Source organism: Engystomops pustulosus, chromosome 6 (assembly GCF_040894005.1).
Source record: "Engystomops pustulosus chromosome 6, aEngPut4.maternal, whole genome shotgun sequence".
Taxonomy (NCBI): domain Eukaryota; kingdom Metazoa; phylum Chordata; class Amphibia; order Anura; family Leptodactylidae; genus Engystomops; species Engystomops pustulosus.
This window is the reverse complement of record NC_092416.1, coordinates 137,227,788-137,371,966: the sequence shown is the minus strand read 5'-3', so window position 1 is coordinate 137,371,966 and position 144,179 is coordinate 137,227,788. Positions and strand designations below refer to the sequence as shown.

Genomic DNA, 144,179 nt, shown 5'->3' with positions numbered 1-144,179 from the left:
CCCGTGGCACAAAGGAAACCTGCAGTACAAAATTATTAGGGCAGCACTGCGCATATGTGGTTCCCGTTGGCCACGTATCCTTGTGTCTTCTGTGGAGACAAAGGATTATTTTAATCATATTTTATATCATATTATAATATCTAATATTTTTAGTCATATATAATATCACTATTAACCACTATAATATAAGCTCAGTCTGTACATTTATTTCACAGAAGTTTTACAAAAGTTAAAAGACCAAGTTGCAGCCTGTAATTCATAGCTGATATTTATAAACTGTATCCAGGTTGTAACCAGAGCAACCATTTTTCATAGCATTTTTAAATAAAGTTTACTTAATGAAAACTAATCTCTCTCTATAGATCTTACCACCTTCTTTCTGTTCTGTTCTCTGGACGTAAGTTATTATAAATGTTCTTTAATGTTCTTAGTTTTCCTGTGTAAGAGTACATTGGGTATATTTTCATATCTACTGGACTGCACAAACCCCCAACATACTTAAAGGGGTATTCCAGGAATAAGCATAATTCATATACAAATGAGTCAGTAAAATATAAGCTAATGTGTAATTAGTTGTTATTTAAAATTTAGCTCCCCTTAGCAGAAAATGCTGGTGACATAGACTGTAATGAGGAATTAAAATTCTACTGGCCCTTTAATCAGGCCGTTAATTTCCTCCGCGTGGTCCGTTGCAGAGCATACACGGGACAGAACATGGCCGCTGGTCACATGTCTACATCACATGTTCTGCACCTGACTGGGCAGGTCATGTGATCACCACCATTTTTGGTTGCAGTCAGTTGGTTGCAGTACATCCAGTACGGTCAGTGTTGTGGTAATGCATAATGATGGCAGTTACACATCATTACTATGGTGACAGAGCATCATCGGGAGCAGAGCATAAGAGTCAGGAGGAGTTACTGAGAACTAAAGGTTCATGGAACTTGTAGTTTCCAGTGGCGGCCATCTTATTGATAATTCCACCTACTTTAGAGAGGCCATAAAATTTGTAAATCATGAAATAAAATTATTTAAGCTCCATTTTGTGACTAAAGACATTGAGTATTGTTGTATTTATTTATTTATATCATCATGGGTTTTTGTGATAGAGGTTCATATTCCCAGAATACCACTTTAAAGAGGACCGGTCACCAGATTTTGTCCCCCTGACTAACAATACCTGCTGATAAAGGCTTACAAGTCCTCCCTATATCACCTAAAACTAGCTGCCAGTGGGGTACTGTACCTTAATTACAGACGTTTTTCTGATATGCAAATAGCATCTAATTTCTGGCAGCCTGAGAGAGGAGAAGAGTCAGAGATACTGGTGAACCACGCCCCCTTATTCTGACTGACAGCTCTGTGTCTCCTCAAATCCCTGCTCTGTCTCCTCTATTTAGGGATCATCTGCTAATATTAAACTACATATAAAGCTGTATGTAAAGATGGAAAATTATGGGGGTCATTTATTAAGGGCCCGATTCGCGTTTTCCCGACATGTTACCCGAATATTTCCGATTATATTTTCCCTTGAATGCCCCGGGATTTTGGCACACGCGATCAGATTGTGGCGCATCGGCGCTGGCATGCATCTGACGGAAATCGGGGGGCGTGGACGAACGAAGACCCGACAGATTCGGAAAAACCGCCGCATTTAAAAAAAAAAATGTGTCGCGGAGCTTGCATTTACCTTCACTAGGAATAGGCTGGTGAACTTGAGTTCGTCACGATGCTCTTCAGCGCAGCAGCGCCACCTGGTGGACTTCGGAGGAACTGCTTTAATGAATCCCGGCCGGACCCGAATCCACCGCAGACAACGCGCCGATGGATCGCGAATGGACCGGGTAAGTAAATCTGACCCATTGTGTCAATTTTTTTGCACGGTGCCTTGTTTTACATTCATGACATGTGACCAGTGACATCATCGCAGGTCTCTCAGCCTTCTAAGAATAGCAAACTGTACACGTATGTATGTAATTACATGAAATCACAGCAGCCTCCATGGAGGATGGAGAGAAGCAGAAGTCCATGGAGGCTGCTATGACTTCATGTGGTCAGATACATGCATGGGGTACAGTTTGCTATTGTTAAGAGCATAAAGGACTTGAGATGATGTCACTCTAGTCACATGACATGAACTGTGACCAGTAAGGAGGCATAAGGCATGGGGAGGATTAAATGGGAGGGGCTGGCCGAGCAGGCCTGTCCCTAACATCACAGGCCTCCCCTCCACCATCTGCTTGGGCCTGTCCCTGTGGACCCAGCCACCGTGACACATTCTGGTGTAAGGCCACACTGCAGCCAGCTACTCCGGTGCCTGGGAATCCATCAACCCCCACACTGCGGTCAGGCCCTGGTGGGGTAACCTGTCACCGTCATTTCCTTGCACTTTATTCAACTGACCGCCAGTTGTGACCATAGTCAGCCATGGTATGATTTCAGACCTTACCATGACTACTTACTCAAAAAACCTTTAATGTACTAAAATTGCCTTGCATCCCCCATGAATGACCAAAATTATTGGAGTAGGGGTTACCCTGCCCACCTCAATAGCCTCTGACAGGGCTTTAGATCACCACCACAGTGCCAAGGGTTTACATGGAGAGTGGCATTAATCTGCAACCCATAGAAAAGTTCTGTGCTAGAACGGACATCCTAATCCTGTATATCCATATAGTGTAAAATAGATTTAGGGCTCATTTACTAAGGGTCTGAATCACGCACTTTTGTCGGGTTTCCCGACTATTTCCGATTTGTGCCGAATTGCCCGGGATTTTGGCTCATCAGCGCCGGCTTTTACACAACAGAAATCGGTGGGCGTGGCCACCAGACAACCCGACGGATTCGGAAAAAACATGGAATTTAAAAAAGGATTTGTGTCACAAGATCAGCACTTACATGCACCGGGACAAAGAAGGTAAACTCCGGCGGACCTCGGTTCAGCAGCGACACCTGGTGGATATTGGGCGCACGGACCTTAGTGAATCCCAGCAGAACACGAATCCTCGTCGGAAAACGCGCCACTGGATCGCGACTGGACCGAGTAAGTAAATGTGCCCCATAGAATACTATTATGGCTTCCTCTATTGATGGCACGCTTAGTTTGTAGATTGATGCATAAACCGAACAAATGGTGGCTGTTTGACAAATGATTTTAAAACAGAAATTGATGTCAGACTTTATTTCGCAATTTATTGTTTTACAAAACCCCAGAAAGTTGCAATAAGCCAAAATTCTGTGAATGCATAAACAGCAGAAGCCTGTCTTGGAAACGTGGAAGTTGTTGGCAGTGTTGGAAGTAAATAGTGTTGGTCATTTGCTAAATGACCAACTTCCACAGAGATAGTTCAAATGTGTCTGGTTTCCATGGGCGATGCCATTCTGGTGTGTCCTGTATTTATGTGATGTGACGCTGGTACTCGCTCTTTTTCTTTCATTATCTTCCGTTTAAGAATTTCAGTTTTCGCTGCACATATGGCTGGCAGATTGTATGCTGAATCTAACACTGTAAAATCTCCAACCCCTGCAGCTACCCCCCTGCCTGATCCTCACACACCTTGGCAAGGAATATATGCCGACACAGCATGGAGACACTTGTCACCAGTGTCCCCACAGCTGTGTGTGAATAATATATGTATGCAGATCCAGTATTAGATCCTGACAGATCATAATGTATTTATCAGTCTGGTTATCAGTCATATGCTTGTGTATAACTACCCGTCTCATCCTATAAACATCTGTGTCCGCCTATCAACATGAATTTATCTCCTCATATTTCAACCCATGAGAAGCGCAACCAGTAATGGTGAAGTCATTGACCACATCAATACGATATTTCTGACGTGGGTTGTACAGACATAAGACATAATGCATGGATGATTTAAGATGGGAAATTGGAGGGTTGTGGAACACTATTGTACATGACGGATCTAGATTGCAATGAGAAGAGATGAGTAACTGTTTGCAGGACTAGGACACCAAACTAGATAATTGATGCCATAACTAGGTGGGGCAGCTACACTATGGATGACTGATTGATCAGACAATACTGTACATTGCATGCAATGTGATTTATATGTAATGAGATACTGTTCCTATAAAGTCCAATTATAATACTCTATCTAATATGATGATTTTCAACAGCCCTATGATAGGAATGATGAAATTGTGTCATTGCCTACAAAGTGTTTGAGCCTACTTATTATGGGGACCATCCTCCATGTTTAATAAAAGATACGCGTATGTGTTAATTGTGGGTCTTTCTTTTGCAGGATATTTGAATCAATTTAAGGATTAAGCATGTTTAATAGCTGTCAGCATGTGCTCTCAATTGGAGAGGAGAATATAACTAATCAAGAGAACATAGAAGCAAGAATATTTCACTCCAACATGGTAGATCGAATCTTCCCCAAACGGATGTTCCACAGGCAGCTAAGGGGGATCTTCCCTGAATAGAAGTTGTGGTTGCCCATTCTGACAATTGCATGGTTGGTCCTTTTTAAAGACTGAAGGAGTCAACGATTGGTCTGTGCTGATTTTCATATAACAATTTTTTATAACTTTTTATTTTTATTATTATTTTTTATAACTGCATCTTCAGCGTAATTCATTGTGAGTTCGGTTCAGATCACACATATTCTAATACGGTCACAAAAACACAAATAAAGTATGTAGTTCCTATCAAAATCAATTCAAAAAGAAGAATTGGATGCATGTGTGTCTTTGATAGATTGCTCCAAGGAAGAAGGAATAATTGAGAATCACGGCCCCTTTCACACTTGCGTTTTTTTACGTGCATGTTATGCAAGTGCTTTTGCTGTGCACAACTTGCATTGCATTCTGACCCACTGGGGCAGATTTACTTACCTGTTCCATTCGCGATCCAGCGGCGCATTCTCTGCGGTGGATTCTGGTCCAGCCGGGATTCACTAAGGTAGTTCCTCCAACGTCCACCAGGTGTCGCTGCTGCGCTGAAGACCATCGGAACGCACTAGAGTTCACCGAGCCATCATGGGTTGAAGGTAAGCGCGAGTCCAGCGACACTTTTTTTTTTTTTTAAATGCGGCGGTCTTTCCAAATCCGTCGGGTTTTCATTCGGCCACGCCCCCCGATTTCCGTCGCGTGCATGCCAGAAATCAGAAATATTCGGGTAACACGTCGGGAAAATACGAATAGGGCCCTTAGTAAATGACCCCCATTGTAATCAATGGGTTTTTTCAGACTTGCTGTATTTTTCACACACACACTTTTTTTAAACGCACGTTAAAATCTCAACGTGCTCTACTTTTTACGCGTGTGAAAAAACGCTCCATACAAGTTTATGGAGATGCATCAAAAACACATTGCACTCCAAGACACATGAAAGTCCAATGCAAGTGCAGTAAATTCACATTTACTTACCCGGTCCTGCCCATTCTCCGATCCGGAGTCTCGCCGAGAATGCACTGTGCCGTGATTCACTTACATCGTGCATGTGTTGCTCCCCGCTCAGACGGAGTTCACCATCTTCTTCCCAAGGCATGTAAGTGCATGGCTTGCGACATAATTTTAAAGTTAAATCCCGCGCTCTGTCTGAACCAGTCGGATCGTCCGAAGGACCAACCCCCGGTTTCTGTCGCATGAAACCCGGCAAATACGCCAAAAATCCGAGCGTGTGCAACACAATCCCCTTCTATATCCCTGTCCCAGTGGCGCGATCCCCAAAAACATTGGAAACGACGGTAATGCAGCCTCGGGACCCTTAGTAAATGAGCCTCAGTATGTTTTTCACTTATCAATTACCATAGAAAGGATAGAGTTCAGTTCTCATGCTCAGTCATAATGTGCACGAAAAACATATTGAAAACACCAAAAAAAAATGCATGAAAAACTTAGACACTGAACAAACTCTGACTGAAAACCGGTTGAACTCTGATGAAAACGTCAGTTTTTCACTGACCAAATCCTGATCACACCCTGATCAGACTCTTACGTGATCTGCAATGCAAGTGTGGAAGGGGCCTTATTCTCTATTCTTCCAAGAAGAGTTTTCAAAGGATCGAAGACCTCACTAGCCTCAACTACAATGACAAAATCATTTCTGGGGCAACTGAATTAATGCTAGAAAGTGGACTTGGAGTGTTGTTCAATCTCTCAGAATAGACATCCAAAGAAGAGGAAACTCACTCATGGTCATACAATTGGGAGAAGTAGTCTAAGGTTTGCACAGTAGTCCCAATTACTTTAGCTACACACGTGTGGTATGGATATTTCCCCAAGTTTTTATGATTGGATTTTCAAAGATAGTTTAATCAGAAGTCAAACTACTTTCACTGTTTTGGGTTACGTCTGATATTAAAGTTCAACCTAAAACAAATGAAGCTTTAATGTTAGAGCAGACAAGGCCTATTAACAAGAGTGAACAGCCCCTTAAATACAGACATTTGCTCCTTATTTATGGTCCGATCAGTTCTTTCAGCATCAGAAAAAGAAAAATGTCCTTTTAACAACACACAGTGGATCATCTACAAAAAATGTCACAGATTTTGGACATGAAAAATGTGCTCATCTCTAGGGCAGCTCTTGAATGCTGCAGCACAAAATTAAGCTGTTTTGGAAACAATTTGCAGGGTTATATGTCCCACTTACATGGTCACTTATCACAGTGATAGATGTGACAACATTGTGACATTTATACAGATATCCAGCAGACTTATTATGTACCATAGACAATTTCTGTGCTTCTCAGCTCTGTACAAGGGATAGATAATTAATACAGATACGGTGTCGGCCCCATCTGCCTATTCTATATGTGTATAGACTTGGAAATGACTATGGGGTTACTGGAAATAATCATTAATTTATTTATAGTCTTATAACTATAGAACTGATTACAGATAAACATGTTGAAGATAAACATAGAGACACGCAATAGAGATTTTGGGTAATTGATCAGGTATTAATTGTATTAAAAGTATTGCGCAGAAAAGAATTAGAGTGGATTCATAGATTAGTCACTTTGAAACCACATGGTGTGAATATAGACTTTAAAGTCACTGATGTACTTTGAGAATGGGTTTCTACCCTTAATCACTCTACATGATCTGTAAATCTTCTCTTCCCTGAAGCAAAGTGCCGTAATTTAATCTGATATTACTTTTATTTTTTCAGATCTTATCTGTAAATGCCCTAATTTGTACAGGAAAAACATGGAAGACTCACCACCTATGAATGAACGAGGATATATATTGTTTTGTTTAAGATTTTTTTTTTTCTTTGTTTGAAGTCCTCTGGACCCCTGATTGAATTATATAGGTTATCACTGTATATATACTAATTTGGCAACTAGTTGTAGGGTTAGAGACGTCTCAGGGGTAGAGACCTTATCCTCTGTGGGTGATTTCTCTCGTCCAAACAGCAGTTGGCACTCTCCTTGCAAAATGTTGCCGCATGTTATATGTGATGCACACATTTGCTTGTCTGATGTCTTCTCCCACTGTGTGCTTTGTCTCTACCTATATCCTAATAATTAATAATATTAAGTCTAGAACCCTTTTCCCACATCCAATATGGGGTCCCGTTGTTTTAACAACTATGCAGGTGGCCACAAATCATGTGGTTCCTATGTTATTAGGGCAGCACGGTGGCTCAGTGGTTGGCACTTCAGCATTGCAGTGCTGGAGACCTGGGATCAAGTACCATCCAGGTTAACATCTGGAATGAGTTTCCTCCCACACTCCAAAACATACTGGTAGGTTGATTAGATTGTGAGCCCCATTGGGGACAGGGACTGATTTGGCAAGTTCTGTGCAGTGCTACGTAATCTGTGTGTGCTATATAAATAAAGGGATTATTATCATTATTGTTTTGGGCATGCGCAGTTGTCGCATTCTTTCCAGACCTGTGCTGTACAGCTGCTTTCATTTCCTTATTGTACATGTGGGTGTTCGCACTGTATTTGATTAATGGGGGCCTATATATTTCATTTGCTTCATTCATTTATTTACTTCCATTTTAATTCATTGTCCCTAGTTTTTTCCATTTCCATAGCTACCTCCCAGGATTGATCTGCTCTCTGCTGAGTGGTTAATCCTATAAGATATATTTTAAGTCCTCAGTAAAGGTTATGCAATAAATTTATATTGTAGTTGAAAATAATGAATTCAGTTGAATAAAATGTCAATCTCACTTCAAATCTTCATAAATGCTTCATTGTCTGGATTATATTATCCAAGGAAATATTCCTATAAAGCAGTAATATACAAACCCGTCATGCAGGAAAATATCATATATACTGTATTTCCTTAGAGAATCCTGTTTATAGTACAAAGCTCCATGATGAAAACCATAATCTTAATGCTCATAACTGAAGGGATGCTCTCTTGTATAGTATTTATGACATATCCACAAGATGGATACAGGACCCACAGATCACCTGCCTTGATAACAGCGATCCTCCGCCTTCCCATGGATGGGTCAAATGTAAACTTAGGCCCCTTTTATACCGCCATTATGGAGACAGATATACATCCCTGTAGACGGCTATGGTACCAGGCGGTACTGTGCGCACACACGTATGCCACCGCACCGTGCATGGGAAAAAGCATGCTCTATCTTTTCCTGTGTACTGTATATGGCTGGACGCCACTGTACACGGTTGTATACTTGCCCATGCTATAGCCGGACGAGGATAAGACTGTGTGAGGGCAGCCTTAGCTGCGCATGCACAATCACTTCCCTTTAAGACTTTAGAAACAACATTAATAGACGGCAAATTGACTCCCATAACAAATGTCATAAATACTATACATACCCTTTCAATGACAAGGAGACATCTACATGTTTTCCTTTCACCTTGGTACCTTGAAAAATACACAGCACACCACCCTGAGATTTTTCTCTCAACAATTGCCTTCTTCTATTACCATCTATATTTTGATCCTCTTACATCCAGGTTTCTACATTATTTTATCCAAAAAGTGTAATTGAGGAGCACAGAGGTCCAGAAATCATATGGATCCAAAGCAGTTTTCAGATTGGACTTGGCGTAACCAGACAGGGTAAACTTTATAAACTTTGCAAGAGGAGGTATTTCATTGCTATACTCATTGCTATACTTCTTCTGTACTTATGGTTTCCGATATTTAGACTATTCTTTTTGCATATGATTTTCTATCTTATACGCTATCTAAGGCATCATAAAACAATGTGTAGCCATAAAATTACCTATTTAGTAACCAATGGTTTTGCTAAAAGTATATTGTAGGTAATTACTTGGGGGTATTATTAGTGTGAAAAGGGGGAAACCATAAAAGGACCAATATACATAGGTGGCTAAACAAAAGGGGGTAAAAGGGGAGGTTTCAAGAAGGGGGCATAAATAGTTGGTAGGCCACACTTAACAGTGTGGGTGGGTTATACGAATTTGGGCATTATGAAGGATGGACTGCCACAGGAAGGGGGCTTTATACTATGTGGGGGCCACTAAGAAAGGCATTATATTTTGTTCATGGCAACCAAATGGGTATTATACTGTGTACGCTTTCGGCCATTGGGGTAGAAGCATAAAAATTGTAGTGTGGCATGTAGCTTCTGTCCCTCCTCCAGTGAGCTAACATTTGTGAGTAAGTATATAAGATTGTATGTACTCTTTTTTATTGTATGACTATAGTTTAGCCCTGTAAGTATTGATGGGACCTCAGTGAAGTGCTGTAGGTTTTCCAATTAGCTGCAGATTCTCCCACACAGCGCCATCCAACAATTACAAAGAGACCTGTGTGTTTGCCCCTTCCCCGGTTCTATCATCTATTCTTATTTAAAGGGACTGCCTATTAGGAGAAAATGCAAATCTTAAGTGTATTTAGTGGCGATTTGAACTGAGGTAGAGTTCTAGCATTGAAAACGACAGCACATTTCTCAGACACTGTCTGAACTAGGAATTATATCCACATCAGCATTTTAAAGGGGATATTAGCAGGTAGGAATTTTTCATTTAATGACATGTCACTTGATTTGTCTGTAATACAGGACATTTAGGGTGGTCTTCATAATACAAGTTTTGGAATTTGATGGAGAATGTGTTTTTTACCAAAACAGACGTTGAATATTTCTTTCCACACTTAATATTGCTGGTTCACGTTACATGTTGGAAATGTCCCTTTAGTTCATTACTGGAACTGAAGGAGAAACTTGTCTTCTAAACACTAATAGGATCCAGACTGTGATAATGCTAGCATCTGTATCTATATATAACTGGATTTAGAGGCCTGTTGGATGCTTGAATGAGCTTCAGCTTCGAGTAAAGTAGCTGCCAAAAAGTCCCCGACACACCATGTCACGGCCTTGGTATGATGGACACCTGTCAGGCCAGACGGGCATGAAAGGAGGATTCCTATGAGACTATGCAGGGTGGTGGGCACAGCTGTTGAGGACCAGATGTGATGGGCATATAAGACCTTGGCATAAGAATCTGACTTGGGCACGGGTGGGTTTAAAGGCAACATGATACATTCAGAGCCAGCTAACAAAGACAATGAATATCACATGATACTTAGTCGTAACTCATAGACAACTTTCCATGCCTCCTGCCCATATAGTGAAGACATAACATACTGTATACAGTGACTGAGCTGCAATACCACAACCAAGCTATGGATAGCGCATTGCACTGCTTCTAATCAAAGTTTGCTTTTAAAGAGAATATGTGTCGAGTTATTGCTAAAGTACAAAAATCAAAACCTACCATTTAATGTACGTAACTCCTATTGAGACTTATGTGTCTTCGTATAAAAATAAAAATACAGATTTTTTTAGTCATGATTCTTTCAATCTGTTCCATTACTCGTATGAGCCATCTCAATGTAGGTAACAAAAACTAAGGGATAGATAAAAGGAAAAGTGACTGAAGGATCAAAGTACAGAAATCATAGTCTGTTACCATGGATACACATAGATATATGTGGGAGTTGTAGACACAAAACTGTGGTAGAATTTCAATATAAAACCATTTTACAAAGTATAACAATTTTTTTTTTTATAAACTTTTACAATCTACAACTGCCAACATTGAAATGCTGTGAGACTACAGGAATCAGGTGAAATAGAGGTAAATATCTTAGTTTAATTTTAATTTAATAATGATATTTTCTTCTGAGACTTGCTGTCTATTATACTGCACTAAGCTACCCATATTATTCATGAGTATTGTGGAAACAAGAGGTGATATTATACCTGGGAAATGTAACATGAAAACTGATTAGTAGTGAGCATCACTGTTACATTTCCCAGGTATAATATCACCTCTGGTTTCCACAATACTCGCGAATAATATGGGTAGCTTAGTGCAGTATAATAGACAGCAAGTCTCAGAAGAAAATATTATTATTAAATTATTGGACTAAGATATTTACCTCTATTTCACCTGATTCCTGTAGTCTCACAGCATTTCATTGTTGGCAGTTGTAGATTGTAAAAGTTTATAAAAAAAATATATATTTTATACTTTGTAAAATGGTTTTATATTGAAATTCTACCACAGTTTTGTGTCTACAGAAGGAGGCATGGTTCACTGGCAGTCTGGAGAAAATATGACTCTTTTATTCAGAATATGTCTTGTCTATTTTTTAAAGTTAGTTTTATCAGGGAGTCTGTTATAGCTTGAACCTGTATCACCCTGTAGAGGACAGCATAAAGTACACAAGGAGAATGAGGGTAAGCATCCCACCTATTTTAACGGTCTTGGAGAATTGGCTGTATACCACCACAGTTTGGGGCTAGGTACCCTAGGTCCCCTATCACGGACAAGGCTGGTTGTGCAGGCTTCTAAATGTCCCTTTGTTCCTTTCAATGGTGATCATTAAGAAGATGTGTACTGTGCTACTCTACATAATTATTGATCATAACATGTGAAGCTCAAGAAATGTCAGGAGGACCATATAGGATAAGAAATAAGTTACGATTAGACAGGTTCTCCACCTTGATGCTATAGAAAAATTAAACAAGGTGAATCAGCAATGCCCCTTGGTGCAACAGGAATACCCCTTGGTGCAACAGGAAGCTCAACTCCATAAAAAAACTGAATTTTCTCTATGGTGACATATCTCTCAGGAAAACCTGGAAAAGCTCATAAGATGTCCTATACAGTGCTATCTCTATTTATATGAGGGGATTCTACCTTTAAGCTTTGCATAATAATATTATGTATGCATAGTATATGCGTGATGTGTGGCTGTATTATTTGGATACTAAATCCCCTTGTGGAGCGTCCATGGCTATAAGTCTCCACACGACTACAAGGTGACTACTTAATTGGCAGTCTCCGTAAGGAAAAACTCTTACTTCCCAATACTAAATTAAGGGATTTTTACTATACAGTGATAAAACCTGGGCACTAAATTACTAGTAATGGTGGTACTACAAGACCATTCCTTTAGGAGACATCCTGATTTCCTTTGTGAGTAATCTATATGCTACCATCTAGATCAGTAGTCTTCAACCTGTTGGTCACCACCCCTCTGTGTAGAATATAAAAAATATGTGTTATGTCTTAAAAACCGAGACAACGCAGAGTAGAGTGCCAGCTCCCACGTGTGGAAGTGGAACGCAGGAGCTTTCAGGGTCAAGGTACGTGTGTATCTTTCTTTTTCCATATGCTACAGTGAGCATCACTATGACTGCTGGCTACTGGGGGAATTCCAGTTACTACCAGCTATTGGGGGCATTTCAGTAACCAGTGGCTACTGTGGGGCATCATTGTGACTTCTGGCAACATTCTGGTAACTAATGGCTACTGTGGGGCATCACTGTGACTGTTGCCTAATGTGAGAACTTCTATCACTACTGGCTACTGGGGATATTTCTGTGACTCCTGGTTACCATAGGGCATAACTGTGACTGCTGGCTACTGGGGGATCACTGTGACTGCCGGCTACTGGGGGCATCACTGTGACTGCTGTCTACTCTGGGCATCACTGTGACTACTGGCTACTGGGGGCATCCCTGTGACTACTGGCTACTGAGGGCATCCCTGTGACTATTGTCTACTTTGGGGCATCACTGTGATACTGGAGTCATCACTGTGACTACTGGCTACTGGGGACCGGCACTGTGGGTACAATTACAATTCAGAAAAATAGCCAAATTACAGCTATGAATTAGCAATAAAAATAATTTTATGTTTTGGGGGTCCAACTGCTTTAGATAGCAAAGGAAACCATGCACAAGGAACTAGAAAAAGAAGACTCCCTCTTGTCATTTCCCAGCTTTCCTTGTAACTGAAAACTACTGCCATCACTGTGGTAAAAACAGAGAGAAAGAAAACTGTTTAGGATGCGATTTGGAACAATGTACAAATCCAACAAGCTGATTTCTATAAGGTACTAATCCTCTTTCTGCACCTCGCTGCACGGAGCCATCTCCTGCCAGATGTGAGATTGAGAAAATTTAAACATCAGCTCCTCAACGCATACTTCTGTGCTTCGCAGACATTATGTGCTCCCACACAGTCAGACCACCCGGGATATGTGTCATGTAGCCCAGTTCTGCCAGGCATGGGGAAGCAGGCACGGCTGACGCCGGGACACAGCTCTTTAAATGGTTTGTGATCCATGGTGCTTACACTGCATTAGTCTCTATCCCTATTCAATGCTGTCAACACTGAGATGACTGCTCAAAAGTTTAAAGGGCCAATAGACCTAAAGTCAGCAGTTTATAAAAGCTCTGATTATAAAATGAGATGATAATATCAGTCACATATGGAAATCTTTATTATAGTATGGGAGCAAGGGGATTTCTGGACTGACATATAAAAATATAGAATCTGAAATGACTGATAACAGGGGAGAATAAAGACAACAGGGGAGAAGAAACTTTGTAATGAATCCCATATCTATGTAGTAGAGAAAAACTGTTTTTTCATCTCCACTATTTGGGCTCATTTCCTCTTACCCTTTCTCTAAGGTGATATTTACTGTGAAATCAATGTTAAATTCCATCTTGGAAGCCTGTGGAGGAGCGAAAGATGTTGAGTGAGAGTGAAGGATAGATATCCATAGGCATAATGCAGCAGCAAGTAGGAAGTTTTCTATCTCACCTAGGAAGATTTGTTCACATCAGGAATACTATTCAGGAAGTAAGAGTTCTCCAATGGAGACTTTGCCAGTTAAGACCTACAGCCATTGATGCTCCAGTATGGGATTCTGGGAAATATCCCATCCTGGAAAACATATTTGTATAAGAAAAACATTGCCTCTTGTATGTTACCTTGTAAGGCAGCCTCCTTACCATCAAGCATGACTTTTAGGAAGTCTAATAACATGATGTGGGATTAGCACTGCTCTCATTGTAATTCTCTATAATGTCATATAAGATACTGCTGCAGCAGACTGGACCACCCCAAATATAACCATTGGAGCTCCAAGTGGTGGTCAGTAGATTCCTTAATCTCCCTGAGAGACATCTGGCTGGTGTCTGTCTCCTTGCTGCTGTAGGTAAATAAATGAAACATAAGACCTAGAAGGGCAGTCTACGTCTTCTCTTAAATTAAAAAAAAAAAATAGTAAAATGTAGGGGGTTATTGACCAGTTATGTTTTTTTCCAAGCATATGTCGACATATTTGTCGACATATCCAAAATACATTGGAGGCATTTGCAGGCAATATAATTTCTTTAATAGACTGGGGGAATGTATGCCAGAAATTGTGACTTCCCTCTTTATATTAAAATGTCCAGCATGGCCCCCTTTATAAGAAAATGCCCAGCATAGCCCCATTTATAACAAAATGTCCAGCATGGCCTCCTTTATAACAAAATGTCTAGCATGGCTTCCTTTATAACAAAATGTCTAGCATGGCCCCATTTATAACAATATCCAGCATGGCCCCCCTTACAACAAAATGTCCAGCATGGCTCTCTTTATGATAAAATGTCCAGCGTGGTCCCCTTTATAATCAAGTGTGCAGCATTTGTCACTTTATAATAAAATGCCCAGCATGCTCAAAATAATAAACGTATATCCTTTCCCGCCAGCACTCCCTGCAGCTCCGCAGCTATAATTGAAGGATAGAGTAATACTATAAAGTAAAATAAAGATAATGACATGGAAACTATTTTTAAAAAATAATAATTTAATATTCCTAAAATATATGATTAACATTAAAACCTGTTGAAAAAAAGGTTCTCGTGACACCTACTTTAACCCCTTCCCAGGGCCGGTACCAGCACTAGGCATACCATGGCAAGTGCCAGGGCCCACATAAGGCTGTACATAAGGAATCAATGGGGGGAGTGAGGGGGACTGTATCTAATGAATCCATAGGGGGTGAGGGGGGATTTTTTATAAAATACACATGAGGGTGATGTTTGATATGATAAACTAGAGAATACTTTAGGGAACTGTAGTCTGTTTTAGTTTCTGAATTTTTAATGCCAAGGGGCCCATTGAGGTTCTGTCACTCAGGTGCCTACTGAAACCTGGAGCCGACACTGCCACTTCGCTACTGCTGTTAAACTACACTCACCGGCCACTTTATTAGGTACACCTGTCCAACTGTTCGTTAACACTTAATTTCTAATCAGCCAATCACATGGCGGCAACTCAGTGCATTTAGGCATGTAGACATGGTCAAGACAATCTCCTGCAGTTCAAACCGAGCATCAGTATGGGGAAGAAAGGTGATTTGAGTGCCTTTGAAAGTGGCATGGTTGTTGGTGCCAGAAGGGCTGCACAATTTTCATGCACAACCATCTCTAGGGTTTACAGAGAATGGCCTGAAAAAGAAAAAAAAATCCAGTGAGCGGCAGTTCTGTGGGCGGAAATGCCTTGTTGATGCCAGAGGTCAGAGGAGAATGGGCAGACTGGTTCGAGCTGATAGAAAGGCAACAGTGACTCAAATCGCCACCCGTTACAACCAAGGTAGGCAGAAGAGCATCTCTGAACGCACAGTACGTCAAACTTTGAGGCAGATGGGCTACAGCAGCAGAAGACCACACCGGGTGCCACTCCTTTCAGCTAAGAACAGGAAACTGAGGCTACAATTTGCACGAGCGCATTGAAATTGGACAGTAGAAGATTGGAAAAACATTGCCTGGTGTGATGAATCTCCATTTCTGCTGCGACATTTGGATGGTAGGGTCAGAATTTGGCGTCAACAACATGAAAGCATGGATCGATCCTGCCTTGCATCAACGGTTCAGGCTGGTGGTGGTGTCATGGTGTGGGGAATATTTTCTTGGCACTCTTTGGGCCCTTCGGTACCAATTGAGCATCGTTGCAACGCCACAGCCTACCTGAGTATTGTTGCTGACCATGTCCATCCCTTTATGACCACAATGTACCCAACATCTGCTGGCTACTTTCAGCAGGATAATGGGCCATGTCATAAAGCTGGAATCATCTCAGACTGGTTTCTTGAACATGACAATGAGTTCACTGTACTCAAATGGCCTCCACAGTCACCAGATCTCAATCCAATAGAGCATCTTTGGGATGTGGTGGAACGGGAGATTCGCATCATGGATGTGCAGCCGACAAATCTGCGGCAACTGTGTGATGCCATCATGTCAATATGGACCAAAATCTCTGAGGAATGCTTCCAGCACCTTGTTGAATCTATGCCACGAAGAATTGAGGCAGTTCTGAAGGCAAAAGGGGGTCCAACCCGTTACTAGCATGGTGTACCTAATAAAGTGGCCGGTGAGTGTATATAAGTCATACAACAGTAAGGGCTGTATGGAGAGGGTTCACGGCCTGAGCCCCCTCCATATGTGATACCTGCCAGTAACCACTGTGGTCGATGCTGGCACCGATTATGGCAGTTGACCTGTTAGGTGCCATGGTTGAAGCCAAAAGTGCTTTACCTGGGCACCATTATCTTAAAATGACAGTCAGCGAAACCCCCCTATTCCCCGTGATGAAATCGCAGGTCGCCAATCAGTATAATGACAATGGGGAGTATTTAAATTATCAATTATTTGCTGGAAGTCGACAACCCTGCAAATTGAAAACTCATTCTTACTACTGTGTATAAAGGAGTTCAATGGGAAGTCCTGACGCACGCCATAGACTGTCTTGCCAGTATTGTGAAGTGCATATAGTATTAGGGTGTGTGGGGTAGAGGGTATTTTGAATGGAAAGATCTATGCAGAAATGAAAATACATTTTATGAATCTTATCTTCAGGATCTGTAAGTAAATTAAGTTGAAGGGCTACGGGAGCGTTACCGCAGCACTTCTAACCTGCTCACTGCCTCCTCTTCCCATCCTCCTCCTTCCATCTGCATCAAGAGTCGGTTGATGTCATGGACAGAAATGCAGGGGGAGGGGGCAGTGGGTGTGTTTGAAGTGCTGAAGGAAGTTCTTCATGCCGGAGGGGCTCTAGTAAGGCTCCCGGAGCCCTTCAACCTAATCTGATTCAGATAAAAGTCCTTTTAAAAAGGACTAGCCAACAATTATTGATAACAAAGGTATGCCATGGTTAAGCCTGGTGATACTTTGTAGAGGTAAAATCAGGTAGTCGATTTATTTTAAGTCTTCAAGAAGATTATTAGTTGTCTTCTAAAAAGACATTTTGTCAGCTGTTTGATATTTGTAGAACTAGAGAAGGAATGGCACAGAGCTCAGACATTCCCAAGCACCAAAGAGTTAATGTTAAACTTACAGCACAACTTGAAAAACATGACACCAAGTCAGAGAATACAGGATTCCTACCCCCGCTACCCTCACCAAGAAGCAGGACACGTTCTCCTATTGCCATGACTACCGCCAGAGGCCTCGAGTTGCTTAGCTAGGCCTGGTTTAGGTTGCCATGGACACAATACAAGGCTTTGCTTTCCAACCCCAACATATTAGACCCTTCTTCATTTTACATAAGAGGATCAAAGAACAATCTTACAGTGCCACATGTTGTTCATTGTCTATTGAGATAAACCTCTGCCTGCTTTGCCTTTTTCATCATTGATAGCTGAAACGTCTTAAGTACATACAAATATTCCATTTACTCAGACATTGCAGGCTATAACACCACCGTGCACATATCCACTTGTTGGCTGTGATGAAGAATAGATTTTCTTTCAGGAAGCACTGATATTGCCAGTTATATTATAGAAGAAAAATAGATCCCAGCAAATGTGCTCAATATAATATTCATATACAGCAGAAGGTTGTATGTGATGTGAAACCCTTGTCCCCTCAATACCATATCCATCATAGTAGCCAGAAAAACAAATAGTGAAGCAGCACAGCGAGCAGAGGGATCAGCGTCCCAGTGGCGTAACTAGAAGCTGATGGGCCCAGTGCAAAGTCAGGCCCCCGACTATAATGTATGGTTTATAGTAATAGTCTTCCCATATGGGAAAGTGACATCATAAGGGCCCCCTAAACTTCTTGGGCCCTGGTGCGACCGCAACCTCTGCACCCCCTCAAGTTACGCCCCTGGGTCCCAACCAGGGTACAGACTTGTGTAGGAAATCCACAAAGAACACAGGGAAGCAGCAATCACCCTTGGGTGAATACATCTTCACACTTTTCAGGAGGACTGTTTTCCTGTATGTTCTTTGCAGAAATCCATCATAGTATAAACTTTCCATCACAGTGATATTAACAGGCCATACATAATTTAGTTTATACAGTTGAAAAAAAACACATGTCCATCAAGTTCAACCAAGGAAGGGAAGGGATTGGATGAGGAATGGATTTAGGGGAAACAATTCTATAAAACATAACCATCAATGTTATTTAGCTGTAAAAAGGCATCTAGACCCTTCTTGAAGCTCTCCGCTGTCCCTGCTGTGACCAGTGCCTGAGGCAGGCTATTCCACCGATTGACAGTTCTCATAGTCAATCTGGTGACTGATTATAGAAGAATTTTGGGGGAATTTTCTTTTATAGATTTTTTTTTTATTCAATGGCAACGTGAATACAGTAAAAAGGTTCAAAGGGGTTATCCACTTTCCAATAAAACTCTTCCATCAGACATGTCCCTTTATGTATATGTGTATACCTGTGTATTTGCCTCCTTTGAAAGCTTCAGTCTTTCTCTGATCTCACCATGCTGCTCTCTGCATATACACAAAACTTCCTCTCTCACTACTTCAGCCCGTTCTCATGGCGTCATCCACTGTGTCTCTTTCTTTCACAGTCCATCCTCACTTACAGACTAAGGCCTCTTTCACACAAGCGTACAAAAATGCTACCTGCACTGTGCCGTTTTCATATGGGTAGCATATGGCCACATTAATTTCAATGGGCAATACGGACATCCATTTACATGGTCGTACATGGTCCAATGCACCATACCATAAGCAAGATGTATAAAAAATATAGTGCATGTCCTGTTTCCTCCAGTGTTGCTGTTCTATATGCCCCACAGAAGTCTATGGGAATTTTTTGAACATGTGTTGCATACATGGTGCATATGGTTTTGCACCCTATGCTGCTATATACACGTGCAGTATCCAGGGAGACCAGAACCAGTGGGAGGTGCATTCTGTTAGCCACCCAACAGTCAATCATTCATCCATCCATCAGTCAGCCATTATTTGCCAGACCACCATACAGTATGGATACAGTGACATATATGCATATATGGAGGAAAAACGTATATATATATATATATATATATATATATATATATATATATATACTGGAGAAATCATACATTGAAAGGGGCCAAAGGAAGATGGGAGGAAGCGTGATAGGTCATAACTCTGCTACAGTTCCTCCTAGTCATCAGTGCTCAGATATATAAACAAAGAAGCAGGTGGATGCTGCAGACAACACAAAAGTAACCAGGAATACTGATTTGCTGAATGAACGTTCCAGGAATATTATTGAAGCAGTAAAGGCAAAAACGTAACTTATGTATAAGAGTGACCAACTCCTATAACATGGCAGACGACTTTTCCAGATTTTGACAGTCCATAGACTATGGCCACCTTAAGTGTTGGTTACCATGTACCATACTGATTTTATAAGAAATAAGGCTCAGCTTTGCACTATTTTATATAATCTTATTAGTCAGTTGTTTTTAGGTATCCATTACAGTTCTAAAATCAAATGTGTGCATTCCTCTTCTTGATGCTTGACCCTTGGAGAAAAAAAATATTATGGGGTCCAGCATTGTCTGATGACCACATCTGCAGAAATGAGGTCCTCAGTTACTCATGTGTGTATATAAGAGCAAAGATATTTCTAATAGAATGGGACCATATTCCAAATTTTGCTATACATTTGGCTTGATTTTAATTTTGATTTGCAGACCAGATTTGTTTGACTCTGTTGGAACTCCAAAGTATCAAGTAAAATTTTTTTGTCGACAATCCAATTTGGAGTTGAAATAGGGGGTCAAGTACTTTCTACTAGATTTCATATCTTATGGAATTATTCACAAGTGACCTATTAGAGATTACTGACGATATCATCTATGTAGAACCCGTCAGTGAACATTAATTAATGCATTCCCATTTGGTAAAATACATGTCAATACAGCCTCATGGGTTAAAAAAACATAGCACCCTTATTAATAAACAGGACTGGATATATACAGGATATTATACCAGACTAAACTTTTCAGAGATTTAGCATTCATCATTTGGACCACATCCCTTCCAGCAGTTCAGCAGAACTCACACCCAGACATACCCAAGACACATAAATAGGTGCAGTTGTGCGAAACTAAACGCATCACGAGTCTGCATCCTTAGCCTTTATTAAATGAGATTCTTAAGCCGTTAAAACCTATTTCCTTATTACGCATTCTGCTGATCTGGGATTAAATAGCAAAAGCAACTTGGAAAAGCTAAATGCGGTTTCATTAGAAATCTTACACTAAACTACAATATTCCCCATACGTAGCTAGTACCAAGACCAGTGAGAACACTGATGGTATGAAGAAATAAGTTGTATTAGAGTAAAACATGTTCCAGATGTTGGACTTATAAGTAACACCAATGAGACACCAGTATTTCTTAATTAGGATTCTAAGATATGAATGGTCTTTGAGTGCAGAACAGTAGGTAAAGGGATTAACATCTGAGGGTGTCATATGTTGAGTAAAAACATCAGCATTAGGATTAATCATAGCTCTGGGGATTAGTAAGAAGAAAACCTAACCAGAGCAGTTATTAAGGCCTCATGCACACCATCGTGTATATATGAGGGCTCCAAACAACAACCTGTGTGTGCCTTTGTTTCCGGCCCAGATGACATGGGAAGGGTGAGTGCCAGTCACCCTGCTCATGTAAACTGAAAGAAACTGGCCATGCCACAATATGGGCAGGAATAGGAACACATTCAGTTGGCACATGCGCAGGACAGTGGGCATGGGCCATGAACTGTAAGGATACCTAATAGATGGCTTTGGGACAGGGATCTCACCGCAGTTTGGGGGCTAGCTCACTGCCTCTGTGCACAGTCATGTACATGAGGCCTTAAAGGACATCTACCAGCAGATTACCTTACGGTAGATGACTATTACGTACCTCCCCGTCCCTTCCCCGTGTGTCATAAGCTTATATATTTTTATGGCCGCATTTCTGTAAAAAATACGTTTAGAATATATGCAAATTAGCATGTGGTGCTCTGTAGAGCACCATCCGGCTTTATGCTCGCCCCAGGGCCGTACCAGTCGCGTACATCACCGGCTCTCAGAACCCGGCTGGCATTATATCACAGTGGAGCCTGATGGTGCTCTGCAGAGCACCAGAGAATAATTTGCATATCTCATAAACTTATTTCTTACAGAAATGCAGCCATACAAAGATATAAGAAATTTAACTTAGGGCACGCAAGGATGGGACTTGGAGGCATGTAATAGTCATCTACCATCAAGAAACCTCATGGTACAAATGCAAAACGGTCCCACCAGTGTCTTCTTTTCAGGGTTTGAATGTGACTGCTTTCTCTTTAACATAATAACTACACCACTGATAAGGTGGGAGTAAATTGCATTGAACCTAAAATAAGAATATCATTTAATAGTTTCCACCACTGTTAATAGTCGAGAGTCATTGTTATGATATGTATAGAATTGTATTAGAATTTAATAAAGGACAGCAGGAAAAACTCGGGATGCTTGCTGCCTCAGTATGCTGGTGGTGTAATTGAAAATAATTTATTGCTAAGTTTGTACTTTAAAATAGCAGCCAGTCAGAAGAATCAATGCTACAGTGTAAATCATGGAGAAGAAACAGAGCCATACTCTGGTCTTCTGATGAAAAGGAGGTGCATTTCAACCTACATCATTGCAGCAGATCCCCATGTTTTGCAGGTAACCATACAAGTCATGTCATGCAATCATATAAAGATATAGATGTGATTGTAAGATTGTTTTTAGATTGTTAAGATAAACCTAGCTGATAGATCAAATCCTGTCATTTCTACTTGTCTTATTTTACTAAACATACTGTAACAGAGAATACATTTTAAAATGGTCGTGGCATCGTGGCCTGCACCTAAAACTTTGAGGCTGAGGAATTTCAGGTATGCCCTAAAGGTGACGCTAGCATGAGACATCAGGAAAACTCTACAATCAAGAGACTACATGATCTGGGAAGCCCGATATGTTATACTTTGTATGCTCCTCCTTTTCTACTTTTTTTCCTGCTTTTCTATATAGACTTGTGAAACCAAATAAACTTGCGCAGTGCTGATTTGCCCAGGGCAGTAGCACAGGTAAGACTTGAATCAGCAGTTTGTAAGGAGTCATTCCTTACAATATGCTTTATTGATTTGAAATACACGACCAACGCACACTAAAGAGGATATCATAAACTCCCCCCTAACAGTTGGAGGCACTGCTGAGATACCCGTGAAGCAGGACCAGGATGCCCCCTCATTCTGGCACCACCTGCAGCCTCAGATCACCACTCCTTGACCGGGACTGATCAACCCACAATCACGGTAAGTTTCATATTACATATGTTAACCTTTTGCTTGCCTGTGACTCGAGGGGTGGTGATAGTGTGGTTGTAGGTAGCCGGGATTGGAGGGTAATGTATATATAGCCACCTGGTGTCCTGAATTGGCTCTGAATTGTTATTATACACCTCTGTGGGATATTAAAAAAATTGCCTTGGTTGCTGTGTGAAGCGCTTGCTGAGCCAGAACAGAAAGGGAGGGGGAGGACGTTTGAAGGCCACGGTGAAGAACAGACATAGGGGCCGCCAGAGGAGGAATAGGACGGGTGTCTGCACATCAGACATAGGGGCCGATAGAACAGGGGAGAATCGGACGGGTGTTTAGGCATTAGACACAGGCCGCCAGAATAGTGGAACAAAAAAAGGACGGGTTTCTGGGATTTTTACAGGAATTAGGTGAAGAGGGAGATCATTTGGGGGGCCTTCTGATAAGTCTCCGTAACTGGTGATTGATGAGCTTTAAGGTCAGCCCTTAGGACGGTGAGCAGCTGCTCCAGTAAGGGTCTCGGACAAATTATGCTGCGGTTTTGGAAGAGAAAGAATGTCCTCCTGGAGGGAGCTACTGGCACGCTAGTGATAGTTCAGTTCAGGGAAGGGAAAGATGCACAGACAGAAGGTTGGCTAGATGTAAGTGGACAGTTGGTTGTTGAGTTAAGTAGGACTGATGGAAAAGGGCAAAGTTGATATAATGGAACATAAAGGCTGGTAGCATTGTGGTGAAAAGAAAAGTAGTAGTGAAGGTTTGAAGGTTTTGGGATGTGTTGAATGTACAAGTGACAGGAATCCCTCAGAGTGCCATTGAAGAAAGAGACAGGCAATAAGGTACATTTTAAAATTTTTGGTGTGGAGAGAATTTGACAGAAAAGAGATTTTATTATATATTCCTCCCTGGAAAAAGGAAAAAAGTTGGCGTCTAGGACCCAGACCAGCACCCTGTTAGACTCCACCCCTGTATCTGGTGGTTAGAGAAGATGACACGCCCTACCAATCTTCAGTGGTGGCCATCTTAGAACAGTTAATTGCCTATGACTCTGTTGGCAGCCATAAAGGCTGGTTGAGGATTATAGTTGTAGAAAACACCTGGTTTTTGTTGTAGTTTAGCGGCTGAGCTAGACAGATGTCTGGAATAAGAGCCGTCAAAAGGTGATATTTACAGATTCCTGCTAGGATACTTCTTAGAGTGGGAAGCTGTTTGTTTGATTATGGTCCAGTTAAAACTTATTTGATAAAAAGTGTTGCAATGTCTTTGGTACCTGCTTTCTGGAGTTTAAAGGGTAAAACAAGGGAGATCGGGACGGTTCCAGGAATCTGGGCTGTTTTGGCTGGGAATGCTGTGTCTGTGTTATCTCGGAGCAGACAGGCAAATGACCTTGAAGTGCAGAGAAAGCAGAATTTCTCCATATTGAGCTGCTTGGAATGCTGTGTTTTGTTTCTCGTAGCTCACAGGCAGTGGTAATGCAGTTTGCCCTGTATGCCACGTGATATCCTCCTGTGTACTCCACGAACAGACTAAGCGAGGACAAGCCCCAACTCTATGACAGAACTTTTGACTTTTGTTTCCTTGTGCATAGATAGCCCAGCATTCCGTGCTATGTGTTTTCCTCTCAGTGCCCCTACATGAAGATTGCCAGTAACTATTTGCCTTTACTGGTTTAGTATTCTAGTATACCTGATGCAGATTCCCACAGGGTGAGGGGGAGGGGGCTAAAACTTGCCCAGCCAGTACTCCACGGCCCTACAGTTAGTAGACTGATAGACTAGCCCCTTACTGGATGATGTTCTTTTACAGTATGTGGATGACCTACTGTTTCTGTGCCTCTATTTTTAAAGTTTGCCAGGATGCATCTATTAACCTTATGTTTTTTTCTGTTGCAAAGTTTCCAAAGACAAACTCCAGTATTGCCAGGAGAAGGTGGTGTTCCTAGGCCACTGCTTCTCAGCCACAGGCAGATACCTGATAGAGGAAAGAAAGCTGGCAGTCCAGAATATGCTCCTGCCCAGAGGCCCTAAGTCCCTTCACATGTTTCCTGAAGACTATGTGGTGGTAAAGAGAAACACCAGAGAGAGAGTCTGGAGCCTCACTACGATGGTCCTTTCCAAGTCCTGCTGACCAGCGCCTCGTCTGTGAAGCTAGAGGAAAGCCAGCATGCTTCCATGCTTTCTAATGCAAAATTACTTATTCTTCTTGCTAGCTGGTCTCTTCTGACTGACTGTATTCTCAGGGACACCCCAACCATGACTATCACTGTATCTATAGGGCTAAACAGGATGTCCCCAGGGTAGGAGATGTTACCTACGGTTGGTGCAACAAGACAATGACCTTCTTAAGCATTGACAGCACAGGTAACCCTGTATTAGCAGTGTCTGATATGTACTGGATTTGTCAGGTCAAGATAGGAGAGTCAGGTCAGGCCTAGAGGCTGGGAAGGTGAGTGTACTGTGATAAAATTTGTGCATTCCTTCCTTGTCATCCTCAAGGAAGTTTTATCGGACACATAAAGAAAAGGTAGAGAATCCCAAAGGACTCTGGAGGTCAAAGAAAGAAGCACCTAGATGACAATGTTTATATAGATACAGTGGGAGCTGTGTTGATTGGGTTAACATTTTTAAAATGTTGATTGTTTTAACTGTTTTTATTGTAATCAACAAAGATTTGTGAATTATATCCAAGATGCTTTCCAGAACCGCATGACTTTGGACATGATCCTTGCTGAGAAGGGAGGAATCTGTAAGATGTTTGGAGCGGCTTGTTGCATGTAAATCCCGGATGAAATCACCCCCTATGGATCAATTACCCATGCTCTTGAAAGGATTGAAGGACTATGCAGGGAACTCAAGAGAAACTCAGGAGTGGACACTTTATCCTTTCTTTACGGTGAATGGCTCATTAAATCAGTTATGGTTTCTTGACTTAAGTGGGGGTGATATTGGGGCTTGTGATTTTGCTCTTGTCATTAATTGCATGTTGTGTGGTCCCCCTCATCAAGTCCACTAAGTATCATAGGTATCAGGAGTTAGACAAGCCAAAGACCCCTTACTCAAGCTACCTAAATTTGCATAATGAAGGTATCCCTCTACCATCAACCATCCCTGAAACATATCAAACAGCCCCCTGGAGTAGAGAAAGGTAGAGTAGAGACTTGATTCCCATATGTGGAAGTCCACTAAATGGGAACACACCCAGCAGGGGTATGCTGTCATCCAAGTGGTGAAGAGGAGAACGATGCACATATGGGCAAATCTGTAGGTCCTTCAAGACTAAGAGAGAAATTCCAGGATTTAGGGGGGACTGTTAAGGTAAACCTAGTTCACGTATATAATGTGCATGGACTGGATAGAAGCCTCCTGAGTAGGGAAAGCAAGTACAATCTTTTCTCACCTCTTTGGAAAGTTTTATTAGCGTGTTGTCACTAGAGATAAGGCTAGATATCAGAAATTGCTTCGTGAACACAGTGTGGTACCAGGAAAGAAATGCCCCTGTGGAACTTCACTGAATTGGACCAGGAATGGTAGTAGCAAATAACTGTGGTAACGTCTTACAATACACCATGTTTGGGGTGGGTTATATTGTTTTTCCCTCCCCTCTCTTTCCCACCCCCATGCCCTTCCCCCAAAATTGGATATAACTATCTTGTAAAGACATCACTTTACCAACCAATACTTTATGGATCTGGACCTTAAAGCTAGAAAAGGATCTCACTAATGGCTGGAGAGAACTGGAGTTGTCAATCAGAACTAAATGAAACCTGATGAACCCCCCATGGGTCCCAAACCCAATGTTTGTATTGATAACCCCCTGTTGGGGTTTAGTTTTTTTCATAAAATTGAAAATGATTCAATAAATACATTTAAAAAAAGAAGGTATAGATGTGGTCAGAAAAAATGCATTAATGTCAGGACGCTGGGCCCTGATACATTACTTTATTATCGTAATTTAGAGTTCCTGCACTGGAAGACTGCTTTATCTCAAATATGTAAAATACACTAGAGAAAAATAACGTACTCTATAAAAAGAGTTGACTTCATATAAATATGAGTGTGCAGAATTCAGTGCGGGCCATAAAAGTGAGCTGCCACTTATTACAGCACCTTAGCAGATTTTCCTTCATATATTTCACTGCTCTGGAACATACGAGATGTCTGTAATCTGCTCGTTAGCAGTAACGACTAAACGCCCTAATGGTCTGCAGGTGCGTGTTATACAGTATATGCAGTGCAAAGGTTACTCTAGGGGTGTTACAGGTAACTGTGTTGCTCTGTTCTTGGTGGTAGCTTGGAGTATTTTTTTATTTTCATTTTTAGAAAAAAAAATCTACCCCCGTAAGCAAATGTATAACATAACTCCTTATAAGATTCGAATCCAGGTGCTTGCCACCATATTGCCATCTACTTGTCTACCACAACACATACTCCTCTGCAGCACCAGTCACACCTATAATAATCACCATGAAATAAAAAGAGACAACAGATAACCTGTAATAATTATAATGTCCGTTTTGTAATTGTCAGTCAAATTATTTTACAAGGGGTCTGGCAGCGGCGTAGGTGCGGGGAAGGTTCTAGGCTTATCACAGAATAAAACATCAAATATTTACAAGTTTAACAAAATCAACGCAGAAAAAAAAAAACGGCCGAACAGTAACAAATAATATTAACAAAAGAAAAAAAAATTCAACAGTTTTAGATATTTATATAAAAAGTGCTCTAAAAAATTATTATTATTTTTTAAAATAGCAAAATTGCTGCAATTAGGATTTGTTACAGAAAAGACAACATATATAGTAAAATAAAGGCACATTATGTGTTGTATTTTATATTAAATAATGGTAACTAGGCCTGAAACATGACCTCTGACCTCTCAGGTTGAGTTGGAAAAATGATGACCTCTGGTTAAGTGCTTTAGCTGATTCCGCTGATACAGCTGAATGACAATCAATTTATTGAAATTCTTCATCGCTCCTTTTAACAATCTTTAAGCATTACTCCAGGAGCTTAGGATATCTGAGAATCCTTTCAAAGCCTGGGCCAAATTATTTTGGCTTATAGGATCTTGTAACCTAACTCCTCTGATGCCAAATTATTAATTGCAACAGATGCAAAAAGCCAATGGAGCAGATACTTGGAAAAGAGTTCCAACTACCGGTCCAAAAAACTGGCCTTGCAGTGCAAATCACGACTTCAAGTCATACCTGTCAAAATCATGACTGCTTTCTTTTAAAAACAGTGCCAGACGGGTCCACAGGTTGTGTGTTGTAGTGCACTCCATTCCCATTAAAGGACATCTACCACCAGGATGAGATATTGTATGCAAATGCGGCTGAGGGGCTCCAGGCCCCATTAACACCTATGGAGCCTGGAGCCTCTCAGGTTAATTTGCATACAATCCTTCATCCTAGTGGTAGATGCCCATTAACTTCAATAGAATAGAGCTGCAATACCAGACACAACCTACTAAATGGTACAGCGCTGTTTCAGGAAAAAAGCAGCCATATTTTTCAATTTTTTTTGCATTGTTGCAATAACCACAAGACTTTAACCAGTAAATATAAGATTATATGATAGAGAGAGACAGAAGTCAATGATAATTCACTATGATGAGGAATTTACAAAGCAGTTATATGGCTTATGATCAGCATTGTCTACCTTAGTTTTCATAGACCTGTTTGCTATCAGATTTCTCAGCTTATCTTTTATACTATCATCCACAATCGCTGTAAGTACCTTTTGTTTCAAACATCTGCACTATATAGGCATTCACAATAGAAAACACAGGATAGAAAGTAAGAGGAGAGTGGAGAACATGTCCAGGGTGTGACATGAAATTTGGCGGAGCTTGAGTATGGTGTCCCATTTGGCCCATTATCATTAGATATTGGATTTAAAATAATTTGGTGGTGTATATGACTAAGCACTGATAATTATTCAGTGCTTAGGGGTAACATAATGAATGGTATGACCCATGAGGTCTACCTCATGTAATTGTCCACCTTGTGCTTCATACCTCCATGTCTCCTCCATACTTAGCTGGGATCATTTATACACCTGAAATCTTTTACCAGATAAATACATGGAAGACAAAGAGTGAGAGAGAGCACCACAGTAATGTCTTCTCAAAAATGACATTTTGTTTTTGTGTAAAACATCTTAAGGACAACCTATGTCTGAGTTATAGGCTACTGTCAGGACCATTAACATCTTGTGCGTTTCTGTGAAAACTGATTTGTTAAAAAGATTTTAGCTACTTCTATGTAAGGAAAGCAAAAAACATCTGGTCTTTAACTGGAATGTTAACCGTCTATTGGTTAAATCGTAACCACATAGTCTTGACCAGACCTTATATTATCATTACCAAAATCGGTGTTTATAATCAGAGCCTAAAAAAATGGGTTAACAATTTTTTCACTCTGGCCACTTTGAACAAGTGGATCTTGCGAAACGTTGAAAAGATTTTTGTAGCGTAAGGCTTAGAATTGTAGGATCCTGTAACAGATATTGGATTGGATTTATGTAGAACAATGGTCGATTTTCCATTTGAGGTCCTCCTGACATCATGGAGCCATTCTGCCATCAGTTTAATGGATTTTTACAGTTTTCCAAGAATTGAAAAAGAGAAATACTTATGAACAGAATGAGCATCTCGCCTGTATATGAGTTGGCTCTAATTTCATCAGATCAGCTCCAAAGAATTGTATGGGGCTGTGCTGCAATACCGTGCACAGTCTACAGACAGGCGTGGTGCAGTTTCAGGCTTCTTTTTCTAATATAAATGGCTCATTTAAAGAGAACCTGTCATCAGGATTTCACATTTTCACCTAATGACAGTTGCCTATGGCCTTTGTAATACTAATTCCCATTCTTCTTTTAGACTTAACATTACTGCTTCCACTCACTTTTAAAAGTATATAAAAGTGTACCTTGCACTCAAGTAAGCATCCAAGTCCCCGTATCATCCTAATTATCTCCTCTAGGCTCTCTTGGCTCCCCCTCCCTCCTTTCTCATGAGCTGATCACATTCTGAAAGCAAATCTGTTAGCTCATGTCAGCTGGAGGGAGAAGGCAGGAGTGAGAGACCCGTGAGGAGATAATGATGATGACACCGGGACATGGACATTCCCAAGACTTGAAACTGTTTTCTGACTGGGAGCCAGGTGTACTTTTACACACTCTTAAAAGTGAGTGGAAGCAGTAATGTCAATAAATGGTTACAAGGGGCAACAACATCCTTATCATAGACATCAAATTGCCTTAGTGTCAATTATGTGGGCTACTGTCAGCAGAATGTGGTGTATGTAACAACAGAAGGGTGAACCTGATATATGTCAACTATTCACTAGTATCTGGTCTGTTATGTGTATGGATCGTGCTATATCTGTTTGTTTAGTCCCTGAGTGCGTCACAGGCTGGAGATATTGAAGATGGCTGTCTTATCAGATTGCTATTACAAGGCTGTACTGGACAGCAAATTCTAGTTAATCTTATTAAATTTACTATCAATTTAGCAGGTACTATGGAGGCATTATGATCATTCTGCATTGTACATAATGGGAATGGCTTAGATCTACTTAGTAGGAAGTATACTAAATCACTTAGGATCCAAATTTTTGGATTTGGTTATTATTAAGAACTAAGAAAAAAAATTCTTAGAGTGCATTGATATTGCATGATACTAAGGTTTATGGCATTGGTACCACCACAGATGATTGTCTCAGAACCTGAGTCAGTTATTGTATTCAGCTAGGTTCTAGGCAGTAATACTAGCTTGTTCTCTGCTTGCTGTACCCATTGATGGTCTATATGTGTGCAAATCTAAGTGATTATAGGCTGATATGACTGCATATTTCATCCTATAGATATTGGTCCACATTAGGCTCTACTGGTGGTCCATTGCACACTCCTATGTTCTTGTATGACTTTGGTATTTTCTCGGTTTTCCCGAAACTATGGCTGATTCATCTAAAGGTAGAATATTAAACATCATATAGTGTTTTTTGTATATTTAAATGTCTTGAAGTTGAATTTATAGAAAAAAGTTTCTGAACCCTTTGCCTGCATATAATGGATGCTGCCAATGTGTGTTTGGGGAAGGGCTTTTTGTGAACATCCTTTTGTGATCTTTGGGTTAAATATGGTCCGTTTGAGACACAACCTTAAGAAAACCAGTATTCTGTATTGCTGTATCGTGACAGCACACAGCCAACACATTCTCTATTAGGTAGCAGCCATTTGGGTTTTTGGGGAGGATCATTCTTCAAGGCCTATAAAACAATAGAAAAATCTAGATTAAAAAAAAGACTGACGATAGAAGAAGGTGGGTGCACTTTAGAATTCTCAAAGCAAAGTCTGAAGATTCATAGTTCACGTTTCCTTATCATCTCAAAGTCTTAAGGTCCATCACAGTGAGATACCTGGAGATACAGGACATGGAAGGTCCATAGAGAAGATTACACACCACAATACTGAAAATAATGCTTCAGTGCAGACGGATTGTCCGTTAATACTGGGTAAAAAGGGTAGCAGGGGGGATTTCTGGGTCTAGGGGCAAACTTTCCTTCACATCTCGTGCGGATGTTCCACTGAAAAAAATCAGCATGGAACATCATCCTTCTGTCCCACAATGACTTGATTACACGGGTGAGGTAGCAGTAGAGTCGCTATACAAGCTCTGGGCGATGTCCTCCCTTTGAATTTTGCGTAGGGCTGTATATAGAGCATCAGTGGTGGCACAATCTTTGCTGGACCAATCAGAAAGCAGTGCTCGTACTGGAAACTCCTCTCTGGTAAATGTGTCTATGATCTCATCTTGATAACCAAGTTCTCCTGCCAGACTTTTCCAAGTCTGTTCCAACGATCCACTCAGAAGTTTTTCCACCTCATCTTGCTTATGTGGTGATAAGTTATTGTACAGGTGAAGATCATTCTTGCCTGGGGAAAATAAAATAAAACTATAATTATTAAAGTGTCAATAGATGAGTTGCTTTTTTACTGTGTCGGCATGACTTTATTATGTGTCTCTAAAATCTTAATTTTAATTATCGAAAGAAAGTGGAGAAACTTTATTTTTCTGGTTTAAAACCTTCTTCCAGTCCAGTGCAGATCTATGTGTCCCGATGGTTTATAGATCTACTGTTAGCAAGAAGCAGGGAACAGAATCAATATACAACTACAGTTTACAATGCAGAGGATTTGAAGGCTTTGGTTAAATAGCCCCCTTCCCTTGGTTTCAACCTTTTAACATTTACATAATATAAGTATATGATCTTTGCTGGTGGTACCCAGTCACTAGCTAAGGAGTAGCTTCAGTTTAGTGGTGGCAGACTTAAAGGAAATCCACCATCAGGAATCTACCTATTAAGGTTGATCTGATGGTAGATTTCTACTAACATGCTAAGCCCTAATCTACCTTTTGCTAATTCACTTTCTAACCTACACTGCACTTTATAAAACTAATATGCTAATTTTCGGCAGAAGCAGAGTAGCCTCTGCCATCCCACCTGCCTACACGTCCTCTGCGCGCTACTTCTCACTGCCGTCTGCTTTAAAGGGGTATTCCCATGAAGACAAGTTTCTTATATGTACTCAGGATAACAAAATAATACCAAGCCAACGGTGAGAAGGAGTGCGCCAAGGTACGGCAAGAATGTGGTGGCAGGTAGGTGGGGTGGCAGAAGCTACTGAGGCGTGAAGTAGCCTTTGCTCCCACAGCTCGGAGAGATTCTACTGCACACCCCAGTTGCCTCTGTCAAAAATTTGCATATTAGTTATATAAAGTGTAGGTCAGGTTAGAAAGTGTCCTAGAAATAGTGAAAGATAGTTTAGGACTTGGCATTGTAGTAGACACCTGCCATCAGGTAGACCGGAGCATATTTTACTGGTAGACCGGTAGCTGGTGCCGGAGCATATTTTCATTATTTTCATAAACCGCTGTATTGTGGTTTAAACTTTTTAATCTTTATCTGTGAAGCAGCTTTGGCACACATATGTTTAAGAGTTTAAACCGCAATACAGCAGTTTATGATAATAAACAATAAACGAAAATATGCTCCAGCTCACCCTGAGCTGGTGCTCGGTATTTGAAGCTTACAACTACTATTTCATGTGGTAGGTTTCCTTTAAATGGGTCAAGAGACATCGCTTTGTGACAGGGAAGTGGTCAGCAAATAAGCTGGGGTAACGCAGGTGGAACAGGTTCAGGGGCAGTTATATAGACAGTAGTCAAAACATGAGCAGATCAACTGACTATGGCAAATATATCTATGCAGGGGCACCTTTATGTCAGGAAATGTGTCTTTAATACCCAGGGATAGAGGAGACTGCCCAGGGACACATTACAGAATGCACATGCTAGCTCATTAAGAGACAGAGAGGGAGGATTTCAATACCCTAGGACAGTGAACCTTTTAGAGAATGAGGGGGTTATTTATAACTAGGCGGCTTCTTGGGACAGTTCTTTGTCTGTCTTTGGAGCTCTGCTGACCTCCGATTCATTAAAGTGGCTCTGGCACTTAAAATGTTCTTATGCTTTTGCTGACTAACTTCTTTTTTTTTAGAGTTTCAAAATGCATAAAAAGTCCCAGTACATACGCCAGCAGGGGACTGGAGTGACTATGTGACTTTTTAATGAATCTAGCTTTGCACGGTTTTTTATTTACGCCAGAATAGTGAAGTGGCGGAAACAGTCCTGTGCAACTTTTTAACTGTGAAAAGTCCCATAAAGACCTATTGTGAGACTTTTGTATGCCAAAAAAGCCTGACAAAGGTCAATGATAAATAACCACCTGAGAGCCCAAACTAAAACCAAACCCACCTATTTTATTGCAGTGTGCCAACATGGCATTTTAAGGAGTAACTTATTTGTAGGTGCACTGCCACAGTTTACAATCATTGTGGAGTCTTCAGGAGACTAATATTGTTTAAAAAGGAGCGCAAATTCAGATTAGAATTGTAGCATCTCTCTAGGGTCCCTCTGAATAGGAAGAATTGTGAAGCCCAAAGCAGGAGCTAAAAATATAACCCAGCCCTGACTACAACTACTCACTCCTCCTGCAGCCCAAGAGCCCTCTAAGCAAAGGCTGTGTAATTTTAAAGGACATCTACCACCAAGATATAGTAATGTAAATCAAGTACACTGATACACTGATGAACCTCTGGCAGGATCCGCTCTTCTTTTAGCTTCTTACGCCCTGGTTTTTTAGTAAAAGAAGACTTTAAAAGTTATGCAAATCTGCCACTGGGGCTGCAGGCTCCATAGGTGTTAATGGAGCCTGGAGCCCCTCAGGCTCATTTGCATATTGTAAATACTTTTTTTTTAAACACAAGGGCATATGAAACTTGAAGAAGAGCAGTTCATGTTAGTGTGCTCGGTGTAAAATCCTTCATCCTGCTGGTAGATGTCCGTTAAAATAGCGCTGATTGTGGCATGTCCGGGACTGCCTAGGGCAGCAGGAGGAGGTCTTCAGTCTTGTCTGACAGACTCTGTGCTGGGGCAAAGGCTTAGGTGCCCAAATAGACGGCTCTTAGTGCAACCACTGCTACCACTGCCCTAGGAACAATCTTTTTGGTGCTGAGACTTCCTAAGAAAAGCTGTAAATTTTGAGTAGCAAATGTTTCCAGATTGCTTAGCAGTGCCACTACAGGCAATATGAGGTATTACACAGTTCCCTCAATAATCAGAATGGGATGCATGGGATTGTCAGGTCCTCCAGAGACACTTGTAACCATTCTCCATATTTAATAATATATGAGTGTCCCAAATGGGGGCCTTATCAATTATTTTCTTGTTTTTTTACTGCTCAGTGGAGAAATGGGCAGTATTATATATTATACAGTATACAAGCATTCATTCATGGACTTGGCTTCCTTCCACACAGATATATGACTGTGTCATCCATGGGTGGTCCTCTATAATCTAAGATCCCTGGCACATTTGTGACCCCAGATGTTAGTGACTTATTGTATTATAAAGCAGGTGCAGAAGTATTGCTCAGTCAGTAAAAGCTCATTTATATATTCCCAAAGAGTCTTATACATACATTTACACACAACGTAGTAACTAAACTCATTTACATGACTTGGGTTATTTATCCAAAGATTTCATGAGTCAGGATAACTGTACCATTGAGTACAATATGTTCCTGTTTTATTACATTGATGGGTAAAATAAAACTTAGATTTCCTTTCCAATTGCCTCATTTTAACTTTGGCTCTGTTTAACACCCTAAACCCCAGGGACCCTACACTCCTGTACTGTTCAGTGAATACACAGCCGTGTGAATTTCTTTTTAATCTCCAGGGAACCAATGAATGTAATAAAGCATTGGCATAAACTCAATTTCTTTGACACCTACAAGGCAAAAGAATATTATATATTCCGGCATTGATAACATCCACAGAGCTACAGACAGCACATGTGACAAGTCCTCACTTGCTGTGTTTCTCAGGGTGGCGCTCAGTATATCCAGCTCAATATATGACTTGTCAAGAGGAGATGAAATTGAACAATGTATTAAAAAGGGAAAAAAATGTCATGAAAGTCTTTATCCCAAGGCCTTCTTCAAACTTAAAGGAAGTCTGCCAGGTCCTTTGTAGCTATTAAACCTTTGACAGCTCTAGACAGAGAGCTTAAAGCCTAACTAAACTTTTAGCAAAATTGCATAAATCAATAGTGAAGATGATAATAATAAACTTTGTAATATTCTTTATTAAAAGGGTTTTTCCCATGAAAAAAAGTTAGGCCCTCTCCATGGGATAGGGCCTAACTTGCTGGTCAGTGACCCCACAGGTCATGAAAACGAGGGCACCCTAGTCGCTCGGGTAAAGTAATGGAGTTGACTGCCGTGCATGTCCGTTTTGCTCCATTATTCTCTATGGAGCTGACCGAGATCGTTGAGCGCAGTGCTCAGCAATTTCTGTCAGCTCTGTATAGATTAATGGAGCAGAACGGTCATGTGCGGCCGTCTACTTCATTAGATTGGCGGAGTGAAGAGGGTTCCGATGGAGGTACGTGGGACCCCATTGGACCCCTCGTTTTTGTGATCTGTGGGGAGTCTCAGCACTGAGACCCCCACTCACAGCAAGTTAGGCCCTATCCCGTGGATAGGGCCTAACTTTTCTTATTGGGAAAACCCCTTTAAAGTAATATGTTCCATGCAGGTGATTATGTCATCTTTACTTCCTATTGTTATCATATATTGTAAAACTTAAAAGAAATATGTTCCTGTATCCTTCTTTATTCCTTCCGTACTTCCTTATTGAATCCGTTTGTGTACAGGTAAATCAGCTCCAGTATTCACTGACAGCTGAGAGATAAAGGAGACTGATAAACTCCCAGTCCCTGGAAAGTCTAGAACTTTTCTCTATGTTGTAGTTAGAAAGGTCTTCACAAATCTTTCATACCTTGCGTATGTCCTGTGGTTTGCTCAGCCGTGCTGTCACTATTCACGGAGATGCCACTGTCACTGTGAAGCTTTTCTCCTTCAGGAGAGGGGGTCTGGTTTACCGGATGACTGTTACCCCCTTGTTTGTTCTGTTTACAGCTGTTCCACCTGTGGAAATATACCGAAGTATAATGGTGAGTACTTCACATCTATGCAGGTAGTAATATGTTCACATGGCGAATTGTACTATTAGAGCAGGTAGTATATGCTGTTTGCACACTTTAATGTATTTCACTTCAAAACAGACATGTATAAAAGAAATATAAACACAACCTTATACAAATTTAGCATAAAACCTTCATGTCCATTTTTGCTTACCCCTCTTAGTATTAGGACTATGCAAAAGTATGCAAAACATATATGAGCCAAGTTTGCTATAGAGGAAACCATTCTTTGAAGGGGCCATGACTACAGCGGTAGCAGCAATGGGGCCCAACATGTCAAGGGGCCCGTCATCCGGCCCGTCACTAAAGAGTGGAGATTGTGTACATGTTATGCTGCACATTATACAAAATAATATATATATAACAGTGCACATTTCAGTGCATAAATGTGTGCTAAAAACTGTATGAATGTGTGTATGTGTGTAAGAGTACATAAATGTGTGACTATACAAATATGTATATTTTATCAGAAGGTAGGTGGGCTTCAATTAAAAGTCTGCTATGAGGCCCTGCCTATCCTAGTTATGCCCCCTGATCCTTTGTGGTGCCTGTTTTGGATACATGGAAAGGAGTTGTTTTATATATTTTATGAAGACCATTGTTCATCAAATCTGATATAGGGGCTTATTTACTAAGGGTCCGCGGATCGCATTTCCGTCGGACTTCCCATCGTTTTCAGGATTTTCGCTGCTGGGACAAGTATTAAGCAGGTGATTGGTTTTTGGCGCAGCTGCGCCGTTTTCATGCAACACAAATCAGGGGGTGGGCCAATGGACGATCCAACTGATTCAGACTGAGCGTGGGATTTAACATTCAAATTGTGCCGCAAGAACAAGCAATTACAAGCACCAGAAAGAAGAAGGTGAACTCCGTCAGACCTGAGTTGGAAAGCGACACATGCAGGATATGAGGCGCACGATCGCAGTGAATCGCCCTCGAGAGCCGCATTGAGTACAATACTATTTTTGAGGGTTACTACTAAAGGGCACCAGTAAATCCATGTGCAAATATAATGAGAAAACTCACCGTTTGAAGACAATAAATGCCACGAGTCCTGCAATGACAGCGGCTAATATAGAACAGTAGACAGGGATGAGGTTCTCAGCTGCTCCACTAGGAGTGATAGGATCAGTACCGCCAGTTGATGGATTGACTGTCTCCATGTCCATAAGAGTGCTATCCTGTACAGTGATATCCGGGGTGAGAGTATACGGTGTTACCGAGGCAAAGCGTGGATTAGTACCTGAAAAGAATTGTTTAAAAAATCTGCTTAGTAATATTTTCTCACATTGTTTAGTCTCATGAACATTTGTATTTTACTTGGGGGCATTACTAGTCATATACATGCATTGAGATATCAATAAGTGATTATTATAGTGATATGACCACTGGTCCATAGCCTGGGAACTTAGATATAGAGATTGAATTGTTTAACCTTAATAGTTTCAATTGATACGAATGAGGAGGACATCTAGGGACTAGATGGAAATGTTAAGGTGCATTGGAACTTTGCCCAATAACAGTTAGTACAGGGCCCAGGGGTGATCACAATCATTGCCCAAGAGCTACAGAGGACCCAGAAAGGGACGATGGGTTTAACCCAAAAATGGGGGCTATTCAATTAAAGTTAGAAATACACCACAAATGACATTTATGTTTTCCGAAATGTTTCATTTTTCATTTAGCTGTGCCGTTTTTATTTGCCCTCAAGGTTTTGAAGTACTTACTGCCAACTCTGGAAAATATTTATAGCGATTTAATCTCCTTGTACCCTGATTGTAATGATTTGCCTACAGCAAGACATAGATAATCTGCCAACCATAGAAAACATTCTTGTGACAACTTTATAAGGACTTTCATGAGATCCTTTCAAAAACTGGAACGTTTAACACAGGTTTGTGTTCAGTCAGAAGCAATGACTGAGTGCCTTGTAAAAGAGGTTTTAATGACTATGATTAGTATCCCTGTACCACTGTGACGATGGGACCCCATTGAGAATGGACCGCTACCGATCATGAAAATGGGGGTCCTGTTATCACTAACTGAATGGGTGGAACATTTATCCTGCCACTTCATTCAATACCATGGGAACATCAAAAATGGTTCAAACAGGCACCTGACTATCCATGACACTCAGACAGTGAATGGTAGTGCCAGAGACACTTGAGCGCACTGCTCAGCAATTTCCGACACTCCCATAATATTAAAATTACCAGGAGGTTGAGCATGTCTATGAGAGTGCAAAAGCTTTGTCCATCAATTTACGACCCTTATTATTGTATTGAATGGAGCAACAGGACGCAATTATTATGAATGGGACTCCCCTTCTTGTTTGCTGGGGGTTCAATCAGATTATTATTCCCTATCCTGTGGATAGGTTATAAAATCTAATTTGGTACAACTCCTGTTGAGGATTTGTTGAGGATTATAAAAGCAAATAATAAAGCAATTTGTGCTTTTTTTTCACACAATATTGTGCACCAAGCACCATATTTATGTCTAAAGTCCAACATTATTGTGGCGCACGCCCATTAATCTGAGTGCACCAGAAAAAACTGGTGCACTCAGTTAAAACACTTTGGGCAGGATGCACAAAATTCATGAAGACCATTCTCCAGTCTTCGTGAATCGAGAACACGCTGGATGAGACTGAGGTGAACTGCACGTAGTGTAGTTTGCCTTACTATTAGTAAATGTGAGCCATGATGTCTAAATCTGCCCTTTTATTTTTGGATTTTTTGTAGAGGATTAAAGTAACTTCAAGATCTTTCTATGACGTTATAATCTTCAAACCTATAGATAACTTGTCATGAAATAAGCCCATTTTGTCATTATACACCCATGGGTAATGGCTATGGGTCCAATATGGTCCACTGGGTGATTTTTTTGTGCTTTTTATAATTAAGCATTGGAATCAGAAAATGGTAAATGGAAAACTAGAAAAATTTCCTAGGGGCCCAAGGTGCAAACGACCACCTTTTGTTATTGGATGATGAGAAGCTACGGAGGAATTACATTTTTTGGAAACGGGGATTGTTGAATTACCCTAAAATTCCTTTACAATCCTGACACCATAAAAAGGTTATGTTAACCACATGGTTATATGTTCTTTGGTGTATTTGAGTAAATCGGCATTTCTCAACTTTTTGGAGCAGACTGTATGGTTAACATTTTAAGCCAGATGATAAGAATAGGAGAAATGAAATGTACATTCTAATATAATATCTGTACATTCTCCAGACATCTTCGAGATGACACTACTCATCTTTAGCAGGCTCCATCAGGCTATCTCTCCACTAATAAATCCAGGCTCAGCATTGTTCGGTGTCTAGGACAGAGATGGCCCTGTTGTGGTCTAGGATGCCCACGGGCTATGTTTCCTGCCTTTGCTGTGTCACACAATAAGGTCACTGTGAGCAATTATAACAATGAGTCACAGACAGACAGAGGGACCCATCATTCGGCTGATGTGAATGTTATGTCATCCCAATTGTATGTGAGAGCTTAGCCATGGAGCTAATCCACTTGTATGGAGATGCCGGCATATACAGTATTTATGCAGGCAGAAGTATGTAAGTAGTGTAGCTGTGAAGGTGAAAATTTAGTATAACTCATTAAAAAAAGGCATAATAGGAGGGTGATATGTAGTCCAAATGTTCTGAGGCTTCCCTGCAAAATATCAACTCTATGGCCACATTGTGAGGCACATGAACTGCCCAGTGTTTTACATAGGAACCAAAAGAATCCCACTCATAGGCAGGGGAATGCTATATCATAAATATCAGATAGATAAATCGATAGATTTCTTCACTCAAACACACACATTTATACACTCTTACACACATATACACACATATAGAACATATACACATCACATACTTTATATACATGTTATATACAGACATACAGCATTCATACACACATACTTTATATACACGTCATACACCATAAATACAGCATATAAACATCACAGATACACGCATATCTACATCACACATATGTTATATACATACGGTATTATGTACAATGTGCAGTATAATATGTATATAGCAGTGCACATCCTGCATTCCTTAGTGTGTTAGGTCTCATGATGGGGCCCCCTGACACTGTGGGCCACTATGGCTGTTACCGCTGTAGTTACACCCCTGCCAAAAATGGTGAAAAATGGATTTGAGTTTATTCCAAAACAGGCGACACTTCTTTGTGAAAAGTCACATGTTTTGGAATAAACGCAACCACATTTTTGGATTAGAGTGCTGCTTCATTTTTGTATTTATATAGATAGATAGAGATGCTTCATTAGGTGGCCTCCGGGGGACTAGTTTTTTTTGTCATTTACAATTCCAAAATATATGTCTTATTATATGAATTTGTTCTGTTTCCACTATTACTTAGTTGCTCCATTAATGGATGTTCCTAGTTAAAGGAAATCTACCACCAAGATGAAGGATTGTAAACCAAGCACACTGACATACTGATGTGTGCCACCTCTGGTTGGATCCACTTTTTTTTTAGCTACTTATGCCCTTGTTTTTAAGAATAAAAGTTTATAATTTTAGAATAGGTTTTTTTTGTAAGCTGAAAAAAAAGCAGATCCTACCAAAGGTGGGACACACCAGTATGTCAGTGTGCTTGATTTACAATCATTCATCTTAGCGGTTGATGTCCTTTAATAATTCGATTAATTGTATAGTTATATTCTTGAATTCTGTATTATGTTTCTGGTACGCACAATATAAAGCATCTAATTCTTTTTACTATATTTCTTGGTACTTTGGAATAAAAATCTGAATCAGGTGCTATAGATATGAAGCCAAGATTTCTTAAGAAATAATACATTTTCTACAACTTTAAAGCAACGTAGGAAATGGATTTGTAGATGTGCTACTGAGGATCCTCCAGTGAGTATTTGATACTTCCTGCAATACAAATGACCTCTCCGTGCCTAAAGAAATGACTGAGTCTAAGAATATATTTTCTTGAAAAGGTTTAAGATAGTAAAAGGTTAAGAAAACAAGAAAAGATCAAGCTAGAAAAGAGCAACACTCTATAACTATGGATTTATGGGTGCTCTATAGCTTGTGACTGTAGTACCGCACTAGATTCACTCATAGATTAGGACAGATATTGCTGTAAAAACAGCAGAATCAGACTACACAGAGACTACTTGCAGTCTGTTACCATGGAAGACACCTGGGGGGTGTCTTCTATTATGGCCTTTCAAACGGAATTCCCTTCTGCGCCCAAATTAATGAAATGACGGTGCCACAATATTGGTGTTTTTCGACATTCTTGACTTGTTCTATTTCTGGGCACAAATATTGGGCAGCACTTGTAAATCCACCAGTTTTCTGGCGCTTCTATTTTTCCAACACGTTTTTGGCGCAATTTCTGGCACAAAAATAGAGCAGCTAAAAGCAAGTTTTGGGAGTTCTAAACCTTTTAGTCCTTGCACCAATTCATTAATTCATTGCGCCATAAACTTACATCCAACTAAAATACATTGCATGACTCCATAAATGTCCCTCCTGGTGTATACATATGCTTTCTCCTATCATACTTACTGTAGCAAACTGTGTCTGATGTTGTGGTGCACTCTTCCGATATGATTTCATCATCTTCACAGATTGTACATGGCAGACAGGGGTCCATATTGTTGTCCACATTTGAGAAGGTCCATTCAGGACATTCTTCACACACAGTGTTTTGGCTCATGTAACACGGCATAATCATCCCATATCCTACCGGACATGTTGCACAGTGTTCACATTCTCCAGTGTTGTCATTTTTGTAGTATCCGTATGCACAACCGCACACAGCGTCATCAGTCTCCACGCAGGGAGCAACCATGCGCTTGATACCATCACATTCTGTGCAAGGCTTACATGCTTCAGTGTGACTGGAGGTGTCAGAATAGGTTACACCTAGAAGAGAAAACAAGAGGTCAACTACCTTTATAACCATATTATTGTGTTTTTCCAAATACCATCAATGCATACAACAAGTGTGTTTTATTTATCTCCGACTGTCTCATCCCTTGGATATTTGACATCTTGGAAGACTCTCCTCATCTGTGATAGATAAGGTTACATGGGTTTAGCCTTACCAAAATTGAGGCGGAAAATATCTGCTGCCTACTACTATTCCTTTGACTGGTCTCTTTATATTGCTATTTTAGTGGCAAGTACAAGTATCACAGGTAGAATGATGCTCCAAGCATCAAGTCCAATAACAGTTTTAAAGGACATCTACCATCAGTTTTACTGACGTGTCCTTGTAACTAGTTCCTGAGGAACTATATGCTGAGATTTTGTCAATATAGAGTTATAAAAATTATGGTAATCAGTCTTGGGCGCTCCGGCTACGTCACCAGAACCACAGGAGTAAATTCATTCACTCGCCCGTTATGCTACCAGTCCCACCTGGTCCTGCTCATCCACAGTGCATAGAGTAGGTGACGGGCAGGACCGGGTGGACCTGTATCGTAAAAGGGGAGTGTAACTCTATATTGACTAAATCTCAGCATATAGAGTTATAATAAAAGAAGTCCCGAGAAAAATAGTTCCTCAGGAACTGGTTAGTAGGACATGTCTACCATCAAGATATGTCCTTTATGGAGATAATTGTATACTGTACCGTGAAGGGTGGAATTTAATGGATTTATACTATTTTTACATACAAACAATGTAATGGTAAATACATGTAGTCAATCCCTGGTATTGTACCCAACACTTTAATAATTGATAATTGATTGAAATATACACAGTCACTTTTGACAACAGAAATACATGTGGCTAATCGTTATAACAGCATGGAAGATATACTTCCCAAGGAGACCCCTAGCCTCGCCTATTGGACATGTTAATTATACCCCCATCTCATTAAATGGAATAACAAGCTGGAAATCCATGTTCTTCTGAAGTGGAAAACAGATGCACCATAGATATAGCTGTGGTGACTCATAGATGACTCAATGAGCAATTATACTGTACACAAGGCAGGACCAAGAGAGAAAACAAACACAAGTCAGAAATAAAGTGAAAACATACAATATTTATAAAGATTTTTCTATAAACAATTCTCAACAGTTGCTCATTTGGAGAAAACTGTCATATTTCTCACTGGGTCTATTATAATAAATTACCATAAATATGCTGAGAAGGGTTATGATCTGCAGAGGATGTAGACTCTAAAGACTGTACTCTGTTGGATATTGTATAGAAGGACGCCATCATTGAAGGGCTCCACTAAATGACTCCTTGTGTGGATGGAGTCTATTGAGGGTATGGAAGGACACAGACTATGGAAGACTATGGTCCAGTATCCCACATGGCATCAGATCATGGATATACTTAGGTTCCAATAAAATCCAGCTATTCATATAGGTACAAAGCACAAAAGTATTGCTTGGCAACCTAAATAAAGCTTCAATTTTAGGACTTATAAAATGCTGCATCATCTTATGACTTCAATACTAGCACCTCCCTGCTACTGTGCTATCTATGGCTTCAACCCCAGGTAATGGGACCTTTATGCATTTCCTATTAGCACATAGCAGAACAGGATCATATGATAGGTGTTATATAACTTTCCATTTTAATAGAGGAGCCAATTTTCTCTGCGGGCAAGACAAATTCTAATTAATGGCTTATTGCTCTGAAAATGCCAGGAAAGTATGCATGGAAATATTATTCCCTATAGGCAAATTCTAAGAGTCAACTTACAAATAAGAGCAACTGATATTGCATGGGTCCAAAATCAATAGTGTCATGGAGATTTTAAGTCATTTGAGAAGGTGGGCAGGTCACATGTCCTATTTCCAATTTAGGTTAGGTTCATACCACTTGTTATTGTGTAGACCAGGAAAGCTTCAGACTAGGGCTGGCATCAGCACAGGGCATACCTGGGCAAATGCCGGGGCCCACATAAGGCTGTACATAAGGAATCCATATTGGTGAGGGGGGCTGTATATTATAAATACATAGGGTGTGAGGGGGCATATTTAAAATAACCATGAGGGGGCTGTATATGAAATAACCTGGAGGGCTGTATATAAAATAACATGGGGGGGGGGGCTGTTTGGTATGATAAACTAGGGAATATTTTAAAGCACAGGGGACTGTTTGTTTTCTTTTCTGAATTTTTTGCTATGTGAGTTCACTGCGAAGGGGCCCACTGAGGCTCTGTCACCCAGGGGCCTACTGAAACCTGGAACCAACCCTGCTTCCGGCACATACCCTCAGCTTATACATTGGCTTATACTGCAAGACATATACTGGAGGCATTCTTCCTCCTCCGTCTGCCTCCATCTGCCTTGCATATATTGTATACTGTGCAAAAAGCAGGCTGGAAAGACACAGAGGAAGCGAAGACTTTTTATTGAAGTCTATATGGCTGGAAGAAGCGGTACTGCATACTCACTCCAGTCTCCAAAGAGCATATACATCGCTCAGTAGAAGGGAAGACCCCGGTGATATTACTGTCCATAAAAGGACAGTGACATCACAGGGGAAACATCCTGAACATTGGCAGCAGCAAACAATCACTGATCACTGATGTTCACTCCTCCCCCTGACACCAGGAGACGTATCCCATTGTATGTACTGTGGCTGTTTAAAAGTGGAAAAAATGGGCACTATTGGGTGCCAATACCACAAAATAGAGTGTCAGTGTCAGAAAACTGATCCGACTCCTACTAAAATAAGTGAATTTATTTCCAGAAAACTATAAAACGACAATAATAGTTGACAAGTGAAATAAAAGTCTTTATAACTTTATGTTTTAGGTCTCTAGGATGTTTCCTCAGATACAGGACAAAATAGCAAAACCTCAAACTGGGCACAGATCAATGGATGATTGTCTGATTGTCCTCCCTCTAGTGATGGCTGCAGATAGAATTCTGTCATTTCTATGATTCTCTCTATTGTGCTAGGGACTTAGAGCTTTGTATAAGGCACATGTAGCCCCAATCTCTATGAAAATATATACAAATATTAATCAGCACATTCTGTAACATTCAGTGATTAGTGAAGATACTTTGACCTTTCATACATTCCTCCACATTAGCCAACAGATATTTATGGCAATATGCCTATGTAACTGAACTCATAGTCTGCAGCAGGGGCAGCACAACAAAGCAAGCTGTCCGCATGAGTAATACATAATATTACAAGATATAGTTCCCGTCTACAGCAAGCAATGTCCTGACTCCATGGATCTGAAGGCGGACAGCAGATGTATCCCAACCCTTATCTTTCCAATGTAAGACATTGACCTATTTCTTTCTTTAAAAAAAAGATAATATTTTGTAAAACAGATTAAATGGTCCTTCCCACAAGATAATGGCAAAAGTTCAGAATATTCCAATATTGTCGACAGATTTTTCAAAAACAAACCACATTTTGGCATAATTCAAACAAATTGAGATAAACTAACAAAAGCACCAGAACTTAATCTACAGCATATCAAGAACTGGGTTGAGCCACAATATAGAGGCTCTCCAGCTTAATTATATTGAAAATATAATGGGGCACATTACTAGAGTTCACTTAAAGTGCAGTGCCCGTCTATAATGCTGCGTGCGGCTATTCACAAAAATTGTGCGCCTGAAATCATGAATGTGTCATTTCCCCACTCAGGTCCGACAGAGTTCACCATCTTTTTTGTGGTGCACCTTTAACATAGGGCTTGCGACACAATTTGTAAGTTAAATACGGCGCTCGGTCCGAATCAGTCAGAGCGTCCGATGACACACCACCTAATTTGTGTCGCATGGAAGCCAGCGCAGCTGCGCTACAAAAGAGTCACGTGCAACAGCTGTTTTAGCCATGAAGAACTGTGTACAACAAAAGTGCACCGAGCGACCCTTAGTAAATGAGCCCCAAAAGGTGAATGGGAGATGACTTGCAGTAACCCGCTCTGTCCCCTATACAAAATTGTGCTTTTTTCCCTCTTATGTTCTCTGTATCTAAGCTGCCGAAAATAGGCTATTGCTATTAACCCTTTAATGTTAGATGGCTTATAGGACTTTAATGGGTGATTTATGGTTAATTTATGGGTGAGAGGTGTGAGTCCTTGGTTGCAATGCAAAATCTATAACACTAACCCTACTCACTGAAACACACGGGCCCGGGTCTGACTACTACTTTTGCACCTCAATGCTGAACACTGGATGTAATTGTGCAATAAATTGTGCAACCCTAAAATCATAGGGCCCATGCCATACAATTAAAGAGTTTGCCTTTTAACCCATTATTATCACAAAGAAAATACCTGGTAAAGCTGAATTGTTTCTTGAACTTCCACATGAACGAGAGTTACACAAAGTGTATGAGAATAAGATGAGAATACTTGACAGAATTTTTGCTGCCTGATGGGGCCACAAGGGAGAGCTCTCTGCATACATATTTATAGGGCTGCCATGGAAGTGAGTAATAACAATAAAGTAACATATATTGCGTCAAACTCCCCCAAGTGGTTTGTAGTACATAGATTTCTGGACACCCCTGAGAAATCTAGAATTGAAGTATAAATGTCCTCATGTGAAATAATGTTATAAAATGGAAGCAGTGATGGCGATTAACATAAAAGCAGTGAGTGTGAAATTTACATCAGTCTGACCCGGCTACCTTTCGTGTTTTTCCATTCCTTCAATCTACTTTTATTTCAGTAGGGAAATACACAGCGCTCAGTACATACAAGAACTTGACTTGTGGTTTTATGGCCATGATCTCAGATGACATTCTAAAATTCAGTTTATTTTATCATTTTAACTTTGTAAACTCTGTGCACAGAGAACTACAGATATGTGTTGTGTATATTTGAATTGTTATGTTGTTGAATTGATAGGAAAATAGTTCACCGTAAACTGTATGAAGAAGAATACAAGAAGAATACCTTCGCCATGATTTAAACATAACGCTGACCCATATCACTGATGACGACACTTCGGGTATCAAGGGTGACCCTGTCCCTGACCCCAAATGAAGGCTGCTCCAGCCGAAACGAGCATCGGGGACAGCGTTACCCTCAATACTCAAAGTGTCATCATCAGTGATATGGGTCAGCGTTATGTTTAAATCATAGTGAAGGTATTCTTCTTGTATATGCACATACACCTTTTGTACCATTGTCCTTCATGATACTGCTCATTAGCCCATATCTAACTACAATTGTGTCTAATGCATTAAAAAAACAATATTGTGATTATTGTTTGTCTCTTTGAGTATTAGTGGGGTAACTTACTGTCTGCAATACTCCATCTGCTGTGTTTATGGTTTTATACAAAATAATGAATAAAGTATGATATATTAACACAAACGTCCCATGCTTTTAGTTTTCCCTCTTATGGGATACAATAGGTTGAGGTAAGCAGTTTTCTAGGGTTTCCCCAAGGCTAAAAACATTACATAAAATAAGAAAAAAGAGAAAAGAGGAAATGACAAGAGGAAGAGGGAAAGATAGGCAGTTGTTATGTTGTTACTCTACCTACAAGTAGGATAGTTCAAATGAATAATATAGGAGTAGTTGTTATGTTTAGCTCAAATATTTGTATTAGTGTCCAAAAACAGAGTAAGCCGATACTGTAACATATATTGTATACTGATACTGTATACCTATAAAAACTGTATTCTGCTAGATACTGTATCATAAATTGGGGCACTTTTACTTACCCGGTCCTGTGTTTGATCCCGCGGTGCGTTGTCCGACGGGGATTCGGGTCTGCCGCGATTCACCAAGATCCGACACTTCTGCAATGAGGTCCGCCGGAGTTCACCTTCTTCTTCCTGGTGCATGTGAGTGCTTTATCTTGCGACACAATTCCGTTTTTAAATTCCGCAGTTTGTCCGAATCCATCTTGTTGTGCGACGGCCACGGCCCACGATTTCTGTCGCATGCAAGCCGGCGCCGATGCGCCACAATCCGATTACGTGCACCAAAATCCCGGGGCAAAATGGAATTCATCACGAAACCTGACGAAAGTGCGGCGTTCGGACCCTTAGTAAATCTGTCCTAATGTGTACTGATGGAATCTTTATACTGCAACTTATATATACTCAAGTATAAGCTCACCCGAATATAAGCCAAGGCCCCTAATTTTACCACAAAAAACAGGGAAAACCTATTGACTCGAGTATAAGCCGAGGGTGGGAAATGCATTGGTTCCATCCAGTATATAGCTAGTAAGTCCCCTTCCCCCCTAGTATATAGTCATCCAGCCCCTGACCTCAGTATGTAGCCAGTCCCCTGCCCCAGTATGTAGCCAGCTCCCTGCCCAAGTATACAGCCAGCCCCTTGCCCAAGAATACAGCCAGACCCCTGCCCCAGTATACAGCCAGCCTTAGCCCCTATATATGTCCAGCCCCCTGTCCCTGTAAATAGACAGCCCCAGCCCCTACAGAAAGCCATCCCCTGCCCCGTAAATAGCAAGCCAGCATTCCCCCAATACAACCAACCCCATGCCCCTGTAAATATCCAGCCCCAGTTTGCCCAATCCAAAAAAAATTAAGTCAACACTCGCCTTTCTGACACCCACGCGGGTCTTCTCTTCTTCGGTCTAGCAGCGCCAGGTCCGTGTGACACTCCGGCACACAAGCAGTGACCTCAGAGTGTGTGCCGACCGGCATACACAATATTATGACAGCAGTGGCTGACATTATTGTATACACGTCCAGTGCGCATGGACCTGCCGCTGCCGACGGAAGAAGAGAAGACCTGCAGGGAGCATCAGAAAGGTGAGTGTTGACTTGATTTTTTTCTTGACTCCAGTACAAGCCGAGTTTGAGCTTTTCAGCATAATTTTTTGTGCTGAAAAACTTGGCTTTTACTGGAATTTATACGGTATTGCATAGTCACTGTTCTTTGCTTTCCAGATGTCAGTCCCAAAATAACCATCAAAACAATAAAACTCTGTAGAGCACTATTTTCTATTGTCTGCCTCTAAATAAAATATTGCACTTATGCTTTCCATGTAGGAATTCTATAAAGAAAGCTGTAATAAACTGGGGAAAGATGGGTGATGCGGGCTTCCTAATTGAATTATCTCATGGACTGAAGGTGACCCCAACCCTGTCCATACCTTTGTAGAGGAGGCGCAGTCCTATGCAACTCACATTTTCTGCTGTCTTGCGACAAGCATCCTTTGATATTGACAGTGGTCTGGCAAACACTGGTCCTAATTGTTGTCATTCACAATTTCTTCCCACAGTGAGCGAGAAATCAATTCAAGATGTTGTGAAATCTGGCACATGTGTTATGAGCAAACAAAGGAAAGTGATTTGTGTTGAGTATTTCATGTTTCCACATTTCCACCGCTCTCTAGGTACCAGTCTATTTCCACATTTAGACTCATTGGGGGACATATATCTTCATTTTGACAATTTTTTTTCTTTTTGCGCTTATTTCGATTTTTTGCAACTTTTTGGCAGCACTTCTGCATTGTTTTTGCACCTACCAAGGGACTATGGCCCTTTCACCTTGAGAAAGCACCATAGCCTCGTGAAACGGCCCCGTTGCCAATGCTTGCGTTTTAACCTCCCTGTATGCCCAGTACACAATTTCTACTGGAGTTGGTGAGTGGCGTTACGTTGATCTACTTGAATTGTTATTGTCTCTCTATATGACTGAGAAAAAGAAAACCCTTGACTGTGTGTATTTGTCCCGATCTGGAGTTCATTGTGTGTTGTGGAAAGGACATTGTCAGGGTGAGGATAGTGCCTGCCAGAGACCTCTCTCTTTTATTACCTATAGCACAGTGTGTGGAAGGTACATTGATGATGGGTAAAAGGTAATAGGAACTCTATGGGGCTCATTAAATAATGTTCGCACGCTGCACTTTGGTCAGACGTGGCTACATTCACAGGAACGTATGGGGGACGTATATATGGCTGATTTATATACAGCGTATATACGTCCCCCATACATTGCAATGGCCCCCCGGCACTGCCGTGTGGCCGCCGTGCTACGGTACGGCGGGCAACAAACTTTTTTGGGATTTGCTTGGACAGATATTTAACAAGTGTCTACCCTGGGATTGTGTTGCACGCAATAGTTTTTTGGCGCAGCCTTGTTGGCTTTCATGCAACAGAAATCGGAGGGCGGGCTGTCTGACGATCTGAGTGATTCAGACTGAGCGCAGGATTCAACTTTCAAATTGTGTCGCAAGACCAAGCCCTAACATGCACCACAAAATAAAAAGTGAACTCCTTCGGACCAGAGCGGGGATGCGACACTCGCAGGATATCGGGCGCACGATCTTAGTAAATCGCGGCACTGTGCATTATTCTGTGGACTCTGGGGACGGAATAAGTAAATTTGCCCCTACAACTCAATGAAGCCTAAGGTTGTCTTTGATTAGAGCAATAAAAATGTTCTAGCTCTGAAAGGGCATGACTGAAATGTGGCACCTGGCTCATAAAATTTTGGTAGATATGGAAAACTACAGAATAGCCAAAACACATAAGTTGTTATCTTTAAGAATTCAAGAAATACCTGCCCACTGTAGTATGGACTTCTTTAGGCTACATGCACACGTTCGCAGAGCTGCTCACCCCTCCCCTTTCCATAGCAAGCTGAGCATGCTGCTCTAGTACAGCTTCCTCTCTCATGTGCAAAGTGTACCAGATAAGCAAATAGGGGCTCACACTCTTAGAATCTGGTCTGTTATTAATATGTGACACAGATGCATCTTTTTCTTTTTGCTGCACTTTGCTTCATGCTGTTGTGACAAAATTGTGGTGTAGCTCAGTAATAAATTTGTTGCACTCTGATTCCTCCCATTTACGTGCACAGTTTTCTAAAGTGTCAAAAGTTCAATCGTAACACAATAGTGGTGCAAACACTTCATATATCTATGTGTAAGCTCCAAAGACACTTTCTCTGGTGCAAACTTAGACAAAAAATGGGCGCAGGCACAATGATATATCTGGGCCAATGTATCACTGCACAGTGTCCTTGTGCAATGTACGTCTAAGGTGGTCGCGAGCTCGCTGGCGTCTTTGCGGCTAGCTCATGGCTACCACGTGCGGGTGTCTGTATGGTGCCTTGTGATAAGTATGTTTCTATGTAGATATTCTATAAATAAAAAAATAAAAACCTAAGGCTACAATAGTGTCTTTCCCTAAAGAATAGGCGGCATTTATAATGGCCTGTACACCTGAAAACAAGTGCTGGGAATTGTGACTACTCCGTTCTTTGGATGGGGATGGTAAAGAGTCAAAACATGCAGTGGGCCGCACTGCACCTGCGTACTACATATAGCCTGTGCCAGATTGAAGAACACAGAAATGTTTAAGGCATTTGACTTGGTGATCCCTTTAAGTATGTCTGGGAAGACAATTCATCAAAGTGATCAAGTTCTTCTTCTATCTATGATAAACATGGAAGGATCCAATTATTAGACTGCACAATATTTCCCCTTGCCAAATACCCATAACTCTCTCTACACTCTGAGTTTTAAGCCTGAAATTCCCCTCTATATTATATGCATTTTCCAGATACTTGCTGCATGATGTTAACCACTATGATTACATTGAGTACCTAAACCCTAAAAGCTTGTGATGTTGCACCACTCATGTAGCTAGAAAGCTATTAAGTGAACATTAAGTCTATTTCTCTGCATTCAGGGAAGAGGGCACAAAAAGCGTGTTTGATACACGCAGACCATGGTCCCAACAGGACAGCAGGAATTACTACAGCATTTGACTCAATGTTCTGCTGGAGGCATAAATAATTGACTTTCATTGCATCCTTTGTATAGCTGGAGACAAGTGAATCATTTGTTTTAACAAGTTCTTCTAAGCACATCAATTCCCTTCTATGTAAAGATGCAATGGAAGCGGCACTGGCATTTACATGTATATTAAACACATGCCATGGGGCCCCCTAGAGGCAAGAATGGAATTGAGTCCTTAGGATTTCTTCATTGTCAGAAATTGAATTTTGTATTATTTCAGGGGAAACTGGAAAATTAGGTTTTAGCTAATGTACCTTCTCCCGGTATCCAAACTCTTTGATAACTAATCCTTCGCAGCCACCAAGAAATTTTGGAGAACATCTTCCTACATTTGAAGAATGCCCACTGCAAGACATCTCACTAACTCAAACTGTAGACGCAAGTACTGGTACATACCATACGGCCAATTCATTGAAGGGCTAGGAGGGTCCCATTCCTTGTCAGTGTATAATGCCGCATAACTCCCAAGATTTCCATATCCATTCTCAAGACATTTCTAAGCCCTGCCTTACATGGACCACTTAGAAAGCCAATTTCGGGGTGAGGTCTTCTGGAATTTGCATGGCAAATTTCCTATCCTCTCTGTATGCCACTTTATAGATTGTCTATCCAGGTTGTGTAATGCTGGACTTTTACACTGATGCATAGTATAGTAGTAGTAATAATTGTATAGCATAGTAGTAGGGCTGTTAAGACCCTAGCAAGAGATGTGGCTGAGCACTCTTGTAAAGGTTTGGGGAGAAGGGAAGGCATAAATGTGCTTATTATACCAACTGAATAGTTTTGTGTGTTTGAACAGTGTTCCCCTGAAGCTTAATAATAATAATAATTAATAATAATAATTCTTTATTTTGTATAGCCTACAGATTATGCAGCGCTGCACAGATTTTGCCAAATCGGTCCCTGTCCCCATGGAGCTCCCTATCTAATCAACCTACCTGTATGGTTTTGGAGTGTAGGAGGAAATTGGAGGACCCAGAGGAAACCCACTCAAACACGGAGAGAACATATAAACTCTTTGCAGATGTTGACCATAACGCCTTATAACATAACAGAAAACAATACAGGCTGGGGTAAACCATCCCATCAGCTAAAGGGAACCTAAGGACACATCTAGTGTATGATTTCCTCCGTGTATAAGCTGAATGTACAATAAAAGTAAAATGTCAACACATCCTTATCCCAATGTCTGGCACTATACCGGGAGGAAAACCCAAAGTGACTCCTTAACCATATTATAATTTACTTATGGCATTTCTCATAGCTGAGCAGTAGGCGCCCAGAAGCGCCTTGTTTCCAGAAGAGATCCGGAATTCACCAGCTCAGTATATCAGGAGATATTAAATAATTATATTCAGAGAATAGATTAAATAATTCAATTAAGAAGGCACCACTGTTTTACATCATGTAATAATTATAGTACTGCATGTACGGTAAATTTTAAGTGGACCTGACAGCTGCCTGCCTCAGTAAGAACTTGTTATGTCTTTTATATTACATCGGAAGATCTTTCCCCATTATGTAGTTTCTGTTATTCCTGTTGGAAATATATGGATAACTTGACAACTGGGTGTTAATGATGCCCATGTGACTAGGGTGCATCCTTATTGGTGTATCTGGCAGGACAAAGGCGGGGGGGGGGAGGCCACTATCATAAGTTGTATGATATATATCACCCATAAAGTCTAAATTTCTCCCAATCCATGTTTGTTTTGTGACTTAAATATTCATTAAATTATCCAATGTAAGCATTTAAGTAGTTGAAAAAAATTTAGGCCCTTGAACCATTATGTCCACACACAAAGAAAATTAAGTTAAAATTTGTCGAGTCATAAAAAGAAACCTGCCAACAGGTTTTTCTCCACTAAACTACTAGACCCCTCAGGTTGTGTATGAAATGTCATTTCTAGAATTCCATCTTTTATGTGAGAGGTGTTAAAGCGCATCTACATGAAGGACTGTATGCAAATGAGCCTGAGGGGCTCCAGGTGTTAATGCAGCCTGGAGCCACTCAGGCTTATTTGCATACAATCTTTCATCCTGGTGGTAGATGTCCTTTAAGTTTATTGGTTGCAGGCGTAGTGACACAAATCTACCATTTGCTTTTATGCATTATGAACCAAATATATCTTGTTTAATCCCTAATTATGCACTGCTTCAGAGACCACTGTATTCATTGTGTTGTCCCTGACAGGCAGAAGCAATCAATCGCTGCACCATCCCCCAGCTGCTGTCTATGAATCATCCAGCTCAGGTTGATTAGTCCTATCTGGACACTTCAGGCAGCTCCTGTGTATGTGGAATTAATGTGTTTATGTATGGCAGTCAGTCTGCACCCAGCTTTCCCAAGGTCCTGAATTTCATAATTGTTTTTTGAGTAAAACCACTTGGATCAGGACTTAAACAAGATATGTAACTGCATCAGTGTAGCTTACGTATTCTCAAAGTATGTTTGGTTCATGCATAAAAACAAATGGTAGATTTGCTTTAAGAATCCAATATTTTTGGTAATCTAGTACCTAGAAACATGCAACTGGTGTCATATTAAAGATAAGAATCTCATCTTGGCTCTCATAGGGCTTGTGGTTCTGTTAGCTATGGAACTGGAAATATAAGTAGGAACTGGATCTTTATCTGCAGATTGTATTTTTTTACCATGTCTTTAGCTGGCCTGTATCTCTGATTCTGTAGCTCACTCAATGCAATAGTGTGATGTGATCTGCAAGATGAGATTCTTATCTTTAATATGACACCAAAAGCATATTTCTAAGTACTAGAGAATGAGATAAAGGGGCTTCTGAACTGGCCCTCCCACTGCAACTATGAAACTTGACTCATCTCATGTGAAAATGAGGTGAGAAGAGTCATATTTACCTTACCTTACCTTTACTTTTTCATATAAAAGAGGGAATTCTAGAAACAATATTTCATACCCTACCTGAGGGCGCTAGTATTTTAGTGGGGTAAAACCTGGTAACAGGTTCTCTTTAAATCTGTTTCAGGCCTGGCCACTAAAAGGAATCAGTCATAAGGATGTAAGCCCCTATACCACAACCAAACTGTTGTCCTGGATGTTAACAGGTTTCTAATGATACTCTTCTATATGCAGAAGATATGGGAGATACAGAACACCTCACTTCACTGCATATGCAGATGACACCAGAGGCTTCTGGGCATGTCATGCCATACCCCATAGCCAGCCAATGGGGCATTAGTCAAGGCAGAAGGGGAACCAGCCAGCATGTCTTTTCACAACACAACGCTTTTCCCACATAATAGAAGAGCATAGTTCTGAATCTGTTACATTTTAGGATAACAGTTGTCATTTTAGGGTCTAAATCCTCATATCCTAAGCATTTACACTGCCACCTGCCAGTGAGGCAACCGCTACCAAAGGAATAAACGCGGGGTACAATTGTGTCTTCCACCCGAAGTCTATTCACTTTACATGGGAAGCCATGCCCAATGAAATCTAATATTTATGGGCGTTTAGAGTCTGATAATTTTACTTAAGGGAAATCTACCATTTGATTAATTTTGAAGCAAACATACCTTGAGAATGCTCTAGCTACACTGATGCAGGATCATATCTTGGTTAATCCCTGAGTTAAGTGGCTTTACAGAAAAAACAATTATAACATGCAGGACCTTGGCCAAGCTGGATTGCGTGATTGCACAACTTACACAGAGCTTGTATTACACACGGTGCTTAGTTTAGACAGGACTAATCAACCTGAGCTGGATCACTCATACACAGCAGCTGGGGGATGGTGCAGTAATTGATTATTAGGGATTACAGCATCCTCTCGTACAGTGAATAACTAATCTGCTAGGAAAAGGCTGAACCAGCTATAGAAGCGAGACAGCTTCATTATTATCATTTTATAATTGTTTTATCAGCAAAACCACTCATCACAGGGATTAACCAAGATATGACCCTGCATCAGTGTAGCTACAGCATTCTCAATGTATGTTTGCTTCATAATGCATCAAATCAAATGGTAATAATAATAATAATAATAATAATTCTTTATTTATATAGCGCACACAGATTACGCAGCGCTGCACAAGCATGTCAAATTGGTCCCTGTCCCCATGGGGCTCACAATCTAAACAACCTAACAGTATGTTTTGAAGTGTGGGAGGAAACCGGAGTACCCGGAGGAAACCCACGCAAACACGGAGAGAACATACAAACTCTTTGCAGATGTTGACCTGGGTGGGATTCGAACCCAGGACCCCAGTGCTGCAAAGCAGATGTGCTACTCACTCAGCCACCGTGCCGCCCATTTCCTTTAGCTATGGCGTCTTGTGTTAACTTCTAGTTATGTCTCTGCATGGAAGGCAACAATGTGCGGCAGTGGAGCTGAACGTGACAGCTCAGCCGCCCAGTCAGCAGGTGTTTTCTATTAACATGACAGGTTTTTCACTGGTGTTTGTAATTCACATACCTTTGTACAGTCCTAACTTCAAGCCTGTCACTAGTAATTCTAGATTTATGCAGCTCGGTCCTTTTATAAATTGTTACAAATCTGTAAAACTCTAGTAAAACCCAATCTTTAAGAAACAATGTAAACTTTTATATTAAAATGCTGAGAATGGCTGCAGTGTCATAGACAAGTACTTGGAATCTATTGCTGTAACTGGAGGAGTTGTAGGGGGTACAGTTTTATCTTGGAGCCTAATGGGGTTTAAAAGGTCCCTCTTCCACATATGAGAAGACAAGTAAGTGCCTTTGGACCTGTTAGCGGAGAACAAGCTGGGCTCTTCATTATATTATTAGGATTTTCCAACCAGGACATAAGAGCACTGTGTTTTTCTCCTCCCTATCTATGATCAATTCTCAACCAAGGTTCTTGTTACATGAAAATACAAAATACAATCAGAGGTGGGAGTGAAAAATAGATGATGTACACATGGAAATAATGGAATTTAAAGAAAATCTACCATCAATGTCAAGAGAGATAAACCAAGGACACTTACTTACCCATAGATCCAGGTACAGTAACTGTGATAATCTTCTCATACAGGCAGTCCCTGGGTTATGTACAAGATAAGTTCTGTAGATTTGTTCTTAAGTTGAATTTGTATGTAAGTCAGAACTGTATACTTTATAATTGTAACCCCAACCAAATTTCTTTTTGGTCTCTGTGACAATTCGGAACTGTATATTTTATCATTGTAATCCCAGCCAGAACTTTTTTGGTCTGTGTAACAATTGGATTTTAAAAATGTTGGATTGTTATAAGAACCAGGATTAACAAAGCTTAAGTGCAGACACCCTTAATAACTGTTATAGTTGTTTATTGTAGCCTAATGCTAAAGTACAATAAATTACCAATATCTTGAGGGCTTTTTGTAACTAGAGGTCGTCTGTAAGTCGGGTGTTCTTAAGTAGAGGACCGCTCATTGTAAAAACCTTTGAATCTGCAGCGCTGAAGGCTCAGGTAATGGCCCTTCCAGTTCATTGCATAATTTTTAAAGTTGATTTTAGAAGGAAAGAGTTCATGGATAACACATATATGAAGATTACCACATTTACTGTACCTGTCCCCATGGTTTATCATGCTTAATTTTGATGGTAGATTCCCGTTTAAAGCAAGGCTTAAAAAATGACTGGCCTTTGATACAGACCAGTCCAGCATTATACCTGCCAGGTGGCAACTAGAGATGAGTGAATACATTAAGATTCAAATAGTAGTAAAGCTCAATTGCTCACTGTGCAGTGCTTATTAAGATTCAATTTGTTTCAAAAGTTTGTGTCCCAAACTATGTTGCTCTGATTGTTTTGGAAATTTGTATATTACCCCATTTGGTCCTCTAAAACACAATTTTTTCTTTTAGATTTAAAGTTAGCATTAGGGTTAGAATTAGCTCTAATTCTAACCCAAACCTTAACTCCAATGAAAAAAAAAAAAATTAAAATGAGCTCATCTTTAGCGGCAATCTAGCGCTAATGGATGTCAAAAAGGACAGCAAACCAAACCTTTGCACAGGATACAGTCTGCCTATCATACATGTGCAGGAGATTTATTGTAAACTGTAGAAACTAGGTGCCACCCTTCATACATGTTTAACTATTTACTGTACACATCAGTTCACACAAATATTACTGCTTCTGCTTTTGACTAGCATTTAGCCGTCAACTAAATCTCTTCATTTACAGCTTGGGTAATGACTAAGTAAACCTCAATATTCCATTACATTTCAATTAAGGGTTTGATGAGATCCCCTTAAGGATTGAAATCCCATTTGAGGAGGAGCAATGTGAGCATCTCCAGACTCTGCACGGGGAGAGTCTGTGTATGTAGTGTTTATAGTTTAATACTTTGTGTTTCACTGGTATTAGAGTAATTTGCATCGTTAACTTATCCCATTAAAACTCTTCTGTTTAATGGCTTGTGAGTCAGGAGAGGGAAGATCTTGGACTCAGGCCTATAGAAAGATTATCCTACTGTTCTCCGTCTTCTTGCCTTAACTGGAAAAATCTGGGGTGGTGGCTGCCCCATTAACAATAGGGATTATGACAGCCAGGAAGGTGTAAAACAAACTTCAAAGTCATACGTAGCCGTCTCTAGCACTGTTATGGCTGTGATTGGTATTATGGTTTCTATGGTAATTTGATTGGCACCATTAGTTAGAAAGATATGTATGCATTACGTATCGACAGCTTTTTAAGAAAAATCTGGTTAAAGGGATTTTCTCACCAACAAAAGTTAGGTCCTATCCATGTGAGACCCCCACAGATCGCGATAATGAGTGGTCCGATGAGGTCACACGTACCTCCTTTGGACCCCTCGTCGCTCCGTCAGAGTAATGGAGCAGACGTCTGAGCATGACCGCTCTGCTCCATTAATCTCTATGGAGCTGACGGAGGTCGGTGAGTGTGGCGCTCGGCAATGACGGAGGTACTGAGACCCCCACTAATCAGCAAGTCAGGCCTAACTGGATAGTTCCTAACATTTGTTCGAAAACCCCTTTAAAGGTTGCCTTGGCACTAAAATGTACCAAATCAGAATAGCGGAAATAGATGCTCCTCCCAGAAAAACAAACACTTCCTATTTTCCTATTAACTCCGAAAATACCAGGTCCTGAACAGAACTTTAACATTTCTTTGTCAAGTGAATGAAAAGAAACCAGCGGAGTGACTTTTCCCATTTGTTGCTATTGAATGAGGATCAAGGTTAAGTAAGTAACCTGCCTTAAGTTGTAATTTGGGATGAATCATATTGGTGGCCTAAGGGTACAAGGTTTTCTGTAGTCTACAAATGTTAAGTGGTATAATCTTTCCAAAAAGGTGGCAGACGACTATTGGAAGCTGCTGCATTTATTTCAAGAGCTTCTGGAGTGCACAGAATTTGCACAGGTTTTGATGGTAATACTCAATTTTAGTTTAGTTTTTAAAATCTTATTATTATTTTTTTTTTCAATATAAACCTATGTATACATTTGTATAACAATACTACAAAGGTGTTCACATACCATCAATGCATGTAATAATAACACAGCATATAGTAAGAATTTGATCAGCAGATCAGCAATGTACAAACAATGGGGGTCATTTACTAAGGGCCCGTTTCACGTTTTCCCGATGTGTTACCCGAATATTTCCGATTTGCGGTGATTTCCTCTGAATTGCCCCGGGATTTTGGCGCACGAGATCGGATTGTGGCGCATCGGTGCTGGCATGCACGCGACGGAAATCGGGGGGCGTGGCCAAACGAAAACCCGACGGATTCGGAAAAAACGCCGCATTGAAAAAAAAAAATCTGTTGCAGAGCTTGCACTTGGCTTCTCTCAGCCCGGCTCGGTGTACTCCAGTGCGGTCCAATGCTTTTCAGCAGAGGAACTACCTTAATGAATCCCGACCGGACCCGAATCCAGTGCAGTGAAGGCGCCACTGGATCGCGAATGGACCGGGTAAGTAAATCTGCCCCAATATGTCTTAATGTTACCAAGAATCAGAGAAAGTCTTATCATTAGCACCTATAGACCTAAGGAAAAGATGAATGGAGGGCAGCGGGAGAGTAATACAGGAATGTACAATAGGTCATCAAAAATGCTAGTAGAGCCATTTATTGAGGGTCTAAAAGCCTCGGGTAGAACAATGTAGAGGAGACCAGGAGTGATTTCAGTTGGTGAGTGAAGTTGTGAATGATGAAGGAGTAGGACAAATATCTTTTGCATGTAGCACTGCTTAAAAATTTTAACCATGGGTCCCCATATGTTTATTTGCAATTGTGGAAAACCCCTTTAAGATGCAATATATACTGTGAAGCTTATGGACAGTTATAATGCTATTTTTGCATACACAAAAAGGACCTTTTTGGATGGGGCCATTTGAACCTAGCAATGTAGGGGCCCTCTGTTTCCAAACAACAGTGGAAAGACCTTGAAGAAACCCATCATCTGATTGTACCTTAGTCCTTCATGATTTAGAGACATTGGGGGTCATTTACAAAGGGCCCGATTCGCATTTTCCCAACGTGTTACCCGGTTTTTTGGTGCATGCAATCAATCGGCGTCGGCATGCACGCGACGGAAATCGGGGGGCGTGGTCGAATGGAAACCCGACGGATTCACATTTAAAAAAAAAAAAGTGTCGCTGGGCACGCGCTTACCTTCACCAAGTATAGGATTGTAAACTCCGGTGGGCCTTGGCGGACTTCAGCGCAGCAGCGACACCTGGTGGACGTCGGAGGAACTACCTTAGTGAATCGCCGGAAGACCCGAATCTACAGCAGAGAACGCACCGCTGGATCATGAATGGACGTGGTAAGTAAATCTGCCCGAATGTTATAATTGTATTAAGTAAAGCTCAGCCAGGTCTTCCTAATTGCACTGAGGGGACTTGAACCCCAGATGTATTACATGAAAGAGAGCAATGTGAAACATCAGCACACAGTGGCACATCCATGCCCAGTCTAAGCTAAATTAGATGTAACTCCTTCTGGAGATGATACCTTTAGTACAAATGAAACTATTTTAAACGGTAAACTCATACCCACAACCACCATTAGAGGGAGCTTAAGAGCACACTGCATACAATTCTATGTTTTAGTTGAATGCACAAAGAGTATGCAGTTACATCCTAGACTCCCTTTACCAATGTCTGCAGTCAGACTAGAGCTTGTTAATTTATTATTTAGTTATTATAGAAGACAATTATCAGAAAAACAAGCTCTCATTACTATAAATATATATTAATACAATTATCAGCACTGGACACTGGACCTAAAAACAACAGGAAGATAAAAGATGAACAATCCCTGTAATCCCATAATATATTGTTGTACAATGTGTATGTGTAATAGAATGTGAACCTAATGCAGCACAATATCTCTGTGACACTTAATTCCTTACTTTGCTTTAATATCATCATATTTGTTTGAAAATTGAAATGTCCCTATAATCGGATCATTGTCCACTCGCTGTAAGAGTGAACTCGATCCTACATGTATCTGTTCTCTCATTGCACTCATTAGGAGAATATTAGAGACAATGCCATGTCTGCTAGAGTGAATATTATCTCCCTTCTTTCCAAGGTTAGCGTCAAGGACACAGCAGAAGAAGGCAGGGTGCCATTGATTTTGAAGTAATGAGGTTTATATTATGGCAGATGGAATCCAGATTTTGATTTGAAGGACATAAAGAGAGGCCCTCTAAGGGGGGCAGAGCATTGCCCGGGTCTGGGGCGCAGCTGCCGAGTTAACCCCTTTAATTCAACAGGGCAGCGGAGGTATCATATAAAGGGATATGTAAAGTCATACAAATCCGGGCAGTTCCATATAGTTCAGAAGAATAGGCATTTAGTGATGTGGTACATTAATAATGTATCAAGTGTATATATAGTGCATTTAGTCTGATCTACTTACTGTCAAGACAGGGTTCACAGACAGTCTGATTCACCCCACATTCTTGTACGACGCCCTCTCCAGATCCACAGGCTTTACAGCATTCTCCACTCTTGGTGTACTGTCCTGTAGGGCAGTCTTCAGCACCCACCAACAACTACAGATGCACAAGACAATAGTTAGTTTTAAATATAATAATTATTCCTTTATTTATAGAGCGCACACAGATTACGCAGCGCTGCATAGAACTTGCCAAATCAAAATTTTTCTAAAATCTACTTATCTATCCATCTTTCTATTAATCTTTACTTCAATCCATTTGTCTATCTATCTATCTATCTATCTATCTATCTATCTATCTATCATCCATTTATCTATCTTTCAAATATCTCATACATATATATCCACTTTTGATATTCTTAATTATGACATTGCAGTCGCTTAAAAGAACGTTCCAGTCAAAGCTAATTGAATAATACATGGTGCAGGGTCTGAAGGGAGGAGCATGACTCGTTGTCATTTCTAGGACCTTGCTAGAACCTAGAGTTACGCTCCTTCCTTCAGGACATGCACATTAAATGAACCAGCTGTAACTGGAGTTACTGAGGGTTCAAGAAAAAATTTCCAGATTAATCAAAAACCAAGAATCATTTATTACTACACAAATGTGCTGCATTTTTGATTATATTTTGATTATATGTGGCAGTATTACAGCAGCTGTTTGCAGGGTATTATTAAGGACTGTATCATATGACGGCATAATATGGGCTGTAGCCATAGGGAGTATTATCTTGGAATTGTGGTATTATATGGGCTACATTTAGAACAGCTATCTTAAAGTGACTAGTGGTACCCCACTTCTTGTCCAGACCACCAGCTGTATCGTTGTCATATTGTATAGACCTATATAAGTCTTAGGTTGGGCAACTGTATCCTTCACCAAATAAACTCTTAATAACAATGTTAAAGGAAACATTTGTTCAAATAAAATCCTCCATGAAACTGCATTACAAGGGAAGATGTCTTGTACCCCCATCTTGTCAACACCTCCCTCCAATGGGAAATATTCCACAGCTGGGAAAAGAATTCCAGGACTTCAAACACCTTGGAGCTTGTCCAACATTAGTGGAACATGGGAGCAAAAACAGAAGGTTCTCACTTTGACCCACCATGAGTCCTTTGCGGCTAGGAGCAGAGCTGTTGTTTCCTATTTGTGGGCAAGCATTGAGCATTTGGCTATAAGTAAAAGGGCTGATTCCATAGTGTTTGATCAATTCCAAAAGTCTTTTTTTTTGTCTTGGTTAAGACAAAAGTTGATAGTTTAGGTCGTACTTGGTATTGCAATTCAGCCACATTATTCTCCTCAAGGGAGATGAAACAACCTAAAGATAGGTGTGAGCCATTAACTTTTTCCCTTTCATAATAGAAACATGACATATATATCTATAATAAAGCACTATAAAAACATAGAAAGAAAGATGAACTGGCATCAGAATCACAGCAAGAGGCAGAGCGCTGTCCTTCTAATTAGTAGGAGTGTTTTCCAGTCAGTGAGCCGACTTCTAATGACCGAATTCCTAATAAACTCGACCAATTTGCCATGAGACACAGGACAGCTTTCCAATAATCAAGCTGCTCCTTTTTCCCACACTCAGCATAGTAATAAATATACGCAAATGATTTTATAGCACAGTGGTTTCCAATATCCTTACCCCCCACCCCCACCCAACCAGCCATGTCTTAATAACATCCTTACACAGATGGCTGAGCCCTAAGTGCAGGTAGATATGTCACTGACCACCTGTGGCCACAAAAGCCATGATGCTTGATGGGTCAAAATGAGACATTGTAATTAAGAGTAGATTTTGCATTGGGGATCATGAGCTTAAAGTTTCACCTCTCATTAAACATACTTTACGTGAAAGCAACATCATACTTGGCAACAGTCCAGAGTTAGTCAAATTGTTAAACATTGAAGTAACATTTTCAGAAAATACAGGTTGCCCCAGCACAAAAAGGGTTGGGATTTCTTCGAACCCTCTCGACAAGTTGATGTTAAAGGGCAAAATTTAGCAATTCTGAATGAGATGAAGGGTGGAAGCTTCTACCAGACAAATCTACCAGAGAATCAAAGCATTGGCGAAAGTGAAATCCTTTGAGATACTTCTGACTTTCAACATTTGCAGTCGAGTGAGAGATGAGGGCCTTCATACACATTGAATGGCAAGCCAACCCTAGACAACAACCCCTATCCATAATGAAGGGATTAAGAATGTGAGCATTGAGGTCCCACCAGCTGAATGAAGTGACATTTAGAGCTTGCGTCCTGCTGCGCCATTTATACAATTAGGGTACTAGAAATTGATACAGAAATTGAGTACAGAACGTAGCTATTTCCCACACCATAGATAATGAATAAGAGTGCCATAAATAGCCAACCTGAGAACGGGACCCCTATTTTTGTTAACCGTAGGGGTCCATTCTTGTGAATGGTGGGGATCCCAGCAGTCAGACCTGCACAGATCAGATTTCCTGAGGATAAGGGATAGCGATAATACTTGGTACACCACTTTTAAGGCTAGCCTTGTTGGATTCTATTGTCTTTAAAACCTTTGTCCCACCTAAGAATTTTCTCATGGACCTGTCTGATTGTACAGGATCTATCTACTAAATCCTTCATAGGTTTCCGTTCTCTTGGAGTAAGATATAAGATTTTTTCCTGGCATCCTCCCAGCAGCAGAGGACTAGTCTTAGCCACAGTAACACATGCTGAGGCTTATAGTTCTTAGTGGCCCCATTGTTACCTTACAGTGCTACTTGAGCTTATGACAGCTGCTTGCCTCCAACTGCATAAAAACAGCAAGATAACAGTATTTATATGGAGACAATAAAGAAATATTTATCTCAATGCACAGTATATATATATATATATACAGTAAAAACAGAGTCAAAACAAAAAAATTGTATTTCATCAAGGCTATCTGGACCGTATTAACTAGATGGATGCAGAGAAGTCCAAATTTCACTTATGCCCTTAATTTCTTGTGGTTACACCAACCACATGGGCTTTAGTGCTGTTGGCTGTTCCTACTATTCTGCTGCTTTACACTGTGACTTCACAATTCCTTAATTGTAAAGTGCGTTATTTTTGTTATAATAAATGATAGGTATCACGTATCAGTACAGTCTCACCGCACGCTCTGTTTAAAGAAGGGATCAAGGACTGGTGCACTGTTTACATTCCCCCCAAACACGGGGACTATTTCATTACTCTTAAATTCTTAGCACTTTCTTTACTGGGAAAATGAGCTCTTCCGCAAATAAACAACATCATTAGATCTCGCTGAGTTAACTTTTATGTGGTTTTTTTTATATGAGTATCGTTTATAAGTTACAAGAGCTATTAAAATAAAGAGTATTTTCACCCAAAAATATAAAAATGTATAAGTATAGAGACTTGGTTTTGTCCACTGTATCTGTCTTAGATGATGGGTCTCCAACAACCAACATGGGAACCTTAATGTTGTCACAATGGATGTCACAGTCCACAGACTTACAAATAGCACATTTCTTCATTAAACAGTCATTAACGTTTCAACAAATTTTGCATAAATCAGTAGTGCAAGCAAATATAGGCCATTTTCTATCTTATCAGTGCATAGTGCTTCTTTCGGCACTCACTCTGGCTCTTTTCATCCTCCATCATTCAATCCCAATTAGCCAGGGATGAAACTAGCAGAGGCTGGGCCCCATAGCAGACTTCTGAATGGGGCCCCCCTTAATCCCAGCAAAAAATCTACATACCTGTACACTTACAATGTTCATACAATCACACACATTTATATACTTATACACACATTTATATACACACACAAATACAGTTCTAAACACATTTATACGTGATCATTTACTTGTCCTGTCGTGATCCCCGATCCAGACGGTCTGACGAAGATGAAGTCCAGCGTGATTCACCAAGATCGTGTGCCCGAGATCCTGCATGTGTCGCTTCCCCGCTGAGCTCCACCGGAGTTCATCTTCTTCCCTGTGTATGTGAGTGCATGTCTTGCGACACAATTTGAGATGTTACATCTGGTGCATTGTCCGAATCCGTTGGATCATCCGACGGCCCGCTTCCTGATTCGTGTTGCGTGAAAGCCGGTGCTGATGCGCTCAATCTGATTGCGTGTGCTAAAAACGCGCCGCAAAACGGAAAAATTCCATTTTCCGTGCCCCATTCTGTCATTGTCAGTGTTTGTAATGATGTTGAGCCCATCACTGAACAAAATGAGACCTTGGTGGGGAAATCCAGCAGTTCGGATGCTGAGGGCAAAAGATGTCTGACTATATGAACTAATCTGACCTTGGCCTTATAGTTTGATATGCAAATAAAAAAATAGTTAAATAGAATAAGACTTCTGCAAAAAAAGATACAAAAGTTTTCTAAGCCCTTCCTCTAAATTTGTACATTCCAATCTCTCTTGTGCAGAATCGGCACACTTCTAACACTATAATAACAGCCTATAAACAAATAACAGTAATACATGTAATAAAGGCCATCCAGATGTGCCCTGTGGGCTCCCATTAAAGCTAAAATTATATTAATATAGTTAGGGAAGTGTTAGTGCTTAAATAAGGCAACAGATGGACTTAGGTTTATGATTCCCAGTGGTCCCAGTGGTCCATTGTGTATTGCTTATTCTTAGACCCAAGAGCTTACTGATTATGTGAAACAGCCATATATACCATACGGATGTACTCAGCTCATCTGTAGAGTATTTCAAAATCTATGATGTCAACCTCGGCTTCAAGGGCATGTCTTTGTATGGATCAATCTTTGACTGGATACTTGAAAACATCAATAATTTTCCTGTCTTGGTTGCTCTAAAAGGCTTAATCCCCAGAACCAAGATGGATCTCATGAAACAATTCTCAGTGTTTTACCAACGGAAATACCAAGATGACCTCCAACATTTTAGACAGACTTACAATAGAGCTTCTCATAGACATAAACTCTTCAGTATCAAAATTTGGTGATGTCATATGACTACGCCTGCCTTGAATCAGTTAAAGGGATCAGTTCCTATCATAGCTGAAATTCTGAGGAATATTGACCCAAACAAAGTCAATCCATAGCAGCTGCACAGTCATTTAAGTTGGCTGCTTTAGTCAAACAGATGAAAGATATGTGAAGCATCTGTGGCTTCTAAGGAGCCAACCAAGGTTGAGCTGAAACCTATTTCCAATGGGTGCAGGGTGGTGTGTGGAGGGATAACGTCAAGCATTATAAAACAAGGAATAGGATCAGTGGCCCATATATATTATGCATGGCTTCTACTGGATGGCCAGAACGGCCACTGAGTTATAGAACGTACCATCCTTTGTAGAAATGGGATGTGTCACGGTTTATGTTGTTTTAGAACATACCAGGAGGTATCTAACATGTCTATTAATAAAAGAATACACAATGGGGCACATTTACTTACCCGGTCCTGTCGCAATCCCCGATCCGGACGGTCCAACGAAGATGAAGTCCAGCACGATTCACCAAGAGCGTTTGCCCGATATCCTGCATGTGTCGCTCCCCGCTCAGGTCCGCCGGAGTTCACCTTCTTCTTCCTGGTGCATGTAAGTGCTTGGCTTGCGAAGCAATATGAGATGTTAAATCCCGCGTGTTATCCGAATACTTCGGATCGTCCGCCCCTCATTTGTGTTGCGGGAAAAATCAGATCGGCAAAATCCGAGTGCCAAAAACCTCAGTTAAATGCGACGCAAAACGGAAATATTTGGGAAACCCGGCGAAAATGTTTTCCGCGGACCGTTAATAAATATGCCCCAATGTGTGATACTAGTATGAAGTTCCTGACTTGACAAACGCATTGACAAACAATGATCTAGAACACATAGACCAAGATGTACAAATTCTTGTGGCTCAATTTTGATACAGAAGGTCTGAATATAGTCAATGTAAAAAAAAAATATTCTTCCCCCATTCCTCCTAAATAAGACAACCTGTGGTGGATCTGTAACATTCTAGGGAATAAAGTCACATAAACTGTGATGTCCCATGATGAAAACTCCCAACATGGGTGGGCTGGAATGTAGACGTTAGATTATTTGTCAAGCAGTTACAGATGTTTATTGAATGGATTGTGAGTAATTGAGCTGCCACTTTTCATGTGTTAATCTGGCCAATGGTCAACCAAAATGTCTGTAGCTCAACTGGGACACTGTCTCTTTTATACATTTAGACAAGTCATTCACCATTCCAATAATTGCTATCCATATACTTGGCATAACCAGAAAATGTGTTTATCCATCCTATAAACATCTGTAGGCTACACATAGACCTATGTAATATAAGATGCCCCTACAAAAAGCTGGTGACATAGAAAACATGATGGACTTCGTGTATAAATAACCAATCTGGAAGTAAAAATATTGGGAGACAAGTTTATCCCAAAGGCTAAATGAGGGCAGCGGTAACAAGATTTTCAGAGTAATTGGAGTCCCTTTAAGGAGTTTTGTTATGGATGCATTGACCTTTTATCATTTAAAGGTCCTCTGAACCAGAACTTATCATTGGTTCATCAAAAGATCATGATCATGGCTTAGTGGGAAAAAAGGACATGGATCAAGGGGAAAAGTCTTGAAGGGAAAAGAGACATACATTGGTCAAGGTTGACCCCCAATACAAAACTTTACCCAGGTAATTATAAGTCCCTATTAGGGTTACCCATTTACTTACCTAGCGTGGTAAAGTTTCTGTGTAGTGACTGAGAAAGGCAGATCTTAAGACTTGCCGGTAGCAGACCTCTGGTCTTGTGGCATCTCAGGTCCAGGTTTCCCGCAGATGGAGGGGGTCAAGCAGACATTACTATATGTAGCGTCCCTTGTGATCACCACTCCCATATCAGTGGTTGGAGGGGTCTACCCACCAAACACTGATATGGGTAAGGTTAATGACGGAAGGGGCATGCAGACAATAATGACTCAAAATGTATCAAGTGGCATCAGCCAATGATATCCAACTGATGATAATAAGATTCATAAATCTGCCTCACTTTTTTTTAGGTTTTTTTTTTTTACCCGACTACCCCACTCATCAGTCAAAACACAGAAAATGGAACAGGAAGCCAACAGCTCTGATCTCAGGATAGTGGCCATACCTGGTTACTGCAGATCAGCTCCTGCTCAGTTGCTATAACTGGTACAGGAACAGAGATCATTTTCATAAATGAGCAAATAGAGTTTAATACTCGGCAAACCTTCTGGAAAGTCTGCACATTACACAAACATTCCACTAATTTGTAATATGAGTTGATTAAAGGGGTTGTCTAAGATTCTGAATATATAAATATATATATTATATTATATTCAATGAAGCTAATATGTAGTACCACGTACAAACCAAGGACAAGGGTGGTGCTGTAGGACACCCTGCTACCGGCTTCTTGTCAGAACTATTGTAAAAGAAAGCAAAGTAAGTAAGCAAGTAAGAAAATGCAGATCGGTGGATTGTGTGTTTTATGTGCTGTCATTCTTTCCATATGAAATTACTAACAGAAAGTCCAGGGGAATGTCTGCCCCCATAATCACTACTTTTTCTCACACACCTCTGCTTTTGGGAACATCCCAGGACATTTCCATACATATGTGAGACTGATATTAACAGCTCTTTATTATAATGCCAAATGTACTTTAGGTTTACTAGCCCTTTAAACAGCCCATCTGTGAGGGGTCTGGATAGTGGTAATGAAAGGGCATCTCCTGATCTGGGAAATACCACACCCCAGGTAACCAATCCTTGAAGGAAGTGGGAGACTAAAGGATTTTCAGGTCTTAGATGAATTTTCGGTCCAAATGTCTTTTAAGTATGAGAGTCTAAAAAATGTCCCATATTAAAGGGATAACAGAAATAAAACAGCATGCTAATATGCACATTGATTTCTAAGGATCTGGGAGATGAAGAAAAAATAACAATGAGGTTCTAATTCTAAGCCAGGCTCTAAGGGGTCGCCCCTACCTTCATACTAAATATGAGAAGCATATGTCCCTCCCTGAAAGCTTACCCCCTCTGTCATGATCCACATCAAAGTTCATGCACCGACAAAGATCACAGAGCTCGGAATCCGTGAACAAGTGGTATAAAAACTTCCAGAGGACGAAAACTATGTTCCAGCTATGCCATATTACATATGATATATACAACATCCCACATGTGTGAGAATACCTTACAAACACAGGTCTGGTTCTACAGCACCAGTATACAACAGGGAAAGATATAGCAGAAGGTATAGGTGGAGATATAGAGAGATATTATATGGTGTGATAGAAGTAGATAAGGTTATATGGAGTAATAGGAGGAGATATAGGGAGATGTTATATGGAGGGACGCCGTGTTGAGACATCGCACCCCATAAGAGGATCTATATGCCCTATGCAAAAATGCTGAGGACATTGGGTATGGACTGAGGACTGTCCCCGTGAGTACTAAACCATTTGATTGGAAAGGAACTGTTTTTTTCAGAAAGGAACTGTGTTTTTTTCCCCTCTTTTTAAACCTTAGAGTGGGTGAACGTAGAGGCGGAGGGTCAATCAATCTGTATATGGAGTAATAGGAGGAGATATAGGGAGATGTTATATGGAGTAATAGGAGGAGATATAGGGAGGTGTTATATGGAGTAATAGGAGGAGATATAGGGAGAGGTTATATGGAGTAATAGGAGATATAGGGAGGTTATATGGCGTAATAGGAGGAGATATAGGGAGATGTTATATGGAGTAATAGGAGGAGATATAGGGAGAGGTTATATGGAGTAATAGGAGCAGATATAGGGAGAGGTTATATGGAGTAATAGGAAGAGATATAGGGAGAGGTTATATGGAGTAATAGGAGGAGATATAGGGAGAGGTTATATGGAGTAATAGGAGGAGATATAGGGAGAGGTTATATGGAGTAATAGGAGTAGATACAGGAAGATGTTATATGGAGTAATAGGAAGAGATATAGGGAGATGTTATATGGAGTAATAGGAAGAGATATAGGGAGATGTTATATGGAGTAATAGGAGGAGATATAGGGAGATGTTATATGGAGTAATAGGAGGAGATATAGGGAGATGTTATATGGAGTAATAGGAGGAGACATAGGGAGAGGTTATATGGACTAATAGGAGGAGATATAGGGAGATGTTATATGGAGTAATAGGAGGAGATATAGGGAGAGGTTATATGGAGTAATAGGGGGAGATATAGGGAGATGTTATATGGAGTAATAGGAGGAGATATAGAGGATGTTATATGGTGTAATAGGAGGAGATATAGGGAGAGGTTATATGGAGTAATAGGAGGAGATATAGGGAGAGGTTATATGGAGGAATAGGAGTAGATAAAGGGAGAGGTTATATGGAGTATTAGGGGGAGATATAGGGAGATGTTATATGGACTAATAGGAGGAGATATAGGGAGATGTTATATGGAGTAATAGGAGGAGATATAGGGAGAGGTTATATGGAGTAATAGGGGGAGATATAGGGAGATGTTATATGGAGTAATAGGGGGAGATATAGGGAGAAGTTATATGGAGTAATAGGAGGAGATATAGGGAGATGTTATATGGAGTAATAGGAGGAGATATAGGGGATGTTATATGGTGTAATAGGAGGAGATATAGGGAGAGGTTATATGGAGTAATAGGAGGAGATATAGGGAGAGGTTATATGGAGGAATAGGAGTAGATAAAGGGAGAGGTTATATGGATTTTTAGGGGGAGATATAGGGAGAGGTTATATGAAGTAATAGGAGGAGATATAGGGAGATGTTATATGGAGTAATAGGAGGAGATATAGGGAGATGTTATATGGAGTAATAGGAGGAGATATAGTGAGATGTTATAAGGAGTAATAGGAAGAGATATTGGGGATGTTATAAGGAGTAATAGGAGGAGATATAGGGAAATGTTATATGGAGTAATAGGAGGAGATATTGGGGATGTTATATGGAGTAATAGTAAGAGACATAGGGCTGCAGGTGCCGTGTCACTTCAGACGCCACTGTTTAGTACCTAGAACTACTTTTGGGGGTTATATTAAAGACAAGAATGTTATCTTTCAGACTTTCAGACTTCTGTCTAAAAATGCTAATTTATCTACGTAAAAGGTATAGAAACAGTCCTCTACCCACTATATGTCAATTGGATAATTCTCTGAATACCTCCTGCAAACAAATGGTTTTGCCTTCAATGAATGCTTCGTCTCCAAAATTTCTTCAACAGAAATTATCAGGAGAGGTTATAATGTGAGAAGGACTAAGCCGCATGTTGTATGTGTTATAAATAGAGAGCTGTCAAAATATTTAACTCAAAGCCCATTTACAATCCTCTGTGGGCATTGGGCTAAATGATGGTTACTTGAAAACTATCTAATAACAAGGAATGAAAATCTAATTAAAAAATAAGATGTTATTATAAAAAGCTATTTAAGTGGAGATCATTTTATGACTTATGGCTATAAAAATAAACAGTTGTTGAATTAAGACCTTTTAAGCTGAATTACATAAGATTTATTGTGACTTCAAAAAGTGAACAGGCCTTACAGTAATGAGGAATGATCTCTTGACCTTACAGATTGGAAGAGATTGAAATAATATGGCTGCTGCCTTTCAGAAATGGCACCTATCTACATGGACTGACCCTGAACATGGACTTGGGCATTGCAATACTGACCCCTTGTAATGCAAAATGCTTAGTAAAAGGGGTTGTACCAACTATCTTAGTTAACTCCTATCAAAAGGATAGGTCAGTGATGGCGGACCTTTTAGAGACCGATTGCCCAAACTACAACCAAGACCCACTTATTTATCGCAAAGTGCCAACACAGAAATTTAATTTGTGATTTATACTCCCTTCCCTGTCACAGCTTTCATTGATATCAGCACCCTGAGGACACCAATAAAGCAGAAAATAGAAGAAATTTGGATGACCATTGTAGCTTTGCTCCAGGGTCCCATAAACAGGAAGAATTGTCAGGGTCGGAGCAGGTGCTACAATGATGATCCAGATCTGTCCACACCTTCCCACTCCTCCAGTAGTCCCAGGTAGGCCTGTCACTTTAGAATAGCTCTATACACAGCAAGTCCTGGGCTCTCTGGGACTGCAGGAAGAGACCTGGAGTCCTCTCTGGTGATGGCCTGAGTGCACCAGTGCCATAGATTAGTTACCACTGGGATAGGGGATAACAAGCTGATCAGTAAATGTCTGGCATCCCAAACAATCATGAGAACGGGAGCCCCAGCAATCGGGAAAATGGGGGTCCTGTGCTCACTAATTGAATCAACAGATGAAGCAAGTAGTCTGCCACAGTATTTAGGTGTATGGTAGTATCAAAAAGTGCTCTCTTCATCACTCTCATGGATAGCAAATGTGACACTCCCACACCATTGAATGGAGTGGCGGCTGCATGCTTGTCCTGCTACTCCACCCTTTAATAAGAATGGGATCCCCCATTCTCACCGATCAGCTGGTTAATCACAGAATAGGGGTTACTGAAATAGTGCCCTTTAATACTTTATTAAGCTTCTTTTTACCATGGATTAGTTTCATAATGAGTCAATTTGATCACTTGATTTGAACTCTTTTTAACCTCTACATCAAATTTTCTGAAATGACCATTTTCTTAAGGCTGCATACGGCCAGGCATACATCCGGCACCATGGAGAGTAGGAGGGGTGCCCCCCCTCTCCATAGAGATGCGTTGGGAATGGGCCATAACACGGGGAATGATAGGACATGTCCTATCTTTTCCCTATGTACTGTGTGATATGGGCCACACGTGTGCGGCACCGTATCTCTCTGTGGGGCCATTGTGGTACGGTATTGTGGATGCAGCCTAACTATTTGGTAATTTAATGTGCATGTAGTAGAAATATTTCAGATTAGAAAGTTACTGTAATCCACAAAGTATCTGTGTGGAAAATCCGCTAAAAATCTGGCCCGTATTCAGGGACCCATATTTTCCCTACGGAGCCAACCAAGGAAAATGATGCATTACACAGGTTGTCTCTAGAAGCACCAGGCCCTGTGAATGCTCTGTTCTTACTATAAGAGGAGTTACATCTTCAGGCTGATAAGGCCATAAAGGTCTCCAGCTCATGTATAAAGGTGTCAGAGCATAAAATACACTGAGTATCAGAGGTGAAGTTAAGCAATTTGATGTCTTGCCTTTGATATGCAGAGTATTCCCCTAATGAAATAAATTCCACCTGCAGACTACATCTCCAGAGGTGACACCTGCAGAGCCTCTGTCACTGCTTTGATTTGCAGAGCATCTCTCCGTTCCTCCCTCGGATTGTTTGAATTCTTGCAGAGCAGCAGAACAGCTGCTTTTGGCCCTGTCCTCCTGACTGACATGACTAAGTGACGCTGACAACCTGCAGGTGCAAGTTTACCGCAGTTCGCGGCAGGTTCCTAGTAAACACATAATGCCCGAAGCATCGTATGTACCTGTCCTTTTCACACCCTCTGCAGGAACCCTCCAATTTTATACCTCACACACTGACGTAGAATCCAATTTAATCCTATGCAAACACGTCTGAATATGAATCATACATTTAAAGTGAATTGTACCTTTTTTGGTGAATGGGTTTAAAATAAAGTTGGATCTATAAAGTTGTATTGTAACGTACAGCTCTAGATGTCACTGACTAACCTACCAATAAATTTCCCAAAAGGAGAAACTATTAGATCATAGGTTGGAAGATCTGCTGTCCAGCTTCTGCTCCCTAGGGGCACAAAAAACATTATTCCTTTATCTGGCCCTTCTTGGGAGACAAAAAAGGTGATGACCCCCTACTGCTCTAGTCTCAGATGAGGCCTGTCAAAATCATTGCTTGTCCCACTCATGAAGACAGATGGTCAGTAATAAAGAAACCATTAGTGGCTTTGAAATGGCAATTAAATCATCACTACCGGCTTTGTCTATTTGTTGATGGACCTCACTCATTTCTAAAGGAACACAAACCCTAAAGTACACGCCTCTCATTAACCAATCAAAATACTGAGGGCTATGACAGACACATGAAAGCAGCAGGGTTGGTAATACCAATGTAAGAATGGCCCACCCCAATGACCAATAAAGCCACTAGAGACATACAGTAACTAGTGGCTGACCAGCCTCAAACTCCTCTCTCACATAACATCATTATTATACATGTCACTTTTCCAATGTGGGGTTTTGTTCCAGATTTTTCATAGGGCCCAAGAGCTCCAAGTTCTGGTCCATTGCATGTAAAAATTTATGAATAGCTTTATTTTTGTCAGTTTGTCAGGATAGGGAATTACTTACTGAATGTTAAAGGGGTTTTCCCAGGAAACAAGTTTGATCCCACCCACAGGATAGGGCCTGACTTGCTGATCAGCGGGAGTCTCAGTGATGACAGATCACAAGAACGGGGGGCCCTCCGTCGGGCCCCTCGTCACTTCCAGAGACTAGAGGAGCAGACGGCAGTGCATGGCTTCTCTGCTCCATTCGTCTCTATGGAGATTGGAGAGCACAGTAGACCCCATTGGACCGCCCATTCTCGTGATCTGTGGGGGTCTCATCACTGAAATCCCCACTTACTAGCAAGTAAGGCCCTATCCTGTGGAAAGGGCCTTACTTGTTTCCTGGGAAAACCACTTTACGGGGGAGGGGCATCTTAGTGGTGGACCCCCATAGATAAAGGCCACAGGAGTACATTGCATATCAATTGAATGAGGTGACAGGGGGCTTATGCATTCTCCATTTCCATTCACTGGCACTGATGGAACTAACCAAATTTTGTGTTCTGCTATCTCTACCAGTGCCATATAGATGAATAGTGAATAAGGGCATATGTACGACCAGATTCTGTAAAGAGGAAAGGTATCAGCTATCCTGTGGATAGAGAAAAATGGTTGTTAACCAAATAACCCTTAAATGCATTTTGTCTGTCATTGATCAATGGACTCTTTAAGTCCCGTATAATTGTGCCTAGGACTGTGAGAGTGGGCATGAGGTGATACTTTATGGGTACAAATCCCAGGCAGAAATGTACTGAATAAATCTCAAAAATAATTAAAAACAAGTCTATACACCCACAAACAAGCCAGTGTAGACATGCACAAATTCATTTGATCACACAATTAAACACACGGGACCAGGCATGTGAATAGATGCAAAGTCTTGGACACACAGATTCTTGAAGAATGTGGTGTCTTAGTTAGATATCAGATATTGTGCATGAATCATACGACTGAATCATTTGCTCTTGGTTATATACAGTAGCATTAAGTTGTTTCAATGCAGATCAAAAAAGTGCCTGAAGAATCCACCCCTAAATTTTTGCCAATTATGTGCAAGTCAATTCTACCTACAATTGCGTTGCATGCATTACAGGGTTAGGATAATTGTGTGTCTAAGGTCACTTTAATATAGCTTCATGTTGTTACTATTCTATTACTACTGTATTCCTGAGAGTAGCAGTGTTCACATTCTGCTGCCGCTCTATGCTTGACAGGTCTACAACTTTTGACAGGGTTTAGGGTGGAGTAATTAGCAGATTATAGGAATGTTGTTCTAGGCTGTTTGATGTTTGACCGAAGAAAGTGAAAGCTCTGATGGACTGGGGAAGCCTGAAATTCAGCAATGCAGCTGACGAAAATAACCAGAGATAACTGGCTTAGCACCCATGTGACCCCACCAAGTCATACATGACAGTATATGTCCAAATTTCAATGAAAGCAAAACAGACCACAAAAATACTCATAATAGTAAAACATCTAATAACTCTGCTAGGGTTACAGTCTAAGGACCACCATGGAACCAAAATCATAGTGAACTAAACTACCGCCCCCAGAATGTTTGTGATGTTTTACTATTGAAACCTACTGAAACATTGCAAGAATACACATACATCATGCAAAAATGTACTTTTCAGAATCAAACCCATGTCACGTAACTAGATGATGGGAGTGCCACTGATCGGAGCCAAATAACAATTAACAAGAAGGGGGACCAAAGAGTGTTACCGAGTGTTACGAAATGATGTATTAAAACTGTTGACATGATACAACTTCTTTTTTAAGACATTTAACATTCCAGTCTAGGGTGTACGTACCATAGAGGAAGCCCTTGCAGCCTCTACTGGGCCCCAGGGGATTTGGAACCAAGCCCTTATTGGCCCTCTCACTTTTATAAGGGTCCACAGCATCAGAGATGAAGAATTGATCCAAAAATTATGGAAAGTACACCAAATGTTCTTGTCCCGTTGGTTTATTTTAGCCTAAAGACCAAGTCGACCTGCCCCAATCATTGCATCTAATGATTTGAGCCCATGCCACATACTATAATAATAATAATTCCTTTATTCATATAGCGCACACAGATTACGCAGCGCTACACAGAGTTTGCCAAATCAGCCCCTGTCCCCAATGGGGCTCACAATCTAATCAACCTACCAGTATGTTTGGGAGTGTGGGAGGAAACCGGATGAAGTTTCTCTGTATTAGGTTTTATGTAGCAATCTATATAATATTTCATACACCTGTTCAGTAATGTCACTTGCCAAACTGTCTTTTTCATTGATAATTGACATTACTTAAGGGGAAATGACCCATAAACAACATTATAATCAGCTTTACATTCCTCAAATAACCAACATTCATTGCATCTTTCCAGCTAATGTAACTTTTGTACATTACTGAAATACTGCTGACAGATTATGTAACATTAATGTAGTATGTAGTATTCTACATTAAGAGAACCTACTGAGTTCCCGCTGACCTCCTAGGACAGTGATGGCTAACCTATGGCACTGGTGCCAGAGGTGGCACTCAGAGCCCTTTCTGTGGGCACTCAGGTCATCACCAGAGATGACTCCAGGTATCTTCCTGCAGTCCCAGACAGCCCAGGACTTGCTGTGCACAGAGCTATTTTAAAGTGACAGCTCTACCGGGGACTATTTTCTGCTTTATTGGTGTCCTCAGGGGCTGGTATCAATGAAAACTGTGACAGAGAAGGGAGTATAAATCACAAATTACATTTCTGTGTTGGCACTTTGCGATAAATAAGCGGGTCTTTGTTGTAGTTTGGGCACTCGGTCTCTAAAAGGTTTGCCATCACTGTCCTAGGGTGTTAACACACACATATTTTAATCTATAACTCAACTATGGGCATAAAGCTCCATGGACCCAAATCCTGCTCTATAACCCATTTTGGTCAAGTTCATCTACAACTCTATTCATTGGGACATATTATGATCAGACTCAGTTTCTTGGAAAAAAACATCTATAAAACGCTTGAAAATGGGGAATGCATTCTTTTATAGTCAAAAGGTGACATCCACTGAACTAATTTCACCTAGTCTTTGAAGTTCCACATCATATATTCAAGATCAAGTTGATTGTTTTGGCAAATAATTTCTTGAGTCTCCATGGCTCACATACTACCCGTTAGATTTTACAGAATCAGAAATTGGACAATATATGGCCAGATTTAAGATTACACTTCCATAGACATACTTTAGCACACCTCACACCCAAGAATCTGACTGCACAAGTACACAAAAAAGTCACCTTGATAACCTTCTATTGCAATTCTCCCGAGAAACACCCACTTGAATCCCCGCTCCATTGAGAATGCTTCATCATTCATAAGCCACTCTTACACAGTCATCATACGCCCTCCACCAACCCACTCACAAAAAGTTACATCCCAAATCATCTCCCCATTCAAATCCTATCCTGTGAAATCTCTAAAACTTCTAAAATAACAAGCCTGCCAAATTCCTAAGTGCTGGCTGGAAATACATGCAGAGAAAATTATTCTGTAAATGACTTCCCATTTACACTGGCATAGTCCGCACATGGACAGGGTGCCACAAATGTAACCAGAACTTCAGAATGAGGGTTCACTAATAGAAGAAATGATTAAAGCTTAAGCTGCCTGTATGTCATTTTACAGAATGTACAAAAGTTTATGGGTAGGAAGGGGTTATAAAGCTGGACCATTGAGCTTGCAATCTAGTCTATTAGAGATGAGAGGATATGGAGCAAAGTTCAGAAGAACTTGTACTGTAGACCAAAATATTATGGATAGAATTATATAGGAAACAAATCTATATTGATCTATTACAGATGAGAATAGATCTACATAACTACATGTATAACTACATAAGAGAAGAATGTTAGACCAAAGAGCTTACACTCTACTCTGAGTGGATTTAGTGCATTGTTAAACCATATAAGGTCAAATGGCTTTGAATGCCATAAAAATCAGCTGTAAATGTAATAAAATAAGCAGAATATGGAAGCAGGAGATAAGCAGTGTGACAGCTTCCATGCGCCAACTAACCAATTGATATATTCCATTAATGGCTTTCTACATACGGAGGGGGATGAACGGTTGGGACTGAAGGGCATGCATTGTGCAGCTCCTGCTGAAATCTGAGTCTGGAAGGTTTTGTGTGTGCAGTAATAGGAAGGTAATTATCCACCACTGCATTATCCACAACAAGCCAAACCCTTATACATTGCAGATCCGGGCTGACATGGCTTACAGCAATATACTACAACATAAAGACAGCCTAAATACCAATGAAAAGCTAAAATACAGATGACAGGGGACAAAAGCCAACACGTATCCTGAAGTGACACTTCTGGGGAAAGGGACAAGGATGTTATTCTTGAGTCCAGATAATAGAGTTGACCAATCACTAGTAAAACACCCCAAACACACCATGTTACATATAATGCTGACATCTCTATCTAATGGTCAGTAATGAATGGTGAAGCATTGGAAATGAGGATGCACTTACTAGGCTGCATAGGATGACAAGCAGAGGAGCCTCCATTCTCCTGGTCCTATAAGGCTGATGGTTGTGGAGTGATAAGCAGATGGAGAATGCAGCGATTCAGCTACACCTGCCCCTAAAGCTTTGACAAGCCATCCCCTTCTGTTTAAAGAAAACCTTCCCCTTAGCTGTCCTCCCATTAGCTGCAAGTCCATCCCATTGACACACAGCATCGCCTCCCTGCCTCCCTCCCATCCAGGGAAGCGATCCAACAAGCAACGACTGGTTGTCAGGATTGGATTTAGGGAATGATGTTTGGATCTGGGCCCCGAAAACACTTAACTGCTAATTATTTAAGAGGAGAAGAGAAAACAAAAGAGGCAGCGTTTTCCTTTGTCCCTGCTGATCCTCTTGCTTTGCATTTTGCTGTTCACACATGGGATTTGACAGGAAGAATCTGTGCTGGGCTATGTAGAGTAATGTGGCACACAGCGGGCATAAACATCAATGCCTGGGCACCGGAGGGACAAATACTGGGCAGAACTATCCACCACACACATGTTATATGCTAGGATAAAAAATTATTGTGTTTAGAAATACCTAGAAATTTAATGATATTTCCACCAGTATTCGTAGCCCCTTGCACCAGGGTAAAACATGCCCCAGGTGTTCTACCCAGTTGGCGCCAACAATCATATCATTTAGTTACTTCTTTACTAGAACCCAGGGTGCCACATATATCATCACACCTGTTTGACACATAACTGACAAACTTTGTTCCAAGTTGGCACAAGATGTGAAAGAAGGTAACTGATCATATAAAAAATTGACACAGAGTATAGAATGCAGGAGCTGATAATCCCCATAGAAAAGAAGACAATGATGTAAAAGTGAATGGCAGGGGGCAGGATGTGTCACATATGGCAGATATGCCATTCAGGAGTCTGGGAAAGATGGGTGAAGATCAAAATTGCCATAGGAGATATCACACAGCTTCTGCTGATTCTCTAGTGTTATATCTGCCTAGATTTTCAGGGGGTACCATGGTTTATATATCTGGGTACATTTCTCTTTCAGATTTTGAGGAAAGTTGGTTACAAACTCTTTGGGGGCATTTATTAATTTGCTGTAATTTTCAGTATCTTATTCGTTTGCGGTGCAAGGGATTAAGGATTTGGTGCACTTATCAAAATGTTAAGAACTGTCTCCACATTCATGAAGGTGAATAGAACTCCCTAAACCTGCTTTTAGCTGTTCTAATTGTGCGCCAAAAACTGCACCAAAAAACGTGTCAGAAAAATAGAAGAAGCATAAAAGATTAACAATCAGCGCCACAATTTTGCACCCAAAACAGAACAAGTCCTGAGTGTTGGAAAACCACCAAAATTGTGGCGCCCACACTTCATAAATAAGAGGCTGAGCAAGGGGGAAAAAAATTTGCCAGTTTTCCATTGGAAAGTCGATAATAAATGTCCCCCATTAAGTTGCACTTCCTCAAGAAGATATTGTGGCACATTTACTTACCCGGTCCAGCGGAGTTCATGAAAGTGCATTGTCCAGCGATAATGCACTGTGCCACGATTCACTAAGATTGTGCACCCGATATCCTGCATGTGTCGCTTTCCCTCTCAGGTCCACCGGAGTTCACCTTCTTCATCATGGTGCATGTAAGTGCATTGTCTTGCGACAATTTGAATCTTAAATCCTCAGCCGAATCAGTTGGATCGTCTGGTGGCCTGCCCCCCTGATTTCTGTCACATGAAAGCCAGTGCAGCTGCACCACAATCCCATTGCGTGCCACACAATCTCAGCGCAAACCCCTGTTAAATACCTGTCAAAGCTGCGCAAATCCCGAAACCAGCGAAACAGTCTGACGAAAGTGCAACCCGCGACCCTTAGACTATGAGGCTTATTTACTAACACTTACTTTATCCCAATTTATCCACAAAATAATACTGTACAACTGGGCGGATTCTGCATTAAGGAGTCTCGGAAAGCTGGGTGAATATATAAAAAAATCATTCAGAGAGGACACCATGCTGCGGTACCTATTAAGTTATAAATCTGTCTGGTACATTTGGGCATATAACATTGGATATCTGGGCAGATATGTCATTGAGATGCTGGGGAAAGTAGAGTAAAAACAAAAAGAAAATATATTATTCTACTCCTTACTCTGGAGTGGTAAACCTGCACAGGAAATCCAGCCCCATATACCTGGCTAGGAACAGCTGGATGATAATATGGCCACAGTTTTTAGAGGGGATGTAGTCCAGATGCTTTCAACTACTGAATACTAGCTATGGCTCAGTATACAGGGCGTATATAGAAAAGTAATGTAGATCTGCCATTCAGATGCCTGGAAAAGCTGTATGAAAACTGATAAATGTAATGTTGCTAATCGTAACTCTGTAACTTCTAGTTATGCATGGCCCTGTATGTAACACTCCATATATCAATGCCGAATTTCCATTCATGGGACTTGGGGAAAGCTGGGTGAAAACAATTCATGTCACCAGGAATGTCCTTTTCAGATGGTGACAAGTTCCAATAGCTTATGCTATGCTGATTTTTAAAAATGCCTTTGTCTGTATTTTGAATCATTTCAGTACATTATAAAACTTTATTTCACATAATGATTTGTAAGGCGCTGTGGAATTTGGTGCAGTTATATAAATAAAAATTATTATTATTATTATTACATTACCTGGCTCCCTGACAGAAGCATGAGGTAGGTCATTGTGAAGGGGGCAGCAGCTTGTGACCTGTGAGGAAGAATGTATCATGGAGACTTAGACACAGACTACTGCAGCTGCTCCCCCTTCCCTCACCACACTCTGCTGATGTGAAATAAAGTTTTATAAAGTATTATTCAAAATGCAGACAAATGCAGCTAAATATGACATTCTTAGTTTCGCTTTAGGTTTCAACTTCCAATGAGAAAGTAATTAAACTTTTTCTGACTCCAGAGTTTTAAGTCTGCATAGGTATCCTGAGAACACAGGGGGACCTTTAATAACAACTGTGCAAGCTGCACTATATGGAGTTTGCCTGTGTATAATGCAGGGTGTGCCATATTCAGGATTTCTGGTGACCATTCTTCTTGAATCTGGTGCCCCCTGCACTATCCCAACAGAGTGCACCACTTTTTTTTGGTGCACCTTTAACATGGGGCGTGCAACACACTTCTGTCGAACTTTGCATGTTAAATCCGTCGCATGGTCCAACTGAGCACCGGAACGGCCACTAATTTGTGTTGCATGGTACCTAGTGCAGCTGCACCACAAAAGGGTCGTGTTCCCCAAAATTGTGGTGCAGACATTTCTTAAATACCTGTGCAAGTACTTTACACTAGAAAGAATGTGCAAAGTCCGACAGAAAACTGGCGCACGTCCCTTAGTAAATGTGCCCCACAGTATTACATAACTGGGCATATTTGCCAATCAGGATTCTGGGAAAGCTGGAAGAAAACCAAAAAGGTCACAGCTTTGACAAGCAATGTCATTCAGCTCTTCTATACTCATTTATAATATACATGTATATGCTTATTTATGCAGGTAAAGTTTTAAATGATACCAAGAAAGGAATTTATCTGGTTGCTTCTAGGTAGTATAGCTATACTTATGTAGAGTATATATAGCAGTGCTGCCGTTCAGAAATGTAGGAAAGCTGAGTAAAAACACAGATCTATGCCACACACAGTTTACACATACAGACATCCAGCTTTTCGTCTTGAGGATGATATCATGATTACCAGGACAGATGCCAGGAGCCTGGGACAGCTGTGTGGAAGCTGTAAATGTGTGAATTTTTATGAATCCTTCTCTTTTCTCTGTGGGGTAAGACTCATTCATACATGTTCTCTGGCACCTAGGATGCATAACTAAAAGTTTTTGCTTGCACTTTCCTCAGGGTCTTCATGCATTGCTCCTTAAGATGTCCAGCGTACGTCACAGCGATGATACTGAGCCTTAAGATGCCAGTAATAGGCCATGGCCCCCGTAAAATTGTAAAATATGTCAAGCATTGAATGGCACCATTGACACCCGGCGCCCTCTTATTAATGGGTCATTCAAACACTTACCATCGACACATGCAACACACATTTTTCCACAATTGAAAGAGATGGAGTGAAATACATTATGTAATGTCATTTACACATCATTTTTTATTATTGATTCATTTTATTCAGATTTTCAAGTATTTTCAATTGCTTTCAACAAATTCAGTAAAAAATAAATTGTGCTTGTGTATTTTTGGTGCTCCCACAGACCTGAATGCGTAGCTAACCATCCGTTCAGCCAGGGAACGAGAAGGGCATCAGTGGCCCCCTGTTTTTAAAGTTTCAGGGTTGGGAACCCATGTATATCATGTATTTATGATACTGAATCTCCATTGTATCATAAATACCTGTTTGAGACCTTACTGTAAAGCTCCCCCTAGTGGTGGCTGAATAAAGTCAGAATTATTATTTCACTACTTAAAAAACAAAAACTAAATGCCTCAATACATATCGGAAATGTATATATTTTTGAAAGAGTAAAAATTGAAAGACTTTTATAGAAATGGAGTGCATTGAGCACTATGAATTGTATGTATTTCTGTGTCATTAAAGAAATGTAAGACAGTGGAGACCCATGGACAGTGCCTGCTGCTCATAGTGGAGAATAGGAGGACAGATGGTCTCCAGTGCAAGATACCAGTGACGAGGCTGTGTATATGTTCTGTCCCTGAGGCACACCTGGATTTTTGTGCTCTCCCATTTTCTGTTAGGTGGTTAGTCAGGTAATAAAGACCATGAGACACAGACTACTATCTCTAGAACTAAGTCATGCTATATAGCTGCCTTGGATGCGTTCCCCACTCGCTCTCTGATCTCTTCAATGGGGCAGATGTACCTTATAGAAGAATTATTCACGGTCCAGCCAGTATCCAGTGCACACTTCTTTATTTAGTAAAACACCGATACAAGAGAGTTGGTAAGGACTACGCGTTTCTAGCGGGTCAACCGCTCTTAATCATAACTGATACAAGTATCAGATGGGGCAGATCTATCTTATACTTGCAATTTGTGTCTGCATATTTTTTTTAATTTGTTGATGGGCAATTTTTCTTGGCCCAGGAAGTAAGTTATCCACCCCCATGGATTATGAGAATGGAGGTCAAGTGTTCCCCGCGTCGCATACTGAGATGACTGGAGTAGCCGGTCACGAATGGCTAGGCTGCCCGGTTTATTTTTATGGAGCTGACAGAGACTGACGAGCAAAAAAGGCAAAAAAAGCGTAAAGGCAAAAAAATGCAAAAAGGAAAGAAAAAAGCGCAATATCCAATATCTCTAAGTCTTCTCTGGCTACGCTTTTTCCCCTTCAATACATAGGACTTCATCCAGACTTCTTCTGGTGGTTCCAGCTAGAATCGAGGCTCTGTACCTGTGACAGCGGTGATTTGCATCCCATTTCTCCCTAGGCAGATTCTGTCTCTCTAACGCATCTGTAATATATTCCTCGTGGTATGGTGTCACCCGTGAAAGGATCTGTATCTCTCTCCTGCACTTGCAGCTTCCGACTGAGCTGCTATCCCAGAATCTGACTGACAAAGGGTATCTTTCCTGCGTGATAAAAGAGGTAATAGAAGAGTAACATGGCTGCTGTTCATATGCTAAGAAGCCCCTTTTAAACAGTGTGAGGATCCACAGCTGTGAGCCATGGCGGAAGCCTGAGACCAGGCCATGTCATTTTCACATAGATTCAGGTTATTTTCTGCAGAAAATTTTTCTGCTTTGAAAGAAAAATTCAAGAAAAGTCACTTTGAAATGTTTTCCATTGATCTGCACGAGTAGTATATAAAACATGTTTTCTACACATTTTCTTCACTGCTCCATAATAAAGAGAAGCAGCATGTTAATTCTTGGCACTGTTATTGTGGTGGGTAGCCACACAATGGTTAGCCCATGGGTATCCTGCCACTAAACGGCAGCTGCTTACAGGCATTGAAGGTGATTTATCTTTTTTCTGTGTACTGTTATTAGTTTTTGCCTGGTTTTTTGACCTCTGAGCACATTCTCATTTCTCATTTTGTCTTTTAGCTTGTGTTAAATTTGTCTATTTAGTTAGGGTTTTTTGGCGACTTTTTTATGAAATGTCTCAAAAATGTTGCACAAATGTCTCAATGAACTTTTTTCAGTTTTCTTAAAGTTTTCCTTAAGTATGGGTTTGGCTGGAGTTATTGCGCTGAAAAATGTCACACATTTTAGATCATTTGACAAGATAAATGTCATTTGGGACGTTTTACACATCTGGAATAGAATATATACAGCATGCATCTTACTGGTCAAAAACTAATACTCGGCTGACTTCAGTGCACATATCAAAAAGTAGCAAAAATTGCAATGTGCCACAAAATGTCCCAAAAAAAGGCAGGAAAAAAGGAAGAAAAAAGAATGTGACCACAGAGGACTACATGGAAAGGGTTAATTAGTGGAAGCAGCATTGTTTCTCCAGAAGAATCAATCTTATTGGATTGAAAGGATTGAAACCTGGAATTTCTAGCCTAGGGACTTTTGGAGATTTCTTAGAGTCTAACATATAAGGAAATTTGAAGCCTCAGATACAAAAAGATCTCAGTGAACCGTAGCCATGTGTTGCTCCTTGGTATTATTTGGGGATACAAAACGCTCAGATCCAGGATGCAGTTAAGGAGATGGGAGCTTTATGTGCAGCCATTCAAAAAGAGAGGATTCTGGGAAGAGAAGAGTAATGATCTGAGATCACAATGCAAGAATCTTATGTATTCTGGGTATGACTGAGAATCTTGTCCAGGGGGCTCATTCTTTATTGTTGTGTAACTTCTTTGCTTCACAGGATTCAAAGAATTTGCTAAAAAAAAACTATATTTTATATGAAACATTGTATTAAAGATCCATAAAAACATGATTTTCTTTTTTCCATGTATCAAACCTTTTACCTATTAAACCGGAGGTTACTATTTGCATCAGCACCTCTGTAAGACATAGTGAGGATAGATAGGGGGCGGTGTTCGCACTTCACCCTTGTTTCTATATTGTCCTTTTAAACATTAGCCTAGGCATACATACAATGCCATACATACAATGCAAAAACATCATCCTGTATATTATAATGGTGCAGATTTATTGCATGACAGAATGTGACACCAGGAACATGGGTGGTTATAGAAATAAAACACACTAAAAATTAAAGCAAACTGCAACATTTATATAATGTCATACGAGAAAACAGAATTCTCAAGTGTTCTGGTAAACAAAGAGTTAATTAAATCTTTATAAATCCACTTTACTTGAAGCAAGCCACACACCCTGGATAAGTAACACGCAAGCATGTTATTTGTCCCTTATGGGATTTCCATAACATACAGGACTATGCAGCTGCTTCCATCTGGAAATGACCCTTATGAAACTGAGCGCTGCTGCTATCACCCAGTAGTAACTAGTCAGCCTTACCCCACAGCATGTAGGATAATACTGGAGCTCTTATGTATCAAAGGGCAGGCAATCACACTCTTAGGACATTGCTGAATATATAATACTAATATAAACATAGGGAAAAGATTCTTCCTAAATATAATCTTAATGCGCAAAACTTCAAAACTATATCTCCTCCTATTACACCATATAACCTCTCCCTATATCTCCTCCTATTACTCCATATAACCTCCTCCTATATCTCCTCCTATTAATCCATATAACCTCTCCCTATATCTCCTCTTATTACTCCATATAACCTCTCCCTATATCTCCTCCTATTACTCCATATAACCTCTCCCTATATCTCCTCCTATTACTCTATATAACCTCTCCCTATATCTCCTCCTATTACTCCATATAACATCTCCCTATATCTCCTCCTATTACTCCATATAACCTCTCCCTATATCTCCTCCTATTACTCCATATAACATCTCCCTATATCTCCTCCTATTACTCCATATAACCTCTCCCTATATCTCCTCCTATTACTCCATATAACCTCTCCCTATATCTCCTCCTATTACTCCATATAACCTCTCCCTATATCTCCCCCTATTACTCCATATAACCTCTCCCTATATCTCCTCCTATTACTCCATATAACATCTCCCTATATCTCCTCCTATTACTCCATATAACACATCCCTATATCTCCTCTTATTACTCCATATAACATCTCCCTATATCTCCTCCTATTACTCCATATAACATCTCCCTATATCTCCTCCTATTACACCATATAACATCTCCCTATATCTCCTCCTATAACTACATATAAGCTCCCCCTATATCTCCTCCTATTACTCCATATAACCTCCTCCTATATCTCCTCCTATTAATCCATATAACCTCTCCCTATATCTCCTCTTATTACTCCATATAACATCTCCCTATATCTCCTCCTATAACTCCATATAACATCTCCCTATATCTCCTCCTATAACTCCATATAAGCTCCCCCTATATCTCCTCCTATTACTCCATATAACCTCCTCCTATATCTCCTCCTATTAATCCATATAACCTCTCCCTATATCTCCTCCTATTACTCCATATAACATCTCCCTATATCTCATCCTATTACTCCATATAACATCTCCCTATATCTCCTCCTATTACTCCATATAACCTCTCCCTATATCTCCTCCTATTACTCCATATAACCTCTCCCTATATCTCCTCCTATTACTCCATATAACCTCTCCCTATATCTCCCCCTATTACTCCATATAACCTCTCCCTATATCTCCTCCTATTACTCCATATAACACCTCCCTATATCTCCTCCTATTACTCCATATAACACATCCCTATATCTCCTCTTATTACTCCATATAACATCTCCCTATATCTCCTCCTATTACTACATATAACCTCTCCCTATATCTCCTCCTATTACTCCATATAACCTCCCCCTATATCTCCTCCTATTACTCCATATAACCTCTCCCTATATCTCCTCCTATTACTCCATATAACCTCTCCCTATATCTCCTCCTATTACTCCATATAATCTCCCCCTATATCTCCTCCTATTACTCCATATATCCTCTCCCTATATCCCCTCCTATTACTCCATATAACACCTCCCTATATCTCCTCCTATTACTCCATATAACACCTCCCTATATCTCCTCCTATTACTCCATATAACACCTCCCTATATCTCCTCCTATTACTCCATATAACCCCTCCCTATATCTCCTCCTATTACTCCATATAACCTCTCCCTATATCTCCTCCTATTACTCCATATAACATCTCCCTATATCTCCTCCTATTACTCCATATAACATCTCCCTATATCTCCCCCTATTACTCCATATAACATCTCCCTATATCTCCTTCTATTACTCCATATAACCTCTCCCTATATCTCCTCCTATTACACCATATAACATCTCCCTATATCTCCTCATATTACACCATATAACATCTCCCTATATCTCCTCCTATTACTCCATATAACATCTCCCTATATCTCCTCCTATTACTCCATATTACCTCTCCCTATATCTCCTCCTATTACTCCATATAACATCTCCCTATATCTCCTCCTATAACTCCATATAACCCCTCCCTATATCTCCTCCTATTACTCCATATAACCTCTCCCTATATCTCCTCCTATTACTCCATATAACCTCTCCCTATATATCCTCCTATTACTCCATATAACCTCTCCCTATATCTCCTCCTATTACTCCATATTACCTCTCCCTATATCTCCTCCTATTACTCCATATAACATCTTCCTATATCTCCTCCTATAACTCCATATAACCCCTCCCTATATCTCCTCCTATTACTCCATATAACCTCTCCCTATATCTCCTCCTATTACTCCATATAACCTCTCCCTATATCTCCTCCTATTACTCCATATAACCTCCCTATATCTCCTCCTATTACTCCATATAACCTCTCCCTATATATCCTCCTATTACTCCATATAACCTCTCCCTATATCTCCTCCTATTACTCCATATAATCTCTCCCATATCACTTCTAATACTCCATACAACTAGTTGGACTCAAGTTGAGCTGCAGACAATCATTAACAAGAGGACCTCTCACCACCTCCACCAACTCCAAATCACCACTTTCGGCTCAATAGATTCCAGACCACTTGTAATTTCTTCCTTTTTTTCCCCCACTGTTATGGATTGAGCTTTGCTTTTAGTAGAAATCCTGATAAGCATATTGGATATGCAACTATCAGATATGCAATCAGGGCTCTCCAAGCCCAGGACCACCCATGCAACAACATTCACCATGACTATAACTTTAAAACTTTTCACCATATACCTGTCCACCTTTCTCTAATGAATAAATCAGAGAATAAAATAATTTAATTTAAAAAAAGCTAAAAATATTGGATAAGCGTTTGTTGTTTAGCTGTTGTATATTTTGGCCGCATGTATGGCACTTTTGGGATACCTGTGTCATAAATAGGCAGTGGGGCACATGTACTAAGGGTTGTGCGCCAGTTTTGCACATTCTTTTTAATGCGAACTGCTTGCACATGTATTTAAGAAGTGTCCGCACCATTTGTGTCTCACGCGACTGTTTTCTGGCACAGCTACACTATGCATTATGCAACACAATTTTCTGAACGATGGGGGTGTTCAGTCGGAAGTGTGTTGCACGCCATATGTTAAAGGTGCACCAAATAATGAATCTGGCGCACCCTGCAGACTACACAGGCAAACTGCACATGGCACGGACTGCACTGTTCTTAGTAAATGGGCTCCGGCGAGTCACGAGATTCCTCTGGCGATGCAGGTTGAGGAAAAATTGTTACCTCTCCCACACAGCCAGCTTCTCTCTCAACTTACTGTCATTTCCCCTTCCCTCATTCATGAGGGGGACCGGGTTAGCGGCGTCAGTAGAAGTTAGGAGGCAGGGTATCTTGACTGTATGCTGGAGCTCCGACCTCCTTCATGACTGGATCTTTAGTAATAGATGACATCAATAAATGTATTTTTTAGAAGAATTGTCTAATTCCATGGATAGGGCCATCCGTGGAACATTTATATTAATACATGTAAAAGGTATTGTGTAAGGTTTGTGGGGCTGGTCGCTGGTGACACGTTCCCTTTAAAGCCAGTATATCAATGGAGGTCTTGACATAACACTAACATAACACACTTACAGTTATGATTAAGTTTTATTTTTCTCTTATGTTATAAAACCGTAAAGTCTTTCTGACTTCTACTCTTACCAACTATAAATATTACTCCTCCCCTGGAGGATTGTAATAAAGACCTACTCCTCTATTAGCCGGTAGCCTAGCTGTAATCCCATAGTATAATTCTGCGCTCCTTCCTTTCCTATTCTGCCATGCATCTCTCTCAGGATCCCTGCCCCCACATCCAGCCTTCCTCCGCATCTTGTTAAGATATTTTGGCAGTGAATGGGTGTATTCTATATAAGAGACCCTTTTAAAGAAAGATTGGATGCACGCTTCCAAGTGACATCCATTATTAAAACCCGCAATAAAGCCCATTTATCCCTGAATAAATCCCTTAGGATCATCATAAAAAGCTTTTTAGCTGTGAAATTGTGGAGGACGATAATTAACCTGACTATTCTGCATCCCATTCATATTACATAGTACATCTTGATATTCTGCAATGTATGTAGAAATATATATGTTCAGGCAGTCCCCTACTTAAGAACACCCAACTTACAGACTGCCCTTACTTACAAATGGACCTCTGGATGTTGGTAATTTACTGTACTTTAGCCTTGAGCTACAATAAACAGATAAAACAGTTATGAAAGGTGTCGGCAATTAAGATTTATTGATAATCCTGGTTCTTATGACAATCCAAAATTTTCCGAAATTTGTCTTGGGTTACAATTATAAAATATACAGTTCCAACTTACATACAAATTCAACTTAAGAACAAACCTACAGAACCTATCTTGTATGTAACCCGGGGACTGCCTGTATATATAAAAAAAGAAAAAACAAGCAACACTTGTACAAAAAATGTCTACTTAGGTGCAAAGGCCAGAACTCCAAAGTCCATGCATATGTATAGCAACAACAAATATGGCAGCACTCCAAGGTTTCAATCCACTGAAAAAGTTACTTTTATTCCCACAAGTATACACTCACCGGCCACTTTATTAGGTACACCATGCTAGTAATGGGTTGGACCCCCTTTTGCCTTCAGAACTGCCTCAATTCTTCGTGGCATAGATTCAACAAGGTGCTGGAAGCATTCCTCAGAGATTTTGGTCCATATTGACATGATGGCATCACACAGTTGCCGCACATTTGTCGGCTGCACATCCATGATGCGAATCTCCCGTTCCACCACATCCCAAAGATGCTCTATTGGATTGAGATCTGGTGACTGTGGAGGCCATTTGAGTACAGTGAACTCATTGTCATGTTCAAGAAACCAGTCTGAGATGATTCCAGCTTTATGACATGGCGCATTATCCCGCTGAAAGTAGCCATCAGATGTTGGGTACATTGTGGTCATAAAGGGATGGACATGGTCAGCAACAATACTCAGGTAGGCTGTGGCGTTGCAACGATGCTCAATTGGTACCAAGGGGCCCAAAGAGTGCCAAGAAAATATTCTCCACACCATGACACCACCACCACCAGCCCGAACCGTTGATACAAGGCAGGATGGATCCATGCTTTCATGTTGTTGACACCAAATTCTGACCCTACCATCCGAATGTCGCAGCAGAAATCGAGACTCATCAGACCAGGCAACGTTTTTCCAATCTTCTACTGTCCAATTTCGGTGAGCTTGTGCAAATTGTAGCCTCAGTTTCCTGTTCTTAGCTGAAAGGAGTGGCCCACAGAACTGCCGCTCACTGGATGTTTTTTCTTTTTCGGACCATTCTCTGTAAACCCTAGAGATGGTTGTGTGTGAAAATCCCAGTAGATCAGCAGTTTCTGAAATACTCAGACCAGCCCTTCTGGCACCAACAACCATGCCACGTTCAAAGGCACTCAAATCACCTTTCTTCCCCATACTGATGCTCGGTTTGAACTGCAGGAGATTGTCTTGACCATGTCTACATGCCTAAATGCACTGAGTTGCCGCCATGTGATTGGCAGATTAGAATTTAAGTGTTAAAGAGCAGTTGGACAGGTGTACCTAATAAAGTGGCCGGTGAGTGTATATATATATATATATATATACAGATTTATCTATATGGATATAAGGCTATATGAATATTAAAGGTTTCTGCCTTCAGACAAAACTGGTTTAGATGCCCGATTAAGTCTACATGTCCTCAAATGTAGTACTATTATTTCACTTATTAATGTAAATGTTTTTGGTCCCTTATCTTTTCCTATGTAGAATGGCTTATTATAATAGATGAAGTGCAGCGACTTGTGTCGGATCTGGGTGTCTGATGATAGGCCTGTTACTGGACCACAAAGCAGTGAGGCACTTGGGATGGGTTATTAAAGAAGACCTTTCATCACTTCATTCTCTTTGCACCATTAGGTATTGCCCTACCAATTTAGTTGTAATTGGAAGTTTTACTTTACCTCATGGTTTAAATGAGTCAGTGCCCATTATGGTAATTAGGATCACAGGAGAGCAATTCAAGGATGGAGGACATAGCCCCGCCCACCTGACAGTATAGGTGAGGATTTAGCTGCTGCTCACTCATAACATTTCCGCAATTTCTTCCATCAGAGGTGGTTTAGGGTGCACACGTAGACCGCTCACCAACATGCTGGGTTACTACACTATGCTATGTCCACTCTTATCGGATAAGCCGGGGTTTTGTCCATAACAACTTGCAGGCTCCACAATATGTACTTCACTAGTTCACTATGGGGGTTACTAGATGAAATCTACCACATCTCCACAGGCATCGAGAATTGGAAACTGCAAAGATGGTCCTGTTCCAGCACCATTGAAGTTTTTATTCCTTGAGTTTGTCAAAAGACATAAATTGCACATACAAAATGAGGAAGAGAAGGGAAAACGGTGCTGCAGAGATGTTTCGTATAATAGCTTGCCCTTAGCCGGCTACAACACAATGGCCCACATTTATTCAAGTGTTTGCACCCGTTTTTTGTCTGACTTTACACTGAAAAGAACGTGCAAACTGCTTGTACATGTATTTATAAAGTGTCTGTGCCAGTTTTGTGACGCGGCTGCAATGTGTCCAACAAGACATAAAAAATGTGCACCTTAAGTGGTGTGTTACTGCTTAGTCACAGTTTGTGCAACATTTATTACTGACGCCCGCCATAATTCTGCAGCAAAAAAATGGTGCCCACTTCCAGAGCAGTGCAGGGGGTGCCAGATTAATGAAGTCCATGGGCCAGTTTTGATGAATCTGGCACACCCTGCACACTCCACAGGCAAACCGCACATAGCACAGACTGCACTCGTTCTGATAATTCTGGGCCAAAGTTGTCAAAAACTTTTCAGCAAGAATGTTTTCTTTCTGATATTTTTATGCATTTTAACAAGCTTGTGGCATGAAGACTTCGGAGTTGCCAACCCAACTCTATGTTCCGTGCTTGAAGACATTCATTGCTGTTGGGTTTCCTGAGTAGTTAGCCATTTCTTTTCCTGATTACAGTCAAATGACAGGATTATCTTCATTACAGCTGAGCCCATCACCAATGTCATTGACTATGTAAAGCAGAGCATAAAGAATAAATCTGTCATCTTTACTTTCACAAGGCACCTTAAGTAGAGACCTCTCCTCAATATAGAGACCTTGGGTAAAGTAAAGTAATTTATCATTAGGCAGGGTCCTTGGGACAGTTCTGTGTCTATTTTTGGAGCTTCACTGCCCTAAAGGACACCTGCCATCAGGTCTCTGTCACTATTTCTGTCACCTCTACCTGTTGGAGCAATGATAATGCTTCATTGGACATTTCACAGGTCATTTGCATACAGCTTTAGGACCTCATTGCTTAGGTTTACAGGCATGTAGAGGGACAATGAAGGGATAGAGGCAATGCTCTCTAATGGCAGTTTATAAAAATATATTTAATTTAGGGGGATAATTTGCCTGACAAGTTCTTTTTAATGAAGAGGTGAAAATAGTCCTCTGAGACTTTTTAGCAGTAAAAAGTCTCAATGCAACTTTTTTGAGACCTTTTTCACGCCAAAAAACCCCCAGGAAAACCAATAATAAATAAACCCCCTTGTGTGAGGTCTAACTCTGCCATCATGTTTTACTCCACTTGCAATCCACCCTATAAATGCCAACCTTCAGATAATAAGAACGGGGCAGAGATTGTGGTACAATTACCAGAGTCAGTGTCTTTTCACTCCTGAGTTTCTTTTTATCTCCTGGCTGTCACACAATGTAACTCATGAGACTAGAATGAACAGACTTTACTGAGGATTATGTTTATACAGTAATGATAAAAAGCTCTGATAGAATTGGAACATGGACAATACAGATGATCCAAGAGGATGGAACAGCAGCGGACAAGATAAACACAAGTGGAGAGAAGCCAAAAGTGATATGTGGTGAGGGGACAAAATTGAGAGTTGACAGCAGGTCAACATCAGTGCTATAAGCTGGCAAAATATGTCTGCATGGTGCCAAAGGGGGTTAGATAAATATTGGTCCTGAGTGGTGGATGGCTTCTTTTGACCTTGATAGAAAATACTAAAATAGCACAAGTGTATTATGGTGAATTAAAGAAGTAGCTGCAGATTTGGACCAAATTTGACTGCAATCTAATGCTAACAAAGGTTGGAACAAGTTTAATGGAATCTTGATGGAATCTAAACAGATGGCAAGGCTCTGCAATAGGTAGTCTCAAGGAATCCCCCGTTTTTGGATTGGCACGAGCCACAGTCAGGTGTTCAATCTAAAGAAGCCTTCAATCTTTAACTTTTAGGGAAGTATGAACTTTTATATAGGAGACCCAGTGGTTTTTAGGAAAATATTCTGACTCCCTAGACCTCTACCCCTGAAATCTTATGAACAAGAAGCTTGAGTTTGCACCTACTGATACAGTCAACAGACAGACCTTTGGTGGGATCATTGCACAGGGGGACCCAAAGATAATGTCTCTAATGTCTAAATAATCCTAGCAGTCCTTACGTTAGAAGTGCAGATCTCTAGTGTGGCTACAATTCTCTGATATTTGCCCACCATATTTCTGTGCCTAGTATTTAGCACAAGCCAAAAAAGGTTTGTACATCTCTTGGTTTGACAATGGGAGATTCTATGTCTAGGGGGGGGGGGGGGGGCTGTGTTTTACATACATTTCAGCATTTTTATTCCTGAAATAATATTCCTTTGTGAAAGTGTCGGAGGCACTCAGACATACGGCGCCCAAGCGCCCCTCAGCTTCCACGGACTTTGATATATTCACACACACACCCCCCCCCCACTGCAAGCCTCCTATCCTGCTGAGTCTGTCTTTGTCTGCCAATATGAATAAGCAGCTCACATATTTATAAAATCATATACTTCCATAGAAACCCATATAAAGGTGAAAAAGTCCAGTGAGAGGCAAGGAAGACGCAGGCAAACAAAAGTTGGCTAGAACATTATTGGTGGTAGTTACAAGAAACATTGTACAAGAAACATTGTAACAAATCTTAGCAAACAAAAGTGCCTAACCCCATTGTGCAGATTGCGGGCACCGCCATCTTTTTTTCGATCGCCACGTCCCCGAACGTCATCGGGGGGCGGCGATCGGTTGCCATGGAAGCCTCGTGTCTTCTTTTGACACGAGGCTATCTGGCAGCTGCAGATTCGTTACAATGAGCCAGTGGCTCATTGTAATGAATGTGCTGCAAAAATGCCATATATTGCAATACAGAAGTATTGCAGTATATGGTAGCAGCGATCTGACCATCTAGGGTTAATGTACCCTAGATGGTCTAAAAGATAGTGAAAAAAAAAAGAAAAAAAAGTTTAAAAAATAAAAAAAATTAATAAAATATTAAAAGTTCAAATCACCCCCCTTTCCCTAGAACGGATATAAAACATAATAAACAGTAAAAATCACAAACATATTAGGTATCGCCGGGTCCCAAAATGCCCGATCTATCAAAATATAAAAACGGTTACAGGCGGCGGTGACCTCCGAGGCGGGAAATGGCGCCCAAATGTCCGAAATGCGACTTTTACACCTTTTTACATAACATAAAAAATGAAATAAAAAATGATCAAAATGTCGCACAGACCTAAAAATGGTAGCAATGAAAACGTTGCCTCATTTTGCAAAAAATGACCCCTCACACATCTCCGTGCGCAAAAGTATGAAAAAGTTATTAGCATCAGAAGATGGCAAAAATTTTTTTTTATTTTTTGTACACATTCGTTTAATTTTTGAAAATGTATTAAAACACAATAAAACCTATATAAATTTGGTATCACCGCGATCGCACCGAACCAAAGAATAAAGTAGGCGTGTTATTTGGAGCGAAGAGTGAAAGTCGTAAAAACTGAGCCCACAATCACGTGCGTTTTTTTTTCAATTTTTCCACATTTGGAATTTTTTTTCAGCTTCGCAGTACATGGCATGTTAAAATAAATAACATTACGGGAAAGTAAAATTTGTTACGCACAAAATAAGCCCTCACACAGGTCTGTACACGGAAAAATGAAAAAGTTATGGATTTTTGAAGTTGGAGAGCGAGAAATGAGCCGAAAAACCCTCCGTCCTTAAGGGGTTAATCTGTGAGCTGAGTGGCTTTGCTGATAAAACAATTATAAAATTATGATAATGAAGCTCTGTCACTTTTTTGCTGGGGCTCTTCTCACATTAAGTATGCACTGCTCCAGAGTATAATGTAATCACTTTGTTGTGCATGACAGGCAGAAGTAATCAATCGCTGCACCATCCCCCAGTTGATGTGTATGAGTCATCCAGCTCAGGCTGATTAGTCCTGTCTAGACAGTTCAGGAAGCTCCGTGTGTAATGTAGACAGCCAGCAGCACCCAGCTTTTCCAGTGTCAAAACCACTCAACTTAGGGATTAAACAAGATATGTTACTGCATCAGTGTAGCTACAACATTCTCAAGGTATGTTTGGTTTATGATGCATGAAATCAAAAGGCAGATTTCATTAAATTATAACGTGTGACCACACCCTGAGAGAGAAGCCTATTGGAGAGGTGTCAAATTACATAGCAAATTTATGTAGAGGGGGGGATAGCAAGTTACAGCTGCTAGGTCTCCATTTAGCAGCTCTGGACCATTGTAAATCACATATAGAAACTGCAGAGAGAAGTACGAGAAAGCAAAGATTATGGGGCTTATTTACTAAGGGTCTGTGGATCGCATTTCCATCGGACTTTCCGACATTTTCGGGATTTGCGCCGCTGGGACAGGTATTTAGTAAAAGATGGAATTCCTTATGTTCATACAGTGAACTACTGATCTACATGAAGTACACTTTCAAGTGTGTGGATACCTGTCGGTCAACAGCTATACAACACTTTCATCTCCTTTCACTTCTAGTAATTTAAGCATCGTAAAAACTTCACCCTTACCCAGTGCACTGAGATTTATGACACAAACTGAGGGACATGTATCCTTTTTATGTCACGATGAGCAGTAAGTCAGTAAATAATCAAGCAACTAAGACAATACAAAAAATGCAGAGGCAAGGGTTGTTGCTTTGTCCATTTACTCCATTCTCACTAAATTTAGAAGATATTACTGAGTATAACTGGAGCATAGTCACTTCTCACTGTGTAAAACTGTTATCTTATCCTGCTGTGGCAATGACCATTCTTAAAGCTGAGACATGACATTCACCTTACCTAGAGTGTTTTTGCTATATCTAAGTTTAGAAAAGATAACTTGTTGATATGCTGTTGCCAAATTTCAAATACTTTTTTGGAGGTGAAATGAAAAAGCATAACTTTGGGCCTGTATCCCTAATTTTTTAAGATTCTGGCAATGAACCTATTGCTGCATCAATAGGTAGTGTGAACTGATAAAAGATACTAAAGGGAATGAAAAAAGTTGCGTGGGGGGGGGGGGGGGAGGGGGCTGCAAGCAAAACTTTTGACCTAAGGTCCATGAGTGTATAGTTATGCCCTAACTTTCTGTGCAAGCAGATTGCACTAGAACTAACATGAAAAGTCTGACAGAAAACTGGCGCACGGCCCTAATTAAATGTGCCCCTACGTGTATTTAAAAGGAAGAATCGAAAGTTGCTACCAGATTCCTCTGAACATTAATTTAAGGCTGGAATAAAGGATTGAAATTTGCAGTCACAGAAGATTTCGGAAATAGTGATAGACATAACATAGGCAGTAGGTTCTGACAACTTATATCTGATGGACACCTTTCATCATGTGGATTAGATCCATAATCTAGTGTGAGTCATTAAGTGCAGATTATTAATTAGGTCAGGTGCACTAAATTTTAAAGACATTGCAGGATAATAACATTGGAGATGAAATAATAGTAATGAGGGTCCTGTTCTCTGGAGTATACAATCTATGAGGATGAAGGGGTGACACAGGAGGTAGTGCAAAAAATCTAAAATATGTAAAACTGATTTTCATGGGACTCAAGATACATACACTTTTTACAGTGTTTTCCCCTGTTTAATCATCATTTGTCCAATATTTCTTACTTTCAGCAAGAGCATATATCTTGCAGATGTCGATTGTCCACAGTGCAGATTGATCCTCTTCATTAATCACATCTGTTTGTTATAGACCAGCTGTCAGAATGATTCCCTGACATGTACAACAATAATTCCAACAAACATCTGGTATCTTGGTTGGTTGGAGATGAACATTACCAATAAACAAAGGGTTCATTTATTGTTAGTGGACCTTAAATTTTCCCCCAATCATACTGAATGTAATTCAACCTTTGGACGAAATTATGAGAAGGTGCAAGGAACCCACGTAATCATGGGGGGAGATGTATTCTTGAGTTCATACATTGGAGGGTTATGATAAAGCTCGCAGTCTAACACTGCTACATCTGGTGTAGCACTAGGAGCTGCTTACTCCTAGTGCCTTTTATATGGATGACAAGCCCTCTTTAAGCAGTGTAAGGCTACATTCACACAAACGTGTTTCCACATGGCTACGGCCAAGTGGGCACACGTCGGACGAGCTAGAGATGAAGAGAGATAAGCGCTGCTCACCCCTCCCGTCTCCATAGGAAATAGAGCTGCACAGCTGTTCTTGTGGCCACTAATAGAGAATGTTCTATCTTTTTTTGCGGCCGTACCAAGCCTGAGCGCCATAGACAACTATGGGGGACATATATATATATACCTGAAAATTTGCGTCTGTATATATGTCCCCCTGTATTGTGTCTGTATATATGTCGTGTGAATGGGGCCTCATCCATATCATCAAATGGCTCTTTTGTTACCCATAAATAGGGTGGGTGGTCCTGGTGGGTGGAAGTCACATCCTATATTATCTGTAATTTAGTAATCCTGGAACTTGACCTAACTTGTCTAAAACTTTATTTTAGTAATGTGTAAATTAACTGTAGAGGCTACTAGGGCGTGTACTAGCCTGGCCGGGCACTAGGAGCGAGGCTACTCCACACTCCAGTAGCCTCTGCAGTTAATTTATATATTACTAAAATAAGATTTAAGGCTAGTAAATTAGGGTAGGTTCCAGGATTATTAAATTAAAGATTAGGGCAGAGGCAGACAGAAGTAGACCTGATGTTAGATTCCTCATAGTAGGTTTCCTTTTAAGGAATTGTACCATTAAAATCAAGCACCTCTCCAGTAGTCTTTCAGGCTTATTGGCATATTTTTAAAAGTAGATTTTTAAAGGAAGGAGGCCATGGATAACAAATATAAGCAGATTACCACAGCCACAGTGTCCCTGGTTTATCCATGCTCGATTTTGGTGGTGGATTTCCTTTAAACGTAATATTCAACACACAAAACCATGGAAAGCAGTATGTTCATACAGACTCCAATCTGGGAAGTCCATCTTTCCAGCTCAATTTATTCCATTCCCCTGACCAAGACTGTGACTTTAATGGAAAGAGTTAGAAGAACAGCAAAGGAACAGAAAATCAAAAGTGGAACAAAAAACAACAACATAACCAAAATCATGCAGAAAGGAGAAAGGATCAGCTTTCCCAGGACTGTTCAAAGAGAAAGATGAAGGTGGAACAGGCATTATTTCACATGGGGAAGCTCCACGGTGCTGCAACAGTCTATGTACAGGCTTCCGTTTTGGTCGGAGTACTTATCAGATTGATAGCAAGTTAAAGCAACCTGAGCAGTATAAGCCATGTAACCAAATTACACTTCTGTTACCATATCCCCTTAAATAAAGACAAGAGGGGATGTTTATCACGGCTTGCACATTATTTTTCTGGCTTACATGTCCTGTAATAATTGGAATTCCTAGTGCAACCCCAGGAATTGCGATTATTTCCCTCTTTACTACACCTCTGTGCCAAGAAGCCATGGAGGGGTATGAAGGGGGGCTGGCCCAGCTGTACACTAACTATAACCTGTGCGCCAGCAGAGGCCGGTTCAGATCTGTACGCCAACACAGCCGGTTGTCGGAGATATCAAGAGGATGATCAAAATCGATAAGCGGTACAGGGTTGTTCAAAGAGGAAGATGAGGGTGGAGAAGGCATTATTTTATATGTTCAGTGAAGGGATGAAGGAGATACACAGCAAATGAAAAGAGTAGCAAACTGATTATCCTACATTTATAAAACCCCTGCTAGGCCAGATACCATTTCTCCCAAGGCCAAACTCCACAGTGGCATCATAGGCTGTGGCCACTCACCCTATAAGAATCCCTGAGCACGGACTTGGCAAGAAAAATGGTACGAGTTTCTAGTTCCATGTTAAGAATGGAAGGCTATGGAAACCCTCACCAACCTCCTGGAACCCTTTCTGGTCTGGTACCTTATCCTGGTCACCGCAGAATTTTTGCTACGACTATAAGTCTATAAAAAAGTAACTGCCCTCCTAGAGATCATGTGTGAGTATCATAAGTAAACCATAGAATGATGGGGGAAGGTGCCCATTTTTTATTTCATTATGTGAGTAGCCGGTTACTGGAGATGTGCTTTGGTATCACACACACAATGCTGCTCTAAGAACAAGGTTTAGGCAAAGGAACTCATGGCACTGCCTGAATAGAAAACTTGAACAATTAGAGGCAATTTAGGGAGTGGACATTATTGCTGTATTATGTATCCCTATTAGGATTTTATCACCCCCATTACCCATTCTCCAGACCTGCATACGGTATGCATTTTCCCTTACACCTTTATTACTCCCATCTGTATTGTTGGGGCATTTTATGCCTTATGTGTCTTACTTCTTAGGGAAACATGTAATGTGTTAGTATTCAGGGTGCTCTGTTTTCTACTAAATGAAGGGAGTTGCGGATTTTGATGGCAGGGCACATTGAAGGGTTAATCTGCAGATTGTTCCGCATATCATAAGCTACAGTATATGACGTTTTGCAGGTTCTGGGCGCTGACACATTAATTGGTCTATTTAATCCCGTCTTTCGCTCCACATCTGTCTTTATTTTACCACCCTTTCCTCCTAATCACCCTTTCTTTCAGCTCTAGGCTTCTTTCATTCTATTGTTTTCTGGGTATTTTACCCTATAACCCATAATATATGTTTACATCCAATGCTTTTTATGTTTTTATTGTATCTTCAATTCTTCAGTTTCTACATATATGAGTTAGGTCCTCAGTAAGGCCACATAGCAGGGGAAGCAAGTCACAGGTAAATGGACTCTACATATCTATGTCCAAATTTTGTACAGGAAGATGTAGTCCTACTCAAGTTTCGCTAAACTATACTTCGCAACTTTTGAGAAGTTCTGAAGTCTAAAAAGTATTGTATGAAGAGTTAAGCACCGAAAAAAATGAAATTACAGTTAGTGCATGTGACCCTCTTTATCATAGCTAAAACAGAGAAGCAGTACATTAGCAATATCCATCAAACATACCATCAGAAATCTACCTATTAAGGTGGATTTAATGGTAGGTTACCACCTACATTCTAAACCCTAATCTATCTTTAGCTAATACTAAAATACTATCTACACTAAGCTACAGTTTATCTAACTAATATGATCAATTCTGGCAAAGGTTATTGGGGCATGGAGTAGCCTCTCCGGGCAGTGAGTCTCTCTCTCTAGTAACCTCTGCTGTCTTTGCCTACCTGCACATCCCGGGCGCTGCCTCCCTGATTTCGTGACCTTGGCTCCTTTGAGCGACCACTTTGCACTTATCTATGCAGAGCGCATATATTCGATATATATAAAATGTATATAAAATATACTGACAGTCTATCACGCAGTACAGGATTAGATAGATCAGCGGACAGTATCATAAAAATTTGCATAACATTTCATGACACAGTTGTACAGTTCTCAAAATAGTCTAGATGTAAATTGACAAAAATTGACACCTTGCTCAGGACTGTACCCCCCTAATCACAAAAAGTTATGGGTGCCAAAGAATATTTTTTTCCAAAAGATTACACATTTTTGAGTTATAAAAATGTAATCCAGCTGCTGTCTATAATTTTTATATTTCCATTATTGTACTGATTTAAGAATAAAGGGGATGTGTAATTTGTACTGCACAATGAAACCATTCAAAGCCCAAGTAAATGGTGCGGATGTATTTTTTTTTATCATTTTCATCACATTTGGAATTTTTCTACAGCTTCCCAGTAGATTTTATGGAATGCTGAATGCTGCCCCAAGAAAGTACAATTTTTTGCAGAAAGTAAGCCCAATATGCCAGCTTCACTGGCTTCCCCACCTTATCTCCTATGTGGCAACACTGGATCATAAGAAATAAACCAACGAAATAAAGAAAATCCCTTTCGTTCAGCATTTTGATGTTGGTTGTTGACACATTTACCTACAAATGGCCTCTTCATCTAGACACACACTCACCTAGGTTACATGCGACTAATAATATATCCATTATCCCCATCAGTCGCCTGTACTATAGAATACAACATCTATCATCTATGGCTGTTTCTATGCTGAGATCTCTCCTATTGTATGTCGCTATGTATGACCTTCAGTATTCTTCTCATTCCTTTATTTGTCATCTCTCTTTTTATATGAAGACCTTTCTTTCCCCCATTCTGCTCTATGAGTGAAGCTTTTAGCATTGAATAGTGGGGTACATTTATAATAGAGCGTGACTATGTCATTGCTAAAGATGGACAGAGTTGCATTCCCTATCTCCAAATAGTAGGGGTAGAGGATCTGCAGAACTTGAGGTGCTGCATAACTGTACGGAGATGCTATAGCATTATGGAGCACAGATGAAATATCCATTTATAGATTCAGTGTAACATGGGAAACTTTTTATATAAACTCAACCCCTCAATGAAAAGACCTGAAAGGTTTTAATGATGAGCATTTTAGCAACTTTGCAGAAGTAATGGTTTAAAGGCCAAAACTTAGCATTTTTTTTAGTAATTTAGTGTTTTTTTAAGACAGATAGAAACTAACAATTGTGAATGTTTTTTTTTTTTATTTTTAGGTTTATTTGGGATTAATTTGGGGTTTTATTTTTATACTAACTTATTTTATACACAAAATTAATATTATAAATGAATTCTAGTATGTTACCGTTATTCTGAGGTATAACATGAATGGTCTCAGTAAACGATAACAGCAATGTTCTACATCCGATGGGCAGGTGATTATTTTTACAAATTTATTGGGAAACTGTACTGGGTTTTTTACACACTTGGCGTTCACATGAACACCGAATCTATAGAGACTGCAGTAGTGACGCTGCCTATATTCACTATATAGCGTTCATTCTGTGCTACATAGTGAGGTAAGTAGAAGTGATGATAGACAACTTCTTTTTGCTTTCTAGGGTGTTTCTTTCTAGGGTCTCCTATGATCATTGAGGATCTGACTCCTTGGATTCTCACCAATCAGCTACAGTATATGAAGAAGCTTCAGTTTTTCAGCACGTTCATCAGTTACAGTATATGGACTTTCTGCTTGACGTAGACATTTTTGAGTTACAATGCCAGGCAAGGCCACACACAGCATATTGCATATTGCTTAGTATACAATGAATAGGCCACAGTTAGAGATGGGCGAATTTGTTGAAATTCGGTTCAACCCAATTCACAGAATTTTTCTAAAAAATTTGATTCGACCTGAATTGAATCATGACGAATCACGTTAAAAAACAGGTATTTCCAGGCTGCAAAGAGCCTGGAATAACTTCACTCTTCACTTCCATGTGCACTTACATAGGCCAACTTCCCCAAATAAGCGAAGCGGGAACTCAGCCTGACAAGGTAACGTCTGTGCCAGCTCGAAAGGACCGAGCTGAGAGCCAAGATCCCACTATAACATCAAAGAGTGCACTCTTTTTACACTGACATCAGATGATTCCATAGATTATGACAAAACCTGTTCTGTTAAACGCTGATACATGTAGAGGCCCCCAAAAGAGTTAAGAGAGTGTAATTTTGCATTGACGTCAATGATCATTTTGCCCTTGATTTCATCCTTCAGTGTCCTCTTTCAATCGGTCAATAATCCATCATCAGTATTGCTAAAGCCAAAAACAAACAGGAGTGGATCCAAAAACAGAGATGACCAGTAAATGGGATATTTGCATGTCCTCTGTGTTCTGTACCCACTCCTCCTTTTGGCTATCAATCCTGAGGCTTTTCATGACAATGACAAAGTGTGGAGATGGCAGCAGCAGCAGGAGGTCAGAGAGTGGGATGATGACAAATTCTTTAGGTGGCAGCAACATAGTAGGCCACAGAGTGGAACAATGACAGAGTGTGGAGGTGGCAGCATGATAGAGTGTGGAGGTGGCAGTAGCAGCAGCAGGAGCCACCAGAGTGTCACAATGACAGAGTGTGGAGGTGGCAGCAACATGGTAAGCCACAGAGTAACACAATGATAGAGTGTGGAGATGGCGTCAGCAGCACCAGGAGGTCAGAGAGTGGCACAATGACAAATTCTGGAGGTGGCAGCAACATAGAAGGCCACAGTGTGGAACAATGACAGAGTTTGAAGTTTGAAATGAATTTGAAGTTTGAAATGAATTCAAAGTTTGAAATTTTTCATTTAAATTTGAAGATTAGAGATGCCACATGTATCATTCATTATAATTTCCCTGAAAATATCATGTCTTTGCCAAAAAAGAACTGAAATTTGGGGTATACAGCTCCCCCAAAATGGACACCCTGGACTTGGAACAAGAATCACTCCAGAAACTATGTGGATTTGACAAGTATTTCTTGCAATCAACTTTAGCAACAAAAAAATATTGAAATTTGCGGTATACAGGTACCCCAAAACGGACACCCTGGGATTGTAGCAGAAATCACTACAGAAAGTATGTGGATTTTACACAGATTTCTTCCTATTCACTTCAGCAACAAAAAAGAACTGCTATTTGGGGTATACAGATCCCCCAAAATGGACACCCTGGGATAGGAGCAAAAATCACTACAGAAACTGTGTGGATTTTACACAGATTTCTTCCTATTCACTTCAGCAACAAAAAAGAAGTGCCATTTGGGGTATACAGATCCCCCAAAATGGACACCCTTGGAGCAAAAATCGCTACAGCACAGTAGAAGCAGCTGGACACTACAGGCAGAACATGCAGTGTGAAGTGCCGAGATTGAAAATAGCTGCCTGTTTTTATAGGGCTGTGTGACATCACATAAGCCTGCCGGTCGCTGATTGGCTCATAGGTCTGCACATGTGATCGAGGGTGTTCCTTTCTCCTTCCCAGAGTTCTCTGCCCCTTGTAACACTTTGTATAAAAGGAGAAAAAAAAACTTTGTTCCCACAAATCACTGTAAACTTCGGATTCATGACTAATCGAATTCTCCCTGAAATTCGAACAGAATTCCACTGCCCATAGAAACGACTGCCCAGTCAGTCTCTAGCCACAGTACTCATCCCATGGCCACTCAACACCCCTGATGGATTGGAATGCAGTTATGTCCATCTTCCTCGTATTAAGAAGTTTTTTTTTACTATTTCTTTAAAATAGGTCAACTTCATCAAATTAGGGGGGTCCTGACCTAATAGCGTTGACCTCTTGTAAAAATAATCCATCAATAACCTAGTCCTGGAAAGCCTCTTTAATACAAGGAGGATGACCTTACCATAAAGCTTTTTATATACTACCTATAGGATTTTCCCACACTCATTTCCAGTGGACACAAATATAAAGAAACGTCTCTATTCCATATCGAAGAGTCTACATTGATAGTTCAGGTTCAATAGCTATCAAATTTTTTCCATACTCAATCTAAGTCCTGCCATATCCAATACCCATATCTATATATGTATCTTACAGATGTGTCTTTCTTATTTTTTTACCTGTTCTATAGTATTACAATGCTGCACACCTGACCAAGAACTTTTTATTCCTAAAGTCGGTCACTTGGAGCCACACTTCAGCAAAAAAGATAAAGAACTTCCTACTTTTTTGTCTTATTCTTTTTCTAGTATTTGCTCTTCCTCGTCATCCAAGTTCCTTCCCTTTCTTCTCCCCATCCCTCTACGTCTTTCCACATTCTCTCCCAGTTCCTCTGTGAATATAGTCTATAGCTCCTTTTACTTCTCTGCAGTATTTAATCTTTACCATCCATATTTACAGTTTGTACTATTTTTTTCCGATCGCTCATACATTTTCCTCTCGGCTGGTTCTCGTCTAGTCCCATCTCTGCGGACTCATTATTTTCCTCCCAACCCCACACCCATTCATCGTGCACACATGCAGAGCACTTTCACTGGCTTTCATGTGCGTCCTCTTCATCCGCCTTTATATTCTCCACTTTCTCTCCCTCCTCCTCCCCATCGCTCCCATTCATTTATCTCTCCCTCCGCCTGCTCCTGTTTATTTATCTCTTTCTGTTTTTAGCTCGCTCAATAATGTTTCCAATCAGTTTCTTGTGTGCCTTTCATTGGAAGGAAAGCTCTAGTAGTTGTAAAAGTGCACACATGTAAGCACACATGCAGTTACCCCGCAGTCAATACACAACACATAAATAATGGTTACCAGTAGCGGGGGGTGGAGGTATCATCATAAAATAAATAGTATAGACCATTATAAGTTGCTGATTCCTGGGCATATGATTTATGCTACTACCGATGTTATGTAAATGCATATTTCCATCTACCATATTCATAACCTAGCCACAGGATAGATTAAACATACTTAATAGATGCTCATCCTATGGCTACGCATATCCTACATATCCTGTGTATTTGTCATGAATAACTCACATAGAAAAAAATCATGGAAAGGTTTACATATAGTAACCACAGGACGCAATGTACTCCATATACCTAACAGACGTTTATTGCATTTTAGTTGACAAAAAGCTCTAAAGGGAAAAGGCCTGGCTACGGCCTAATGCACATGTGTGCTCACTGGTCCTTAACCCTAGAGGAGAGGGGTGATGGGAGCTCTCCATAGGAGCCAGGTGGCTGCAAATCCAGAAAAAGATAGGATATGTCCCAACCCACGTGATGCCAGGGCCAGGACTAAGCAATTTCAGTGCCAGCCAGAGTATAGTCTGACTGTTATAAAACACCGCCATACATCAATATGGTATTGCATTAATTTAAACAAGTCCCAAAGTAGGACAAAAAAGTGAAAAAAAAGTTAAACATAATAAAAGTACCCTAAATGCCCCATATAGAATAAAACCCCCAAACGACAGAAAAAAGTTAAAATCACTACATAAACCACACATATTAGGTATCACCATGTCCATAGCAACCTGTCCAATAAAATAAAATAATTAATGAACCTATATGGTGAGCATCCAATCAAACAAAAAATACCATGAAAGACACCAGGAGACAGTGATGCAAAATCAAAGGATTTATTCTGTAGAACAAGTCAAATATAAATCAGCTATAGAACTGGTATATTCCCATAAACATACTGTCCCATAGGACATAAGTAGCATGTTATCTAGGCTATTGGGTATATAAAACACAAAAAATGGTAAAAATAAATAAAAGTAATTTCTTTTGCACCCCCACCAAAAAAGGCTAATAACTGTTATATAATGAGGTATTGCGCACCCAAATATAGTGTGATTGTATTTCTTAAGGGGTCTACTTCTACTTCAAAATGGACAGTCTGACACATTTTGGTAGAGAGTTCCAGCGTATGGGGTATACATAGAAGACCTGGAGATGGCTGTGAGATGAGTGGATGGTTATTACCATCCACTCATCTCACAGCCATCTCCAGTGAAGTAAACGGTGAGGAAAGGAGATTTAGTGTGGTACAGTGTTTGCTGATGAGTTCAGAAATATATGGAGGGGACAGGTTGTGGACCGCTTTGTAAGTCGCGGTTAATATACATTTTATACCATTTGGGCTTCTGCCACTATGACCATGACCATCTTTGCCAAGTTGACTCAAATTTCTAACTTTCTTCATTAGAGTGGAAAAACTCATAACCGTCTTACGCAGAGTGAAGATATTCATGAGTTACTCCACTTTGATGAAAGGAAGGTAGTTATGGAAAAGTGTGGCCCATAGTAACATGACCATCTTCATCTTATACTGGTCTTCATAAAGAAGGTCATGCCCTACTTTGATCAGGATGAGCGCCTTGAATGCACTTATGACCCTGTAGTTTATGTTCACCTCCAAAGTTTGTGCTGTGGAATAGTAAAAACAGCAGTAGGTCAAATTTCCAGCATAATAACATGTATACAATTTGTAGGTTATGGTTTAGTCATTTGCAGGGCCTTGGTAGTAAATCCCATGGCCCAACTTGGAGACTCTTTTGTATTTATTTTGAAGGAACAAATGGATTGTCCAGATCCCTCTGACATTGTTTGTACATAGGGACATAAATCTCATGTACATGTCGAGCGGTGACATGTCTTGTGTGTACATACAAATGAACATAAGTATTTAAGCAATGTAAACAGTGAATTGTTTGAAAGCGAGATCCCTTACTCCACATACTTAAACTATTATTTGATGTGAAATATGGTTATTATGGGATTAAAGGAGTTTATACGACAACTGATGAGGTGCAGATGTAGAGTGTAAGCTCCTCAGCCCTTCAGCCTAAGGGCTAAGCATCATGGGAAGTAACGTAAGCTTGTAATGAGAAGGTCGGCAAGTTTTCGTTGAGCTAATTAGGATGTCCTGTATTCAGAGAGAGGACCTAATTCTGAACAGATTCCTACCACATGTTCGGCTTCGCTTCACAAGTGGTTTTGGTTCACTGTGAAGAAGGCAGCTGTCTCAAAGTCTTACCCACATTCTGCTGTAGGTTGTAGAAAAATGTAGGGATCATAGCATGGATCTCGTATTTTACACATAAATTAATGTAAAGTCTGTAAACAACTTGCAACCTGAAGCAGTCCAACTTTATTCTGAATAAGATGTGCTGAACAAAGTGACTTTGAAGTAGTTTGTCTTCATCTTAGAAGAACATCTGTGAGTGAGATGACTTGGCTTGTGCTACAGCTTGAGGTGATATATCTTGGATGAAGTCTTCAGGGGCCCTTATTTATCTAACTATTTGCTCCAATTAGAATCATTTTGGTTACTGATCCTGCAGGCACTAGTTGGTTGGTAGATGTCAAGTCATATGGGGTCTGCAGATATCGTAACTAGATGTTAGGCATGTAGAGATGCAGTATGTGTTTTTAGAAAGAATTTACACTATGTTGTAAGACTGGGACTATGAAGACTTCTCTATATATAGCCTCAGTGGTAGATGTGAGAGAACAAGTAAGATGCACCCTGCAGGTGCTGGCCTCTGCCTTCTCAGCCGCAATGCCAGCAGTAGAAGAGGTCTGGCACTTTCCTATCTTCTTCTTTTATTACTAGTCTGAAAATTCTAATAAAAGAAAAGGCCAGAAAATAAATCTTGTAATGTAGTATGTCTTTTGGAAAGGAGATATCTTATGTTGTAAGGATATTTCCTAACAATATCGATCTACCGTCAAAAATAAAAATGGCTGGCCCTATCTTCTACCTTTTCAACCTCCATACCAGAACAAATTGCCAAAACTTACTTTTTCCATTCCTTTCCTGTATGTGTCCTTTTTTAACTTTGTTTCTTTAGTCCTTGTCTATACACATCAGGTTTGACACCAGATTAGGTTACATGTACCTCAATAGTTATCTCAGCATAGGACTGTGAAATAGCACTGGAACAAAGCTTAGTGTGGAAATCCAGCACTGCATCCATTGAAATTGCAGGCTTTTATCAGAAGATTAAAAACTTACATCTAAAGTACTCAGGCTCTTAGTCATAGGGTTTGGTGAATGGTAAAAGGTAACATCATCACTTGACCTTCATTGCTGTCAATGTTCCATCTCCTTTTATAGCAGAATGGTAGGAATATGGAATATGTACGGATAATAGTAAACCTACTATGTATCAAGCAATAGTATAGACAGATTGGGGAATGTTAGCCATTTAATTTAATTCCAAGAACCACTGTGACAGATTCTGTTTTACAATGACCTATTTGTATTGTATTATATGTACCACCATACTATTTTGTCATATCCAGGGCTTTGAACACCACCAAATAATTAACATTCAAATCACATCTTCTGGTTCCCCAAGCAAAGTTTACAACAAGACCCTACCTTACCAAATGCCACTCATACTAGAGGTGCTTTGTAATATATTTGGGATATTTTATGCACCAGGGCTTGAGTGCAACCACATCTTCATGCCCTATACCTTTACATGTGCCCCATAGATCACATTTGGAATCTATTCAGACCCATATAGAAAATAGAGCCCTGAAACCTTGACCATCCCAACTCCCCCGTAGACTAGAAATAACTTTATTGTCCATAATTAGTGTTGAGCGGACCCAAACCCCAAAGTTTGTCAGCCTAGCATGGAACAAGCCTGTTAACGTCCGAGATTGTTAACACAGCCATTTTGAAGGAGGATCATCACTTCCCCATAATATAACCATATAGTTCCAAGATAATACTATCATATACAGCCAACGTACTACTATCATCAAATGCTGAAAAAGGATCCATATAGCAAACCATTATATGGTTTATATAATACAGCAACTCAACATACACTGATGAATTACACTGGTTGTATTTAGTTTGCTCCTGGAGTTTCAAACATGGGCTATATCACCAGCCCCTTGTCATTGGAGGACAAAAATGCTGAATTGTAATTACCTAATTAAAATGGTTGGAAAAAATCTTTAGCTCAAGTTAATAAATTTCCATACCTGATATCTTTTTCTGGTCAACCAGGCTACCCATTGGCTCCTAACATTTACAAGTTTCCCGATGTTTTGTGTGAAGCTAACTGTGCCCTAGAGCAGATTGCTCTAACCCACCTCCTTCTTTCACTACACCATGCCATCACATCTTAATCAACCTCCTGTAAGTAGATGGCACCCAATACACATTACACAGAAAGGAGTTGAGGAAGGCATGGAGGAGCATGCTGCTTCATCAATACACTCAACATAATCTCACTGGAATATGCTGCTTCATCCAAAAATTCTAGCAGATTTGCCTTGGAGGATCTAGGAGAATTGGCAGTGGTTTCATTATGGTAAAGTATAGTGGAGAACATAGGACCTGTCAGGCAGGTTCCATACAAGATGGTATCCTTTGGATTTCTGATATTATAGTACCATCAGTCATGCATATGTTTTAGATGTTAAAGAGGAACTTTATTTCACCTCTACCAACTCTTTTTATTTAATGTCACACCAATTCTGGTGGCATTTTTCTAGCCCCACGTTTGTATAGTAAATAAAGTAATTTTTGGGTCCCTACTGTCAGATCTGAAGATCACCCATCTGACAGTTAAGAGACTAATCAGCATGGCTCCAATAGCTAATATGCTAATCAGGTTGTCATTTGGGAGGTAATTATTCAGAGCTGAAAACCTGGCACCGCCTACCTGACAGTATAGATTGCTAAATAATTACATTGATTGTTTACATATGGTGGAGGATCAAGAAAAAAAAGTCCAATTGCTCCAGAATCAGAAGAGCAGAACCTATGGGAGATGGAATAAATTTAGTGCCAATTTTTTACAATAACAGGATTGATACAGAGCAGCTGAGAAGCTGAGTTATTGTATATGTATGTGTGCACCTGGCATTGTTTCTAATCTATTCCTAAAAAAAAAGACATACAAGCTTGCATCATCTTTATGTTCCTACATTTTGAAATGAAGACCTTGGTTCGGATTAGTAATTTTCTTGGTAACAAAAGATTCTACTGTTTAGTCTATTGACAATTTTTAGAGAATATAACAAAAAGCTGCACATTTATAATAGCGACGATAGCAAGGGAGTACTCAAAAATATTACCTGTTGGAAATGACTTCTTGAAAAGATGGTATTTAATCATTAAATCCTTTCAAAGCAGTATAAAATGTTATTCCCTTTGATTTTTTTTTATTTTATTTTGTAAATGTGGTTCTAGTGGTTCTAAAGGTTTAAAATCTTGGGTCTTGTGTGAAACTGTTATGTAAAAATGGCAAGTATGTTATAGAGCAGGAGGAACTGAGCAGATTGTACATAGTGGGGCACATTTACTTACCCGTCCGGAGGAGTTCACAGAAAGTCCATTGTCCGACGATCATGCGTTCTGCCGCGTTTCACTAAGATCATGCACCCAATATCCTGCATGTGTCCCCGCTCAGGTCCGACGGAGTTCCCTTTCTTCTTCCTGGTGCATGTAATTGCTTGGAAATTGCGACACAATTTTAAAGTTCCCACGCTCAGTCCAAATCAGACGGATCATCCGACGTCACGTCCCCCAATTTGTGTCGCGCAAAAGCCGGCGCAGCTGCCGATCGTGTGCGACACAGTCCCAGTGCAGACACATCTTACATACCTGTCAATACAGTGCACGGTTCGATGAAAGTGCACAGCACGACCCTTAGTAAATGAGCCCCAGTGTGCTATCTGAAAGTAACATGTTATAGAGCAGGAGGTGCTGATCAGATTGTACATAGTGACATATCTGTAGGTAGCATATTATAGAGCAAGAGAAGCCAAACATATTATACTTAATGTCATATCTGCAGACAGCATATTATAGAGCCGGGAGAACTGAGCAGATTGTACATAGTGTCCTATCTGCAGTGAGAAGAGCTGAGCAGATTGTACAAAATGTCCTATCTGCTGGCAGCATGTTATAGAGCAGGAGGACCTGAGCAGATTGTACGTAGTGTCCTATCTGCCAGCAGCATGTTACAGAGCAGGAGGAACTAAGCAAATTGTACATAGTGTCCTATCTGCAGTGAGAAGAGCTGAGCAGATTGTACAAAATGTCCTATCTGCTGGCAGCATGTTATAGAGCAGGAGGACCTGAGCAGATTGTACGTAGTGTCCTATCTGCCAGCAGCATGTTAAAGAGCAAAAGGAGCTAAGCAGATTGTACGTAGTTTCCTATTTGCAGGAAGCATATTATAAAGCAGAAGGAGCTGAGCAGATTGTACAGAGTGTCCTTTCTGCTGGGAGTGTATTATAGAGCAGGAGAATCTAAGCGGATTGATAAAGTTTTTTGCCTGTAGGCAGCATCTTATAGAGCAGGAGAAGCGGAGCAAATTGTGAATTGTGTCTTGTTTGCACAAAGCATGCAATGTCAATCAGCTGCCTCTAAAGGCAGTAGGATCTGGTCATGTATCAAAAATGGTATGGACTCTTGTGATAGGGATGTAATATTACCACTGTACAAGGCATTGGTTCGGCCTCACCTGGAATATGCTGTCCAGTTCCGGGCACCGGTCCATAAAAAGGATGCCCTGAAGCTGGAGAGGGTTCAACAGAGAGCCACAAAAATGATAAGGGGTATGGAGGGTCTTAGTTATGAGTAAAGATTAAAACAACTAGATTTATATAGTCTGGAAAAGAGACGACTACGAGGGGACATGATTAATTTATATAAATATATGAATGGTCCATACAAAAAATATGGTGGTAAATTTTTTCAGATTAAATAAAATCACTTAATCAATCAAATCAATCAAATCAAAAGACGAGGGGGCACGGTCTCCGTCTGGAGAAATCAAGGTTTAATCACCGGAGGCGATAGGGCTTTTTTACTATGAGAACTGTCAATCTGTGGAATAGCCTGCCTCAGGCGCTGGTCACAGCAGAGACAGCAGAGAGCTTTAAGAAGGGTCTAGATGCCCTTTTACACCTACATAACATTGATGATTATGTTATGTAGAATTGTTTCCCCTAAATCCCTTCCTCATCCAATCCCTTCCCTTCCTTGGTTGAATTTGATGGACAAGTGTCTTTTTTCAACCGTATAAACTATGATACTATGATAATATACAAAACCTTTTTCCATAAAAAAAAGCAGTTCCCTATATAAAAAATCCCCCAAACCATGCTGCCTTACAGTGTTTGAATTTAAAATGTGTCCCATCTACCATCTGCTTAGGTATGAGGACTTGAGTGTGAATATCAACACTGTACCCACTAAAATGAGATCCTCATTTCTATTGTCTAAAGAAAATGAGTCTATATATTCTTTTTAATCCATAAAAATCCATATTAATCCAGTAAAAATTCATATTGCAATGAAATTGTCTTTGGAAACTATTTTTTTATAGAGCAGTTCCACTTTACATTACCAGTATTGTACCAGTACTCCCACTTTACATTACCAGTATTGTACCAGTACTCCCACTGTACATTATCAGTATTGTACCAGTACTCCCACTTTACATTACCAGTATTGTACCAGTACTCCCACTTTACATTACCACTATTGTACCAGTACTCACACTTTACATAATCTGTATTGTACCAGTATTCCCACTTTAAATTACCAGTATTGTACCAGTACTCACACTTTACATAATCAGTATTGTACCAGTTCTCCCACTTTACATTATCTGTATTGTACCAGTACTCCCACTTTACATTTTCAGTATTGTACCAGTACTCCCACTTTACATTACCAGTATTGTACCAGTACTCCCACTTTACATTACCAGTATTGTACCAGGGCTCCCACTTTAAATTACCAGTAGTGCATCATTTTACCCATTTATATTACTAGTAATGCAGCAATGCTCCCACTTTGCATTATTGGTAGGACACCAGTGCTCCCACTTTGCATTACCAGTAGTGCTCCAGTGCTCCCACTTTACATTACCACTAGTGCACCAGTGCTCACACCTTACATTACCAGTAATGCATCAGTGCTCCCACTTTACATTACCAGTAGTGCACAAGTGCTCCCATTTGATATTACCAGTAGTTCACCAGTGCTCCCACCTTACGTTACCATTAGTGCACAAGTGCTCCCACCTTACATTACCAGTAGTGCATCAGTGCTCCCATTTCACATTACCGGTAGTGCAGCAGTGCTCCTATTTGACATTATCCGTAGTGCACCAGTGCTCCTATTTGACATTATCCATAGTGCACCAGTGTCCCCATTTCACCTTACCAGTAGGGCACCAGTTCTACCACCTTACATTACACTAGTATTACACTAGAATGCCCACTTTACATTACCGTTAGTGTATCAGTGCTCTGATATATATTACAAATAGTGCCCCAGTGTTTCCACTATACACTACCAGTAGTGTAGCAACTGCATACTAAAAAAGAGTCCCCCGGCAGAAAAAAATAGCAATAATTTCTGTACATCAGCCACCCCATAGGGTTATTATATGGTAACTCTACGGTCCTAAATGAATGTTATGTTACAGAATCTCTCCACAGATTTTATCAGCCACTTACAAGCACTCCAACGGCTGTTTAAAAAGAAGATTTTTCCATTTAAAGGGTTTCAACCAGATTAGCAGCCCATTCCACCCTGCAGTTCATGTGTTCCAATATTAGATTATGTCTTGCTGGAGCATTCTGTACAAAGTAATGTACAGCGTTCTTATTGACTGCTATGGAAAAATGCTCAGTCAATTCCATTAATTCAACACCAAGGAGGAGGCAGAATTAGAAAAATCCCACTCATATATAATTGGAAGTCACTTTTTCTTTTCCAGCTCATTCCGCGAACAAAGAATATGCTGAGAGAGCGTTCTGGTCATTGCGGGTAAGATTGGAAATAGGGAAAATGACACAATGATTCATACTTAAGTCACTGGCAAAACTCCACACACTCTCTTATAAGAAAAGAGGGCATGTTAATGTTCCTTTGTGATGCGATGAATACAGGGCAGGAGTCTAGTAAGGGATGACAATGAGTTTGATCCTTTCAGCAAGAACTGCACGTGATCTCATTAGGAAATATAATTCTGCCTTGTTCCTATATATCACGCCATAATATGGGGAGTGTGAAGTCATCAGTGATGGGAATTAGATCATTATGAACAAGGAGGTTCATTTACAGAAATGAGACATATAGCGATCTCAGATTGTTCTGATGCTTGGGTCCCCAAGGAACCCAAAACCAGAACTCTAGTAAAACTGTTTGTGATCCAATAAATTTAAATATCTTTATTCCATTTTCTTTAATACATAAAGGAAAAATATTTTCAGAGGCTACTGAAAAAAAAAACACTCAGAATTGCTAAAGAATAAACCCAAACTATAAGACATTGATAACAGCAGACAAGGTAAGATTTTGTGACAACATATAGCACCCTTAATATTCCCTCCCGGCGGTGCTCTGCAGCCCGGATCTACTGCAGAGATCAGGAAGCAATCTCTACAAGGCCAGACCTGTTTAGACCAGACTATAGTAAATATGGTGGTCCTGGGAGGTCACACACCAGACTTTCCTCTGCCCATTCTGCTTTCCCCCCTTGTCACGCCCAAAGTGGCATTTGAGGTCTAACCAGTAGTGGATTATAATATAAGCGTTTTGGACAGTTACCTGGACCCAAGCATTCCAAGGGGTCCATGGCCACCCAAACCACCCACCAAATTTTAAATTCAAAAGGACCCTAACCCATGAAATCCTTGTACATCTATTCCTGCTCTCAATGCACATGTACACAAGAGCCAATTCAGGACTTTTGAAGGTCCTCCAAAAGTCATGAAATCTCAAATTGAAAGCAGGCAGAAGGGACGCAACTTTCATTCCCCAAAAAGCTGATTCTTGTGCCATATGTAGGAAGTGAATACCAGACTTGTAGAGGCCATGATATTCATACAGCCCAGGGCCCAGGGCAGTCTGGCGTGGAACTCCAACAAAACTGTTGGTAAGGGCACTTGTTATAATGATTTCTGATGGTGAAGGTAAAGTAGATCTCCTCATTGTTTACTCGTGTTACAATGAGCTTGACAAGGTTGTTTCAATAGATGTGAAATTTAAATCATGAAAAGCCCTGATCTATATATAGATGGAGAAAGAAACATCAAAGTACATGGTTAATGCAGTCAGAGCCAACAATCATATCAAGAAACTTATGAGCAGGAAAGATTTTGGATTTTTTAACTAAATACAGGACAACATGGAGGTATGAACCTGGGTCAAGATCTAATGTATTGTTATTGGCCAATATCAAGCCCATATTACTACATTAATTTACAAATATTCATATTTTCCATAGTTGCCAGGACCTTGAATGACATTTGGAGAGATGTTATTAGTCTTGGGAATGTTAATTATAATTTAGGATTATTTTGTTGCTAAGTGTAGGTTCTTTGGTAGCGTCATCCATTATTTATTTATTTTTCCATTGCATAAAAGTTCCATTTATTGGGAAAATATTTAATAAATGTACCACCATGTTGTTAAAACCTATCCCACAACCATAGATTTAGGATGGATGAGACTTTAGATGCTACACTGGGCAACAGAATGGTACCACATTTGGTGGCAATTTTCAGATGCCAAGTAACTCAACTAATAGACAATATAAACATATTCTAGGCAGTAAACATTGTCAGCCCAGTACTGTGATAAATCTATTGCAGTAGTGCGCCATGGCATTACTTTTGAAAGCAATAAATATCATTTATACCCAATACATTTTTTCAAACATCATCTACTGTCAAGCAGAAATAATAAATCTATGTTATGTCTTATATATTTCGGAGAAGAAAGCTCCCATAAGAGTTGTAACCAGCTACAGATGTACTAGTTCTGAACAAGTTCTTCTTTAATGGGGTTTTAACATGAATCCTGTGGATAGGGCCTAACTTGCGTATCTTTGGGGGTCTCAGAGATGAGACCCCCACAGATCACAAAAACAAGGGATCCGATGGGGTCCCAGTTACCTCAGTTGGACCCCTCATCGCTCCCCTCATCACTCCAAGAGAATAATGGAGTAATAGAGTAATGGAGCAGACGACCACACATGACTGTTCTGCTCCATACATCTCAATGTAGCATCACTGGATTAGCTCTTTGCAGAAAATGCTGTAGGTTTGCCCACACATCTATTTTAAAAGCCACATGTATCTTTAAGACCCCTTATGTTGGCTCTATAGTTCTCGGTTTTAAAAGCATTTCCAAAACTATGCTTCTGGTTTACTTACATTCAGACAGTCCAATCCATTCAAGTCAACTATATCAATGGCACTTGGCTACAGCTAATAATGCCATTTTTACCTTATAACACAAGCTCTGTGTCTGAAGCTAAGAAGAAGGTGATGGACCTCTGGTTGTCTGATGTTTTAGTTCCAAATCAGTGGTACATATAGATATATTTGCTTAAATATTCAAAAGTTTATGATCCAAGATTTGGTGGCACTTAAACAGTTGCCTGGAAACACTAAAAATAAAATATGTAGACTTAGAGAAGGTAGAAGGCACACCGTATGTCTTCAGAATATATCTACAGTATATACAAGGAAAATATTAATACCATTCTTAGTAAATACTTCATCAAATCCCATTATTGTCGGCCATGTGGAAGAATATGACACAGCAGCTGTCGCTTTAGCTATGGTTGGGGTCCCGGGTGCCTACAAATTGCTCCTGTACTAGGTTACCATCCAAGGACAGGATGCAGTGATGACTGATCTGGAAAAGTAGGAATTTAGCTCAGAATAATTCAAATCCAAGTGGAGGATATAAGTAGCAGGACAAGATTGATGTAGGAAGGAAAGCTGAGGAGTAGTGGGAGCATTTGAGGTTAAAGGAACGTCCATCACTGTGTGGGAAACACAGTCCATCGAGGAACGCCAAGCACTGGATTCAGTCGACTGCTTGTATGTGTCCATTGGGATGTTTGTATTGTACAGTATATTATTAGTAGAGATGAGCGAACACTAAAATGCTCGGGTACTCGTTATTCGAGACGAACTTTTCCCGATGCTCGAGTGCTCGTCTCGAATAACGAACCCCATTGAAGTCAATGGGAGACTCGAGCATTTTTCAAGGGGACCAAGGCTCTGCACAGGGAAGCTTGGCCAAACACCTGGGAACCTCAGAAAAGGATGGAAACACCACGGAAATGGACAGGAAACAGCAGGGGCAGCATGCATGGATGCCTCTGAGGCTGCTTAAACGCACCATTATGCCAAAATTATGGGCAACAGCATGGCCATGACAGAGTGACAGAATGAAGCTAGATAGCATCTAAAACATGCAATAATTGACCCTGACACTATAGGGGACGGCATGCAGAGGCAGCGGCAGCAGGCTAGAGAGTGTCATGGCGACATACCCTAAATGGACTCAGGCTTCAAACCAATGGGTGGCAGAGAGGAACCAAAGGAGGTGAGCAAGAAGTGCTCAAATAATATCGGTACATGATAAAAGTTTGCCAGTATATTTTGTGGATTACACAGCAGGGTGGCGACAAAGTTAACATGGAAGCCATGAAAACAACCCAAAATTCTGCCTGACACAGCTCGTTTGATAAGGGGACCATGTATGGAGGCAGTGAACTAGTAGTAGATTAAAGGTGCTGCAGTTAAAACTATGTTAGTTGGATCTTGGCATGGAGCTGGCGCTCCGCTGCCAGGCGAGCTTTCGCCAATCCAAGCCCCTGTCTCTAGGCTACTCCCCAAACAGCACTTCTAAGAACCTTTTGTATAAGATCAAGTGTAGTAGCGTTCTTATAAGTTTAGGATATGCCGGGTGAGGGGAATGTAAACAGATGCGCAAGAAGCGCATGATGCGCATGGAGCTGGCGCTCCGCTGCCAGGCGAGCTTTCGCAAATCCAAGCCCCTGTCTCTAGGCTACTCCCCAAACAGCACTTTTGTATAAGATCAAGTGTAGTAGCGTTCTTATAAGTTTAGGATATGGCGGGTGAGGGGAATGTAAACAGATGCGCAAGAAGCGCTGAAATAATATCCCTAAATGGTAAAAGTTTGCAAGTATATTTTGTGGATTACACAGCAGGGTGGCGACAAAGTTAACAACTTTGATGTGGAATCCATGAAAACAACCCAAATTTCTGCCTGACACACCTCGTTTGATAAAGGGACGATGTATGGAGGCAGCTATATGGACGACTTTTGGAGGTAGGAATGGAGACAACGTGTGGAGGCTGCTATGGAGACAATTTAATTTGGATAGTGCCTGTATGTGGCAGTCCCAAACATTTTTCAAACCAGAGGAGCAGGTAGGTGGCCCTCCAGTAAAATGGGATAGATTGAGTGCCTGTATGTGGCAGTCCCAAAAATTGTTCAAACCAGAGGAGCAGGTAGGTGGCCCTCCAGTAAAATGGAATAGATTGAGTGCCTGTATGTGGCAGTCCCAAAAATTGTTCAAACCAGAGGAGCAGGTAGGTGGCCCTGCAGTAAAATGGAATAGATTGAGTGCCTGTATGTGGCAGTCCCAAAAATGTTTCAAACCAGAGGAGCAGGTAGGTGGCCCTCCAGTAAAATGGGATAGATTGAGTGCCTGTATGTGGCAGTCCCAAAAATGTTTCAAACCAGAGGAGCAGGTAGGTGGCCCTCCAGTAAAATGGGATAGATTGAGTGCCTGTATGTGGCAGTCCCAAAAATGTTTCAAACCAGAGGAGCAGGTAGGTGGCCCTCCAGTAAAATGGAATAGATTGAGTGCCTGTATGTGGCAGTCCCAAAAATTGTTCAAACCAGAGGAGCAGGTAGGTGGCCCTCCAGTAAAATGGGATAGATTGAGTGCCTGTATGTGGCAGTCCCAAAAATGTTTCAAACCAGAGGAGCAGGTAGGTGGCCCTCCAGTAAAATGGAATAGATTGAGTGCCTGTATGTGGCAGTCCCAAAAATGTTTCAAACCAGAGGAGCAGGTAGGTGGCCCTCCAGTAAAATGGGATAGATTGAGTGCCTGTATGTGGCAGTCCCAAAAATGTTTCAAACCAGAGGAGCAGGTAGGTGGCCCTCCAGTAAAATGGGATAGATTGAGTGCCTGTATGTGGCAGTCCCAAAAATGTTTCAAACCAGAGGAGCAGGTAGGTGGCCCTCCAGTAAAATGGAATAGATTGAGTGCCTGTATGTGGCAGTCCCAAAAATTGTTCAAACCAGAGGAGCAGGTAGGTGGCCCTCCAGTAAAATGGGATAGATTGAGTGCCTGTATGTGGCAGTCCCAAAAATGTTTCAAACCAGAGGAGCAGGTAGGTGGCCCTCCAGTAAAATGGAATAGATTGAGTGCCTGTATGTGGCAGTCCCAAAAATTGTTCAAACCAGAGGAGCAGGTAGGTGGCCCTCCAGTAAAATGGAATAGATTGAGTGCCTGTATGTGGCAGTCCCAAAAATTGTTCAAACCAGAGGAGCAGGTAGGTGGCCCTGCAGTAAAATGGAATAGATTGAGTGCCTGTATGTGGCAGTCCCAAAAATGTTTCAAACCAGAGGAGCAGGTAGGTGGCCCTCCAGTAAAATGGGATAGATTGAGTGCCTGTATGTGGCAGTCCCAAAAATGTTTCAAACCAGAGGAGCAGGTAGGTGGCCCTCCAGTAAAATGGGATAGATTGAGTGCCTGTATGTGGCAGTCCCAAAAATGTTTCAAACCAGAGGAGCAGGTAGGTGGCCCTCCAGTAAAATGGAATAGATTGAGTGCCTGTATGTGGCAGTCCCAAAAATTGTTCAAACCAGAGGAGCAGGTAGGTGGCCCTCCAGTAAAATGGGATAGATTGAGTGCCTGTATGTGGCAGTCCCAAAAATGTTTCAAACCAGAGGAGCAGGTAGGTGGCCCTCCAGTAAAATGGAATAGATTGAGTGCCTGTATGTGGCAGTCCCAAAAATTCTTCAAACCAGAGGAGCAGGTAGGTGGCCCTCCAGTAAAATGGAATAGATTGAGTGCCTGTATGTGGCAGTCCCAAAAATTGTTCAAACCAGAGGACCGGGTAGGTGGCCCTCCAGAAAAATGGAATAGATTGAGTGCCTGTATGTGGCACTCACAAAAATTGTTTCAAACAGAGGACCGGGTAGGTGGCCCTCCAGAAAAATTAAATGCATGAAGTATAGCAAGAGCCAGTGGGCCCTGTCAAAAAATAGCCATTTTCCTCTGCTTTACTGTACAAAGAGGAGGAGAAGGAGGAAAATGAGGAGGAGGAGGAGGAGTGGATCAATTATTCAGGTTGAGCTTCCTTCACCTGGTGGAGATTGGAAATTCTGAGAAATCCAGCCTTTATTCATTTTAATAAGCGTCAGCCTGTCAGCGCTGTCAGTCGACAGGCGTGTACGCTTATCGGTGATGATGCCACCAGCTGCACTGAAAACCCGCTCGGACAAGACGCTAGCGGCAGGGCAGGCAAGAACCTCCAAGGCGTACAGCGCCAGTTCGTGCCACATGTCCAGCTTTGAAACCCAGTAGTTGTAGGGAGCTGTGTGATCATTTAGGACGATGGTATGGTCAGCTACGTACTCCCTCACCATCTTTCTGTAAAGATCAGCCCTACTCTGCCGAGACTGGGGACAGGTGACAGTGTCTTGCTGGGGTGACATAAAGCTGGCAAAAGCCTTGTAAAGCGTACCCTTGCCAGTGCTGGACAAGCTGCCTGCTCGCCTACTCTCCCTCGCTACTTGTCCCGCAGAACTACGCACTCTGCCGCTAGCGCTGTCAGAAGGGAAATACTGTTTCAGCTTGTGCACCAGGGCCTGCTGGTATTCATGCATTCTCACACTCCTTTCCTCTGCAGGGATGAGAGTGGCAAGATTTTGCTTGTACCGTGGGTCCAGGAGAGTGAACACCCAGTAATCGGTGCTGGAATAAATTCTTTGAACGCGAGGGTCACGGGATAGGCAGCCTAGCATGAAATCTGCCATATGCGCCAGAGTACCAACGCGTAAGAATTCACTCCCCTCACTGGCCTGACTGTCCATTTCCTCCTCCTCCAACTCCTCCAACTCCTCTTCTTCTGCCCATACACGCTGAACAGTGAAGGACTCAACAATGGTCCCCTCTTGTGTCTCGCCAACATTCTCCTCCTCTTCCTCCTCATCCTCCTCCACCTCCACCTCCTCCGATATGCGCTGAGAAACAGACCTCAGGGTGCTTTGGCTATCAACAAGGGAATATTCTTCCCCCGTCTCTTGTGACGAGCGCAAAGCTTCCGACTTCATGCTGACCAGAGAGTTTTTCAACAGGCCAAGCAGCGGGATGGTGAGGCTGATGATGGCGGCATCGCCACTGACCATCTGTGTTGACTCCTCAAAGTTACTCAGCACCTGACAGATATCAGACATCCACGTCCACTCCTCATTGTAGACTTGAGGAAGCTGACTGACCTGACTACCAGTTCTGGTGGAAGTTGACATCTGGCAGTCTACAATCGCTCTGCGCTGCTGGTAAACTCTGGATAACATGGTCAGTGTTGAATTCCACCTCGTGGGCACGTCGCACAACAGTCGGTGAGCGGGCAGTTGGAGGCGGCGCTGCGCTGCCCTGAGAGTGGCAGCATCTGGGCTGGACTTCCTGAAATGCGCACAGATGCGGCGCACCTTCGTGAGCAAATCAGACAGATTGGGGTATGTCTTGAGGAAACGCTGCACTATCAGATTTAACACATGGGCCAGGCATGGCACATGTGTCAGTCTGCCGAGTTGCAGAGCCGCCACCAGGTTACGGCCGTTGTCACACACAACCATTCCCGGCTTGAGGTTCAGCGGTGCCAGCCACAGATCAGTCTGCGCCGTGATGCCCTGTAATAGCTCTTGGGCGGTGTGCCTTTTGTCGCCTAGGCTCAGCAGTTTGAGCACCGCCTGCTGTCGCTTAGCGACGGCACTGCTGCTGTGCCTAGAGCTACCGACTGATGGCGCCGTGCCCACGGATGGTAGTTCGGAGGAGGAGGTGGAGGAGGGGTGGGAGGAGGAGGAGGCATAGTAGGCCTGAAACACCTGGACCGAGGTAGGCCCCGCAATCCTCGGCGTCGGCAGTATATGAGCAGCCCCAGGGTCAGTCTCGGTCCCAGCCTCCACCAAGTTAACCCAATGTGCCGTCAGCGATATATAGTGGCCCTGCCCGGCAGCACTCGTCCACGTGTCCGTGGTCAGGTGGACCTTGTCAGAAACGGCGTTGGTCAGGGCACGGATGATGTTGTCTGACACGTGCTGGTGCAGGGCTGGGACGGCACATCGGGAAAAGTAGTGGCGGCTGGGGACCGAATACCGAGGGGCGGCCGCCGCCATGAGGTTGCGAAAGGCCTCGGTCTCTACTAGCCTATAGGGCAGCATCTCCAGGCTAAGCAATCTGGAGATGTGCACATTAAGGGCTTGGGCGTGCGGGTGGGTTGCACTATATTTGCGTTTCCGCTCCAGCGTCTGGGGTATGGAGAGCTGAACGCTGGTGGATGCTGTGGAGGATCGTGGAGGCGACGATGGGGTTTTTGGGCCAGGGTCCTGGGCAGGGGGCTGACTAGCAGCTGACACAGGGGAAGGAGCAGTGGTGTGCACGGCCGGAGGTGAACGGGCTTGTTGCCACTGAGTGGGGTGCTTAGCATTCATATGCCTGCGCATACTGGTGGTAGTTAAGCTAGTAGTGGTGGAACCCCTGCTGAGCCTGGTTTGGCAAATGTTGCACACCACAGTCCGTCGGTCATCCGGTGTTTCCTTAAAGAACCTCCACACTTCTGAAGATCTAGCCCTCGCCGCAAGAGCCCTCACCACGGGAGCTTCACTAGTTGACAGTGGCGCTGATGCACCAGCTCTGGCCCTGCCTCTCCGTCTGGCCCCACCACTGCCTCTTCCAACCTGTTCAGGTCGAGGACTCTCCTCCGTCTCAGAAGCACTGTGTTCACCCGGCCTCTCAACCCAGCTTGGGTCTGTCACCTCATCATCCTCCGATCCCTCAGTCTGCTCCCCCCTCGGACTTCCTGCCCTGACAACAACTTCCCCACTGTCTGACAACCGTGTCTCCTCATCGTCGGACACCTCTTTACACACTTCCACTACGTCAAGAAGGTCATCATCACCCACAGACTGTGACTGGTGGAAAACCTGGGCATCGGAAAATTGCTCAGCAGCAACCGGACAAGTGGTTTGTGACTGTGGGAAGGGTCCAGAAAACAGTTCCTCAGAGTATGCCGGTTCAAATGGCAAATTTTCCTGGGAGGGGGCAGACTGGGGGGGAGGAGGCTGAGGTGCAGGAGCTGGAGGAGTGGGGATTTCGGTGACATGGGTGGACTGCGTGGAAGACTGACTGGTGGTGGACAAATTGCTCGAAGCATTGTCAGCAATCCACGACATCACCTGTTCGCACTGTTCTGGCCTCAACAGTGCTCTACCACGAGTCCCAGTAACTTCAGACATGAACCTAGGGAGTGTAGCTCTGCGGCGTTCCCCTGCTCCCTCATCAGCAGGTGGTGTCTCACCCCGCCCAGGACCACGGCCTCTGACCCCTGCAGTAGTTGGACGCCCACGTCCCCGCCCTCGTCCTCTACCCCTAGCCCTGGGGTTAAACATTTTTAAAATGAGAGTTATAACTTTTTTTTTTTTTTTACTTTTTTTTTTTTTTTTTGTGTGTTTTTTTTGTGTTTTTTGTTTTTTTTTGTGTTTTTTGTTTTTTTTTGAGTTTTTAGAACCAAACAATCCTATCCTATTGCTATGGCTATTTTCTAGCCAAGTATCAAAGGAAGCACACTACTATGCCAGATGAGATGACACTGAGTTATTGCCTAATAGAAATCCAACCCCTACTGAATTTTCCCACTTCAGCCTTTGCTATGGATATGTGCGCCACTAAGCGCAGAACACAGCGGTCGCAAGTCTCACTACAAATTGCTCAGAATTGGCAAGTACATGCACTGCAGAAACTACAGCCACCAGCAGATCAACCAGAAATCAAATATATAGAACGCTACTGTAGGCTTCAAGAAGCTATTTGTATTCTCCTATGGCTATTTTCTAGCCAAGTATCAAAGGAAGCACACTACTATGCCAGATGAGATGACACTGAGTTATTGCCTAATAGAAATCCAACCCCTACTGAATTTTGCCACTTCAGCCTTTGCTATGGATATGTGCGCCACTAAGCGCAGAACACAGCGGTCGCAAGTCTCACTACAAATTGCTCAGAATTGGCAAGTACATGCACTGCAGAAACTACAGCCACCAGCAGATCAACCAGAAATCAAATATATAGAACGCTACTGTAGGCTTCAAGAAGCTATTTGTATTCTCCTATGGCTATTTTCTAGCCAAGTATCAAAGGAAGCACACTACTATGCCAGATGAGATGACACTGAGTTATTGCCTAATAGAAATCCAACCCCTACTGAATTTTCCCACTTCAGCCTTTGCTATGGATATGTGCGCCACTAAGCGCAGAACACAGCGGTCGCAAGTCTCACTACAAATTGCTCAGAATTGGCAAGTACATGCACTGCAGAAACTACAGCCACCAGCAGATCAACCAGAAATCAAATATATAGAACGCTACTGTAGGCTTCAAGAAGCTATTTGTATTCTCCTATGGCTATTTTCTAGCCAAGTATCAAAGGAAGCACACTACTATGCCAGATGAGATGACACTGAGTTATTGCCTAATAGAAATCCAACCCCTACTGAATTTTCCCACTTCAGCCTTTGCTATGGATATGTGCGCCACTAAGCGCAGAACACAGCGGTCGCAAGTCTCACTACAAATTGCTCAGAATTGGCAAGTACATGCACTGCAGAAACTACAGCCACCAGCAGATCAACCAGAAATCAAATATATAGAACGCTACTGTAGGCTTCAAGAAGCTATTTGTATTCTCCTATGGCTATTTTCTAGCCAAGTATCAAAGGAAGCACACTACTATGCCAGATGAGATGACACTGAGTTATTGCCTAATAGAAATCCAACCCCTACTGAATTTTCCCACTTCGGTCTTTGCTATGGATATGTGTGCCACTAAGAGCTAAACACAACGGTAGCAAGTCCCCCTGCTAATTCCTCACAAAATGGTAAAAGATGCAAATTAAAATAAAAAAAGTAGAACGTTATTGTAGCCCTAAGAAGGGCTGTTGGGTTCTTTGAGAATCACTCCTGCCTAACAGTAAGCTAATAGAACACCCTAACGCTTTCCCTGACCAGCAGCAGCTCTCTCCCTAGCGGCATCCAGAGACAGAATGATCCGAGCAGCGCGGCCAGCGGCTAGTCTATCCCAGGGTCACCTGATCTGGCCAGCCAACCACTGCTATCGACGTGTAAGGGTACCACGTCATGCTGGGTGGAGTGCAGAGTCTCCTGGCTTGTGATTGGCTCTGTTTCTGGCCGCCAAAAAGCAAAACGGCGGGAGCTGCCATTTTCTCGAGCGGGCAAAGTATTCGTCCGAGCAACGAGCAGTTTCGAGTACCCTAATGCTCGACCGAGCATCAAGCTCGGACGAGCATGTTCGCTCATCTCTAATTATTAGCTATGTCAGAAAAGGAAGCCAAGCAGAACACTTTTTAGAAATTTGAGACAGTGGCCCATAGTACCAAAGTGTATGAGAGTGGTGAGTGAAAAGTTGGGGGCTGAATAACTCCACACTATGAGTAAAATGAACAGCTTTTTTTCGGAGTAATATCACCACTTATTACTTATTAGCCATGTCCAGTACTAGAGCATGGCTCTAATCACTAGAATTGGGGTGACCGGCAATGAATTCCACAGCCCATGGACCACCCATTTGCCTAGGGCTAAAATGACCCAGCCCTTAGTATAAACATTTTAGAAAGTTAAACTCTATTCCTCAAATTGTTTTGTCCCCTGCAATTCTGCACTTTCTAGATGAGCAATGATATCTGAAACAGGTTATTATTACAGAGTGTCAATGACTGTCCTGTGGGATGACAATCTCCGGTGGCATTTTTATTTTTATTTACATGGAAACCACCTATAAAACAGGAAGTTGTCTATAAATTTCTTCTACAAGAACAGGCATGTTTCACCAAGATAATAAGAGGAGAAAGTCCATAGTATATGGTCCATAGTGAGATGCATTATCAGAGAAAAATTGTGACTCTTTTTCTTAAGCTGGGGCCAATGAATGGTGGCAGTTGACTCGTTGAAGCTTTACCTCTCCCCAGGTTCTACACATTCTAAACCACCTTACTTAGGTTTTGGTTACTCTTTGGATCCATACTGCAGTCAAACAGTGATCTAGGCATGCCATCCTACATTAGGTTATATTTTCTTAATTTTTATTCTCCCGGTCATGATGTTATCATGTTCACAAATTTCATATTCTGTAACAAAATGTACCTAGAATCTGCCTAGTGTTGAATACACTATCTGTGTGGAATTAGGAATTATTGTTATTATTATTTTTATTGGTGGAAAATAAATTTTCCCATGGGGCCACATTAGAAATTGGAATGTTTTTAGAGGATCATACTGATATAGAGTTCTATACAATACCTAATGCTCCTCTCATTATGTCTGCATTCATAATCCCCCCACTTATTGCACCCCCATTTTTAATACTTCTTCCTTATGCCCCCTTTTATTATGCCCCTCTCCTGTTTCCCCCTCGATTATGCCCTCTTTTATTATGCCCCATTTCCTTATGCCCCCTCCATTATACCATCTCTTCTTTAGCCCCCTCTAATATGCCCTCTCTTCTTATGCCCCCTCTTATAACGCCCACACTCTTCATGCTCTTTCCATTATGCCCCCTTTAAAAATGTTCCCTCTTTTTTGTCCCCCATTCTAATGCAGGTATTAGCTAAAAAAAACCCCACACACAATACTCACCTTTCCATTGCTCTGGTCTCTCTGGCGTCTTCTATCCTGCAGTAAGGCGATGTAATGATGTCATTGTGGGTGCTGGGACCCGGGCTGTGTATAGTGGCAGTACAGGTAGTGTATCATTCCCTGCTCTGCCACGGCACAAGCACAAGTGCCAGCAGCGCTCCAACAACTCCTGGTCCGGCATCTGCCTTGTGCTGTGCCATGGGCCCCACTCTGCCGGCGTGGGAATCAGAGATCAGGGAATGTAGTCATATGTATTGATGGCAGAATTATTTCTATGTACCCCCCTAATCATCAGAGAATTGGCAGCTATAACTATTTAATGCCTCTGGCTGCCTTTACTCACCTCTTTATACTAGGTGTAGCAGAGATGATTGCAGCAACTTATGGTATTATTTCTGGATTCTCTGGAATATTGGCTTATTTTTTCCATTGCTGTGTTTGTGTCATTCCTTTTTGAGTGACCATGCTATCTCTGCTGTATACAAATAGTATTATTATGTCTTCTTATGGTTGGCCTGGTTTATATTTATATGACTCTTAGCAGTAGCTTGTGATTTGATAGGATCCTGATGGTGACTTCTATTTTTACCCTTTCTGCATTATAAATGACTCTGCTCTTGTTTAGCTCTGTCTGACCTGCTTGTACAGTATGCAATAATATATCTGCTAATACCAGTAGCCTCCCCTCCTCCACCACATTCAGACGTTGCATTGATTTTCACAATTAACCTCAGAGCTCATATATTGCCATAAAAACTCCCCGTCCTCCCTCTTTATCCTGACATTGGGGGAGGTGAGAATGGAGAGAATAGACAGAGATATTTTTTCATGATTTTTTAATATGTTATATCATTTTCTGTGACATACAGCTCCACATAATGAGTGGAGTGAAATACATTATCTGCATAAAAGCTTCTTTAGACACATCAGTTTTGGAGGGGATGTCGGTTTATAATAGAAATCCAATGTGCCATGTAAGTTATACATCTTAGGCTACATTCACACGAACGTATATTGCGTATATGGGCTCATGTCCCTGTACGGGAGCGGTGTGGTGCAGCCCTCGTGTGGCACCATACCATTCTGTAGCCCATAGAAAGATAGGACATGTCCTATCTTTCTACGGAATACGGCACCGTGCACTATATATCCCTATGGAGAGGGGTGGGGGCAGGGGCGGACTGGGAATTTAAAATGGCCCTGGAAAAAACTGTAAAAGTGGCCCCATTTTATGGGCGGAGTCAAGACAAATGGGTGTGGCCGGACAATGTGGGTGGAGTTATAATTGACAAATTGTTGGTACATATAGAATAACTCATTTAATCCTGCCTTCTATATACAAAATAAAACTACTAAAATACTTTCTCCCATATACTAGCCAATTACTATAATCCTGCTCCCTACAGCAATATAGATACTCTAATACTGCCTCCTATGTACAAGAATATAACTACTATAATACTGCTCCCTATGTACAGGAATATAACTACTATAATACTGCCCCCTATGTACAAGAATAGAACTACTATAATGTACAAAGAAGAAAAAAAAAAGGTTTGGTAACAGCTCACCCTTCGTAGATTGTAGTTATTCGTGGTGCAGATCCAAGGCCAGGTGCACGGCGGGGTCCCGTTCACTGATCCGGTAGCATTCAGTGATGAATGAATGAGAAAAAGAAAAAAGAAAAAAGCCGGGACGCCGGCACAGGTGTGGAAAAATCCAAGGGTAAACGGCCAGATAAAATGAAGTAGAAATTTATTAGAAAAACATATTAAAAAACATGTGCTTCATGGCATGTAGAAGCATGGACACAGCATAGGCAGTATAACACGGAGGGAAAAAAAAAAAAAAAAAAAAAAAAAAAAAAGGAGGAAATCGATTCATTACAAAGTCAACTACAACCTTTTGTTACATTTGAATATTATATTACGGCACATCAGAAGTTGGAGGATAAATTAAACATCTTGGAAACTCAAATCACCAGTACTAAAAGGGACAAATTCAACAGGGACCTAGAAGACTATTCTTCCAATCAAGTATACCTCAAACCAGGACATTCAAGATATAAATCTATCCTTAGACGCAAACCCAGAAATAAAAAACCAAAACCCAAAGTCACTTTTTCATCGTCTGAACTGGACTCGGAACCCAATACCGATACGTCTGACACCGAAAAAGATTCTACAACCAGTATGCCTCAAAAAAACGACAAGGGTACTGGGAAAAAACCCTTAAAAAACCCAGAAGGTCGGGCAGGAAACATCCCAAAGGACACTCAGTCCAGAAACTACACCACACGCCAGACCAAAAAATAATTTTTCCTTCTGCCCTGCCCAGTGACTCACTCGATAAAGATGGCTCCAGGAAACTAATTCACATGAATTCTCAATCATCGCAGGACATCCCAACTACTCATGGCACAGCCAACACTAGTGTCATCAACTTGTCAGCTTGTATCCTCTCCCAGAGTCAACTCAGATTATTAAATAAGGGGTTGTCCTTTGCACCAACAAACAATATGAACCTGTATAGAACCATCAAAGATGTCAATAAATTTATGCGACTTCTAACAGTAAAGAAACATTTCTTCACCCCTGATGATAACAGCACAAGAACCGTTGTTCACCATTCGTTTTCACCTACAAACACTAAGGGCAAAGAAAAGTTCAATCCTAAAAACACCTTCCAGGACAATACCACCCTGATGAATTTACTCGAATTGGACACGGCCACTGATAATCCTGTACCTATCCTTGACACTTCACATCTTGTCAACACCACCAACACCTCCTTTTATCCAATCAAAAGTAGAACAACGGAAATGGATTTGTTTCAGGAGGTCGTAGAAGAGGAACTGAAAAACTTATCTGCCAAATCCTCATCAACTTCGTTACCCTCCAATCTCACTACACAGGAACGCAAAGCTTTACAACAATTAAGTAACAATCCACACATCTATATACGTCCTTCCGATAAAGGAGGTTCTGTAGTAGTTCTGGATAGGAACCTGTATCTTCAAGAGGTCGAGAAGCTGCTAAATGACATTGATGTGTATCAAAAATTAACTCAAGATCCTACCCCAACCATCACAAAGAATTTACAATCTCTATTACAAGAAGGCCTCTCCTTAAAAATCTTTGATGAGAAAACAAGTGAATTTTTATTTCCGAGGGATCCCATTATTCCCTCATTTTATGCTCTACCTAAGACGCACAAGCCTGACTTTCCACCCCCACTCAGACCCATTGTATCCAGTATGGGGTCACTAACTGAAAAATTGGGTGCCTGGCTCGACAGACTTTTACAGCCGCTGGTTTTTCGCCTGCCAGGATTTTTACAAGACTCTAAAACAGTCCTGTCAATTATGAATGACTTTGATTGGTCCCCTTCTTCAAACTGGCTGTCATGTGACGTTTCCGCCCTCTACACCTCTATCCCACATAATCTTGCCAACCAAGCCCTTGAATACCATTTGAGAAAATATAGTAATTATGATCTTACTTTACAGAATTATATGATTTCTGTTTTATCTTTCTTACTATCCAATAATTACTTTATGTTTAACACCAGGTTCTACCTCCAAAAGTTGGGTTGCCCAATGGGTGCGAGTTTTTCACCTTCGCTTGCCAACCTCTACATGGCCCATTGGGAGGAACACCATCTATTTTCCTCACACAATCCTTTCTCAGACTGTATCTCTTGGTATGGCAGATACATTGATGACTGTCTCCTGGTCTGGACTTCGGACCAGGAGACAGTCATCAACTTCATCCAGTACATCAATAATAACCCCTATAATCTTCAATTTACTTATGAGTTTGGAGGGAACCAAATTTCTTTTTTGGATGTTTCTCTAGTGGGAGACAACTCAACAGGTAAAGTGCAAACAGCACTTTTCCGCAAAAAGACGTCAGGCAACACTCTCCTGCATTCTAAAAGTTGCCATGCTCCGCACACAATTAAAAATTTGCCCATAGGTGAATATGTCCGGGCCAAAAGAGCCTGCTCCACCGTGTCCCAATATAGAACAGAATGTCACACCATAACCCAAAGACTCCTACACAGGGGTTACTCTAAAAAACTATGCAAACGGGCCATGTACATGGTGAATAGGAAAACACGGTCAGACTACCTACAAACTACCACCAATACCACATCAGATAGACCCCAACTCACATTTAGCTCTGAGTTTAGCACACAGTTCTACGATATCATTGACATCATAAAAAGACACTTACCTCTTCTCCAACATGAACCCACACTTGCTAAAATTTTGGATAAAGGTGTCTCCTTTGTGTCTACTAAAGCTAAAAATTTGGGGGATATTCTTTCTCCTAACACTTTTTCCAACTTCCCACACAAAAACAAGAACACTTGGCTCCAAACTACTGGTAGTTTTTGTTGTGGTGGGACACGCTGCAACATCTGTAGATATATGTACAAAACTACATGCTTCTCCTCATACAGCACTAATAATTCCTACAACATTAAAACTCATATGAACTGTGAATCTACTCACCTAGTTTATCTCATACAATGTACAAAATGCACACTTCAATACATTGGTTGTACTATGAGGAAGCTCAAAGATCGCATTAGTGAGCATGTCACTGCAGCGAATCCCAAAACTATTTCCAGCACACGGAACTCCTCGGGAGTTTCCAAACACTTCAAGGAATTTCATGCTGGCAGCACTACTACAATGCAGGTAGTTGCTATAGAACAGGTCACACGCCCGCCCAGAGGAGGCGATTGGAAAAAACTGCTTCTCTCCAAAGAAGCTTATTGGATTTTAAACCTTGATACCCGATACCCTAAGGGTTTAAACTTTAGACAGGACCTTCTATATTTCTATTAAAATATCCTGTCCTACTATTCAAATATGGTTTTTCCTCTCTCTAGCCGGTCCCCACGGTTTTACTCCTTTTTCCCCCCCACCTTCGTGTAGGCGTGTATTCTTCATGCCGGAAATCCACTCACGCACACATGAGCAAATACTACTTAACCTAGGTGAGGACGTCTAAGCAAAACTAGGTATGACTAAGGACTGAGATTTCCCCGAATAGTCCGAAACGCGTTACCCTTGCTACCCCCCCCCCTTTCCCCCCCTTTTTTTTTTTTTTTTTTTTTCCCTCCGTGTTATACTGCCTATGCTGTGTCCATGCTTCTACATGCCATGAAGCACATGTTTTTTAATATGTTTTTCTAATAAATTTCTACTTCATTTTATCTGGCCGTTTACCCTTGGATTTTTCCACACCTGTGCCGGCGTCCCGGCTTTTTTCTTTTTTCTTTTTCTCAGAACTACTATAATACTGCCCCCTATGTACAGGAATATAACTACTATAATACTGCCCCCTATGTACAAGAATAGAACTACTATAATACTGCCCCCTATGTACAGGAATATAACTACTATAATACTGCCCCCTATGTACAGGAATATAACTACTATAATACTGCCCCCTATGTACAAGAATATAACTACTATAATACTGCCCCCTATGTACAGGAATATAACTACTATAATACTGCCCCCTATGTACAAGAATAGAACTACTATAATACTGCCCCCTATGTACAGGAATATAACTACTATCATACTGCCCCCTATGTACAAGAATATATCTACTGTAATACTGCCCCTATGTACAGGAATATAACTACTATAATACTACCCCCCTATGTACAGGAATATAACTACTATAATACTGCCCCCTATGTACAAGAATATAACTACTATAATACTGCCCCCTATGTACAAGAATATAACTACTATAATACTGCCCCCTATGTACAAGAATATAACTACTATAATACTGCCCCCTATGTACAAGAATATAACTACTATAATACTGCCCCCTATGTACAAGTATATAACTACTATAATACTGCCCCCTATGTACAAGAATATAACTACTATAATACTTGCCCCCTATGTACAAGAATATAACTACTGTAATACTGCCCCCTATGTACAAGAATATAACTACTATAATACTGCCCCCTATGTACAAGAATATAACTACTATAATACTTGCCCCCTATGTACAAGAATATAACTACTGTAATACTACATATATACACAGAAGCGAAAATGAAAAAAATCAGTATGTATCATATACAGCTACAGAAAACACATGAGATCCTCACCTATTGCATCCAGTGACATCAGGTGACGTCTCCTCGGATTGTTCTTGTTCCTCATCTTCTCCATTAGTTCCACCATGACCTTGTCTCTTCCTCCAGGTACACAGCATTCCTGCAGAGTTTACCACACAGACATCTTATGTTCTGCACGTTCCTATTGTCCCTTAACTGTCCCTTCTTCTGCTACCACCAATACTCTGCCCCAAATACCGTAATAGAGCCCCCTGAAATATTAGTACCACACAAATAGTGGCCCATAATGTAAGATACTGTAATGGTAATGGCCCCTGCCCACCTCGGACATGCAATTAATAGCCCCAGCCCACCTCAGACATGCAATTAATAGCCCCAGCCCACCTCAGACATGCAATTAATAGCCCCAGCCCGCCCCAGACATGCAATTAATAGCCCCATTCTACCCCGGACATGCAATTAATAGCCCAAGCCCGCCCTGGACATGCAATTAATAGCCCCAGACCGCCCAGACATAGAATTAATAGCCCCAGCCCGCCCGGACATAGAATTAATAGCCCCAGCCCGCTCGGACATACAATTAAAAGCCCCAGCCCGCCCGAGATATACAATTAATAGCCCCAGCCTGCCCCAGATATACAATTAATAGCCCCAGCCTGCCCTAGATATACAATTAATAGCCCCAGCTCGCCCCAGACATACAATTGATAGCTCCAGCCCACCCCAGATATACAATTAATAGCTCCAGCCCGCCCTAGATATACAATTAATAGCCCCAGACCGCCCGGACATAGAATTAATAGCCCCAGCCCGCCCGGACATAGAATTAATAGGCCCAGCCCGCTCGGACATACAATTAAAAGCCCCAGCCCGCCCTAGATATACAATTAATAGCCCCAGCCTGCCCTAGATATACAATTAATAGCCCCAGCCTGCCCTAGATATACAATTAATAGCCCCAGCTCGCCCCAGACATACAATTGATAGCTCCAGCCCACCCCAGATATACAATTAATAGCTCCAGCCCGCCCTAGATATACAATTAATAGCTCCAGCCCGCCCTAGATATACAATTAATAGCTCCAGCCCGCCCTAGCAATAAAATGAATGCCCACAGCCATGAAGTGAATGCCCCTAGCCTGCCCAGATATAGAAATAATGTCCCCAGCTTGTCTTGTTTATATAATCACTTCCCCATTTATACAATGAATGCCTCCAGCCTATTATTAAAAAAAAAAAAAATCATAATACTCACCTCTTGTTCTTCGGAGGAGGTTTCTTCCTGTCCCCGGTCTTCGGTGTAGAGGCGCAGGATAGTGACGTCACTATCCTGCGCCTCTTATAACCAGCAAGCCGCGGAGCTGCAAGTGGCCGGGAGAGCTGACGGCTGACACGGTACGTGTCAGCGCTCCTCCACGCTACACAGGTCGCGCAATGACGTCAGTTGCGCGACCTGTGTAGCTACATACAGTAACACACAGACGCAGAAGCAGCGGTGCTGCGCTGCGTTTGTGTAATAATCAATAGTACATGCATCGTACGATCGTACGATGCAGGTACAATAGATTATGTTCAAATCTGTAGGGAGGGAGTGCGGACCGGCCCCGGAACAGCTCCGGACCGGCCCCAGACCGGCCCAGGACAAACCGGCCCACCGGGAAAATTCCCGGTGGGTACAATGGCCAGTCCGCCCCTGGGTGGGGGTGAGCTGTGGGCATACATCGTGTGAATGTGTTATTCAGTAGCTGTGGAGTGGGTTGTATTGTAGGGTCTATGAAATTATATTTACAGCCAAACTGGACCCATGCTACCAATTTGGTAAGAGTAGGTGTTATTCTTATTTGATCCTTTTTTTCTCTTGGCCACATTGGGGCACATTTACTTACCCAGTCCAGTCGTTCTCCGACGCTGATTCGGGGCCGGCCGGGATTCACTAAGGTCCATGCGCCAATATCCACTAGGTGTCGCTGCTGCGCAGAGGTCTGCTGGAGTTCACCTTCTATTTCTTGGTGCAGGTAAGTGCGTGTCAAGCGACACTTTTTTTTTTAAAATACCGCAGTTTTTACGAATCTGTCGTGTTTTCCGACGGCCACGCCCCCCCGATTTCCATTGCATGCAACCCGGCGCCGAAATCTGATTTCGTGCGGCAAAATCCCGACGGAATTTGGCACAAATCGGAAATCGTCGTGATACCCGACGGAATCGCGCATTCCAGACCCTTAATAAATGAGCCCCATTGAGTGTAAATATCAGCAGCCCATGGAGGGAAGGGATCCAAAGTGCTCTGTCCACATCCCAAGCACTGAGGGACAGAAATGAGGGCACCAGGACCTCATGTTCCAAGTCTAGAGGTGTTTTTTTTAATTAATATGCTATAGGCACCACCTGTCCTCTATGTATACCACAAAATAGAATCATAGTCATAGTTATCACCCAGCTTTCCCAGAAAAAGATACAACGAAGGGACAGCTGGATAGCCTCATTCCGCTTATATGATGATTTGTCTTGTCCCCAGGAATGCCTTAAAATAAACAAAGCCCTATATGGATATATTTTATGGATGATATAGGAAGAACAGGAGTGGGGGACACAGGAGGAAGCACTGAGGACAAAATCTATTGTTATCTACCAGACATTTACAAGTCTATGCAGATATTAAAGGGAACCAGTTGTTCCTAGAGATTAGTGAGTATGAAATTATGGGATTCTATGTTTATCCTATATGAAAGTGTTATGTATATACAACATATGTGTATGGAACAGTAGGAACATAATAGGGTCATACAAAAAGGCAAAAGCAATATATTTAATAGGTTAATAATTCTCAAAATCTAGTTTAGACTAGTCTTATCTTATGTTATTTAAATAGTTCAGCTACCACATCATAACCAGAATACCCTTTAAAATAGTCACCTGTTTTTTTTGTTTTTTTTACTTTTTAAAGCATTAGAATGGGATAAGAGAAGGAAAAAGTGAGTTTGTATGTTCTCTCCATGTTTGTGTGGGTTTTCTCTGGGTCCTCCGGTTTCCTCCCACACCCCAAAACATACTGGTAGGTTGATTAGATTGTAAGCCCCATTGGGGACAGGGACTGATCTGGTAAGCTCTGTGCAGCGCTGGGTAATCTGTTTGCGCTATATAAAGAAAGAATTATTATTATCATTATTAAAAGAATTTCCAAATCAACTTTGACCAGGAGCCCTAAACAAATACCAGACCCCCTTTATTCAGAGCCCCTTAAAGGGAGTCTACCAGCAGTTCTGACTATTTTCAGTAATAGCCTGGGAGAGCTGTGTAACAATACCTCTGTGTTTGTTGTGTGTAACAGCAGGACTATCGAATACATTTATGTTCTTGGATTGTAGATGACCTGGTGCTCTGTAGTATACTCCTGTGTGAGATCTCACAGCACAGCCCACTGCTCTTAGAGAGATAGACAGCTTATGTGCGGATAGTACAACAGAGGGATGACGGATGGGAAGGAGTTTGAATGCAGAGATCAAAGAGCACAGCAGTGTGGGAAAACTGCCCCAGTGCTCCAAGTCCAGCTATAATCCTAGAATAAAAATACATTCCAGTCTTTTGGTCAAAACTGCTGGCATCATGCAGATACCAGACTCCATGGAGGGTTGCTACTTTCTTTCTGACTTCAGAACTTGTACATATCTGGTCATGTGTCTCTTCATGTGCAGGTGCTTCTGAAGGCTATATGTAGGATCATTGCCCAATACAGTTTAGTAGCAGTAGAAGCCAAAACTAACATTAAAACCCTTACAATATTAAAATGAACTGCTAACAGAGTGTAAATTCTGAGTACGGCATTTATCATTCCTTGCACGACAGTTTTTTCTGACATAGGACGAGGTCATCCAGGTGCATTGAATTTACTATACCCTGCTCCAGAATCCTGGAATAGGTCATAAAGCTGAGTTCTATGACAGATAGGACCTGGTCTCCCATGTATATCTAGAGTATTGTGCACCACCTGATTTGGGGGGGATCAAGATGATGATGCATGATTGTTGAGATTGCATGTTAACTCCTTGAAAGCAATAGGTCTAAGTTGCATTACCAGATAAAAGCTTTGAACATGTGCAGAGCTGTTTCTGGAAGTAAGCACGTATTTTTATAAACCTGTGAACATTCATGGAAACTCGTATAATTTTTATAGATTGTCTCTCCTACGTGTACATGGATGATATATTCGGATGATTGTGTCATGTTCGGTCCATCGCTCCCTCATCGTCTTTGTCTTGAGCTTCATCTATCAGATTTCCTTCTATATTTATCTATCCTCCTTGTATTGCAATCTCTTCTAGTGGCCGACCCTTACATCCTTCCTCCCTCCTCCTTCTTCTCTCTCTGCCCCACTCTCCTCTCTTCCTGCCTTTCATGTTCTTCTCACAAGAGGACGATTGTGCTGAGCTGACAGACATTCACGAGAGACAGAGAAGCCTCCAATTCAAGCCTCTCTATCTTATAGCACTCACTTTGCCTCATCTCCCACAATCCTCTGGGATCAGGGTCTGTGGATGAGGGTCATCAGGAGAAGCATTACACCAGAGCATTGTCTGCGGCACTGTCCTTCCATTGTGTCTGTGCTCTACTTACTGCAGAACAGCTACTGCCCTCCAAATCCCATTCCTGTTCACGACTTCACAAGAAAGTTTCCATTATTCTACATTTACATTTGGATTTCCATTTCAATTCTATCCATATTTATCTATCAATTACAATTGTTATTTGGTTTCTGTGATACCAAATAATGCTGCCTCTCTTGTTAAGGTGATGATGTTTACTGCACTTTAATACCCAGTCCATATTAAATGCAAAACTCTACAGTCAAGTAACCATTAAGCCCCAATTGCTGGTATGTAGTAATATTTCCGGTGTGGTATTTCATGGAACAAGTGGGATCTGCTTTGTCAGCACAAAATCCTGGATATGTCATCTCAGTGCAGGTTTCCCTCCAGAGGTCACATTGATAAGTCATTGTTCTATAGTTACTAAACATAGGCTTCTTCATTGAAAGGATAGCTTCCCCTCAAACTATATATATATATATATATATATATATATATATATATATATATATATATATATATAGCCCCCAGCAGTTAATATATACAGCACCCCTATCAGTTAATATATACAGTATGGGGGGGGGGACTATTGTAGATACATATAAAATGAAAGTATTGTGGACTTGGAGTATTAATCGAATGATGGGTATTGAGGGGTGGGAGGAGGGAGGGGCTATGTTTTTCTTTTTTGTTTGTCCTCTTCACATATGGATTGTGTTTGTGTTTTTGTAGCATATGTAAATATTTGAAAAATGTATAAATAAAGAATTTAAAATATATATATATATATCTATATACAGCACCCCAGACAAATATACAGCCCCCACTGATGAATATATACAGCTCCCAGCATTCAATATGTACAGCTCCCCAGAAATTAATATATACAGCCCCCTCCAAGAGCATTTGGCATTTGATGTTTGGTACCCTACTGACAACTCAATGTGGCTATATCAGGCTGTACTTATTCAGTATATATCCAGGGAAACATTAGTTTTCATAGGAGTTATATCCTTTCATTTTGAAAAAGTAAAGTTAATATCAACACCCTGCACCTGCGTGAGCTACGGGTCACAATGTGATTATCAAAGGTTATTTATGTGTAAAATAACGATGCAATAAACTGAATGATACAAATATATACAGCCCCCCAGTAATTTATAAATGCAACCCCCAGTAATTAATGTATACAGCTCCCCAGTAATTAATATACTGTATACAGCCCCCAGTAAAATAATAAAACTTTACTTACCTTCTCCCACTCCTACTGATTGGCTTCCTCCATTTCTGTCAGGTCAGACTTTTGGCCCTTGGATCATCACTGTGGCATCTGCTTCAAGACAATATTCCGCATGCTCCTCTGTCTATGGCAGAGCAGGAAACATATTGTTCCCTCACTCTACTGTAGATACAAGTCTACCAGCTTCTGCCTGGCTCTCTGTTGTTTGAACAGCTGGTTCAGAATAACAGGGGATCTGGTGGAAAATCACCCACACTGTAATCCACGATTGGTGGGGGTCCTCTTAGGTGCAAAGTGGTGGGGGCCCCGGGGTGCACACACTGGGAGCCCATCCCATAATCTGGCCATGCAGTTAGGGTCTTTGAACTTTTCAGTATGAGTGTGGCAGGTAGCTTGACACTAGGTTTTTGGCCTTGGTGGTTGTTAAGAAACACTCAGGTAGCTTCATTATTGCTTTGTAAAAGGTAGAGACTACCCGACATTTTCACAACTATTGTGGTGCATTTTGCTTAGTAAATTTCAGTTTTGCCTGTAGTGTTCCTTTTAAGGGGTTTGCAAAAGAAAGAACATTCTCAAAGTTCAATCCCCTGGTGATGGTTACACAATAAATATAATTTTTAATCTGTAACTTTACTATTTTACTCGGTTTTATTGCTGTTTTAGATCCTATGACGCAGAGATGGTCAGTGCAAAATTCCAGAGTGTGGGTAAGGACTCTCAAAGCATACACATTATGATTCCTCTGTGCTGACAATGTGGTTAAATTATCAGAGTTCAGGTTTATGTACACTTTCATTTAGCCTCTGAACATTCACTAGAAACACAGACACATAGAAAGGGAGATGAGGCAGAACAGACAAGAGAGATGATGAGATGCATATTTCACAAGACATTCTCAGCTCTGCTAGCCATGACATACACATAGCACTGTTATATGCCTCCTCTCCCTTTCCCCTGGAGAAAGACCTTAACTGTCTGTAGCTTGTAGACTCTTACTCTCCTCACAATGGGGGTCATTTACTAAGGGCCCGATTCGCGTTTTCCCGACGTGTTACCCGAATATTTCCGATTTGCGCCGATTGTACCTGAATTGCCCCGGGATTTTGGCGCACGAGATCGGATTGTGGCGCATCGGCGCTGGCATGCATGCGACGGAAATCGGGGGCGTGGCCGAACGAAAACCCGACGGATTCGGAAAAACCGCCGCATTTAAGACAAAAAATGTGTCGCGAAAATTACACTTACCTTCACCAGGTATAGGCCGGTGAATTTCAGGGCATTCCAGCGCGCCTCCGGGGAACTTCAGCGCAGCGACAGTGGAGGACAGTGGAGGAACTACCTTAGTGAATCCCGGCCGGACCCGAATCCAGCGCAGAGAACGCGCCGCTGGATCGCGAACGGACCGGGTAAGTAAATCTGCCCCAGTGTATTGCTTGCTGGAAGGAAGTCTCTGTGTGAGCTTGTCCTGCAATGCAAGTGTGGGGTCTGGAGTGCAGGGAGGAGCTCAGTGTAGCATCAGACAGGAGAACAATATGCCCTCCATGACCCTAAAGTCGTCCTCCTGACCCAGAAGATTCAGGGTCAGGTGCAGGGTCAGCCGAAATTGTGTACACCAGGATTGATAGAGACAGGTTGGACTTATATCTGTGAAATGCTGTATTTTTATTAATAACAGAGAATAGTGTTATTTTGTTATCCTGAGTATATTTAATAATCTTGTCTTCGTGGGAGTACACCTTCAGATAATGGGCAACATTTGTCACCTGATTACATCACATATTACAATCCAACATTGAGCTGCACTGCCTGGCATGGATTACACTAGTACCAACAACTGTTCTGGGTTGAATGTTAGAATGCTATAGCAAGTGAGTCCACCTTCACATCTATCATGCCCCTCCATGCCCACACCCCTTTGCAAGCGATTCACCCCTTAGTGACACAGCCTGAAAAGGCTCTAGTGACCGGCAGGGCCGACTCTAGCATTTTTGCTGCCTGAGGCGGAAATTTAAAATGCTGGCCCCCCCCCACACCCCCACCTGCTACCTTACACACTAGTAGTCAGTCAGTGACACAGACATTAGTGACATTTAGTATCTAGTACCTTAGAGGTGTTGATCTGCTCCATCAGGAAGAGGACTTCTTTATGATTCTATACAGTGCTGAATTCACATTCAAATGTCTTCAGCTCCATGCAGCGCAACTCCGGCTCCTAAAAAAAACCACAGTCACTTACAGTATAATGGATTGTGGATTGTGATTAGAGATGAGCGAACACTAAAATGCTCGGGTACTCGTTATTCGAGACGAACTTTTCCCGATGCTCGAGTGCTCGTCTCGAATAACGAACCCCATTGAAGTCAATGGGAGACTCGAGCATTTT

The 144,179-nt window shown here is 41.1% G+C and overlaps 1 protein-coding gene across 1 annotated transcript; it reads right to left on the bottom strand.

Annotated features, from left to right (window-relative positions):
• Positions 1-27,358: 27,358 nt before the first annotated feature.
• Positions 27,359-80,044, bottom strand: NGFR (nerve growth factor receptor). Its single transcript, XM_072111255.1, has 6 exons — positions 79,903-80,044; positions 62,095-62,230; positions 42,051-42,410; positions 37,513-37,729; positions 36,282-36,430; positions 27,359-31,811 (listed from the first exon to the last, which is right to left on the bottom strand). The coding sequence occupies exons 1-6, from the start codon at positions 79,936-79,938 to the stop codon at positions 31,513-31,515; spliced, it is 1,197 nt and encodes a 398-aa protein (XP_071967356.1). The 5' UTR covers positions 79,939-80,044; the 3' UTR covers positions 27,359-31,512.
• Between the last annotated feature and the right edge of the window lie 64,135 nt (positions 80,045-144,179).

Bases quoted from the DNA above. Each gene is read 5' to 3' on its own strand.
- NGFR (XM_072111255.1), bottom strand. From the start codon at position 79,938: ATGGAGGCTCCTCTGCTTGTCATCCTATGCAGCCTA. The intron at 42,411-62,094 runs GTAAGTAGATCA...TTTCTCTTCTAG, and splicing joins CTGTGAACCCTGTCTTGACA to GTGTAACCTATTCTGACACC. The intron at 36,431-37,512 runs GTGAGTTTTCTC...ATATTTCCACAG, and splicing joins GCATTTATTGTCTTCAAACG to GTGGAACAGCTGTAAACAGA.